Source organism: Martes martes (genome assembly GCF_963455335.1).
Source record: "Martes martes genome assembly, chromosome: 14".
Lineage (NCBI taxonomy): Eukaryota > Metazoa > Chordata > Mammalia > Carnivora > Mustelidae > Martes > Martes martes.
The window spans coordinates 47310156-47452665 of record NC_137902.1 but is presented as its reverse complement, the minus strand read 5'-3'; the positions used below and the strand labels follow the sequence as shown (position 1 = coordinate 47452665).

The 142510-nt window shown below is 47.9% G+C and overlaps 6 protein-coding genes across 7 annotated transcripts; 2 read left to right on the top strand and 4 right to left on the bottom strand.

Annotated features, from left to right (window-relative positions):
- Positions 1 to 17676: 17676 nt before the first annotated feature.
- SFTPD (surfactant protein D) lies at positions 17677 to 32652 on the top strand (the record flags this gene model as incomplete). Of its 2 annotated transcripts, XM_080823081.1 has the most annotated exons (8): positions 17677 to 17782; positions 19671 to 19872; positions 27712 to 27828; positions 28056 to 28172; positions 28485 to 28601; positions 29009 to 29125; positions 29710 to 29793; positions 31999 to 32652. In XM_080823081.1, the coding sequence occupies 7 exons, from the start codon at positions 19674 to 19676 to the stop codon at positions 32373 to 32375; spliced, it is 1128 nt and encodes a 375-aa protein (XP_080679207.1). In that variant the 3' UTR covers positions 32376 to 32652. The 2 variants fall into 2 exon arrangements, with proteins under 2 accessions (XP_080679207.1, XP_080679206.1); XM_080823080.1 differs by lacking the exon at positions 17677 to 17782 and having other exon boundaries at positions 19674 to 19872; positions 32002 to 32652.
- A 13473-nt stretch (positions 32653 to 46125) lies between these two features.
- On the bottom strand, positions 46126 to 50657 carry MBL2 (mannose binding lectin 2). Its single transcript, XM_080822466.1, has 5 exons — positions 50526 to 50657; positions 48697 to 48869; positions 48156 to 48272; positions 47232 to 47306; positions 46126 to 46572 (listed from the first exon to the last, which is right to left on the bottom strand). The coding sequence occupies exons 2-5, from the start codon at positions 48857 to 48859 to the stop codon at positions 46202 to 46204; spliced, it is 726 nt and encodes a 241-aa protein (XP_080678592.1). The 5' UTR covers positions 48860 to 48869; positions 50526 to 50657; the 3' UTR covers positions 46126 to 46201.
- Positions 50658 to 55808: 5151 nt separating this feature from the next.
- LOC308355083 (pulmonary surfactant-associated protein A) lies at positions 55809 to 59092 on the bottom strand (the record flags this gene model as incomplete). The annotated part of the gene is made up of 4 exons (XM_080823040.1): positions 55809 to 56816; positions 57475 to 57552; positions 58525 to 58644; positions 58921 to 59092. The coding sequence occupies 4 exons, from the start codon at positions 59090 to 59092 to the stop codon at positions 56440 to 56442; spliced, it is 747 nt and encodes a 248-aa protein (XP_080679166.1). The 3' UTR covers positions 55809 to 56439.
- Positions 59093 to 77643: 18551 nt separating this feature from the next.
- On the bottom strand, positions 77644 to 94974 carry MAT1A (methionine adenosyltransferase 1A). The gene is made up of 10 exons (XM_080822501.1): positions 94632 to 94974; positions 94201 to 94548; positions 90750 to 90827; positions 89837 to 89959; positions 86698 to 86810; positions 86304 to 86447; positions 81921 to 82139; positions 80638 to 80820; positions 80210 to 80343; positions 77644 to 79588 (listed from the first exon to the last, which is right to left on the bottom strand). Exons 2-10 carry the CDS (start codon positions 94292 to 94294, stop codon positions 79486 to 79488), a joined length of 1191 nt encoding a protein of 396 aa, XP_080678627.1. The 5' UTR covers positions 94295 to 94548; positions 94632 to 94974; the 3' UTR covers positions 77644 to 79485.
- Positions 94975 to 119656: 24682 nt separating this feature from the next.
- DYDC1 (DPY30 domain containing 1) lies at positions 119657 to 130455 on the bottom strand (the record flags this gene model as incomplete). The annotated part of the gene is made up of 6 exons (XM_080823079.1): positions 119657 to 119686; positions 121979 to 122083; positions 122559 to 122615; positions 123929 to 124021; positions 129751 to 129852; positions 130309 to 130455. The coding sequence occupies 6 exons, from the start codon at positions 130453 to 130455 to the stop codon at positions 119657 to 119659; spliced, it is 534 nt and encodes a 177-aa protein (XP_080679205.1).
- Positions 130456 to 138181: 7726 nt separating this feature from the next.
- DYDC2 (DPY30 domain containing 2) lies at positions 138182 to 141867 on the top strand (the record flags this gene model as incomplete). Its single annotated transcript, XM_080823052.1, has 3 exons — positions 138182 to 138328; positions 138690 to 138812; positions 141733 to 141867. 3 exons carry the CDS (start codon positions 138182 to 138184, stop codon positions 141865 to 141867), a joined length of 405 nt encoding a protein of 134 aa, XP_080679178.1.
- Between the last annotated feature and the right edge of the window lie 643 nt (positions 141868 to 142510).

The window sequence follows — 142510 nt, the reverse complement described above, 5'->3', positions numbered from 1 at the left end:
GGGGTGGATTTGGAAAGGTGCACAGACAGGAGTGAGGCGGTTGGGCGTTTGGAACTATGCTGCATGGCTTCATCACCACACGTGCAGCCCCAGGAAAGAAGGCCTTTATTTCCCACCTCTCACTTAAGGTCAGGAGGAGAGTCACGGATGGGACACTGAGATGAGGCCGAACTATGATCTCTCCCACCTTCTGGAAATGCACTGTGCAGTGATACCAGATAAGCCAACCTGATAAATCATGAGTTTCTTTTCTCTTTAGAACTGGTTCCAGAACAGAAGAGCCCGCCTGCCACTGAAAGAGAGACAGAGAATATCCGCTGCTAGGAAACTGCACGCGATCCCTATCCAGGATCATTCACATGGAAGCCTCCAGAACCCCCAGGCAGAGTCTCCCATCGGGGCCCCAGAACAGACCTGCTCCTCTACCCCAAAGGGTCTTCTAGGAGGCAGGGGCTATCTCTCTCCTGAGACACAGTGGGTTCCCAGTCAACAGGATGGCTTGGGGGACACTGGGGTCCCAGGCATTAAAAAAGAACTGAGCTGTGCTTCGGAGTATCCGGGTGACACAGGGAATAGATTGTATCCCAACTGTTCATCTTATAGCTATGGGTCAGCGATCTATCTTTATCCTTCTGTTTCTGTGCAGTATCTTGAGAAGCATGGGCCCAACACCGGGCAGAGCTGGAATGCAAGGGCCTCCATTCTGCCACAAGTTCATAGTCAGCAAGAGGAGAGGTGGCAGCAGCAGCAGGCCTGCTGTCCTTACCCACTGTATCAAGGTCAGCAGCAGAATGGCTACTTGCTGTCCTCTACAGCAGCCTCGGCTTCAGAGGAATCAAGACAAATTGTGTCTCAGGATCAGCTGCTCATGCACCTGAATCCTGGGGATACAGGGCAGCAGGTGCCCTCCCTTCAGTCACAACAGCAGGGCGGCTTTCAAACCAGTAGTGGGCAGGTCTCTGCTAACACAGGGTGAGCAGGAGAAGGCAGCAGCTTTGGGCTGAGGGGTCTGCAAAGGTCCACCACTGGGACCAAGGATGTGGCTCCAGAAAATGGTTCTAAGCTTCAGAAAAAAACAGCCATAGGTCATCATCCCGTGGTCATCCACACAGCAGCCCAAGGCAATGGCCTCTCTAGAGCCTGAGCCTAAGCCCTGTGTTCAGGAAAGCTCCATGAGCTGATGGTCCTCCTAGTAGGGCGGCAGTGTCCCCCAGGGCTCAGCCTCTGACTGTGCAGTTCATAGTGCCTTGGAGAAAAGCTGGACTAGAGTCTGGAGTAGAAAACCAGCCAACAGGGAGAACCACAGGTGTCAATGAGCAGCAGTTTGGGCTTCAGAAGAAAGAGGCTCTTACACAGCATCTGCCCTAGATATCGTCCCCTCCCCCCACCTCAGAGACAAGATAGCCTACAAGAATTACAAGGATACAAAGGACCCTCCCCTGCACTTTGTTGGGGTGGGGAGGGTTGTGGGGGGTGGAGGTTGCCCTTGGATTAGCCTGCAAGGCTGCTGCAGCAAATCTCTCTACTTGCAGAAGCAGGGCAGAAGCCACATGTCTTTACTGGAGCCCTGACCGTAAAGGCCATCCCAACAATGTCAGCTTGGTCAACTAGGAGGCAGCCCCTTGGGTGAGACCAATGGAGGCAGGCACTGGAAGCAGAGCTCCAAAGAGCCCCAGGGTAATCCTGTATCTGAGCCGGCAGGCAGCCCTCACCGGTCCTCTTGGCTGAGAGCTGCTGCCTGGGAATCAATTTAGAGTGTGAATGGGCACCAACAGGATCTCACAAGATCTGAGAGTACCCAGTCGAGCATCTAAAAGCTGTGTTGTTAAACCAGAGTTTTTGAGGACTAGCCTGGTGTCGGTGAACCTCCAACTTTGAAATGGTTTTCATAATTTTGAGTGTTAGGGTACAGAATCATTTCTCAAACATTTTGGAGCATTTGCTGTCAGTCTTGTATGCGTTCCCCTACACTGTGTAATGTATTTTAACATATTTTAGATTTTTAACCCAAATCGTGTCCTATTAATTGCAGAATAAATCATGTCTCCTACGTCTTTTCCAAGGCAATATGACATGCAGATCTATTTCACTTTGCAAATATCTCCCGTCTGTTACTACAAATCAGACTGAGAGTAGGTGGGGAACTAGCAGCTGTGATTAGTATGATTTGCATAGTCACTTTGCACAACCACTAGGAAATATTCGTAGTTGATATTCCTATTGAAGTTGTAGATGTTTGGCAAGTCTGCTACAGGATGTATCCTTTAAAGAAACTTGCATGTACTTACACAACAGAGCCCCTGAATAAGTATCACATAAAGTAATAATCCTGCATAATTCAAAATAATAGACCAGAACTGCCTAGGTCAGAGTTCTGGTATACAATGTTCAGTGAAAAATCAAGTTGCCCAATTTTTATAGCATGATGTTTATAAAAATAAGAGCTTCAGCAATAAATAGCATTGGTTATTCTTGGTACACATATATGCAGCAAGAACAAAAACATGGGCTAGGTTTATATTCACTGAATCATGGAGAGTTGCAATAGGTGAGGAGGAAAAGAAAATACCTTTTATATTATGATGCATAGCCTATATATACTGAGTTATAGCAGGGGGTAGCATCATTGTCTACATTTCCCATTTCACACTCAGTATGATATTTACTATATTATGTATTATCAGTTTCTGCCAAAGGAATCCATTTACTTCTGATTGGCTCAGTTTATTTCCTCCTATACAGATTTTGAAAATTTCAATTCCCTTTTTTCATTGATTACCATAATATAGTTTCTAATGCTGTAACCTGTTCATGTAGGGATTTACATAGATTTTTCTTATATTAAAGAATGTTTGTGTTCTTGGAATAACCCAATTAGGTTATGAGGTATCCTTATGTATTTCTGGATTAAAGTTGCTAATATATATATTTTTTTAGTTGCTAATATTTTTAGTAAGATCACAACCTCTGTTCAGGAAGGAGAAGGTCTCTAATAATTTTCTCTACTGACACTATCTTTAGGGGTTTAGATCATGTTAAGATAGCTCTGGAATGAATTATGTATGCCACCCCTTACCATTTAAAATCTTGTGTAAAAATTTATCCCTTCATTAAATGAATTTCCTAATGAATCAGTTTGGTCTGATGTTTTCTTTATCAGAAGAGTTTGGTCTACTAATTATGTGTTTAAATGATTATAGGACAACCATTTCTCCTTGAGCTATTTTTGGCAAGTTGAATTTTCCCCTCAATATCCATTTCACCTGAATTTTCAAATGTATTGCCATAAAGTCATTGGAAACATCCTCTTTATGCCTAGAGCATATGTAGTAATGTATTTTGAATTTTGCAGTTTTTTTGGAAAAACCCAGATAGTATGTATGGAGCTTGTATTTCCCTGTGGACAGGACTTCCTCAGGCCAAGGAGGGCGCCAGGAGTCGGGTCTGGGTAGGTGCATGTCCCTGTGGACCAGCTCAGAGGAACCTCTCGACTCAGCCTTGAGCGGTGGATCCTGCTCCCCGCAGGGCTGTCAAAAGGCACCTGCTCCCCTGAGGTCCCTGCCGCCTTCTCAGAACATGCGTGCATGCACGCATGCGTGCTTGCGACAAAGGCGTCCAGCCAGGAGCTGGTGCAAGTTTGGGGTCAGACTCCAGGCTGGGGCTTCTGGGGCTTTCTTCTGCAAGAACACTACATCTAGCCGGTGTGTGGAGTGTAGCATGGGGACACAACCAGGGAGTCCTGCCCCTCTCTGACCACTGTACCTGAGAGCTGTGGACCAGAAGTGTCGAGTTCTGGCTCTAGGTCAGGTCCAGGTCCCTTGGGTTGTCAGGCGCCTCGCGTGAACGCCTGTTGAAGTGGGGCGGAGACTTGGGTGCCAGAAGCCACTGTTTTGCCTCTGAAGCAGGAACTGGATTTACTGGTTAGTGATCTAGGTGGATCTTAGACTTGGGGCAAGAAGGTCAGAGCATCCTTTCCATTTGGCGGGAGAGTTGGGACTCACCCCCCCGGCCTGGGTAAGAATCCACCAACCATACTGCCGTTCAGCAACAGATCTCCTTGGGAGGGTAAACAATTTATGAATGTTTTTCACATTTTCTGCTGAGAATGCTTAGAATAGGATTAAGTCCTGGATCAGGCTCCCTGCTTAGTGGAGAGCCTGCTAAATCCCTCTGCCCCTCACCCAGCTCGTGCTCTCTCTCTTTCTCTCTCTCTCTCTCTCTCTCTCTCTCTCTCGCTTTCTCTCTCCCTCACTCTGTCAAATAAATAAATAGATGAAATCTTAAAAACAAAACAAAAAAAAAGCAGAGGCAGTTTCATTAAAAAAAGAAGAAAAAGTATAGGCTTTACAAGAAATGGTATTAGAAGACCTTAGACATCTACATGGAAAAGAATAAAGGAGACACCTGTCTCACACTCTATACAAAACTTAAATTATTTCAGTTGGCAAATATCAGATCCGTTTTCGTAAGCTGTAGAACTCTTTCTACATGTATGCTGCAAATCTGGGAAGGTGATAGTGATCCTAAGAGCTCCCACCTCTGACAAATCCTGAGAATCACATAAGGGGAACAGAATTATCCTGGGAAATGATTTAAAAATAAAACTAATGGCATGGTATCAATGTTGTCAAATTGTTATATCAGAACCTTTTCAGACACATTTGTACCACTAATATGTGGGTGTGTATGCACACACACATGCGTGTCTGTTTTGATTCCCAGATGATTAATGAATGTACAGTTCATATTATGCACAATAACTTATGTTGGTTGTACTTTGATGATAAATACTGGGGTTGGAATAGTCTGCCCCTTGTGTTTTAGTGTCTAATAGGTACCTAGACACACCATAAAGGCTATCCACTGCATGGCTCTTTGTAGTAGTGTGACACTGGTGTGTTTGCAGATATAAGCTATGAATTAGATCTGTGTGTCCTGACCTCATTCTAACACCTTCCAGTGCAAAAAAGAGAAAGTGAAAGACTGAAAAGTTGTACAATGGAGCAGAATGCAATTTGATAACACAATGAAGTAATATTTATTTTTTCAAGGATATTTTTGTTGTACAAAAGTAGAACGACACACACCTTGCTATACACTAACATAGTCTAGAAACGATCACTTCAAAAGGAAGGAGAAAATAGAAAAATAAGGATAATTTTTAAAATTGAGATAAAATTGACATGTAACATTGTGTAAGTTTAAGTGTACAGCACATGGAGTTGTTACATTTATACTGCGGTGTGACTGCGTTGTCACATTAGCTCACACCTCTCTCATGTCTCATCATCGGCATTTCCTCTAGTGGTGAGAGCAGCTGAAATGGAATCTCTTAGCAAGTTGAGTGTTTGCAGTGGAGCTATATTGTCTGTGGTCTCTGTACTCTATTAGTTCGCCAGGACTTATGCATCTATTAGTTTCAGACATGGATCCTTACACCCCCATCTGTCCCGTCCCCCTGTAGTGGCGGGCCAGTTTATATTGCCACCAAGCGTGCACGAGGGTCCCGCCAACAATGTTATTGTTTCCCTGAGTTCACTGAGTTGTCTGTGTTCTCTTGACTCTCATGGAGTTTCTTAAAATAATTATTAACAAAAAATTTTTTCAGATAACTTACAGCTCCCCATTTCTTTGGGGTCACTTACTTGACAATTACGGTGATGGGTGGCATCGTGTTTCCTTACATTTCGTGTCTCTGCTGGTTTTGCATTGATGGCTCTGCACAGTCATGTCCTTCGGTCTTTTCAGACTGGCTTCTGTGGGGAAAAACTTCCATCTGGAGGTGGTTCTGTGGATGCTGGTGGGATGCAGCATCTCTGGCTCCTGGGAGGGCATCGTGGTGGCTTTATCAGCGGCACTTGCTGTTGGACAGATAGTGGGAATCTCCTGGGGCTGACATTGCAGAAGTCATGCAGGTGGCCTTGGTAAGTAGAGCTGCTGGGGTCCTCAGAGGTGAAGGCTTCTTGGGTTCTCCTGTTCTTCTTTTATCTGCAGGACGAAGTGACTCCGGCTAGTGGGGCTGGGGGGGAAGGCAGCAGCATTGGCCCTGGCCTGACGAGCTGCAGTCATGGCTTGGACCCAGGGGCCAGAGTACCCTGGCAGCGCAGCCTGGGGATGGTAGGTCAAAGTCTCAAATCTGGCCCCAAGGGGTAGTCATGAGTCAGCGGCAGTATGCTCTGATGGGAGGTGGTTCACTAAAGCCATGCTTGGGGAGCTGGAATCAGAGCTGTTAACAGTTCAGAACCATGAGTCGACACGTGGGTAGGACTCAGCAGCGGCCGCACAGGAAGGCAAGGACAGTTCAGAGCCATGTCCTGGGACTCTGTCCCCAGCAATGAGGAGTCAGGGCCATGAGCGGGGGCCTGGGGAGTTGGACTCGGTGCTGGCAGTGCTCTCGGGCAGTGATGGTTCAGAGTTGTCACCTGGGGTTCTGCAGGCTCAGGACAGTGGCATTGCTCCTGGGTGATGACCTGTCAGGGCGGCAACCTGGGTGCATCATGGAGCTCAGGGGAACAGTGGCAATGATGAGTCGGAGCCGTGACCCGGGACCCAGGGGAAAGGGCTCAGGGCAACAGCTGGCTAGTCCTCACAATGACAGTTCAGAGCTGCAGCCCGAGATCCAGTGGGTGGGGCGCAGGCCAGAGGCTGCTCCCGTCTGAGGGGCTGTGGTATCCTGATCCCGGAGAGTGGGGCACAGTGGCAACTGGGACTTCTGGGGGCAAGCATCACCCCAAGAGACAGTCCCAGCTCCCGGGAGAAGACACAGTGGCGGGGACTCATGCCGCTCTACCAGCTGGGAGCGGCACTGCTGCAGACTGTGGGATACCTGGGTAGCAAAGCCTGCACGTGTCCACAGCAGTGAGGCTCTCTGGGGTTCTCCTGCTCTCTTTCTCCCCCCGCAGTGACACTTCTCTTAGGGGATCCCTTGTGGTTCCAAGCTGCTCTTGACTGGGGAATGGGAAGATACAGGTTAATGTACTTCCTGTAGTCTTCGATGTGGCCCTTCTCAACTTTTGAGGTCTCTAGGCTTTTGGCTGCTTTTTAGAAGTCCAGAGCTTTCTCTGAGCTATTTTTGGGGACATTTATTTATTTTTATTTTTCCCTTATTTTATTTATTAAAATAAAGAAAAATTTTAGTTCCAGTATAATTAACATACAGAATTATATTAGTTTCAGGTGTATAATATACATTCAGATGTATAATCCTATGCATTACTCAGCGCTCATCATGATAAGTGTGCTCTTAGTCCCCTTTTACGAACCATGTCACCCATCCCCCACCCACCAACCGTCTGGGAACCACCAGTTTGTTCTCTATAGTTAAAAATCTGTCTTTTGTTTGTCTCTTTTTTCCTTTGTTTTGTTTCTTAAATTCCACATATGAGTGAAATCATATGGCACTTGTCTTTTCCCAACTGACTTATCTCAGTTAGTTATTTTTTTTTAAAGATTTACTTATTTATTTGACAGACAGTGATCACAAATAGGCAGAGAGGCAGGCAGAGAGAGAGGGAGAAGCAGGCTTCCTGCTGAGCAAAGAGCCCGATGCAGGGCTCATCCCAGGACCCTGAGATCATGACCTGAGCCGAAGGCAGAGGCTTTAACCCACTGAGCCACACAGGCTCCCCTCAGTTAGTTATTTTTATTAAAAATTTTGTTGTTGTTGTTGGGGGAGAGATGCATTGAGACTTCCTAGCTCACTATCTTGCTGATGTCCTCCTCTACCTTTTTTGGTTCATTTCTTCTTATGGGAGTTTTAGCACATGGTGTCTTTAAAGAAATTTGTCAACTTCATCTAGGTTATCAGATTTGTAGGCAGAGTTTAAATTTTTAAATTTTTAATTAATCTGTTTACTTTTAAATATTTCATTTATTTACTTGGCAGAGAGATAGAGAGAGAACAAGCAGAGGGGAGAGAGACGGGCAGAGGCAGGCTCCCCACTGAGCTGAGGCTGATGTGGGGCTCCATCCCAGGACCCTGGGATCATGACCTGAGAGCTGAAGGCAGACATTTAACTGACTGAGCCACCCAGGCACCCCTGTAGGCAGAGTTTTTTTAAAAGTACTTTCAGAGTTTTTTTAAAAGTACTTTCAAGTTATCCTCTACTTTATAGCTATAGTTAAATATATAGCTTTATAATATAAATAAATATATATAAATATAAGAAATATAAATAAATATAAATAGCTTTATAATATAAAAGCTTTCAAGTTATCCTCTACTTCAGAGATACTTACTGTTTTCAGTCTACCAATAAGCATTGATCAAAAGCATTCTTCATTTTCATTATAGTTTTTTTCATCAGTAGCATTTATTTTTGGTTCTTTCTAGTTTTTCCCTGTTTCTGTTTACTTTACCCCTCTGTTCTGGCATGCTATCTACTATATCAGTTAGAGTCCTTATCATCTTAATCACAGTTGTTTTAAAGTCTGGGTCTGATACTCCGATATCCCTGTCAAGTCTGGTTTTGATGCTTACTCTGTCTCTTCAAATTGTGTTTTCTCTCTTTTTTTTTTTGTTGTATGCCTTGTAATTTTTCCCAGCTTTATTGAGATGTAATTGACATAAAACATTGTGTAAATTTATAGTGTACAATGTGATGATTCTATATATATATTCATTGGGAAACGATTATCAGAATACAGTTAGTTAACACATCCATCACCTCACGTAATTACCATTTTTTGTTGTGGTGAGAACATTTAAGATACTCTTTTAGCAAATTTCATGTATACAATACAGTATTATTGTAGTCAGCATGCTGTACATTAGATGCCTAGAACATACTCACCTTATAATTGAAATTTATTCCTTTTGATGGATATCTCCTCATTGCCCCCAAGCCCACCACCGACTCCAGTCCTGGGCAACTACCAATCTCCTCTCTGTTTCCATGAGTTCATCTTTTTAAGATTCCACGAAAAGTGAACCCATAAATATGTAAGTTTTTCTTGGTAGCCAGGCACCGTGTGCTGGGTAAAAGGAACTGCTTTTCTAGACCTTTAGTAATGTGGTAGTGAGGTATGGGCAGGGGGGAAGCATTCTATCATTCTATGATTAGGACTTAATCTTTTTTTTTATTTTAGTTTTTTTATTTTTTTATAAACATATAATGTATTATTAGCCTCAGGGGTACAGGTCTGTGAATCGCCAGGTTTACACACTTCACAGCATTCACCAAGCACATACCTTCCCCAATGTCCATAACCCCACCACCCTCTCCCGACCCCCCTCCCCCCGGCAACCCTCAGTTTGTTTTGTGAGATTAAGAGTCTCTTATGGTTTGTCTCCCTCCCAATCCCATCTTGTTTCATTTATTCTTTTCCTGCCCCCCAAACCTCCCACATTGCATCTCCACTTCCTCATATCAGGGAGATCATATGATAGTTGCCTTTCTCCAATTGACTTATTTCGCTAAGCATAATACCCTCTAGTTCCATCCACATCGTAGGACTTAATCTTTTTATAAGTCTATGCCTCCGGACTGTGGGATTCACAATTGTTTCTTGGATTCTTTTGTCCACTTGTAGGTGGGAGAAGATGGGTAGGCTTCTCCCACATGGAGGGCTAGAGCTGGCGGGAGTTAGGTGTTCACCTCTTACCAGGTCAGGTTCAGTTCTGATAGGATCTCAGCAGGCTAGGTCTGATTAACTAGTTCTTCCTGAGTGTAGGTTTTGTTAAGAAGAACAGGATGCTCTGCTGTATTTAAAAAATGGTTCCTTTTGCCCTCCTCCTGGCAGAAGCACAAGGTAATTTCTCTATAATATTTATTGTCAGAATTTCATCAATCTTCTGGAGATAAGTCTCGCAATACCGTGGTGCCCCTCAACAAAACACCAGCAAACCCAATTGAACAGCATATTAAAAGGATCATATGCCACAGTCAGTTGAGATTTGTTCTTGGGATGCAAGGATGGTTCAACATACCAAATCAATAAGTGTCATATAGTACACTAACAGAATTAAGAAAAAAATCAAATGATCATCTCAATAAATGCATTTGACAAAAATTTGACAATAAATGTTTTTGTGGGTTTTTTTGACAATACATGTTACCCTTGACAAAATGCAACATCATTTCATGATAAAGACTCTCAATACATTATATGTGGAAGGAATTTACCTCAACATAATAAAGACCATATATGATAAGCCCATAGCTTACATCATACCTAAGAATGAAAGGCTGCCCTCCAAGCATTATTTGGACAGAACTGCTAGAATGGTGTAGCTATCAGAGGACAAATAGCCCAAATCCCATACTGAAATATTTTGAATGGCATAATCAACATGGAAGTGGAAGTAATCTGCATTTATCCAGTTTTCAAAGAGATACCTGGAAAAAGCACAATTATATCAGGAGAGGCTGTGTTCCAACTGCCAATGAAGATCTCAAAGCAACTTTCTAGAGAAAAATTCTGAGATCAGGATGTTGTACTCAATGTTATAACATTCAGTATGCCTTTGACTATGGGGACCTCAGTTTGAGGGCATACAGGGAAGAACAATATTTCTTTCTCTTTATGCTCATGTTCCAGATGACAGAGATAGCATTTACTTAAATCCTAGTAATAAAAGTGTATTCTGTGGGAACATGTGATTGGTGGGCTGAGTGGCACTGGGTTCATTTGAATTAATGTTGAGGAAAGAATGTCCAGGAAGCAGTGTGGGATGACATTTACTCTGCAACGGTACTCTCCAATGTATTCATTGCTTCCAAGTTTCCACCTGTGTTTAAAGCTTCTTTTCTGATAATTTCTGCAATAATCAGTCTAGAGTACAGATGTACATTTGTGCACAATGCCCAGGCCATAACAGCAGATCCATGGATATTGGTGTCTTTAGCATAGAAGCCTTATCATGAGTTATCAGATTTTCCATAGAAAACACCCAGAAATGCATCCCTAGACTGACTCCAGGATTGAGGAAGCAATGATAGCGTTTCATTATTTGTCAACAATTATGTTGTGGACCATTGTTTCAAAGTTAGGTATTGGGTTCCCAAGAGCTTCCTTGTTAAGAGTTGACTCTAAATGCAGAGAGGGGAAAATGGAATGAATATGTGCCCTGCCGGGTGTATTGTTCATTACTGCCTCCCTGTTTCTAGAGATCTTATCAGAGAAGACTTTGAAACACACTTCCGGTTTTGTAATCCTATCACCAGGAGGAGATAACACGGGCGGAGGGAAGGTGTGCAGACATTTATAAAACCAAAGGTTATAGATGGGGACGGAGAGGCAGAAGCATCAGGACACCTATTAATTGGTTAAACTGTGAGGGAGGATACAGTGGGTTAGATCAAAGTATCGATCAAAGGTATTTTCTATCTGAGAGGCAAAACTCAAGTGTATATTATGTGACTAGAGCCTGGTGTTATGAGCAGATGGGATTAAGTTTTGAGGCCTCAATATCTTCTACAGGGAGGATGAGGTCTTGACCTGGTGCGGGTAATTCTCTCAACAATTTGTCAGGTGAGTTTAATTGTATAGGGAGGCTACTTGGCTTAATGGCTTTGCTGAGGCCACACGACTTCCGGTAACTAGCGCAAGGAAGTAGCCAGAGTTTAATACATTATTTTTCTCACATTAGTGAAAGTCGCTGCATATTTTTGGAGCTATCATGCATATGAGTAGCACACACTTAGCCTGAAAAAGTCTTTGCCCTCATAGATGAAGACTTTGAAGAATGCTTTCAGGTCAGATGATTTCTTTTTTAAATGTACTCAAACATTCAATAATCACGTAGTCACCCTTGGGCATATTTGTACATTAAAGTGGTTGGTGTCACAACATCTCTGCCACAAATGCTTTTCCATGAGCTCAGAAAGGAAAAAAAAAAGCTGGAAATTCGTGATACTATTTTTTTTTTTTTTTAATGCAGCGGTGTTTTAGGGAGTTGGCTCATAGTAGCTCTCGAGAACATATTCGGGAATTTTGCAATTCCGTTGTTAAACCATTTGCAGTTTAAAATCATGGAAATCAGCAAACACTACTAATGAGTACTTTTTACTTCAAAGAGCTGGTTTACCAGTACACCACTAGATCTAAGTGTCTGGCAATCAAAAATCATAGTCTATAAATAAAGATGAACAAATCCTGGTCTTTGCATTGTGACTTACGTGCTGTCATTCTGGAGACAAGGAGGCTTAGGAGTTAAGTGATCTGCTGACTGTGGTCCGTAATCTTTCACAATAAAGTAGGCATCTTCAAAACGCTTTTCATATGCCTTTTGCAAATCCTCACATAATAATTCTTTGTAGAATCAAGTATCAGTGACGTGTTAGGCATTTAAATGAATTAACAAACTTTGTTCTATCAGATATACATATGTTCTATCTCATGCTTTCTGCTTTTGTTTGAAAAGGAAGGGTAATGCCAGTCAACTTAGTCATCTCCCCGTTGAGGAAATTTTTATTTCTTCCTTTTTCAAGGTTTGCATCCCACCTGCGTGTGGGGGAGAGGCGGCCAACTTCTTCAGGTGGATCACTTCCACCTCGGTTCCCACATGGAATGAAAAGACTTCCCGTCTCTCCTTGAGGCTCACCATCATGTTGTTCTCCTCTTTCCCGTATGTGTCCTCTCTGTTTTTCATCATTTATTTGCCTTCTGGTTTTCTTTTTCCTCTCATTCTTTTTCTTCCTTGTTTTCTCTTCTTTCCACATTGCATATCTTATCTTCATCTCTTTCATGTTTCCTTTTCTCACCCACGTCTCTCCATCATCTTCTGGGGTTTTTAAAGTTTTGATTTTTCCGATTTTATCCCACAGTCACTCCTCCTTATGAGGTGCCACGGCACAATGTTAGGAGAGCTGAATCTGGAGTCCGGGCTTCCTGGCTGAATCTCAACTCTGTCCCTTACTAGATGGATGACCTTGGGCATTATGTTTGGACCACCTGCATTTCCACATCCTCACCTGTAAAGTGGGAACAAAAACAGCAACTTTCTCTTGAAGATTCTACGAATTATCACAGGAAAGTTGTTTAGGAGTCTGCACGGCCCATAAAGGGGCCTACTAATTTAATATTCTACTATTAACATTCTCGCTGCTTTCCATCCTTTATCTGTAACTCACTTTCACGGCTCTTCGGCACCTGTCATTTTCATGAGTGGCTCTCTTTTCCTTTGTCGATAGCCTGTGTGGTCTTATTATCACAGCTTTGCTTCCACTTGTGTTTTCTTTCTTTCTTCCTTCCTTCCTTCCTTCCTTTCTTTTCTTTCTTTCTTCCTCAGTAGGCTCCACACCCAGCGTGGAGCCCAATGCAGGACTTCTTGAACTCACAATCTTGAGATCGAGACCAGAGCTGAGATCAAGAGTGGGACACTTAGACGACCGAGACACTCAGGTGCCCCTTCTTCCACTCGTTTTGCTGCTTTAGCTCATTTCTGTCTTTTTCTGTGCTCAGAAAACGTTCCAGTTATAATTTCCTTTCTATTCTCTAAATTCTTTACCTCTCTTTTCTTTCTTTTTTTTTTTTTTTAAAGATTTTATTTAATTTGACAGACAGAGATCACAGGTAGGCAGAGACGCAGGCAGAGAGAGAGGAAGGGAAGCAGGCTCGTTGCTGAGCAGAGAGCCCGATGTGGGACTCGATCCCAGGACCCTGGGATCATGACCTGAGCTGAAGGCAGAGGCTTTAACCCACTGAGCCACCCAGGCACCCTACCTCTCTTTTCTTTAAGGCCTTTGCATTCATTTAATTCATCGTTGGGATGCGGTCTTGTCTAGTTTTTCCATTTATTCTGTTTTCTTTACCACCTCTTCTTTTATTGTTGCTTGTCTGTCTCTTCGTCATCTAGTCATTTGGCTCGGTGACCCTCACAGCTCACAGTTTTTCACAAGTAGGCAGAGCAGCAGACAAAGAGAGAGGGGGAAGCAGGCTCCCTGCTGAGGAGAGAGCCCAATGCAGGGCTTGATCCCAGGACTCTGGGATCATGACCTGAGCAGAAGACAGAGGCTTTAACCCACTGAGCCACCCAGGCGCCCCTGAGTAAGGTGATCTTTAGAATTTTGTTCCTTTCTCGCTGTTGCTCACGGTATATGTTTGCATTTCCCTAATCGACACATGTCAGAAGAAGACCACGGATAATATTCTCACCCATCTGACTCTTCATAATATGATGTCATAATTTCTAGAGACATCCCAGAATGCTGTTTTCTTTCGGAATTAAGTATTTTCTGGAAGATATCGGATGTAAGGCAGTGATGTTCCCTTACAGAGTTGCACGTGGACTTTCTTTTTAAATTATTATTATTGTTGTTGTTGTTGTTTAAAATTGATTTAATGTTTTTATATTGCCAGATGTTGACTTACATTTATTATGTCAAGAAGAAGGCATAATTTTTTTTTTAAGATGTTATTTATTTGAGAGAGAGAGAGCATGAGTAGGCAGGTGAGGGAGAGGGAGAAGCAGACTCCACGCTGATCGGGAAGCCTGAGGTGGGGCTCCATCCCAGGACCTGGAGCCGAAGGCAGACACTTTAACCAACTGAGCCACCCACACGCCCCGAAGAAGGCATAATCTTTAATTTCACACTACAGATGAGGAAATTTAGGCTTATAGAGATTGAGTAAATTGGCTAAATAGTATTGCCAGGACTTGACAACTGACTATACTCTTAGTCTCTGCTCCATCACTGAAACTGTCATATACATAAAGAGACAAATAATACACATAAGGAATTAAAACATAAGGAATTAAACATTATACATAGGGAATTAACAAGGCAGGAAAGTAGTAGCATAATTCCAGAAAATAGATTACTTGTACAAGCCCTGAAGGTGAATTACTAAACTTCTTAGACTTAGGATTACATGAGCTTTTCATTTCTGAGTCAGTTATGTTGCTGTGAAACAAGAAACAAATTCTCCTATTTCAATAATGAAAAACACAGAATTCTAAAGAATAAATATTTGTGGTCATTAATAATTGGTTACTTTGGTTCTCTTCTGGAGTCCAGTTCCTCTTTGAAAAATATCAGTAAATTCTTTTTCAATGCTTTTTGTGTGTTTGTTTCTTTTTTTAAATTTACATTCAATTAACATATAACGTTATTTGTTTCAGAGGTAGAGGTCAGTGATTCATCAGTCTTATATAACACCCAGTGCTCGTTACATCACGTGCCCTCCTTAATGTCCATCACCCAGTTTCCACATCCTCCCACTTACCTTCCCTCCAGCAATCCTCAGTTTGTTTCCTATGCTTAAGAGTCTCTTATGGTTTGTCTTTCTCTCTGATTTCATCTTGTTTTACTTTAAGCTCTCTCTCCTTATGATCATGTTTTGTTTCTTAAATTCCACATATCAGCAAGATTATATGGTAGTTGTCTTTCTCTGATTGACATATTTCACTTAGCATAACATAACATTGTTGCAAATGACAAGATATCTTTGCTTTTTTTTGGCTGAGTCACATTCCATTGTATATGTACACCACATCTTTATCTATTCATCTGCCAATGGACATCTAGGCTCTTTCCATAGTTTGGCTATTGTGGACATTGCTGCTATAAACATTTGGGTACATGTGCCCCTTCAGATCACTACATTTGTATCTTTAGGGTAAATACCCAGTAGTGCGATTGCTGGGTCTTAGGGTAGCTCCATTTTCAACTTTTTGAGGAACCTCCACACTGTTTTCCAGAGTGGTTGCACCAGCTTGCATTCCCACCAACAGTGTAAGATGGTTCCCCTTTCTCCGAATCCTCGGCAACATCTGTCATTTCCAGACTTGTTAATTTTAGCCGTTCTGACTGTTGTGAGGTGGTATCTCACTGTGGTTTTGATTTGCATTTTCCCAGCAATTAGTGATGTTGAGCATCTTTTCATGTGCTTGTTGGCCATCTGTACTTCATTTTTGGAAAAATGTCTGTTCAGATCCTCTGCCCATTTTTTAATTGGATTGTTGGGGGTTTTTGTTAGTGAGTTGTAGGAGTTCTTTATTTATTTTATATATTAACCCCTTATTGGATACATCATATACAAATATCCTTTCCCATTCAGTCAGTTGTCTTAATTTTGTTGATGGTTTCTCTCGCTATGCAGAAGCTTTTTAGTTTGATGTAGTCCCAATTGTTTATTTTTGCTATTGTTGCCCTTGGTTTGGAGTCAGATCACAACAACAACAACAACAACCAAATCCTAGAGCTGAAGAATACACTAGCCGATCTGAAAAATTCAAGAGAGATTCAACAAAAGACTTGACCAAGCAGAGGAATAGATCAGTGAACTTGAAGGTGGAGCTTTTGAAATTAGCCAGTCAGAGAAGGAAAAAAAAAAGTGAAATAAGCCTCTAGGATTTATGGGACATCATCAAAAGAAATAATATATGCATTGGGGGAATCCCAGAAGGAGAAGAGACATGGGGGGAAAAGCCTATTTAAAGAAATAATGATGGAAAACTTCCCAAATTTTGGGAGAGAAATAGGAGAAACATGAACATCCTAGAATGAGGAGGACTGTGTGTTAATGATGAAAGAGTTGTCATTAGGGGCGCAGGTGGCCCTACTACAGATCCTGCTTCAAAAAAAAATTGCCATAAGGGAAACAGAAGACCTTTGCCTATGAATTGAGCCATTATAGATTCTACAATATACAAGGGGATCCCACAGGGAGCATCAAAATACAGGAATGAGTTGGCACCATCAATGGAGTGGCCAAAGGAGAAGCTTGGAGACACGGGGCAGCTGGTACATGGAACTAGGCAGAGAACAAGATGCAAGAGATAAAGCCACAAGAATCTAGAAGCAAGCAGAGATTGCCTTTCTTTTTTTATAAGATTTTATTTATTTATTGGACAGACAGAGATCACAAGCAGGCAGAGAGGCAGGCAGAGAGAGAGGAAGGGAAGCAGGCTCCCTGCTGAGCCCGAAGCAGGACTCGATCCCAGGACCTTGAGATCATGACCTGAGCCGAAGGCAGAGGCTTAACCCACTGAGCCACCCAGGCAACCCCAGAGATTGCCTTTGATAGCAAAGCAAGAGGGTGGGCAACTGTCTTACAGTGATTGGAAGTTAGATTCCCCTTGGGGAGGACTGCAGCGGCATATCAGCTGCTCAGGGCTCCAAACCAGTCACCTGAGTAATGCACAGGGCAAACTTCAGCTAAAAAGGTGGGAGATGAGGGCAAGGAAGTTAAAGGAAGGCCAGCCCATAAAAGGCAAGAAGGGGTCTCTCTGAGATCTAAAGCAGGAAGTAAAAGACGACCCGCCACGTGGCAGTTCCCCCAGCCACTGCCCTCCCACCCCCAGGCTGCAGCCTCTACAGTTCCTCCACTTGCCCCGCCCCTGCCCGGATATGCCAAGGAGCTCCCCGCTCTTTCCCAATATCTGGGCAGTAATGTTGAGGTGAAGGAGGAAGAGAAGTGGGCACAGCAGGTCCTGGACCTTGGAATCGGCGGATGCAGGTCGCATTGGCAATAGGGTAGATCATTGTGCAACTTGCCAGTCTTCTCTGGAGCCCAGATTTTTGGACATCTGTAAAATACAGACCCTGAGGATGCCGTATCACCCACGGGGCTTCAGGGTGTTCGGGGTGAGATCACAGCCCGAGAGTGCTCTATATACTCTATATGCGTGTATTGTTATGAATGTCAGTGGCAGGTTTCCAGAACCCAGGTGGAGGTGAGAGTGAGTCAACAAGGAAGAAATTGCCCCACTTGGTGGGAAGAGCTCTTAGCAGAACGGGGCTGGGCTGCTCAGGTTACAAGACAGGCATAAATAGCTGGTGCCTGCCAAGGAAAGCCTAGTTGGCCTGGAGATCCTGGAGGCCCAGAAGAAGCAACTGTGAGTGTTTCTGTCCTTTGCCACCTTTTGGTTTTCCCAATGCCTGGCAAATATCTCCCTGCCCGTGTGGCTGCTTTATCCCTCTGGGGCTGTGGAGGCAGGGTCTGGGATGCTGTTCTGGTCTAGGAGGTGTGATGGGTGGGGGGCAGAGTGGGGTATTGAGGGGCGTTCTTCTGCCCCTCACTGCTCCCTAAGTTCTCCGGGCTGGGGGAGGGTGGATCACTTGGCTGACATCCAGTCGGACCCCAGACACCACTGTCTGGAAGCCCCAGTGGAAAATGCAATTTCAACTTCTCTCTTAGTTCCACCCCATTGCTGATTTCCTCAGGAAGAAGGGTGGTAGAGGAGAAAAACAGACCAGGCCTTCAGGGGCCTGGGTTCTAAGCCCATCCACGTACCAGCTGCCTGTGGGACATGGACATTCATGCTTCTCTCTTAGACTCAAATGTTTACTTTAAAAAATAGACTTACCGGACTAGGTCACTAATTTTCTATCCAATTTTCAGAGGAGTCCTTTTCCTCAATAAAATCTGAATCTGAAAGCTTGGCATGAGCACTCTGGGTTGAGGGGGCTATGGCTCGGCCCACTCCCTCTGTCGCCCCAGCTAAAATGCCTCTTCTGAATCGTACGTCTGAAAACCTGTGAGTTAGCTCTCTCTGAGGCCCCTTCCTGCTGCAGTGGACCGTGCAGCCTTCTGTGGCATCTTGAGCAGCTGGGAAGAATGCTTGTTGCTTTTTGTCCTTCCCCAGATTTAGGGTGCGGAGCCCCAGAGCTGAGGTAACTGCAGACCAGCGGCCGATGCCCTTGTTCCAGCCTGGGTCCTTCGGTGCTCATGACTGAGCTTCTGCCACAAGGCCTGGTGACCCCCTCCTCCTTTGCACATGTCCCTCAGCCTTTGCTCTGAGCCCCTGCCACTCCCACAGGCTCTTTACCTGCTCATAACTTTACAGTTTCTCTCTGAGAGAGGTAAAAGTCCAGCATTGCAGGTGACTCAGGCCCTGTACCTGCCCAGGTCTCACTTAGTCCCCAGGTCCCAGTCAGAGGGTAACTGGATGCCCCATGGGACATCTGCTGTTTCTTATCCCCAAACTAGCCTTCCCTAGACTGAACCCATCTCACACATCCCCTTCTGCCATGAGGCCTTTCTTTCAAATTCTCTTAGGTCATCCAAGCAGAACACAACGTGTCCCAGGGGCTCTCCAGCTGCTAATTTAGTATCTCTGAGAACTTTCACCCGAGTTCTCTATGGGAATTTCCTTATGGAGACAGTGTCTAGTCTAGGGATGGAAAATCACCTGGAAAACAAGCAACCACGTACATTCCTGTGCTCAGGATAGACATCACTAAGCATCCAGGACTCTGACACTCTGACTCCTTTTTAGAACAACACTGCAGATGACACAAATGCTAGTCCATCCAAGAGAGCAAATGAGAGGAAATGGGTTTGCTTTGTCAGAGCTAAGCCACCCACCTTAACAGTATAGGCAGGGAGAAGGATGTCCAGCAAGGGGACAGGTCCTTTCTAGAACTACCCAGTGAATCTTTCCTGATGGGACATATGGCTTCAGTGAGGAATTCTACATCCTAGCCCCTGTGCCAGTGGCAGTGTCCAAGGGAAGACCTGAGAAAGGACAGCATGGGGCATCTGATAGGTGGATACTGCAGTCAACCCATGTCCTGGGTTCCGTCTGGGTAACTCATGCTCTCCCAGGCCAGACCAAATGCTCACCTGGGCCTTACATGGCTCTGGAAGCCTTGTTGTCCTCAGCTCCATAGGAGGGGGGGAGGTGGAAAGGTGCTTCTCCTGACCTTCAGGAGCTGGACCAAGCCCTAACCTATGTCCTAGGACCAAGAGCATGTCCTTTCTCTTTCTGTTCATCTGCCTAGGCCATGCTTCTCCTCCCTCTCTCCGTGCTGATGCTGCTCACACAGCCCCTGAGCTCCCTGGGAGCAGAAATGAAGACCTATTCCCAGAGAACAGCGGCCAGCACCTGCACCCTGGTCATGTGTAGCCCCGTGGAGAATGGCCTGCCCGGTCGTGATGGACGGGATGGGAGAGAGGGCCCCCGGGGCGAGAAGGGGGATCCAGGTAGAGCTGGGGCCATGGGCTCGTCCTGGTGGAAAGGGGTGGGCATTGGAACTGTAACCAGCCGGGGAACGTTGGACATGCCGCTGTGGAAGGCTCAGAGGCGGACTTCTTCCTCCCCAGGGATGGGTTTCCTTAAGACATTTGGTCTTTCTGAAACACCGCTTTACCAGTTGAAAACTGACCAGCCGTTCTGAGCCCCAGGTGCCTCCCTCCACGACCAGCTGCCCTGACTCCTCCCCTGGAGTCTTCTGAGTCCTCCCACCCCAAGAATGAGGAAATAGTGGGGACTTGGAATTTGTGGCTCTCCAGAAACCGACCCCAGGGATTAACAGTTTTTCATCCAGATGAAATGGTACCTGTGCGGGGTATGAAATATTTTTAATACTGCATGGAGAATGGGAAAGAAGAAGGTTCGGTGGTCCCAGACTCAGGTCTGACCGGAAGGATTTGCCCTAATGCATTACAGAGAAAATGGAAGGAAGCCCACATTTCTTTGTCCAGCCTTGGGCATTCCCTGAGTAATTCATTTAACCCTACCAAACATTTTACAAGGAACTCTATTTGGCTGAAAACATTGTGATGCAGAAAGGCCAAATGACACCCATTGTGGAGGGGGAAAGACACGGGCTTGTGCATCAGACAGATTTGGGCTATAGAGCTAGATCCATCTCCACAGCAGGGACCCACCCTGGGACAAGCCAGTGTCCCTGAGTCTCAGTTTGCTCATCTATAAATGGGAATAAGATCGACTGCATAGTGACAACTGAGCCAAGGCTTTGCTTTTTATTAAGTTCTCAGAATCAAGGTGCATCTTCCTGCTGGACCAGTCAGGTGAATTCTCATGAGGTTCCCAAAGGTACTGATTATTAAGGGAATTATCCAAGAAGTACTTCCCCGCAGGGGAGGATCTGGGTCTTGGTGGCAAGGTGTCAGATTTCAGTGAACCAGTAATTAGGACAAGGGACCTTGCAGGCGCTGGGCTAGGGCAATGGTGGGATCCATGGAGGTCTTTTTTTTTTTTTTTAAATTTTTTATTTCTTTTCAGCGTAACAGTATTCATTGTTTTTTCACCACACCCAGTGCTTCATGCAATCCGTGCCCTCCCTAATACCCACCACCTGGTTCCCCCAACCTCCCACCCCCCGCCCCTTCAAAACCCTCAGGTTGTTTTTCAGAGTCCATAGTCTCTCATGGTTCACCTCCCCTTCCAATTTCCCTCAACTCCCTTCTCCTCTCATTCTCCCCTTGTCCTCCATATTATTTGTTATGCTCCACAAATAAGTGAAACCATATGATATTTGACTCTCTCTGCTTGACTTATTTCACTCAGCATAATCTCTTCCAGTCCCGTCCATGTTGCTATAAAAGTTGGATATTCGTCCTTTCTGATGGAGGCATAATACTCCATAGTGTATATGGACCACATCTTCCTTATCCATTCGTCCGTTGAAGGGCATCTTGGTTCTTTCCACAGTTTGGCAACTGTGGCCATTGCTGCTATAAACATTGGGGTACAGATGGCCCTTCTTTTCACTACATCTGTATCTTTGGGGTAAATACCCAGTAGTGCAATTGCAGGGTTATAGGGAAGCTCTATTTTTAATTTCTTGAGGAATCTCCACACTGTTCTCCAAAGTGGCTGCACCAACTTGCATTCCCACCAACAGTGTAAGAGGGTTCCCCTTTCTCCACATCCTCTCCAACACACGTTGTTTCCTGTCTTGCTAATTTTGGCCATTCTAACTGGTGTAAGGTGGTATCTCAATGTGGTTTTAATTTGAATCTCCCTGTTGGTTAGTGATGATGAACATTTTTTCATGTGTCTGGTAGCCATTTGTATGTCTTCATTGGAGAAATGTCTGTTCATATCTTCTGCCCATTTTTTAATATGATTGTCTGTTTTGTGTGTGTTGAGTTTGAGGAGTTCTTTATAGATCCTGGATATCAACCTTTTGTCTGTACTGTCATGGAGGTCTTTATCTTTCAGGAGTTTGCATTTTGGTTGGGGAGGAGGGAAACTAACAGCATTTAAGCTGGAAAGAATGGGTAACATTCCCAAACTTTGTAGGGTAAGGGATGAGTGAGTATCTCTGTCTATCTGTCCATCCTTTGCCGACAAAGTTCCTCCCAACATGAATGGTCTGGTGCTTGGGGAAGGCCACCTGGAAGGGAACTTAGAAGAAGGTGTCAGCATCTTAGAGAATCCCCACTCTCTCCAACTCTCAGAGGGGCCCTGAATTAAATCCTAGAGGACCCTTTCCTAATGTCACCCTATGACCCTGCAGCATCCAGTGTGTCTGAGCTCTCACCATTTTGTGCAGATGCCTTCCCTTCCCATCCCACCCCCCGCCCCCATGCACATTCCAAGCCTGGCCTCTGGTCGGTGCTTGGAGAGGGAACCGTACCCAGTTGGGCCAGGGGACCAGGCTTCAGTCTGGCTCCTGGACTGCAGACACACTAGTCACTCAACCACTATAGGTCTGGGAATTTGCTAGAGAGCTTGGAGCACCTCAGAATCCCAACCCAAGTTCATCTGGCTGGGGCCAGAGTCTGCACTTATGACAGTGTTCCCTGCAGATGCTGACGCACAGGGTTCCAGATAGGCCAAAGAGAAGAAAACCTTGAACAGAGGTGGGGCGTGGAGTAGGGTCACTGTGCTAATGCCTCAGGCATATCATGGAGGGTCAGTAAGACCCCACCCTGTTTTGGGGGCTGTATTTCCAGGGACAGTCCCCTTATTCCTCAGCATCTCCAAGATCCCTGCCCAGAAGGATTCAGCAAGAGAGTCCCTCCAAGGGCATGCATCTCCCTTGAAATAAAGCCACACACCCTTCTGCAGCCCACAAGGGCGTTCCGCCCTGCCTACTCCTCTGACCTTGCCTCCTTCTACTTGGCCACTGGCTTCTTGCTGATCCCTAACCACACTCGCCACCCCCAGCCCTTCCCCCACCTACTCGGGACCCTGTCACTGCTCTCCCCATAACCGTCCCTGTGGGTCACTCGCCTTCCTCCAGGCTTTCCTCACAGACCACCTTCTCCATGAATCTGTCCCTGACCACCCTACTCGGAAGACACCGCACCCCCTTCTGACACTCTCTGTGCTTTATTTTTCCTCCGTGGCACTTACTCTGATCTAATAAACCCTAGGTTTATTACCTAGGTTTATTATAAACCCTAGGTTTATTACCTAGGGTTTATTATAAACCCTAGGTTTATCTAATAAACCCAGGGTTTATTACCTAGGTGGTGCATTTTCACTTTTAGGATCTGTTTCTCTGCGGTTGGGATTAAGCTCCATGAGGAAGGGATCTGATTTTGTTCTGCTTCTCTCCCCGCCGCGTCCCGGCACTGAGGATGCTGTCTCCTGCAAAGTAGCAGTTTCAGCGAGTACTTGTGGAGTGAAGGATGGGGGGAGGGATCTGCTGTGGTGAAGACTGGCCACATTGTTGGTCCATAAAGCTTCACTTCAGGCTGCACTAAGGGACAGGGATGGCCTTTGGGGGACACTAGGATGCAAAATTAGTGCTTCTTAAAAAAAAAAAAAAGACTTTATTTATTTGAGAGAAAGAGATAGCATGAGAGAGCACAAGCAGCGAGGGAGGAGAAGAGGGAGAAGCAGGTTCTCCGCTGAGCAGGGAGCCCCACATGGGGCTCCATCCCGGGACCCTGAGATCATGACCTGAGCTGAAGATAGATGCTTAAAGACAGCCACCCAGGTGCCACATAATTAGTGTTTTTGGAGGCATGGGTGCTTGCTGTTGAAGAGGGTGTCCCCTCTCCTGGCCTCTAGGGCTTGTGCATGATGGATGGGACACCTCTACCACTCCTTTTACCAGCCACCAGCCCAGCCAGGGAGGATCCCAAGACAGGCTCTGCCTAGGAGCAGGACATCTCCGCCCCAGCACAGGGCCCTGCTGAATATGGGACGTGGGGCCCAAGCTGTAACTCTCTATGCTTCCATTGCATTTCCAGTGAGGATCGTAACCACGCCGAGCACAGAGCTTCTCAGCCACTCATCCCAGGCACCAGCTGCCTGCCACCGGCTCGCTCTGGCCCAGGCAGTCCTGGTCCCTCCTCCCCTGGGAGCACAGTTTCCAAGTCTGAAATGTCACCTTCCCTCTGCGAGTCTCTCTAAGTCCTCCTTGCCCTGAAGTTCCATTTCTTCCTCTGGGAGGAGAGCTCTGGGCACGCGTGTGTGCTGGGGTTGGGGTGATGATGAGACGGGGTGAGGGACATCTTGTGAATTGTCTTCCTCACTCCTGACCTGTGCCTCACATTTGAAAATCCTATGACAAATCCCACGCGGACAAGGACCTGGTGCTAACATTTGCGTGCTGCCCAGCGCCAAGCCTGCTGTGGTCTTCCACAGATGGTTTCTCAGTGAGCAAGTAACTGAATGAATGAGTCAGCACCACCTGTCAGGTGTCATTTCTTTGTGCATGTGAATGTAGACAGTGGCTTTAGTCACAACAACCCAAATGCCCGGTGACAGGTGAATGGGCGAACAAGACATGTTCTGTCCACACGGTGGGACACTGCGCAGCCATACAATGGAATGAAGCCCCGAGACACGCTGCCAAGTGGATGGCCCTCAAGGACATCACTCTAAGTTAAAAAAAAAGCCAGGCATCGAAGGTCATAGGTTGTAGGAATCCATGTATATGGAATGTCCAAAGTAGGAAATAGAGACAGAGAGCAGACCAGTGGTGTCCAGGGGCTGGGAGGAGGGGGCATGGGGGGGAAGATGGCTTAGTGGCTATGGTTTTTTTTTGAGGGCTGATGAAATGATTTTGAACTCAGTAGAGGAGGTAATCACAGACCACTGCCACTGGACTGTGTGCATGGAAAAGGTTAATGTGATATGAATTTTGCCTCAGTGAAAAAATAAAGAAATAACCAAATGAACAGAACTAAGAGTGTAAAACTCTTAGATAAGTCATCTCCTCCCCTTAGTCTTCTGGAGGTAAATCTTGAGGAACGTCAGGACTAGACAGCCTTTCCGGAGTAACACGTCTTTCTAAAAATAGGCTTGATCATTTTTCCAATACAAAAATAATTTGTGGCCACTGAAGAAGCGAGAAGAAAGTTACCATTACCTCGTGTCACGAGGAAGGAACGACTGGTCCCACTTCTGTATGTGCTTCTCCTGTGTCTTTTCCTGCTTGTGCACGTGCCCTACACACGCATGTACGCACTCATGAAACAGGATCTCGTTGCACATAGTGATAACATAGGTAACAATCTGGTCTCTTCTAAAATTTCAAGAGCATATTCCGTTGCTTTTGCCTTTTTAAATTGAGGTGTAATTGACATATAACATTGTCTTTGTTTCCAATGCATGACATGATGATTCAATATTTGCATGTATTGTGAGATGATCACCGAAGGAGTCTCATCGGCGTCCGTCACCACGCGTAATACAATTTCTTTCTTGTTGTGATGAGAACTTTTAAGATCTACTCCCTGACTTGAGGTAAACTTCAGAGAAATTGCCACAATAGCTCATGTATCAGCAATCTTTCTTGTTATTCTGTGGGGATAATAACAGGACCCCATGGACATGTGATTATTTGAACAGCAAAAAAAAAAAAAAAAAAAATGGATGTGATTCCCCCAGCGATTATGTAACTCTGCCAGCACCTTGACCAATTCTACATGGCTGGGGTAACAAAAATTGCTCCTTTAAAGCCAGAGAGTACCCCCACTGCATGGGGTTAACTATGAGCTTACAGAGATAATGGGTGATCTCACTTTCTTGGTGACTGGATTGGATAATGTACTTCGCCTTATCTCCTGTGACAAGTCTTCTCCCATTTGCCAGGAATTCCTTGTAATTAGGATATAGTTAAAGCTAGATCTTGAACAAAAAGAACTCCTTTTTTTTTTTTTTAAAGATTTTATTTATTTATTTGACAGAGAGAGATCACAAGTAGGCAGAGAGGCAGGCAGAGAGAGAGGGGGAAGCAGGCTCCCCGCTGAGCAGAGAGCCCGATTCGGGGCCTGATCCCAGGACCCCGGGATCATGACCCAAGCCGAAAGCAGAGGCTTTAACCCACTGAGCCACCCAGGCACCCCCAAAAAGAACTTCTTGATGGTTTTATTTCATAGTCGTTTATCCTAGAAGCCACCTCTGTTGATGTACAATTGCAAACAAAGGCTTTATTTAGCCAAACATACAACAAACGACACTCCTCCTAGGAAAAAGAGCCTCAAAACTCACTATGGGACTTCCAGGACTTACATAGGACTGCAGTATAAAATAAGCAAAACATTATACTTGCTCAGCAGGACTTTAAGTGATACTTCCCAGGCGCTGATACACTCAGCCAAGAATTAAGTGAAGTCAGAGAGGGACTTTTCCAGAACCGTGCCACTATTGACTGCCTGCTATTGCTACACCATTTGGGGTACGAGGAATTTCCTCACATGTCGTTTTAATATTACGGTTAATTCCTGCAAGGTGTCCCTATTGATATGCGACATTTGTGATCCATTAAATAAGATCAAGATATCCACTCACCTATGACAAAATTGGTAATTGCGGATCTTATCTAAGCGATGTGATCACAATTCTGGGCCTAATTCTTATTTTATGTTCATCCTCTTGCATGTGCTGATGTATGTACCTATGTACCGTTTGCTGCCCATCAGGACCCCTGGGAACCATACGGTGGGACCCCGGACTAAACCCTGGATAGATTCTAACTGTCGCACAGCCCACCACCTCATTTCAGCAGGAAGCAGCCAGAGTGGCCATCGTCCCATTCCCTAACAGCAGTAAGGGTTACTATTCCAGGAGGAGGAATGAGTAAGGGACAGGCAGGGCCAGTTAGGGAGAGATAGATAGGGGTCTATGTGATCAGACTCACAGAAATCCCCAAAATGTGGGAGTGTGGGGAAACCAGAGATAAGGGAACAAACCGGACCACCCTGCTCTAAGCATGTGGGGTGGGTGTCTTTTTTTAAGATAATTACTTGTGACCAACAAAAATAACCAGACCTTAATAAAGAAGTAAGCCATGGGAGGTATGGTCACTAGTCCTTGCTCAATGGTGATAGAGAGGTTAAAAGGATTTAAATTCCCTGGTTAGCTTTCTAGAAAAGACCAACCCTAAAGGCCCTCAGGGACAACGCTGTTGGGACCCCTCTCACTCCTGAGAGCTTTTTACTGTATCCTTGCTTAATAAACTTCTATTGCTTTACACACACACACACACACACACACACAAAGAAAGAAAGAAAGAAAGAAAGAAAGAAAAGAAAAGGAAAGGAAAGAAATACCTACTCTCTGAGCAACTTTCACATATGCGATACTGCATTCTTTTTTTTTTTTTTAAGATTTTATTTATTCATCTGACAGACAGAGATCACAAGTAGGCAGAGAGGCATGCAGAGAGAGAGAGGAAGGGAAGCAGGCTCCCTGCCGAGCAGAGAGCCCGATGCGGGGCTTGATCCCAGTACCCTGGGATCATGAACTGAGCCGAAGGCAGAGGCTTTAACCCACTGAGCCACCCAGGTGTCCCTTGATACTGCATTCTTAACTTTAGTGGCCGTGCGGCACAGGACATCCCCAGAACTTATTTTATAACTGGACATTAATATCTTTTCACCCCTGAGAGCCATTCTGCCCACTTCCCAACCCCACCTCTGGCAACCATCAATCGGTCCTCCGCATCTATAAGATGCCCATTTCCTGGATTACTGCAGGACCAAGAATGTGGAGACGGAACGTCTACCCCCTGTAGAATCTTGAAGGCATGCAAGGGGGCTGATGGTACACGCAGCTGGCTCCTCCTGGGCCCAAGGCCAGGTTTATACCCATCTCTTCTGCCACTACAGGTTTACCAGGAGCTGTAGGGAGAGCCGGGACGCCTGGCCCAGCTGGCCCAGTTGGGCCCAAAGGGGACAATGGCTCTGTGGGAGAGCCTGGACCGAAGGGAGACTCCGGACCGTCTGGTGAGCAGCTGGGCATGGGATGTGGCAGTCTGCAGGAGCTGCCTCCCCTGGGACAGGCTGGCAGATGTGCACAGACCCCATCCCAGGAAGAAGGAGGAAGGTCGTTGGAAGGTGGCACTGGGTTCTCTCAGGGAAGACTGGAATTGCTGCTGCTGCTCTCGTCTTTTCGTGTGCTCCCACCTCCAACGAGGGTTAGCGTCACTGACTAGGCCGGTGCTTTCCCCCAGGACCTCCAGGACCTCGAGGCGTGCCTGGTTCAGCCGGCAGAGAGGGTCCATCAGGGAAGCAGGGGAGCGTAGGACCTCAAGGCCCACCCGGCCCAAAAGGAGAGGCCGGGCCGAAAGGTAGGTGGTTGGTATGTAGGCAGTCTGGGAGGGAGAAGGGAGGAGTTCGGGGGCATTCCGGGACATGACCTCAGGCAACAAGCTTGGAATGCCAGAGGGTCAGTGCTGGGTAGACTGCATCGTTGTGGCCCCTTCCCACTGCCCCACCCTCCCATTCCCACACTGATGGCATTTTCCTGTTCGCCTCCATGGAGGAAGCCCAGTAAGGAACACCTTGTCCCCAGTTCTCTCTCTCGTCCTGGAGCGGTGGGTGAAAACTCCTCCACTGATCACATTCTCAGCGGCATTTGTCCCAACTGGTTCCTTCCTCAGGAGAAGTGGGTGTGGCAGGCAAGCCGGGCTCTGCGGGGACACGAGGCCCCACGGGTGTTAAAGGAGAGAGAGGGGCCCCCGGTGAGCGAGGAGCCCCCGGGAATGCTGGGGCAGAAGGTGAGTGATGGAAGGAGCTAGGGCTGGGCTCCAGTTCCCTTGTGTCCCCCTGGGGTTGTTGACGGCCAGCCCCCCACCACTCACCACATCAGAGCTGACATGACTGGGTCTGGTGGGGGTGGAGGGGGGAGCTCAGAGATCTGTGTCCAAGGAGGGTGACTGCTGGGTTCTGGGAGCTGTCTGCACCAGGGAGAATGACACTTGAGCAACAGGGCTAGTCTGGGTGCCAGAGAGGTGGGTCATTTGTTGATGGGACAGTGTATAGAGGGGGGGCATGGCTGGGTTCTGGGAAGAGTCCATACAGGGGAAGGGGAGCCATAGGCCAGTTGGACGGTCCATGTCCTGGGAGGCTGAAAATTCTGGAAAATGTGTACAGAGCTCACTCAGCTCTTCTTCTGTGATCCCAGGACCTGCTGGAGCCATGGGTCCGCCGGGATCTCCAGGTGCCAAAGGACCCCCAGGACTGAAGGGGGACAGAGGTGCTCCTGGGGACAAAGGCGCGAAGGGAGAGAGTGGGATTCAGGGTAAGGTGGTATCTGTTGGATTTGGGATTCCCACGGGGTGGGGGCAGGGGAGGGATGTGGTGCTGTTTCTATCAGGATAGCTTATGCTCTTGGACTTTGGCCACATTAATCATGGGGAGTGGTGGGAAGCAGGAAAGCTAGCAGGCACGAAGGCAGGAGAATTAGGCTTGGTTCTAGATTTATTTCCTGGAGGGCAACTCTGAGCAGTTTTCCATCTGATCACGGGGGGAAGCATATCCTGCTTCCCAATTCAAAGGATAGCTCAGAGTATCAAATAACCCAATGGATGGGAAATATTCCCATGCCCCCAAAAGGAGGTGCTATGGGATCCCCAGAATTTGGAGTTCAAATGTCATGCGGTTAGTGTCCGTAAGGTGCAGGGACCTGCTTGTGGGACAGTTTGTTCATAGCAGAACCACGGGAAATCTGGGGGCAAGAGGGGTGGGTTATGTCGGCAGATGTGGGCTTCTGAGGACCCACTCCCAGGATGTGCCCGCTGCTGGACACCCTTCCCGGAGGTCTAGGGTCTGGGCTGATCCCGGGCTCTGTTGGGCTTACCTTCCCTCGGCCTCTCTCTTCGGCAGACATCACTGCTCTGAGGCAGCAGGTGGAGGCCTTACGTGGACACATACAGCACCTCCAGAACGCCTTCTCTCAGTACAGGAAAGGTAAGTTCCTGGACCTGAATGGAGCCAGACACTGAGGCTAGGCCCCTGACTGGGTCTGGGCCTTGCTTTGGCATTGGCTGGGCTTGGGTCTAGGATTGGAATGGGTTGGGACCATATTTAGGGCTCGACCTGGCTCTGGGGCGGGGTCTGGGGCAGAGAATAGGACTGGGACAGAGCATACTCCGGGATCTGCAAGTGAATACAAGAGACAGTTAAGAGGATGTGGCCATATCACCAGTTCAACGGGGTGACCGAAGTAGGATGAACATTATCAGGTGCCATGATGCCCCCCAGCATCACAACCACCTGTGACCGGTCAATGCCCTGAACCCTGCTTACCCTATGTTGGTCCCTGTGATAGACAGCGGACCTAGGGTGCATTTTTTATGTCTGCGGGACCCTGTGTGCGCGTGCCCAGGGGCGTTGCTTCACAGCCCAAGGCAGCAGAGAATCCAGACACTGTTCTGAGAGCTGGGGCTGGGATGCTGCCCTTGGGGTTCAAGGCTGGTGGGGGTTTGGCCTTGCTATGTGGCCATCAGAAGCCTCACCCGGACATGCTCATGGTCCTGGCAGGGGGCTGGCCACCTCTGGGCTCCAGCCAGTACTCTGCCTGCACCTGTCTGGGTGTTTCAGCAACCCTGGAATGCTGCTGAGTCGGGGTCCCCAGGAACACACACCCCAGGGCCCCGTGCCCTTCAGAACCTCCACCTCAGTCCTTGACTGCCCCAGCTCGCATCTGCTCGCCCTGACTTCAGCTCTAAGTCTGCATCATTCATCCAATCTTCCTGATCCAGAGAGAGAGAGAGAGAGAGAGAGAGACATTTTCTAAAGGAGTAAAGCATAAAGGGGCCTGGCTGGGTAAGACACAGGGTTGGCCCTTAAGTACCTAAGTAGCAAGGACGAGAGTTTCAGATATTGGGTATGTCTTCCTCCCTCCACAAACATGCACATGTGTTCACTCACCCCTTTGCCCACCGCTGCACACAAAGCAGAACATGTCCGCAGGCCCTGGCCATGTGCGTGTACTCATCACTCAGCCCACACCGCGACAGACATGAGCACGAGCAGAGGTGTGCATGCCCATCTGCATGGTGCGTGCTACCAAGCACCTTCAGAAGAACATGTGGTCGCTCTCGTGTATGCGCTTGCTATGTGCCCAGAGGCAGGAATGTAACGTGAACCCTCGCGCAGGCCCTGTGCAGGCCAGCGCCAGGGGCCACCCTGCTCCAATCCATCGTTGGGGAGCATCTGTCCCCTGAGCCTGTGCTGAAGCTACTGAGGAGGGGGGCCCAGGGAGGACAAGGCATAGCCCTCTAGGGCGCCCAGAGGACTTCCACTCCTGAGCCCAAAAGCCAAAGGGATGAGGATGGGATGGACTAAAGAGAGACGCTTGGTAAGCCACGTGGGTGATGCTTTTATGAGGCGTGCGCCCACTTTAGAAATAAGGAATTAGAAACCCGGCAAAGGGGGGTGACTTTCCTTCACCCACCTAGACAGCCAGTGCCAGGTTGGGGTGAAACACCTGGCTTCAGATTCCCAGACAGGGCTCTCCCAGGGCCGGTTCCCTCCCCCTGCCTCCACTCAGGGGCTTTCATCAGCCCACCCAGTACCCCGGGAGGGCTGACTGGCTGGGGCATCACCCACATGCGTACCAAGGGGCCAACATGGGGTTGCGGTGAGTGCAGAGATGAGCACATCTCTTGGATGCCCCCTGTTGCCCCCACCCATCACACGGCAACCCCCAGACACGCTCCTAGGCGGGGTCCGTTTTTCACACTCTCAGAAAGTGCGCCAGCCGCCACACTGATCTCCCAGGCCGAAGTCGATCCAATCCCCACTGGCTGCAGCACCCGACGTGAGGTGAAGTAGAAAGGGCATGTTCCAGCTCTAGGGTCCCAGAAAACAAGGTTTAATCCCAACCCTACATTTGGCGGGCCTGTGACCTTGGGCCTCTTACTTAACCTCCCAGACCTCCAGAGTCCTCACCTGTAAGTACAGACCACAGGACCTTCTCCTAGCATGCACTGTGAAGTCAGGGGTGCTCTGGAACCAAGTGCCTCACTTTTATTCTATCTGGTGCCCTGATACCTCATAGGGGAGGCCTGGGGTCGGCGGGGAGCTCCAGTTGGAGCACAAAGTTCTTGGAGCACCTGAGCTCAGGCCAGGTGTTGCCATAACCCCAACTTGGCTCTCCTCTTCTCTTAGCAGAGCTTTTCCCCAATGGCCGAGCTGTCGGGGAGAAGATCTTCAAGACAGGAGGTTTTGAAAAGAATTTTGAGGACGCGCAGCTGGTGTGTACGCAGGCCGGGGGACAGATGGCCTCCCCACGCTCTGCAGCCGAGAACGAGGCCGTGCAGCAGCTGGCCACTGCTCACAACAAGGCTGCTTTCCTGAGCATGACCGACATCAAGACAGAGGGCAAGTTCATCTACCCCAGCGGGGAGCCCCTGGCCTATTCCAACTGGGCTCCTGGGGAGCCCAACAACAATGGCGGCTCAGAGAACTGTGTGGAGATCTTCACCAACGGCAAGTGGAATGACAAGTCCTGCGTGGAGCAGCGCCTGGTGGTCTGCGAGTTCTGAGCCGCCGGGGTGCGGGCTGTACCGGGGAGCCTGGCCAGCGAGTGGGGGCCCAGGCCTGTGTGCTGCCAATGCCGCGGTCAGATGGGGCCGCCCCTGCTGGCCAGGGCTTCTCCACAGAGCTGTGGGCAGAGGCACGAAGGCAGGTCCCTGCACAATGCCTCTCTCAGAGTCAAACAGCTTCACACACGGAAGACCTGTCAGAGGAAGAAGGGGCCGGCTGCTGTCCCAGTTGCAAGGAATAAAATTGGGTCCCCAAGACCTCCCCATGGCAAAGTCCAGTGGCTCCTCCTCGGCTGTTCTCCTCCTCCTCGAGCTGTCAGCCGCGTCCGACCAGCTGACCCGCCCTGCCCTTCCCTCTTGCACCTTGGGGCTTCCAGAGCCGCACTCTTGCTGACTTTTGTCCCAGCCTCATCAGCCACGTTTTCTCCTCCCACCCGCTTCTTGACGGCTTCATGATGCCGTGCTGGCCTCTGCTTTCCCTCCGTTCTCTTCTGGCCTGACTCTCACTCCGGGTGGGACTCATTCTGTCCAAGGCTTCGAATTCCTTCTCCTGACAGCTCCCGTATGCATATCCCTGTTGGGGACCTCTCCCTGAACCCCAGGCTCCTCTAGCCAATTCAAGCTGGAGCGCCAGGGCTGGTGGGCCTTTTGGTTTAAGCCCGGAGCCCAGGAAGTGGCAGGGGACAGGGGACAGGCAGAGGACTCACCTGGCAGTTGAGTGTCTGCTTCCCCGACTGTATGGCCCTATGCCCAGTAGACTGGGCCTTATCCTTACACAGCCCCGGATCTCTCTCTCTCTTCAGGTCATACGACTGCCTCTTGGTCCACAGGAGGGAGTTCCAGCCACACAACCCTAGATCCATCTGCAATCTCGGGCATGGACAGTGTCCAGCCGTGCTCACGTTTATCCCCCCAGCCCACCTCTGGCCTGGCAATGCCAGGAAGGTTCTTTCCCCACTCCTCCTCAGAGGTGATCTCGTCAAAGGCTCCTCATTTTACAGCTATGGAAACCAGGACGCGGAGTGGGCAGGGCGGCACGCCAGGCCACAGGCAGGATCGGCACTATAGCTCAGTCATGACAGAGGTCATCGGACCTCAGAGCTTAGACTTTGGGCCAGTAAATGTTTAGGTCAAAGGCCTCTGTATAAATTTAGTTAATTTTATTGACATGGTAGTCCAGAAATTTTTTTCTTGGTATTTTCTTTTTTTTCAAATTTAGTTTTTAATTACCATTAGCATACAGTGTTACATTAGTTTCCGGTGTAGAATATAGTGATTCAGCAGTTCGATACATCACCCTGTGCTCATCAGGACGAGTACCACAAAGAATGTAATCAAGAGATGCCTGGGTGGCTCAGTCGCTAAGCCCCTGCCTTCGGCTCAGGTCATGATCTCAAGGTCCTGGGATCAAGCCCTGCATCGGGCTCCCTGCTCAGCGGGGAGCCTGCTTCTCTCTCTGCCTGCTGCTCCTCCTAATTGTGCTTTCTCTCTCTCTTTGGCATTAAAAAAAAAAAAAAAAAAAAGGAAGTAAATGACACCCATGCTTAAGAAACTGGAATGACACCTGAGGGAAGCACAGGCTCATAGGAGGCAATCCCCTTCCCCTAGACAGAAAGCCAACCACTCTGTTCCTTATTCCCAGACATCATGAGCTCTGCCCTTTCAGACCCTTCCTCAATGGGTTCCCTAGTTGGAGCCCAACATTCCTGCAGCCACGTCTCGTACGTACATAGGACAGCATGCCTGAAAACAAAAACCTCTTCTCCCACCAGCCCACAGCTCAGGCTCTCTGCCATGATCTTTCTCCTGTTACTAAAAAAAATCCCCTATTCCCGGCAGCTTCGGAAATATAAGTCAGTTCCACAGTAAGAGCAAACCACTTGGCAGTACAGAGGCCGCACCTGGACACACTCGACTCGCCGAGGGCGCTTAGAAAGGCCTTTTTGGGTTTTTTAAATTGCAAATAAGAGCAACTGAAATTGAATTTTAAGCGACATAGGAGCGTTTCTTCTAAGAACAGAGAGTCCTGAGTTGGCCCAAGGGGGATAGGGAGATGGAAGACAACGTCGTGCTGTCTCCCTGGCTTCCGCATCCTCTCCTCTCCCTCCTTTCCACCCCAGCTTCCTCTTCCCGCTCTCTCCACTGCCCGTGTAGGGGGAAACGTGTGTCCCAGCGATTGCCACACAGAGATTAGAAGCTCTCGCTTGATAGCAATGCAAAATGAGTCCATCTCAGATGCCCGCCTCTGGTCCAATCCCCTAAACCTGGAGGGTAGGTCTGCACGGAACAATATGGCCACTGGGATCCACATAAGGAAATGGTGGTTTGGGCAGACCCTCTAAAAGGGATCAATACCCGTCCCGACACTCAAGCCAAGGCTATTTCTTGACAAGAGAGAAGGAAACAGTGCACTATGTGACTCAGTCTGAAGGAAAGAAATCTCCTGTGGTGTTGAAGGCTAGGAATGCCGAGGCCCCAAACACTAGAAACAGGCGGCAGATCTACCAGCACCACGAGACCACAGGGTGCTGGTTTGCTCTCCAGCTCCGAGAACAAGCAGGGAGGGTCGTTCGGGCTCTGTAGACACAGCCTGACTCATGCAGAGGACTGAGGCAAATATTTCAGAGAATTCAGGCCTGAGCCTATTTCTGAGTATAGAGGCCTCCCTTGCATGTACTTCTATCATGGGCAAAAGTCAACACAGATCTTAAATCTTACCGGCAGCATCCCAACCATAGCAGCCGTGGTCCCTGGTTTAGTAGCCTAGGTGCCAAGCAAAGCCAGGACTGTGTGATTCTTGGGTTCTCAGGAGATGTTGTGACCCTCACAGTGCCAGGTGACGTCATGGGAGCAGGCTGGGATCCTTCCCCGTTCGGATGGGGGACAACCACGGCAGTTTCATAGGGAAGGCCCTGCTCAGTTTACAGAAGATTCTCAAGTCACTTCCTGGTTCTCAACCCTCCTGGTGCCAAACTAGCCCATGACCCGCAGTGAAGAGCCGGGGGGGAGACCTCTGATGTTTGCTCTTGCAGGATCCTAGCTTCCTTCTGAAGTCCCTTGATGTGAAAGGGAATCGCTTATGTTGAGGGCATGCTCCATCACTCTTATCTTTTGCCAAGTCCCAAGTCTACCCAAGGGTAGAGTGTGCTTGGCTTTTCAAGTCACCCATGTCTTCTGTGCAAGAGCAGAGAAACCAGGTGTCTATCAGGAGGAGTAAAATAGGAATTTATATATCAAATATTTGTCCAGCCACTGGCTACAAGGTGGAAATGGTGAGTCCCACCCTCATAGATGCCGCGGCTCTGCACATCCCTAACCTTAGAGGTAAGCCGCAGACTGTGTTCCAGCGATGGGCAATGGAGATGCTCAACAATTAGAATTACATTAGAATCTAACTCAATCAGAATGAGTGGGCAAGTCTAAAACTCTTTAACGGGGAGAATAGGGAGCTGTCTCCCCGCGCCATCTCCAGGCTCCTCAGACTCTCACTATCGTTCAGGGGAATCGTCTGTGACTGAGGCCCCTGGTTGGTTAATAGCCGTGTTTTGTAGATTCTACCGTTTTCCACCAATATTTCAATGAGGGTGGCCTTTTAAGGCAGGCTTGTGACATGTGTCATCTCTGGGAGGACGCAAATGAGGACCAGTGCACACCCCTCAAGTCTCCTCTTTTCTGCTGCCACTGTGATCACAGAAGGCATCGGTGGCTAGCCAGTCACTGTATAATTCAGCATTCTGGAAACCTGAGCAAATTCACGGAGCACAGCTGTCCTTGTGCATCCAAGGTGATCACTGCATCCACTTGGGCTCCAGTGAGATTTGCAGGTTGTTATGGCAGCATCCATAGCCCATCCTTAACCACGGCACACCGGATAGTAGCCTCCGTGCCCTCCCTTTGCTTGAGCGTGTAATCTTTCAGACCACCTGCCTCAAACCACTTTGAGCCCAGAGGGACTCATGCGGGCCCTGCCTGAGCAAAATGGTACTTTTATTTTTTTAGTACGTCGGCAGAATGAATGGAGTAAACACATGAAGGAGTTGAGTGAATGAAATCCTCAATTCCTACTTGCAAGTCTCTTTGTAGGGCTCAATAAAGTGCTTTCCAGATGTTTCCAGGCACTTTGATCTGAGGAAATAGCGCTGCGTCTTCACCACCAGGCTCTCTGCCCTTTCATGAGTTCACTGAACACTGCGTTTCGAGTGTGAGTGCCTGGGCCCAGGCCAGGGCTGAGAGGTCAGGCGGCAGCCTGGGGCCAAGCATGGGCAGCCTGTGACCAGACGGCTGGGTCAGGGCAAGAAGAGGAGGGAACAACCGGGGCTGGGTTTTGAGCCAGCCAGATGCCTGGCCTTCTGGATGCCTGAGTTTGCCGAAGACTCCATCCCAAGTCCTTTAGGGACCTCATCAAGTGATTCCTAAGCTCTTAGGAAAGAATAAACATCTTAGAATAGTGAGAAAAATTTCAAAAAATAATGAGAATGGGGATGCGTGGGTGGCTCCGTCGGTTGGGCATCTGACTCCTGATGTCAGCTCAGGTCATGACCTCCAGGTCCTGGGATCGAGCCCCAAGTCAGGCTCTACGCTCAATGTGGAGTCTGCTTCTCTCTCTCCTTCTCCCTCTCGCCTCCCTCCACTCACACATGTTCTCTCTCTTTCAAATAAATACAATCTTTAAAAAAAATAAATACATAAACAAAAAATAGGGACGCCTGTGTGGCTCAGACTGTTAAGCATCTGCCTTCGGCTCAGGTCATGATCCCAGGGTTCTGGGATCGAGTCCCACTTCGGGCTCCTTACTCAGCGGATAGCCTGCTTCTCCTTCTGTGCCCTGCTTTCCCCTGCTTGTGCTCTCTCTCTCTCTCCCTCTGACAAATAAATAAATAAAATCTTTAAAAAAAATGAGAATGGACTTGGCCATCTTATGTTAAAAGGTTTTATAAAGCTAACCTAATTAGTATATTAGTGACACTGGGATAGAGAGAACGATGTGAAAACCCACAAGTCCAACACGAGTCCAAGGATGCATATGTACACATTTGTATCATCTATGCATGATAAAAATAGAATACCAAAATAGTAGGAAAATGATAATAGCTCAGCTAATAATGCTGAAGTAAATGGTTAAGCATTTAGAGGAAAAATAAAATCAGATGCTTTTAGTTACATATAAAAATCAAAACCAGAAGAAAATAGAAGTGATGATTCTATAGTCTTGGAGGGGTAAAAAAGCTATCTAAGGATGATATCAGAGAAGAAAATCCAAAACGATACTATTGATACATCAGACCACACAAAAAATATATAAAATTGCTCTGTCAAAAAGTAAAACCCAACATAAATGAAAACTAAAATGTTGATTTATTTGTAAAGCATGTAAGAGAAAAAACAGTAGGAAACTGATGAATAAGGAAAAATGGGATTCAAATGAAAAGAAAAAATTCATAAAAGAAGGAATACTTATGTCCAGTAGTATTGAAACATGAAAAAATGCAATCTTAGCAGTAATTAAAAAAAAAAAACTAAATTCAGCAACACAAAGTGTCCCCAAATCTACAGACTAGAGTTAAAGCTATATTCAAGAGACTTATGCTTTATTTTCATTATTACAAAAGAAATTTTTTTTAAGAATTTTAAAAATTTATTTGAGAGCGGGAGAGAGCATGAGAGAGAGAGACATCAGGAACAAGGTAGGGGAAGTGTAGAGGGAGAAGAAGCGGACTCCCCAGTGAGCAGGGATCCTGATGCAGGACTTGATTCCAGGACCCCGGGATCAGGACGTGAGCTGAAAGCAGATGTTTAACTGACTGAGCCACGCAGGCGCCCCACAAAAAGTTTTTTTAAAGCATGAACTGAAAATAATTGAACTAAGTATTCATCTTTTTAAGACAAATTTCTCAAACAACAAAAAGCAAAGGAATGAAAAAATGAAGTGAATCTGATGAAATATAAAATACATAAAAATGATAGAAATGATAAATTAACCCAGAAATCAGATTTTCAATAAGCCAAATGGGAAACACACATCTTGATAAATCTATATAAGAAACAAAACAAAACAAAACACCAGTATGAACCATACAGTTGACCTTTGAACCACACAGGTTTAGATTGTGTGGGTCCACTTATATGCAAAGTCTCTTTTTATAAATACAGGATAGTACTGTAAATGTTCCCTCTCTTCCTGATGGCTTAATTACATTTTCTTTTCTGTAGTTCACTTTGTTACAAGAATACAGTGTATAATATGTGTAACAATACAAAACGTGTGTTCTTTGAACCTTCATATTATGAGTATGGCTTCCAGTCCGCACTAGGCTATTAGTCAAGTTTTGGGAAGACAAAAGTTACACATGGGGGTTCAACTTCTTGGGAGGTCAGTGTCCCTAAGGTCTGTTAGTCAAGGGTCAACTGTCCAGCCATAAGAAAGGCACTATAACCACAGATACGAAAAAGACTAAAAGAACTTTGAAGGCAATCTATTCACTCTTTTCGGTGTTGATCCGGCTTAAAGGCAGCTAAGACAAACGGACGTGGCCATCCCTCCACAGCCCTCCCTCACTTGGACTCTGTGGCCTGGGGTCCAGATCCACAGGGGTGGCCCCGAGGCTGCCGCAGTTAACATCATCCCGGCTAGGGAGGGGGAAGACGAGACTGCTCTTTCTCTGACCGGGAACTTAGCACATCACCTTGGCACATTAGTTGACAATGACCAGTAGCCGGTGCGATGTTAAGCCACCTGTGACGAAACCAGCCGCCCTCCACCTCCAGACTCCCCACACCTCCTTTCCACGGTGAAGCCAAAATGCACACCTTTTCTGATGCCTGCTCTTGGAGTGCTTGGCGATCACATCTCATCTGTGGAAGGCGGGGGGAGGCGATGATAGCCCAGGAATGGCTTCCAGACAGAGCTCGGGAAGGGCTCAGCCCAGCCAGGCAAGGTCAGCTCCCCAGAGGCCATTCTCACTTGGGGTGAGGGTCACACGTGCAACCCCACACAAGGCACTGGATAGTCCTTCTGTGATTACCGAGGCTGCGGGGTCTTAGGTGAACAGGAAGCTGGACTTGGCAGGTGCACCAGGCCGGGGTGGACAGAAAGTCACTTTGCACACACCATCCAGGTCCCTTGGTGAGAATGGCAGGGTTAAATGGCTTTCTGGGTCTCTTTCAGGCTGAGTAGCAGATACTTGATGCATTTTGTCTGCCCCAGACATAGGGGAGGAGAGCCTAGTGTGCTGATGTTTGCCATTCTTACTTTAAGGGGGGCACTGCTCTGCAGGACCTGAGGGAGCCCAGCAAGGCAGGTGCCCTTGAGTTTTATCAGGGAGCCAAGCGAAGGCCCTTTCTGGGACCTCTGCAGGACTCCTGCTGCTCCCACCAGCTGGGCGGCCAGCTTTAGGAGGACAGCCCTCACCCCATAGATTGTTAGACGGGTGGACAGCATGGTCTTCTGTCTTCGAGACCCTCAGAGGATCCCCCATCCCTCTGCATGCTGGGTCCTCTGCCAGTGCCCAAGGGGTGCCCAGGCACTCTCTCAAGTCTCCTTACTTGCAGGTCCTCAGCCTGCCCTCCTCAGTACTTTTGAGAGGCTGAGAGGTCACTACCAAGATCACAGGTAAACCTCCTTGCTGGGCAGGGGGCAGGGAATGGGGTCTAAAAAGCCCAGGGCCTGATTCTGATTGGACTTGAGAGAGAGATACCCAGAATGTCCACGGGGAGTCCAGTGGGAAGCCCACAAACCCAGCCTCCAAAGGGTGAGCGTGAGGTCCTGTCCCTGAGGGGATTCTGAAATTGTCCTGGACACAAAGGAGGAGGGTGGGGGTGACACGTGGGTCCAAACCTGAGACAGACATGCAGACAAGGAGCGGAGAATCTCACTAGTGCTGAGGGCTTGCTGGACACTTGTCACGCAGAGGGAGTGTGCATCCAGGTCTGGCCTGAAAGGTAGAGGCGTTTAGGAAAGACACTCCAAGTGGGTGTAGCCCCAGGGCAAAAGAGGAGAGGAAGAAGACAGGAGCTTCAGAAGTAGCAAAGGGCTCCTGAGAAGCTCCCCCTCTTTGCTCCCCCTGGGAACCCCCCTTTTGCTCCTCCTGCTATCTCTTGGAGTTTGCTAGCCTGATCCTAGAGACAGCCAGTAGAGGGCAGCAGGAGGCCGCGGCTCGGCGCTCAAGGCCACAGGCTGTGCCCATTGCCCTATTTCAAAGTAAATTTGGCTGTTTCTCTCTGGAGTCCAGGTTGCAGCTGAGTCAAGTTCCAGAGAAGGCGGTCGGGTCCCATATTTTGGAGGAGGACTGAGATCCAGTCACTCATTTGCTCATTCAACTGCCACTGACCGTGGGTGTGATTTCCAGCCCTTTCCCGGGGCCCTGGGATGGCGGGGGCGAGGAACCAGGTATTGTGATCGTCACCACAGCAGCCAGAACAAACAACCCTATGAGGGGCCACGATTGTTATCCCAGCTTTACGGAGAAGGGTCCTCCAGCACAGGATGTGTGTAGCTTGCCCAGGGTGACACAGCCACAAGGGGGTAGGGCCAGGATTTGAATCCAGGCTGTCTGGCTCCAGAGTCTTCTTAATGGCTTTGCTTCACAGTTATAACTTGAATGAGTAAATGGTCGAGATGATTCCAGGTGACTAGAATTGCTAACAAGAAAATAAAATGGAGCAATGTAATTGTGACTGGGGTTGAGGTGGGGGGGTGGGCGGGGGAGTGGGGTAGGGAAGGGGGCGGAGCACAATATCACCTGGACAGTCTCTCTGGGCCCCTTGTGGACCCTTTTGTGTGTGACCGAGCACCCACACACCTTACCCAGAGCCCCTGGAACCCCCTGAACCATGCCTCCTCAGCGAGGGGTGTGCAGAGAGAGGTCTGGACCCAGGCTGAGGGGAAGGCCGAGGCTGAGCTCCCTCATGGCGGGATGCTGGGACTTTTGAGCACTGGGTCTGTTGGTTTCCATACAGACACTCACACACTCACACGTGCACAAACATACATATACATAGCCCCCAAATCCACGTACACACAATCCCACGGACACAGAGTCTCACCTGCCCAGTGCCTCACATTCTCTGAGGCTCCCCAGAGCTATTCCAGGCCCAGACCCACTCCCTGAAGTCACACCCTGGTAGGTCAGGCCCTGGAAACGCATAAGGAAGGATTCCGGTCAGCCGTCGCTTTTCACTAGTGGGACATGGACCGCTGAGGGAGATTATTTGGTCTCTGACAATATGGAGTTAAGCGGGACCCACTTCACCTCATGAAGGGCCTACAAGGAAAGGAGGAGCCCAGGCCTCCCTGCGGAGGTGAGATGCAGGCAGAAAGCCCCATGGTATTTCTCGGGCCAGTGGTTTCATGGGGATTGCCTAAGGATCTCGAGAAAATGACAGATTTCTGAAGTTTTGATTCATCGCATCCAGGGTGGGGCTGAGAGCCTATGATTTTGTCCAGCATTTCAGGCAGTTCTCCTGGTCCCTACTCTGAAGAGCTGCATGAGGGGGACAAAAACACTGTCGTCCAGGACAGAGCATGCCACACCTGGGGTTCGCGGGGACCTAGCCTAGCCCAAGGCATTGGTTTAGCCAGTAAATGGCTACTTGTATCCCACTTCTTTAGAGCATGACACATGTGTTTGCCTGGACAAAGCACTGGTCCGCAGCTGGAGACGCTGTCTCCTCCCCACACAGGTTGCTGCTGGGATGGGGAGCACTCCTTCCCAGAATCCGAGCCCGGAGCTCCTCCCATCTTCCCAACACTCTGTCAGCCACTCAGGGTCACAGGGCAGCAACACTTTGCAAAATCCACTTCCCAACATCTCCAAAGCCAAACCCCACAGTGACATTCAATCCTTCCTGGTGAGTGAGAAGAAAGTCCCTGATTCCCGGCAGGCTCCAAAGCACAGAGCGGTTAACAGTCATGAGCAAACAACATTCCAGGTCAGAGGCTCTCTCCACGACACATTGTCTGACTGGCCCCTGGTGCTGGTCGATCTCTGACAGCCACAGAGAAGGGAGGTGGGATGGTCTCAGGCAGGAAGGAGAATTGAGGAATGAAAGCTGGGCCTCCAGCTGGTACCCCCAAGTCGCCCTCCACTGGCTTGGGGCATGCTAAAATTGAGATCGGTAGACCTATAGGACTCCAGATAAAGATGACCCAGCAGGAGCAAGGTCTTACAATATCAGGATCTAGGGGCCCCTGGGTGGCTCAGTCATTAAGTGTCTGCCTTCGGCTCAGGTCATGATCCCGGGGTCCTGGGATCGAGCCCCGCATCGGGCTCTCTGCTCAGCGGGGAGCCTGCTTCCCTTCCCCTCTCTCTGCCTGCCTCTCTGCCTACTTGTGATCTCTGTCAACTAAATAAATAAAATCTTAAAAAAAAAAAATGTCAGGATCTAAACTCAGGCTGAAGCCTGGGCCTTCAATGTTGTGAGCTTTGGTAGTTGTTTTCCTTCTGGCCCAGCAAGCAAATTACAGTTACACTGGCTGTGTCTGTACTTCCGTAAGAGACCGTTGATTTTTTAGATGTAATTTAAATTCAGCGTTCCCATTTTGAGAACAGGGCATAGTTGCCATTCTAACTTACTCATACTGGCTTTCTATGGACTCAAGAAGTAGGTGGTAAGTGTTTGGGCCACAGTTTGGACAAAACTCATTGACAGGTAACAAAAACTGAAAACAGTTCTCAGATCCTTTGCCCGTGAAATAGGCCCCGTGTCTCTGAAACTCTGTGTAACTCTTGATTCATACAACTTTCAAAGGAAGAAGCCATTATAGACCAATTTACAGATAGGGAAACTGAGGCCCGGAGAGCCAACCTGCCGCTCAGTGCATTAGTCAGGGAGCTAACCTCAAACCGCAGGCTCCCTCTTCCAAATCCTGATCATCCCACCCGCCCAGCCGCCTCTCCTTCAGCCCTAACAGAGCGCACAGGAGCCAGGCCTGGTTCTTCTCCTGGGCATGACCCCAGAGTCACCGCCACAGTCCCACAGAGGTCTGAACAGCAGCTCCCTTTTCAGGAACGTTCTGCGGCATGACCTTCAGGTTCTTCCTCTTTGCAAGAGGCAGCAAAGGAAGACTGCAGCGTGGATGCATCTCCCAGTTCCCGTTTCCAAAACAAAAACAAAAACAAAATGAAACAAACAAACAAAAAACAGCCTGGGGATACAATGGCAGAAATTCCCATTGCAGCAGAGCAAACAACAGGGCTCAAGAGGATTGTGCTCGCTGGAGCCCCTAAGGTGTGTCCTTGGAGCACCTCCCTTCATCACATGCCTTGTGCAAGAGATGTTAACTGTGGCATGCTCTGTGGGAAAGGAAACTGCCTGCCCCTAGCCCTTGGGAGAGGGAGAGAGACCATGAATCTGTCATTTCCCTCTTCTTCCAGATCCTGGGAAGCCCGGAGGAACTGCAATTTCTGTCTTCGGATTTTGATGAGGGTCCTGCATCAGTAGATCGGCTCCGTCTTCCCTGGAGCTAATTTGCACGGTGCCCCACTTCTCGCTGATATGGCACAGGGAGGCGGGGACCTCGGTTCCAGGTTGAGTGAAGAACGGCAGCAAGGGGGTTCATTTAGAGAGAGGAGCCCTGAAAACATGATCAGATTCTAGATCAAGGAGGAACAAGAGAGGGAGAATCCTGCAGGGGGGATGGAAGGATCTGAGCTTGTTCTGTAGATTTCTCCCGGTATTTCCCTGATTTAGGAGGCAAACTGGACATCCTGGGAAACGATCCACTTGAAATACATGCTTTAACTTCTGCCACTTTACAGCTAAAGATACTGTCCTTAATGCATGGTATAAAGGAGGGTAGACGTGGCCCCACCCTTTACATAAATAAGAAGGAATTACATAGTAGTTGTCTGTCTGGGTTTGTTTGTTTGTTTGGGGTTTTTTTTTTTTTAAGGATTTTTATTTATTTATTTGACACACACAGAGAGAGAGAGAGAGAGTGAGCACAAGCAGGGGAAGTGGCCAGCGAGGGAGAGGGGGAAGCAGACTCCCTGCTGAGCAGAGAGCCCGATGTGGGGCTCGATCCCAGCACCCTGAGATCATGACCTGAGCTGAAGGCAGAGGCTTAACCCACGGAGCCACCCAGGCGCCCCATCTGTCTGTTGCTTCATTTTTGTCTTGGCTATGACAAAATTCAGGGTGTAACTTCAGTGCTCACTGATGGAACTTCTCTTATTTGGGGTTGCTGTATATGTATGTTCTTTCCTTCTAAAAAGTTTCTGGTCTTCCCTTTTCCATCTGTGCCTCCACACTGTGAGCAACTTCCCACCCCTTTGGTAAGCCGTGTGGATTTGCACTGATAACAGAACCATTCCGCTCGATGTCACGAAAATTCTCTTCCCTTTGTCCCCAGGGATGGTGCCTGGAGAGGAGCCTCGCAGAAGATTCAGTGACGGGGCAGTCTGCGTGTGTTAGAGGCCAAGGACAAAGGTCCTGTCACCATCCCCCTGCCAGTGTCAGGGCCACCAGCATGTCCCCACCCGGTGCTCTCCCTAAATATTGGGTGTTCTCTCTGATAATTTAGATGCTAAGGAAAGTACTTCTACAAGAATAGTTCATTAAGTGGAAGTGGCCCTTGGTCCATTCATAAATATTTTCTAACCTCATCTTGTGAATGGCGCACACTTGAAGCTGGAATTCACATTCCTCCCTCGGTTTGCTGCGGAGACTCATGTAATCTCAGCTCCCCTTACTCTGAAGTTCCTGGAAACCATCCCTGGTCACGAGCAGGGCTGCTGGCCAAGACAGCAACAGAACCCTGCTCAGAGGGAGGTTTTTTCTTTTCTTTTCTTTTCTTTTTTTAAAAGATTTTATTTGTTTATTTGTCAGAGAGAAAGGGAGAGCACAAGCAGGGGGAGCAGCAGGCAGAGGGAGAGCTGAGCGGGGAGCCCGATACGGGACTCAATCCCAGGACTCTGGGATCATGACCTGAGCTGAAGGCAGAGGCTTAACCGACTGAGCCACCCAAGTGTCCCCCGGGGACATTTTGTCTGGTGACCCAATGCTGCTGCATGATCTGACAGGGTGACGTCCATAATTTGAATGATGCTAGATAATTTGACAGGGTGTGAAACTCACCTTTGGGGAGTGTTTCCTCTTGTCTCTATACTAATGGACCTGTGGACTTAGGCTGGGACAAGGGTGTCACAGAGGGAAGGGGAGGCTGAATGTGGAGGGATTGAGATCTGCTCTGTGGAGAGGGACACAACCCGATCAGGCACTGCCTCCTCCGTGAAGCTGGCGTACATCACAGTATCAAATGGGTGTCCTCAAGGTATGCAGGACGGAAAGGCTGCCACTTGGGCAGGGTGAGGGGACTCCTGGGACTAACCCTTGTTACCCATGGGGGATACCACCAGATGTTCTGGTCTGGGGGTGCAGCTCACGGGCAACCAAGCACAGCACCCACATCCCGCAGGACCGGGCTGGCCATGGGCAGGGACAGAGGGCAGGAGACATTGGCATCCCATAGTGGCAACACGTGGGAGAGAAAGAACGGCATCTCCTGAGGCTGAAGTCCACTGCTCTGACACAGACTGGCCCTCCACAGGTCTGTCTGGTGGGCCGCGGGGTCCTCACTGAGGAAGGAGGGGGTTGAATTGACCATTTCTATGGCTGACTCTGACCTGTTGCTGTGCTCTTAGGCAGGACCAGAAACCCTCAGACTCTGCTGTCAACCTCTTCTTGCTTCCTTATCCCACAGACCCTTCCCCTTTATTTCCCTCCCATCTCCCTGAAGGAATGAGTCAACATGAGGAGAGCCATGAATTCTCTTTCAGCAGGAGAGAACAGAGCAGGGAGGTCAGGTGGGGGCTGAGGTAGCTGCCTCCTCAGGCTGGGAATTCACAGACGGCCAGGTGGGGGTTGCCACAGAAGATGTCATTCCAGAGCCCATCCTCCAGGATGGTCACGCAGTCCTCCCCGCTGGCATCGTTAGGCTCACCCGTCTTCCAGTTGCTGTAGGTCAGGCTCCCCCCTGTCACATACATAAACTGACCCTCCGTCACCTCATCCGTGATGCCCAGGAAGGCCCTGCTCTTGGCCACATCCTGGATGGCTTTGTTCTCTTCGGCATCCCTAGGGGTGGCCACAGTGCCCTGGAGCTCGGCGCACAGAGCCTTCACTTCGGAAAAAGTCATCTTTTCACCATTGGTCACGTAGAACTTCTTCCCAGTCTTTTTGCCCAAGGAGAAGGTTTGCACTGAAATCACAATGGGTGGGAGAGGTTGACCAGGCTTGGGGCTCAGCCCAGGACACTTGAGGGGAGAAAGCCTTGCTGTGGGAACTCAGGACTCACAAAAGTAGCCCCATGCTCAACCACCAGGTCAGATCCTAGTGAGGAAGCCCTCCTCAGCTGTAGAGCAAGCAAGTCCGTGGCAGAAAGCTCACAGTCTCCTGGGAGATCCCACCCCGCAGACAAACACCTGTTACAAACTGGCCCAGTGCAGAGTTTGGAGGGACACGTGCTCTGGCCGCCCTGCCGGGCTTGGGATCCAGGCGTGCATGGATAGATCTGAGCCAAGGTGTTGCAGAAGAAAGAGGCAGGATTCTAGAGGAGGCAGACTTTTGCATCCAGTCCTCCCTTCACTACTTCCTAGCTCTGGGACAGTGAGGGAATTATCTACCTTTCCCAGACCGATTTTTCCTCCCCTGTAAATGAAATGGGTCTAAGCCCCACAAATAGGACCAGTGAGAGGATTGAATGAAACCACACGGTGAGGGAATGCCAACCTAGCACAGGCCATGGGATATGGTAAGTGTCCATCAATGTTAATCCTTGTCCACCCTCCCCTGAAACCGAGAGCACGCCAGAAAAAGGTGAGAGCCGAGGACACCCTGGGGTGCGGAAAGCACGCTTACGCTTTTTGACGTGGTCCAGTTCTGATTTCAGGCTCATTATCTCCCTCTCCAGGTTAGCCAGCATCGTCTCAGCAACTGCGAAGCAGTAGGAAGAAGGGCATTTAATGAGAAGACCCTCAGTTGGAGAGGAGAGTGTGGGGTAGGCTTGCTGAAGAGTATGCTTATTCTAGAACAACAAGAAACCAAAAAGAGGCAAAAGGAAGAAAACCTCTGGATTCCTACCTTCTGAGATACTCTTAGTAGCTTTTATAAACTATTAACTCTGAACTACTACTACTACTAATAATAATAAACAACTTATAAATTATGGCTCTGGATCTTTTTGTTCACATACTGCTTAAATGTTGCAATACTATAACTATTTATAAGAAAGAGCCCAACTCATTATTCTCCCTTTTGAAAATTTTCCTTAACTATTCTCTTTTATTTCTTATTCCAGGCAAACTTTTTAATACTCTTATAATTTTGATGGGCCATTTGGTGGGTATTGACAAGAGGTCATCATTTTACTTTTGTTGGGACTGAATTTATGTCCTTTGACCCTGAATTAAGTTGCCATGACATTCCCCATGATTCAGGGGTCCTAGGAAACCGACCATTTTCATGGCATCCTTTTGACCCTACACACAAAGTCGGCCGCAGAGAGGACAGCGCCGGTCCCTCCCAGCCTGGAGACACACACAGACTGTGTCTGCTGAGGAAGAGCCAGGGCCCGTCTCCCACAGAGCCCTGGGGAGGCAACAGCAGGGTTTGGAAGTCTGCCCTCGGGAGTAAGGGTCAGGGGAACGAGTTTACCCAGTCGGAAGCAGTCTGGCGTCTTCCAATGGAGGAGCAGGAGGAATAGGAAACACCTCCCACCTGACCCTTAAGGCCCCAGAGCCTTGGGCCCCCTAGGCCCACACTGGGCTGGGGTGAGTTCCTTACCTGAACGATCTCCACGGTCTCCTTTGGGGCCCTTTGGTCCTGGAGCCCCAGGAGCCCCGATATGTCCTGGAGGCCCCACTTTTCCTGGAGGGCCCTGCAAACCTCGGAGCCCTTGTCCTGTTGTAAGAGGAAGGAAAAGTGACTCGGGGCCTGTGGCTCCTTCTCTTTATCCAGAAGTTCAGTGTGATTTAACTTGACCCCTGAGAAACTCCAGTGAGCCAGTGGTAGCCCAAAGAAAAAAGATTCTCCTGCTCTCCAGCGGACAGCCTGTGCTAAGGGCCAGCTCCCCGAATAGGCAGGACGTCTGTTCTCTATAAGTGACCACACATCGAGGATTCCCAAGTGGAAATCTGGGCTCCTGCAGAACCGGAGACGCATCTTTGTTTTGGAGGGAATGACCTTTCACAAGAATGATCCTAAGTGAATGGTCACGTGCTGTAAGTGGAAGGTGAGTGTCGTCCAGTCTCTGCTAGACATCTTCCAGGGAACGGTCTCCCGTGGAGGGTAAAGATTTAGGAAGTCAGAGCATCCTGCCCTGTACCTGGTTCGCCCTTTTCTCCCTTGGGTCCGTCTCGCCCATCTCTGCCGGGGATGGCGCAGGTAATCACTTGGCACGTCTTCTGGGCATCGCACGAGACTTCTGTTTCTGAGTTGGCTGCTGTCAGCACACACAGAAGGACAGGAAGTGACGAAAACAGGAGCATGATCCTGAACCTTAGGGTGGAGAAAGTCAGGGGAAATAATTCCTTCTCCTCTTGCTTTGTCAGCCTTGGCCGACCCCGTCCGCTGTGCCAGACCCTGTGTTCCGGGCAGAAGACCCAGAAGGGACCGTCATGGCTCTTGGCTCTGCGTTACTCCCAAGCTACTGGAGAGGCAGACAAGTGAAAAGTAGTAGAGGTAGTTCAGTGCTGAAACAAGGGTAATATAACAGTCACACACACAAGAGTGTACACCAGGGGCCCTCTGGATTCGAGCTTGGGAAGTTAGGCCGCCTCCCATACATGAAAGCCCGCATGGTCTGGTGATCATAAACCAGTCGTCCGCTTCTGTGGTCTGGCAGAAAGACGGAGAGCTCAGCACCTGTGTGAGCTTTGGCTCCTCTTTCTTGATTCCCTTCTTGAGGTCCCAGGGAGCCTCAGTTTCCCTTTTCTTCCCCTTCCTATGGGCCCTAAAGTTAGACTCAAACTCCAGCAGGTAACGTGAGGTCCCACAAGATCTATTTCTCAGCAGGACCTGGTTTCTGACATCCTTTCTCTCATTCCACGTAAGAAGTCTGTCCTTCACTCAGGGCCACGGCAGCCCCGGGGATCTGTCCTAGTTGTTTCCCTATCAACCTGTCAGTCAACTTGCAGCAAGTCTCTACCTTGGGGGTGGGGGCGGGGACTCAGACCCAGGGTGCCCTGAGGCAGGCTTCTGACTCTCAGAATAGAACCTCCTTTGGTCCTTGATCCCGGCCAGATGAGACAGATTTCTCCTTCCTTGGCTTGAGATTTTCCACTGAGAGGTCGTTTTTGCCCGCCAGAACCCAGGCTCCTGAAATTTCCGTTCACGCTGGACCCGGCAGCCTGTCAGCTCTTGTCCCTTCTCCTGGCAGGATTGTCTGCAGGCTGCCCAGAGGCCTCCCCAGCTCTGTGCCCTGAGCCAGCCGTCAGGTTGCCATTCAGCTTCATGCTCAAGCCAGCCCCCTTTCCAGAAGCTTGGCAGCCCAGCCCCCGTGGGCCTCTCTGGCCTCTCATCCCAGTGTCCCTGTCCCTTGCTCCCTCACTGCGTCCTTACCCTCGCCTTCCCCGGCCTGTCTGCTGCCATAACCTTTCCCTTCCTGCGGGACACAGTGAGAAGTATTGAGTTCCTTTTTTTAAAGGTTTTTATTTTTCTGACAGAGACATAGAGAGGGAGCGCAAGTAGGCAGAGTGACAGACAGAGGGAAAGGGAGAAGCAGGCTCCTCACTGAGCAGGGAGCCCAACACAGGGCTTGATCCCATGACCTGGGATCATGACCAGAGCCGAAGGCAGCCGCTTAACCCACTGAGCCACCCAGGTGACCCGGAAGAGAACTTTCTTGATCACTTTCATCTCCACCTTTCTTTTTTCTATCTTTTTTTCTTTTCTTTTTTTCCACTTCCCCTGATCATCCTGGAGGCCAAGGTCAGAGCTTAAACATGTTGTTGGCAGACACAGCCCACTTCCATTTTTCCCTTTGCCTGAAAAGACCACCCTTTCGTTTGCAGAAAGGTCACATGGACCCTGAAAGGATATAAATGTCCCAGGTCAGATGGACACAGAGGCCCTGTGTGGGCCTGACCACCCCACCCAAGCCCCTGCTGGACACTTGGCCCAGGCCTTTCCCTCCGTCCTCCAGAAATAACTTACGAGGGTCTCCTCAAAGCACAGGGGCTATGGCCGGGAAGCAGGTCCTCTAGCCCAGGGACGTCAGGCCCAATTAACCTCGTGACCAGGGACAGTGCGGGACCGGCCTTCAACCCCAGATTAATAAACAACTGTCCTCAGAACCAGTGTCTACTGGGGCGGCTGTCCAGCGCCAGTGCTGGGGTCTATGGCCCAGCACTGGGCAGCTCACTCTTGAATAGCCCGAACACCTCCTCCTGCTCGTCCCTCCCGAGCATCCAGCTCTGTCCATCTGATTCCCCAGAATCTTAGTCTGGACAATAGTTCCTCCCCAGATATTTATTTCTAGAAGAGACACGATTAGACATTCTACCAAACACATACTCATGCGTGAGCACACACATGTCCACACACGCCTACACGTACAGGCTCCTCTCTCTGTGTCCGCTGCTCTGACTCGTTCAGCTACCCCCCCCCCAGACTTGTGTCTGGGAGGGGTTAAACACTGAGTCACCTTATTCCTCCCTTCTCCTTCACAACATTTACCAAAGGTCCTCTTTTTGGATGAGGTGCAGATGTCCCAGGGTGAGGTCCAGGGAAGGAAGTACCTGTAGGTACTTCAAGTTCAAAGCTGGATGTAAGCACTTGCGCTGAAGCTACTGCAGCCTAGGACACTTGTCTCTGTCTTTGCATGATTACTGTCATTCACTTTGTGGTTTAAATATTCTCTCTGGAGAAAGGGCTTCCCTCTAATATTTAATTTTAAGTAGCCATTCCCTCATGTCTTTCTTTCTTTCTTTTTTTTTTTTAAAGATTTTATTTATTTATTTATTTGACAGACAGACATCACAAGTAGGCAGAGAGGCAGGCACAGGGAGGTGGGGAGCAGGCTCCCCGCTGAGCAGAGAAACTGACACGGGGCTCGATCCCAGGACCCTGAGATCATGACCCCAGCTGAAGGCAAAGGGTCAACCCACTGAGCCACCCAGGCGCCCCCCATCATGTCTTCCTGTTTTAATTCTCCGCCCACTAGAGACACACCTATACGACTGACTGTCTTGTTTATTTAGTGGCACATTCGTGGACCACCACCCTCCTTTAGAACAAGAACTCCTTCAGAACAGGGATCTCGTCCTCGGCTGTTACGGCTCCACCCAGAGCGGTGCCTGGAAGCAGTCACAGCAGCTGGATAAACCGTTACAGAACGCAGGAGTCCCTCCGCCTCCTCCTCTGAGCAGCTCCCCTGACTGCTCGCCAGCCAGAGCTGATGTCGGTGCCCACGTTCCCAGCTACTTTTCTAGGGCAGCAGCTGCGTTTGCTTCACCGGTTTGTCTCCATGGTGCACCCCAGGGTGGGGCACACAGGACGGGTCCCCTGAGAGAGTGGGGGTGGAGCGGGGAGCAGGGACTATGAGCCAGAGCCAGGGGCAGACCGGTCCACACAGTGCCTCCGCACCTGGTTTCCAGCGGCATCCGCTTATCTCCAGAGCCTGATCAAGTGGCCTCTTTCAAGTCCCTGACCTGACCTTTGGTTCCTGCCCTCCCCTAAATTTACACTCGCTCTTTGAAACACTCAGTCTTATCAAACAGCTTGAGAGGTTTGCTTTTTCCCTGGTGGGGAGTTGGTGCGGGGCCACTTCCCTAGGACTCTGCCTTGTGATTGGGGTTCTGGCTTCTCGAGGGTCATCAGCTCTGTGTACTCAAAGTCACTATGCCCCGCTCGGCAGCCCTCCTAGATTCCTGGGGCCCCCTGGACAGAAGACCCCTGGCAGGGCTGTGTTTGCTGCCATTGACATGACTTTGAAGGGCCCCAGGCCCAGAGGACAAAGAACATCCAGCCCACGCAGCAAATGGGCAGACCTCCCAAAAAGGCAGGAATGTGAAGCAGAGAATTACATAAACCAGGACCCTCTATGCTACAGACTAGAGGAAAAGTGGCTCGGGGAAGCAGGGGAGATAATATGGCAAAGAAAGGGATGATAAGAAAGCCTAGACTTTGCTGGGGAAAGAGCCTCTCCTTTGAAGATGCATATTCTTAAGTCTGTCTTCACATAGGCCTGGGTTTCCTGTTTTGTTTTTAAGATTTTATTTATTGGGCCACCTGGGTGGCTCAGTGGGTTAAGCCTCTGCCTTCGGCTCAGGTTATGATCTCAGGATCCTGGGATCGAGCCCCGTGTCGGGCTCTCTGCTCAGCAGGGAGCCTGCTTCCTCCTCTCTCTCTGCCTGCCTCTCTGCCTACTTGTGATCTCTCTCTGTGTGTCAAATAAATAAAATCTTTAAAAGAAAAGATCTTATTTATTTATTTAAGAGGGAGAGAGCAGAAAAGGGGGTAAGGTCAGAGGGAGAAGCAGACTCCCCACTGAGCAGAGAGCCCGAGGCGGGACTCGATCCTCGTGCTCCAGGATCATGACCTGAGCCAAAGGCAATCACTTAACCGACTGAGCCACCCAGGTACCCTAGGCCCAGGTCTTAATGCATGCTACATGCTAATATTATTCTGCCAAGGTGATTATTATTGAATTTGGCTATTTATGCCAAGATGAGAAATAGTTTTTCAAGTATCTCAGCTTGTCATTCCCTAGTGCACCATAGGGACTTTCATGCCAGGTGCCTCAGGATTTTCTTAGATGAAGATCAGCTAAGTTCAAGGTCCCCTTGTAAAAATTATGAAACACAGTAGAAATTAAGCAGAATGAAAGCTGAATGATACTACAAGTTTCTGAAGGAGTCCTCCCAGGATAGCTGCCTCTACTTAGCAGACACATTGATATTTTTATGTTTATTTATTTTTAAAGATTTGATTTATTTATTTTCAGAGAGAGTGTGAGAGAGGAGAGAGAGCATAAGCCGGGGGAGCGGCAGGCAGAGGGAGAAGCAGGCTCCCCACTGAGCAGGGACCCTGACGTGGAACTCGATCCCGGGACCCTAAGATCATGACCTGAGCCGACTGAGTCACCCAGGTGTCCCAAATTGATATTTTTTAAAAGACAGTATAAGAAAGAAAGAAAGAAAGAAAGAAAGAAAGAAAGAAAGAAAAATTTAAACAATTGAATTAATGAATTAGAATAAGGAAGTAACTATAAAGCTAATAATACAATTTTTAAAAAACCTGTTCTTAAAAAACCTGTCCCCAAAAACAAAATAAACTTGGCAAATCTGACCAGAGAAGTTTAGATTACTGTTCCTGATATTTTATTTCTCCATATCATAGAATTACACTTTCATGCCCTTGGCCATGGTACATCGTGGAGTCTGTCCCTAGAGTACGTGGGGTATTCTATGTCCCACCCCCTGCGACATTCGGCTTGGCCATGTGACCGTGAGCAGACACAAAAGGAACAGCAGCTTTCCATGTGCTTGGGCATTTAACCCGGCCTCTTCTGGTTTTTCCAATCATGGGAGAATACGTCCTCGCTACCACTAATATCGGATTAATTAAACAATGTGGAGCAGACACAAACCCACCTGAAAGCCAGAAGTCAAAAGTAGCTATTGACGTCCAGGCATGCATCCGTAGTCAGTAGCACGGTCCCTGGAACCTGACTCGTGTATTCACAGCCCAGACCGGGCATGAACTGGCCACATGGCCTACGGCACATCACTGTGACCTCTATGAGCCTCAGTATTCTTATTCGTAAAATGGGGACGACAACAGCATCCGCAAAATAGGGTTAAGGAGGATCACATGAGTTAGTCCAAGTGTAGTTCCTGGCACAGAGTAAGTGTGATGAGAGTATCAGGCCCTAGACCGGGGAGGGTATATCCCAGGAAGGAAAGGATGGTTTGATATAAAAAACTAAATCCATGTAACTCACTAATATAATATATAACAAGTTTGATGAAGAGTCATAGAACAGACGTACAATCGGGAAGCTTGAAGCTCTCCCTGTTCTCAAAATGAAGGGGCACCTGGGTGGCTCAGTGGGTTAAAGCCTCTGCCTTCGGCTCAGGTCATGATCCCAAGGTCCTGGGATTGAGCCCTGCATCGGACTCTCTGCTCAGCAGGGAGCCTGCTTCCTCCCTCTCTCTCTGCCTCCCTCTCTGCCTACCTGTGATCTTTGTCTGTCTAATAAATAAATAAAATATTTTTTAAAAAATGAATACATGATCTCACAGTGTTTCATACAATCTTTTCCCCAGAACCCTGCATTGCAAACTTTCTAGGACTGATTGATTGATTGATTGATTGATTTGACAGAAAGCAATAGGGAGAAAGGGAACACAAGCAGGGGGGAGCTGGAAAGGGAGAAGCAGGCTCCCCTGCACACCACCACCTTCGGGCTACGGAAAACATTGAGGTGGCGGAGTGGAAAATGGAAGGCATGGTATCACCACCCACAAAAGAACCGTGTGGGGTTAGGCTCAGGAGATATCTTATTGCCGGCCATCAGCAAGAATGCCCCTATGTTCTTCCAGATGTTTTCTGTAGGTTTGTACAACTTAGGGGTGGAAAGCAGTTTGCCCCTCCAACCCAACAAAGAAGGCATTACCTGAGATGGAATTTTCCATTTTTTTGAGGTAAGTGGGGGCTCAGAGCCAGAGTTAATTTGATTTCTAGAAATACAGAAACTTTTTGTTTCTTGAAACCCAAGCAATGAAAACTCATATTAAGGCAGTCATGGTTTATTACACTTCAATCGCCTCTGTCCAGTAAGAGGCAAGGTGGTTATGAGCATGAGCTTCCGGTCTGGGTAGACAGGTTTGAATACAGCCTCTGCCACTTGCTCCAAGTCATACAATTCAAAACATTTAACTTCTCTGAGTTTGCGTCCTCAATAAAAATGGGGGGAAATCAGGCTGGGCCCATGGCATTGTGTAGAGATTAAATCATATTCCATAAGATGTATTAGAAGTGCTTGGCAAGGTTCTGGGTACATAGACTTGGCACATACGCTATTTATGTGCTAACTAAATAGCCAGTGGTGTGGTGAGAGGTGTGAACACCTCACTGAGATCCAAAATAGTTGCCGACACGTCCATCAGCTGGAGGTTACTTGGATTATGTCTGGGTCGGGGGTGAGATCTTCCCTAGGGGTGTAGACTGGCTGCTTTTCGGTCAGAGAGTTGGGAGGCAACCCAAGACTCAAGGCAATTATTAGGGTTAGGTTGGCCTCCAGCACATGCCAAGGCACACCCCCCCTCCGACCTCATGGAGACACTGACCAGATGTGCCCTCATAGGCTCCAGGCTGCCAGAGAATCCCAAATGTGTCCTTAGCCCCACACGTGTAGAATTCCCCAGAAGCCCCCCCCCCATACACCATTGTGCTTGATCAGAACTGCTGAATCTTTTTTTTTTTTTTAAGATTCTATTTATTTATCCAACAGAGAGAGAGATCACAAGTAGGCAGAGAGGCAGAGACAGAGAGAGGAGGGAAGCAGGCTCCACACTGAACAGAGAGCCCGATGCGGGGCTCGATCCCAGGACCCCGAGATCATTACCCGAGCCGAAGGCAGAGGCTTAACCCACTGAGCCACCCGGGCACCCCAGAACTGCCGAATCTTGATGAGGCTGGGCAGTGGGTGGTCTGCAGAGGGAGAGGAGAGGGACCCGGGAAGCAGGCACCTGCTGTGTGATTTTGGAGGAAACTTCCAACCCAGGACCTCACTGTTGCCATCTGGCCATGAAGAAACTGGACAAGAGGAGGAAGAAGGAAGTCTCCGACTCTTGCCCAAGGGCAAGATTAGGAGGGGCACCTGGAGTGCAGAGCCGAGAAAGGGCTGGGGGGAGGACATGTCAGACTGATTCCTGATTCATGAAGTGGGCGAGGATTCTGGACCTGACCAGGGAGTAGAGTGGCTAAGAATGCCTCCTGCTCGAGGGGCCACAAATACATTTTGCTGGGAAGGAGCTGTAGCATCTCAGAGATCAGGCACATGCTCCGGCTGGAGGCCTGGTGGCAAGGCAGGGCCTATCTACCCGGCCACCCAGGGGCCTTCTCAAAACTCACAGACGGCCAGCCGGTACTGCAGGCAGTTTTTGTTATTCCACTGCCCATCTGTGTACATCTCCACACACTTCTCCTTGCCCCACCCCCTGGGCTCCCCTGGGTACCAATTGGTGTAATTCACAGGGGCCCCATCCAGGTAGAGGAACTCTCTGGAGTCGGGGCTCTCCATCAGGCCCAGGTATGCGTAAGTGTTGTACTTCTTCACGATGCTTGCAATGGCTTCGTTCTCTTCCGGGCTCGTCGGGGCAGCGATGCGGCCACCTGCTCTGGCACATAACCCTTGAATGTCCTCAAAATTCACTGACTGCCCGTTGCTGGAGAAGACCTTCTCTCCCACGACCAGCATGGACTCCTGCAAGCTGAGGACTGGAGCAGAGAAACCAAGTCAGGCCACCGACTGCTCTGGCTCGTGGTCCCTGCCCCTCGCTCAGGCTCCCTGTCTTTACGCCCGCTCTCCTCTCCTGCCCTGCCAGCCTGAGTCTTCCTCAATCCCCCTCCCTGCTCTTATCATTCTCTTCGTTCACCCATTTCACAATTACTGATCTACTATCTATTATGTGCCAGGAATTCCAATTTGCAAGATTCAATAGAAAGCGAGAGAGGGGGTGCCTGGGTGGCTCAGTTGGTTAGGTGACTGCCTTCCACTCAGCTCATGATCCTGGAATTCCTGGATTGAGTCCAGCATCGGGCTCCCTGCTCAGCAGGGAGTCTGCTTCTCCCTCTGACCCTGCCCCTTCTCATGCTCTCTCTCTCATACAAGTAAATAAAATCTCAAAAAAAAAAAAAAAAAAAAGCCAGATAGGCAGAGAACTTACACTGCCCTGACATAGGGAGCTGAGCTGTGTCTACCTCTGTCTCCTCGGGGCCATTCAAAGAATCAGGAAAGGGAAGTATCATTTTTTCCCCCAAGACCTGCACATCCACCCCTGCTTGTCAAGTCTCGAGGTTCTGGAGCCTGATGCTGGGAATGGAGGAAACTTACGGGAGACCCTCTGTGCTACAAGCCCCTGCGGAACCCCCTTACCTCCCATGGCCTGCAGGATTTGATGTCTAAACTTGTGGAGTGTGGTTTGGAGCTCCTCATCTAAAGAAGCTGGAAGTCCTGTCAAGAGATTCCCACCCAAGATCAGGGTCCAGCCAAGCAAGATCCCCACTTGCGGCCAAGCAGGCTTGACGCCAGCTGCGAGCCTTTACTTGTCCGTGCCCACTGCTCAGGCCCTGGAGTGTGTCACCACACTTGTCCTTTGCTGCAGCCCTGCACCTGCTAAGCTCCCACCTGCCCTTCTTTCCTGCCTTTAACGGCTTCTGCCTTCTGTCCTTTAACGGCTCTGTTGGCCCACTCCTGTGGGTTTTTCTGGTTTAGGGGCAAGGTCCCCTCCTTCCCCCTCCACCAAAGGCAAATGAACTACACCCATCCTTCTCTGTCTGGCCTGGCTGAGCCACGGAATCCTCTACCTGCTGCCAGAACAGCCTGCCACGTGGTCTCTACCCCTGATCCTGACCCTTCATCCTCCCTCAACCTCACCCCTCCCCACCTGCCCCCCAGCAGCTCAGTCAATAGTGGGCAATTGTCCAGGAGGCAGGATTTCAAACACTGACATAGGAAGCCGCTCGGATGGAGAGGTAGAGCTCGTGGTTCTCTGTGCTCTCCTGACTGACCTTGGTCACCGCCCTAAGCTCTGCAGTGCCCCTCTGTATGTGGGGTTCCCATTCGCCTCATCTGCCTAGCACCCACATAACCCTGTACACCTTTCAGAATGCGCCCCCTACCTCAGCCCCAGGAAGTGCCTTCCCTGCCTCCTGGCTCTGTCTTCATCCTGCACCTGATGCCCTGCCTGTGCCCATCAGCGGTTGTGGCATGTGGAGCGCTTCTAACCCCCACCAGTCCTCGCCATGGCCTACTCCCCGGGCAGCTCTGACTCCTCTCCTTGGCCTCGTCTTCTCTCACTTAGGCTGAGCAGGATGCCCTTTGCGGGCCTCCAGGGTTCTGTCTGACCCCCATCATCCTTCATGTAACAGGCCACCTGGGCACAGTGCCCATGTCGTTGCAGCCCACTTGCTCTGCCCTGCTCACCTGGAGGGCCCCTCTCACCAGGCTCCCCCTTTTCTCCACGCTCTCCAGCAACGCCAGGGGCTCCAGTCACCCCCTCAGGCCCAGGGTAGCCTGGCATTCCTCCAGGGGGGCCCATGGGGCCTGCAGAGAGAAGGGGACATGGATGCATGTTATTTACCACCCACAGCAGAGCTGGGGCTGATGTAAAGGGACCCCCCCCCTTATCAGCTGAGCTGATTCATCTGTCATCCCATGGGCACTTTGAGAGTAACCAGTCTAAGTCCCCCAGGCAACTCCCAACTCACACCGTGCGCCACCATCCCACTGACCCGGGGACCCAGCCCAGAGCCCAGGGCAATTGAGCCTCCTGGAAACAGGTCCCCGTCCCTCAGCTGAGGGCAGGGACTCACCCAGTACCTGGAGGCCCGGGGTCTCCTTTGACACCGTCTCTCCCATCTCTGCCCGGCAAGCCGTGGGATCCAGGAGTGCCAGGGATGCCAGGGTGGCCACCACAGATATCCTTCCCGCTGTACTCGAGGCCGGACACCATCAGCAGGGTGAGAGTGAGGGCCAAAAGGCGCAGCAACATGGCTTCTGTCCCAGAGATCCTCCTGCGGCGAGAAAGCACCACTGGCTCATCTGACGCATCTGCAAAGGTTTCCCCGTTGCTGTGCTTTGTCAAGATTCGGGCATGTGGCCAGGCCTGGGGGCCAGTGCCGGTACAGACACGACTAAGGGAAAGACCCAACTTGTCCCTGGAAACTGCTGGCATCCTCTGCGGTCTCACACCCCACCTCTGGGGCTGGAGGCGGGTGGTACCTGGGCTGGTGAGGGGGACCTGGACGGTCAGAGGGCCTGGCTTCTAATGCGCTCTCTATTTAGACCTTGCGGTGTGACCGTGGGGACTCACATCACCTGTCTTGACTCCTGTGCCCTGGAGACAATCCCGACCTTTCCCTCCCGGGCTGTGGGGAGGAGGGATGGCATCACCCCCTCCCTCTGTCCTTATACTCTCAGCTACCCTCCTTGCAGGGTCAGAGAATGAGGATATTTGCGAGCCCACATTTCTGCATCCGTCGTTATGATTCTGGGAAGGACTCCCACGGGGAGGTCCCCTCCTTAGTTACGCCCAAGGTCTGGCCCTTGGTTATGCCTGTGACCGCTGGGCTGGCTCTCTTTACCTGCAGCCTGTGCCCTGGGGAGGACCACAGGGATGGGGTTCAACTCACCCACGCAAACAGAGCCCCCGGGGACCTCTGCCTTCAGGTTGGCTGCGTGGAGAGGCAGGCAGCCCCACTTATATGTACGCAGGCTTCCAGGCTTCCTCTCCAGCCCAGAGAGGCTCCTGTCACAAGGGCCTCAGGAAGCAGCCATCTTGTTTACACAGCAACATTCCCTCACAGAGCACTCAGGCTGGAGGGGCACTCAGGACACCCGCTCACATCTCAGGGGGTGGGACCCTCTCCCCGCTGCCAGCTTTCCCAGCAGTGAAGGACGAGAGCTCTTACCCAGGCACGGGTGGAGGCGTGCCGCGAAGGGGGCCTTCTCCCCCATCCTACTGTCACCATCCCCCAGGTGCCCACCTCCACAGGACACCATAGCAGGCCGCACTCTTTCCCCGGGGGAGCAAACAGGCCAGTCAGACACACACAGGCTGTCTCCCACGTGGCTCCTTCCTGGGGCCACTCCAGCTCCAGAGTCTCTTCGGCCCGGGGACGGGGACCGTTTGGTTCCAGGCCGCACAGAGGCCGTGGCTTAGGTGGAAGGTGGCCAGGTGGCGCTCGGACAAGCTGTGTGTCCGGGGACGGGTCTCATCACTGAGCAGCCCAGCACCACCCCCTCCCTGACCTCCCAGGGCCCTGCTTCTGGAACCCCTGGCGAAGCAGTTGGGCACATGGTTCAGAGTCACAGGCAAACCCTTTGCGTGTTCCAGTTCCCCTGCTTGGGCAGGCTCAGCGGCGGGGACACAGGACCGTGCCTGGAAGGTCACAGGAGGGCAGGGGCTCCCAGTTTGGGACAGGGGTGATGTCTGTAACCTGCAATGGTGATTGTTCTAAAGGACGGGATAACATACGAAACCCTGACTGACGAGATCCCTTATTCAGGCCAACTGATGTGCGGTTGGGGGAGGATCGCTGTCTGGAGGGATGGTAACAGTGGGGAGCTAAGGCCAGAAAAAGTCACCGTGTTTACCTGTAAGTGGTTGGAAAAATCTTGAGGTCCTCAGGAAGAGTGAGACAACTCTGGGAAAGTGGGGGCTCAGCTAAAAGGACCCCACTCCTAGGAGCAGGGAGCCAGCCCGAACCCTGCCGCTGCCTGCTGCTGCCCCATGTGGGTGCCGGCGGGGCGGGATGGGGGGCCGGGCCGGCACAGGGCTGGGGTGGGTGGGGCAGCAGTTCCATCAAAGGGACCTCAGCATGGCTTGGGTGAGGGAGGACTGGTCTTCAGGTGAAGGAACAGGAACGAGGGTGGATTCTGAAGGGTCTTGGCAAGGCAGCTGGGACGCCCAGGGTCGTGTGGGCAAAGGTGGGGATCTGGGACTCAGTCACACCTTGGCTGGGATTGGGAGCCGCCCCCTGGTATCTGTGTGGCCTTGGTCAGGTTATATAACTTTTGAGCCTTGATTTTCTTTCTTTCTTTCTTTCTTTCTTTCTTTCTTTCTTTCTTTAAAGATTCTACCCATTTATTTGTCAGAGAGAAAGAGAGAGAGCACACAAGCGGGCAGAGTGGCAGGCAGAGGCAGAGAGAGAAGCAGGCTCCCGGCTGAGCAAGGAGCCCTATGCGGGACTCGATCCCAGGACCTGACCTGAGCCAAAGGCAGATGCTTAACCAACTGAGTCACCCAGGTGTCCCTGATTTTCTTTTTTTCAGTTATTATTTTGTAGCAATATCAAACAGAAAAACTGCAGGCGCAGTACCAATTTTTTCCTGAACCAACGAGAACAGATTGCCAACACGACACTCCATGACCTGGATCTTTAATTTATATTTCATACAAAGATGTTTTCCTATACAGCCACAATGTACTCATCAAGGTCAAGAAATCAACACTGACTCATCCTATGTGATTTTTATTAAAATATTTTTTTAAAACATTAAAATATTATTTCATCATTTAAGTCATTTTGTAGTTTAATGCCAATATATAAAATTGTGTCGTACATAATTCCAATAAAATGACCCACCTAATGAGCTACCTGGCCTTCTTGTTCACGCTGTGCCTGCGACTCTCCCTTCTGTGACTTCTGACAGAGGATGCTCCAAGGTCACAGAACTGGAGCTGATTTTCCTGACTTTCTTTGATTATGATTTTTGTCTTGTTTGGAGTATTCTGACTGCCCTTCTGCCACAAAAAAAATAATGAAAGAAGGAGGGAGGGAGGGAATAAGGAAGGAAGGGGGGAAGGAAGGAATGGGGGAGAAAAAAGGAAGGGGGGAGGAAGGAAGGGAGTGGGGAGGAAGGAAGGGAGGCGGTTAGAAGGAAGGGAGGGGGGAGGAAGGAAGGCAGGGGGGAGGAAGGAAGGCAGGGGGGAGGAAGGAAGGGAGGGGGAGGAAGGAAGGGAGGCGGGAGGAAGGAAGGGAGGGAGAATTAACACTGATACAATAAGTCCACATAACCTTGAGGCCCTGCACGAAATTTGCCAGATGCCCCCAGGAACATCCTTTATGCGAAAAAGATCCAGTTTAGGAGTGCGTGTCCCATGTAGTCGTCACGTCTGTCTCATTGCCTTAAATCTGAAACAGTGCCAAAGTCTTTCCTTAACTTCCATGGCCTTGACACTTCCTGGTGCTAACTGGTTAATTGTAGAAAATGTCTCTCAGTTTGTGTCTTTCCGATGTGTTGTCTCAGGAGTCCATTCTGGTTCTGCCCCTCCCGTAGGAACATCACAGAAACGACGCTGTGTCCTTCCCGTCACGTTCTAGCAGGTGCAGTTTTGATTCATCTCAGTAACGGTGATGTTCACTCAGGTCTTTTGTTCGAGATGGTACGGGCCAGACTTCCCCACCATAAAGTTAGCTCTGTTTCTCTTTTTCACTGATAACCCTTTTGTGGAAGCTATTTCAGTGCTGTGAAAAGATCCCGCTCTTCCTCAAGCTTCCTCTTTTTATTTTTTTATTCTATTTTTAAAAATTTTTATTTATTTATTTGACAGAGAGAGAGAGAGATCACAAGTAGGCAGAGAGGCAGGCAGAGAGAGAGGGGGAAGCAGGCTCCCGCCAAGCAGAGAGCCCGATGCAGGACTCGATTCCAGGACCTTGAGATCATGACCTGAGCCGAAGGCAGAGGCTTAACCCACCGAGCCACCCAGGCGCCCCCAAGGGTTTGATTTTTCCTTTTAGCCATTTTAAATCCTCTGCCATAATATTCCCACAGTTGGAGGGATGTGCTTATTCCACTCCTGCCTACAAAGAGATAGAGAAGCAAATTTCCTAGTTAACTATAGTTTAAGGTCTAATCTCAGGAATCTGGGTGTCAGCACAACAACATGAAGGAAAAGAGAATTCAGGCTGTTCCCGGAGACAGTCAACACATTACACACACACACACACACACACACTACATTGGTGCCTCTCCATCAAATGTCATTTGATCAAAAAAAGAAATTCATAATAAATAAATCTATTTCTATTACCTAAAAATGCCAATTTATTTAAACATTCACATTATTTGTTTTTTCCAACACTGTATCAACATAGCTTTTCACCTTTCACACCATGCCCCTAGCATTTCCCATACTATCTCGTGTGCCTTCTAAACTCCAGAGAAGAACCCCATGCTTTAGGCATTTTCTTTTTTTGCCCTTTATTGAAATATAATTGACATACAATATCGTGTGAGTTTAGGTGTTGAGTGTAGACACTCACATATCATGAAATCATTGCCCCTGGAGCTCTCGCTAACGTCTTCATCACCTCACATATTTGCTGTGTCTTTTTTTGTGTGTGTGTGGCAAAAACATTTAAGATCTATTCTCTCAGCAATTTTCAAGGTTATAATGCAGCATCGTTGACTAGAATCACCACGCTGTGCATTAGATCCCCAGAACTTAACTTTTTTTTTTTTTTAAAGATTTTATTTATTTATTTGACAGACGGAGATCACGGAGAAGCAGGCAGAGAGAGGAGGAAGCAGGCTCCCTGCCGAGCAGAGAGCCCGATGTGGGGCTCAATCCCAGGACCCTGGGATCATGACCCGAGCTGAAGGCAGAGGCTCTAACCCACTGAGCCACCCAGGCGCCCCAGAACTTAACTATCTTATAGCTAAAAGTTTGTAGAGTCTGACCAGTATGTCCCCATTTCCTCTGTCCCCCAACCCCTGGTAATCACCACTCTACTCTGTGTCTATGAATTCAGGATTTTTTAGATTCCACATAGAGGTGATACATTATATCCGTGTTGTCACAAGTGGCCGGGTTTCCTTTTTCCTCTGGCCGAATACTATTCCACCGTATGTCTACACCACACCTTCTTTGCCCATGTATACATAGGTTGTTTCCGCGCCTTGGCTATTGTAAATAATGCTGCAACACACAGGGGAGTGCAGACACATCTCTCATAACCTGTTTTCATTTCCTTTGGAAATGAAACCCAGAAGTGGGAGGGCTGGATCCTATGGTAGTTCAAGGAAACTTCATACTGTTTTCTTTTTTTTTTTTTTAAAGATTTTATTTATTTATTTGACAGAGACACAGCGAGAGGGAGAATACAAGCAGGAGGAGTGGGAGAGGGAGAAGCAGGCTTCCCGCCGAGCAGGGAGCCCAATGTGGGGCTTGAACCCAGGACCCTGGGATCATGATCTGAGCGGAAGGCAGCTGCCTAACTGACTGAGCCACTCAGGTGCCCCCATCCTGTTTTCCACTGTGGCTAGACCAGTCTACAATCCCAGCATGTATAGGGAACAAATAACTTTTTAATATAAGTGTGCCACATGCAATATTGGGGACATACTTACATACTGAGAAATTACTCAGGTTTATCTAAAGTTCCCATTTAACTGGGCATCCTGTATCTCATGGGGCAGCCCTGCCTGTAGGGGCTTGGACAAGCAGAGGTTTCTGGTAAGGAAGGAGAGAACTCCTTTGGCTTACTGTCATGGTATGATGTATAATTTGGGACCATAACAAGCTTGATGATCTTTAGCTCAGATTTGGGATGAAACGTCTTTCCTGGGCTCTGCGTGGCCGGTGAGCAGGGGTCTGAAACGTAGAGTGTAGGTGTGGCATAGACGAGGCTGCTGTTCAAATAAACCCCAGCTCTCTGGGAAGCTGGCAGGGGACATCCAGGAGTCAGAAGGAGGAATGTTCAAGATTTGTTTACTTTGACCCCTCAGTCACCCACCTGCACCTAGACTAGAGGGTCGTCTCCTGGGGCTTTGGTGGAGTTGCCCTGAGTACACGGAGAGGGAGCAAGGTAAGGCAAAGTAGACAGGACAGCGAGCGAAAGGACCAAGTGTGGCCGTGGCCTCACAGGTGCCTCTGAGCAGCCTTCCTAGGGACAAGTGTCCCTAGGAGCAGGGAGTCGACTACAAGCAGGGGCTTCTCAGTGTCTAACTGTCTCTTTCTCTGGAACAGCAGGCTCCAGACACTTGGACGCCCAGAGCTGAGGCACCCAGCCTGGGCTCCGGCTCCCATGGCTGTTTACATCAGGTTGTCTGGTGGAGGCAGGGCTGAGCTCCGTCTGCGGTGTGGACTGACAGCCAACAGGGACCGGGAGGGGTCAGCAGCAACTCGGTTAGGGCTCTGCCGCTACTCATCTTCCCAGGAAGGAAGCAGGGTGGGTTACACCGGAGCCCAGTCTGAGGGGTTAGAAGTACCAGCAGCCAGTTTCTGACTGCTTCAGCCTCGTGTCTAGACTGGAATTGAAGAGACCTTTCCCATCATGGATCTCTCCATCCCACCCCCACTTACATTCCTCAGAGAAGGTCTGAGCCCACAGCCTCACACACATCTTGGTCTCCCTGCTCAGTCCCGCCACTGCCACCTAATTAGCTGTGAGTCTACACAAAACGGTCCAGAGAGGCTTGTTCTCCCTGGAGCTGTGGCTTGGATGTTTCTGTCGCCTCTGTGTGGGATGCCCTTCTGGGAGCCCTCCTGCCTCCCCCGGCCTCAGATTACAGCCATCACACCCCAGCACGTTCCATCCAGACTTTGAAAAACACTCCAGAAGGGACTGGAGCATCTCTTTGTCAACACCTGGCATGGGGTTCTGGGCTGTTGGAGAATACCCCCTCAGGTCGAGATTTGGGACCAATATTGGCGATGGTCCGGGTTTCATTTTCTGGAAGACCTGAATGTCCACGATGAGAGGAAGTTCTCTGGAGCTTTCTGCTTTAGGTGGCTCCAGAACGGGGCAGGGGAGTCCCTCACTGCATGCTGGAGGGCAGCCAGACCACAGGCGCAGGGTTCCCAATCTCACCAGGGAAGCCGCTCCCATTCTTATAACCCACCCTCCAGAGGTGGACGTGAGTCCACGGTGCTGCCCGGGGTTGCCTAGATTTTAGACAATCACTACTAGAAATGAACTACAAACCACGGATAGAATTTAACATTTTCTGCTATCCACATGAAAACATATTTGAAAAAACACATGAAGTTTAATGCCATTTAACCCAATACACTCAAAAGAGTATCATTTTAGCATATAATCAGGATAAAATGGTCATAAATCACCTATTTTCATTCATTTTTTCTTCTTATTAGATCTTCAAAGTCATGTGTATTGTTTTGTTTTGTTTTTAAAGATTTTATTTATTTATTTGACAGAGAGAGAGAGAGAGAGAGAGAGAGATCACGAGTAAGCAGTGCAGCAGGCACAGAGAGGGGGGGAGCAGGCTCCCTGCTGAGCAGAGAGCCCGATGTGGGGTTCCATCCCAGGACCCTGGGATCATGACCTGAGCCAAAGGCAGACGCTTTAACCCACTGAGCCACCCAGGCGCCCCGGGCTGGTGTGTTTTACACCTGTCGCTCATCTCATTTAGCTGGACCAGCTCACATGCCCAGAGAGAATGCGGATTATGGGCTTTCCACAGAGCTTTGTTTCTTCCTTAACACCAGGTAAGGGCTTGTCTCCGTGCTTTTGTGCCTTCATAGGTTCCTTACTGGGGATTTCCGTGTCTTTCACACCAGAGTGGGTAAGAGATGGTGAAGTTTCATTGAATCAAATATTCCAGGAGAAGCTGATCTTGGAGGAGGAAGGTATGCGTTGTGGAAGGTGAGGGGAGGTGTCTGGGTTGTAAAAGAGGTTCTTTTAAATAGCCAATTTGCAGCTGGGGGTGGGCCATCCCCCCACATTGTGCCTGTTTCTTTTAGAAAGGGACAAGCTGTCAGGGGAAAGAACCACTATCCCCTCTTATCCCCTCCACTAGCTACTCAATAGCTAAACAGCCCCTTCCTTTGTCAGTCTGTATGTGGTTACTTCAAGATCTTCCAAGCCAAAGGGCTATGAAGTTCAGTCTCGGTTAACACAGTGGGGGCCCTTCCCCAGGCTGGGCCAAGGCTGGCTCATTGGACCTGTGCTGTCCCGCACTGCAGTCACCAGCTACGTGTACCCAATGAACCCTTGAAATACGGCTCACTTCACTTCCGGGCACAGACTCCCTGCACCTCCTGCACACTGGCCACTCCATTGTGCTCTCCTGGTCTCCTGAACTGGCTCTCCCTCATCCCTCGGACTCTTCATACTGGGAGCACCAACACGTAGTCGGAGGCCTCCCTCTGTGACCTGAAGTGGGCCATCTCCAGGCACAGGCTTCCTCCGGCCACCAGCAGGGTCAGCCTCTGGAGTCCATCTCAGCAAATCTCCCTTTCCCTCATGAGGGGAGGAAAGAAAGAAAGCATCGAGGACAGAGACTAACAGCCCCATGTGGCTGCCACCCAGGATGTTCACGGTGGTGGGTCGGACGCACAGTCAGAGAGGAAGGTGACACGGACAAGGACATGGGTGACTGGGCATGGGGGCAGGAGCAGGCTCTGGAGGAGAAAGCAGCCCTTGAGCGTGACGCTGAGCCTCGCAGAGACTCAGACCCTCATCTCTAAAGTGACAGTAGTGAGACTATGTCCCCACTGGGCTGGGTAGGTAATTAACGGTGATGACTCAGGTCAAGGCCCTGTCAGAACGACTGGTGTCGGGAAATTGGCCCCACAGCGCCAGAGTGACAGGGACTGTGTCCCCACACACCAGCCTGGGGTTCGCCCTCTGCTCAGGGGGAGCAGGGCTTCCCTGACACCTGTATTATTCTGAACAAGATCTCCTGGGACCACCCGCCGCTGTGTGTTCTGGCTGCTTTTCCCTTCTACTCATGCCAGAGGGCCTGTGGGGTGGGTGTCGGAGCTGGGAGTCTCTGACCAGGGTGGTGGTGGTGAGGGGACCACAAACAAGTAAAGACTCCAGCTTCAAATCAACACTTACCCGAAACAACTTTGACCCCAAACACCGTGGTTTTCTGGGGGAATGGTGTTAATATAAAACATACGAATATGAATATAAATATAAATATAAAAATCTGAGTGTAGACTTCATATATATGACCCGAGCCAGAGGAGCGCAGCCCCTGCAGACCCAGTGCAAGCCCCAGTCTCCTTGAGAGCCAGGACTCTCTCCCCCAGCCGTGCCCCGGCCTGAGACCTGAGGGGACACACTGGGCCATGAATCCCACACTGTGCAGGGCCAGGAGCCAGGCCTGGAGGGACTTTCAGAGTGGGCCTTTAGGAGGGCAACCATGGCAGGTGACTGCTGCAGGGACCCTGGCCACTAACCACATGTGCTGCCACCAAAAAGCCTGGTCCAGGCAACTCCCCAGGACATGTCCCGTGAACATGCCTGCATGACTTTTATGTCTGGGGAGGTTAGAAGTTGCGTGGAGATCATGTATGTATCATATCAACTGTGTGTTTATCCACGTGTGTCTCTGCCCATGTCGGTACAGGAGTGTCTGCCTGGGTGTCATGTCCCAGTGTGCGTACGCACGTGTGTGTGTATGTGTGTGTAACAAAGAGTGCCAGCTGGCTGCCTCTGAGCTTCCCCGTTGCTCAGGAACAATAGAGAGTGCACTGGTCACCTCAGTGTATGTGTCACGGGGCCCACAGCCACATACGTGCTGCCTGTGGTCAAGGTGGACAGGTCAATCCCGAGCAGGGGATTATAGAACCCCAGGAGTGAGAGGCTATGCCATGGTGGGGACATGGGTGGGCGTCCTCAAGCAGAAGGGTCCTGGAGCCTTTGTGCAGGGATTGGTTTCCAAGCCTACAACCCTCTCCCAATAAGAGGAGTAAGTATTTTAAAGATGTTATTTATTTATTTGACAGACAGAGATCACAAGTAGGCAGAGAGACAGGCAGAGAGACAGGCAGAGAGAGAGGGGGAAGCAGGCTCCCTGCTGAAGCAGAGAGCCCGATGCAGGGCTCGATCCCAGGACCCTGGGATCATGATCTGAGCCAAAGGCAGAGGCTTTAACCCACTGAGCCACCCAGGCACCCCCGAGGAGTATGTATTTTAGATGCAAACATAACTTTTCCCAGTTCATCAGAGCCTGATGCCAGCCACTTCTTCTTCCTGCCCCTGAAAGGCCCAGCCATCCCCCCCACCTCCCATCAAGGGCACCGGCGGTGATCACACAAGGTGCGGTGGGGAGGGGGCTCCATGCAGAATGCGCACACATGATGAATTCCACCCATGCTCAAGCGGGGTTCTGCCTCTTGTTGCTAATGATGACCTTGCAGTGGGACTCCATTTTTATACCTTTATTTTTTGGTAAAGATTTATTTATTTAGGGACGCCTGGTTGACTCAGTCAGTTAAGTATCTGCCTTCGGCTCAGGTCAGGATCCCAGAGTCCTGGGATCGAGCCCTGCATTGGGTTCCTTGCTCAGCAGGGAGCCAGATTCTCCCTCTGCCTGCCTCTCTCTCCCTCTGACAAATAAATAAATAAATAAAATCTTTTTAAAAAACTGTTTATTTAGGGAACCTGGGTGGCTCAGTGGGTTAGAGCCTCTGCTTTTGGTTCAGGTCGTGATCCCAGGGTCCTGGGATCGAGCCCCACATCGGGCTCTCTGCTCAACGGGGAGCCTGCTTCCTCCTCTCTCTCTGCCTGCCTCTTTGCCTACTTGTGATCTCTGTCTGTCAAATAAATAAATAAAAAATCTTAAAAAAAAACCTATTTATTTATTTTAGAGGGGAAGGGCAGAGGGAGCAAGAGAATCTCAAGAAGGCTCCCTGCTGAGTGTGGATCCCGATGCGGGGCTCGATCCCAGGACCCTGAGATCGTGACCTGAGCTGAAACCAAGAGTCAGATGCTCATTCGACTGAGCCACCCAGGTGCTCTGACCTTTAACATGGGCATAAAGACAGTTCCTGGCTGACAGACATTGGTTACAAGCCCTGCATGGGATAGCATTCACGTGCATGATCCCTCTCCCTGAGAACAATAATCCTCTAATGAAGAAGAGGTGGGGAGCACTCCCTGGGAAAAGAGGGAGCATAGACACACCAAAGCCCTGAGGAATCCGGTCAGACCGATACAGAAATATCTGTCTCAACTGCACTGTCCTGTTCTTGAGAGATGGAATGTGGGGAAGGGCGTCTTGACCTCTCAGGGGCTCTGAATGGTCTCTTGTTCCATGGTGAAGGATGGGGGTCCCTGAGCCCTGGGACTCATCACCCCCCCATCCCCCCACCCCTCCCCACACACAGACCTCCCCAGAGGAAGCCCTTGCACGGTCCCCAGGGAGAATGTGATACAGCTCTGTCCTCTGGTGGCGGCACGAAAAACTGCAGCTAGCGGAAGGGCTGGGCGGACAAGCGCCTCTGTTCATTCGTCCCCCTTCACAGAGGGCTACTTTGTTCAGGTGCCTTGAGAGAACAGGAGCCACAGTTCAATGCTCCGACTCCCCCAGGGTCTATCCATGAGAATCCTCTCCTGCTTCCCCCGCTTTTCCCGTGTGCTGGTCTGACAGTTTCAGAGAATTGGTCCTGTGAGCCTCCCTTTGTCAGGGTTCTTCTGGCTAAGTGCTCCGTCTCCATTTGTCCAGAGGCTGGCTGAGTATTATGTCCCTGGAGAAGCCTAGTGTCAACCACTGCCCTTTGCTGAGCCACTGCCAGGTACCAGGGACTAGTTGGACCGTTTACATCTATCGTATCTCTCCCAGACTCCCTGGAAGGAAGGTCCAATCTTCACTCCCTAGAACAGAGCAGGAAGAGGCTCAGATGTTCTGTAACTCACCAGAGGTGGCACAGCCTGGAGGTTCTAGAACCTGGTTCAAACATTTTTCCAGCTGGTATCTTAAGCATGGTTTTCCTGAAGAACCCAGCACATTCTCTGCCCGCAATGCCCACAGTTGTGGATTAGATGCTGGACAAGCTCTGTGGGGACTATTACTCAGGGCAGGGTAAACTTTGTCCAAGGTCCCAGGACTGTTTACCGTATTGCCCAGAGGCTCCAGCTTTGCTCTTTGGCCATAATCCACATCCAGCCCTGGACATGCTTGATCCTGGTTCAGCTGGGCTGCTGGGCACAGCAACTCACACCCAACCCCCAGTCCCAAGGCCACAGAGCTTGGCACAGGCTCCCCCCAAGGGCCTTGTGCCCCAGAGCTTGGCACAGGCTTTCCCCAAAGTCCTTGGCACACACATTGTGCAGATAGTGGCAACATTGGGCAGGCTCTTCACTCTAGATGAAAAGACTGAGGGCCCCAGTTGCCCAGATCCCTCACCACCTGGAGAGGTACAGCAGAGCCGAGAATCCCAGCCTGTACTTACCTTTGTTGCCATGAGTAGCTGAGATGGTTTAAGCCCGGCCAGGACCCTGATCATAAGGAGGCAGTAGCCCTGCCTGGCCCAGACCACCAGGAGTGTCCCTGGGTCCCTCACTGCACACATATGCCCTCTGTGCAATCAGCAGGGCCCAGGCATTCTTTCATCAACTATCTTACAGAGACCATGAAGTAACCCCCGCTGTTCTCTTGTCGCAGAGCAACACAGAAGCATCGGCAGAGACAAAGTTCTCTGATCTCTCTCATGTCTCCAGAGGCTGAATTGCTCTCACGTGATAGCATGTTGTTGAAGAAATAGCAAATTCTGTCATCCTATTAAATTTAACTCCCTGTATTTTCTAGAAACTATAATATGATGAGAATAATTTAAATAATCACTAAAATGCTGTCCAGGGTTTCTTTATAATACTGAGAAAAAGTGAGAGCTGAGAAAATCTGAGAAAAAAGTACTTATGTAAAAAGAAGTTTTTAAAAAATAAAAACAAATGTAGAATATCCAAAAGCACATTTGAGGGCTCTCGGGTGACTTTGTCGGTCGAGCCTCTGACTGTTGGTTTTGGCTCAGGTTGTGATCTCATGGCTGGTGGGATCGAGCCCTGCTTTGGGCTCTGGGCTCCACCGGGAGTCTGCTTGAGAGCCTCTCCCTCGGCCCCTCACGCCCCTCGCACTCTCTCTATGAAATAAATAAAATCTTAAACAAAAAACCCACATTTGAACAAAATAAGAGATTACATGCTGGTTCAGAGTTTGCCCCCATCTGGTCACACTGCGGGGCCCCGTGAAGCCAGCTTATTTCGCTTCTGGACAAGGGAGAGCCAGGAGGATGGCGACCCCTCGTGGAGATGAGGAGAACAAAGGCAAGAGAAATGCCGCTAAAATTAAATCATACCACTTGCAGCCCATTGATGCAGAGCGTGACATCCCAGAACTCCCTGCCCTCTTAATGTTGATGTTTCATTAGACTAAAGGCAACCTCGACAATAGCCGGACCTGCAAGGTGATGTAGGTCCAACTTTCAGCACGCAGGAATTCCTCTGAGACTTTCGTTATCCCTAAACCCACTAACAAAAAAGTGGGTAATCAGTCCCTCCTCACAATCTCAGCACAGCTCTTTCTGCCCGCGGGGCCTGAGCCTGTGCCATAATAAAAGGCGCCTTCCCGCGCTGTGAAATGTCTCAAGAATTCTTTCTTGACTGTCGTGCTTGACAGCCCACATCAGTGGGAAGCCGGCTCCGGGATTCCCCCAGGTTTCCTGGAGGAAAAGGATGGAAGAAAACCTCCTCCTGCCATAACCTCCACATGGGAACTCCCTGGAAACACCGCCCTTGGGAATGAAGAACAGGGACCAGGGGACGGCCTGGTCGCCAGAGGGGGGCTCGGGGGCAGGGAGCACACGCTCCTTGACAAAGACTCTGCCTGCATCACGGGACGCACCAGCACCCACGTCTAGAAACTCTGGTTCAGTCACCACTTAAGTTGTTCTTGGGCCCAAGTCTGCACCTGCGGACTGGAGGCGATGGGGTTTCTCTCAGCCTCCCACACTCTGGACCAATCCTCACGAGCTTCCAGTTCAAGGGACGGAATCTGATTCTGAGAAGAAGAAACCGTTCTTTCCACATTTCTTCAAGATCTTTGAGCCACTTTTGGTCGCTCCAGACCATTTCAGACATACATGTCCGGGACTTTAGGTACTTCTGGGCTTTTGTCTCTTTCTACCCCTGGGGCAAAACATTTTTGTGGAACTCATGCGGAACTGCTGCCGGCGTGTTCCTCGTCCCTCTGGACACAGTGTCTCTCTTTCGCTAGTGGAACAAGTCTATCAAAAACAAGAGAGCTACGACCAGGGCACCTACCCCAACACTGTCCACCATCTCCCACTGAATTCCAGAGAGAGAGCAAGACTTGGTCTCAGGTACTGATGTTCCAAAGCTGCGCCTGGTAATCAGGGCGGGCCATCATTCCACTGGCGCCAGCTCTGGATTTTAAGAACTTCTTAAATTTCAGCTATTTGCCAGAATACAATATTGCATTTTTAAAGTTTTATTTCTTGAAGAGTGGAGACGAGCAGCTTTCATTTCTTGTGGTTTTTCCTATTTCTTTCATGACATCTCTTTGCTCCCGTCCTTACGCTTTGTTCACTTACTACTGGGGTTTTCTTGCTTCTTATTGATCTGATTCCATTCCATTGAAATTGCAAATATTTTTGTCACATCTCTTTGACCTTTTGAGTTTTCTCCCCCAGTGCACGTCTCTTTTTTATGAGATCAGATTTGACGATTTAGTTCCCTTGCAACTTCTGAGTTTCCCACTGTCCTGTGAGAGCCACATCAAGTGGGTCTTGTGCAACCGCCTTATTTTAGGGGACACCCAGGAACCTCTTTGTTACAGATGCCGGGGTTGCAAATGCCCCCATTTCCAGGGGTTGTTTCCTGCTTCCCACTGAATTATTTACTGAACCCACATTTTTTTACTTCCAGGGCTGCTATGAGCTACACCCAGATCACAGCCCCTTTTCTTTACTTCCTCAAAACCTCCCTCATGAAGGTGTCATGGTAAGAAAGCAGGAGACCTCACAGCCCAGGTGTCTGTTACCCTTCCTTTTTTTTTTTTTTTTTTTTTTTAGCTTTTTTCAGATAAAATGGACATGTAACATTGCGTAAGTTTAAGGCGTACAACATGCTGGTTTGATACATCTATACATTGTGAGGTGATCACCCCTGTTGCGCTAGCTTACGCTTCCAACACATCCCATAATTACCCATTTCCGGGCTGTGACGAGAACATTTAAGATTTAGTCTCCTGGCAACTTCCAAGGACACTCGCTACAATCACCCTTCTGCACAATAGATCCCTAGAATCTACTCATCTTTTGACTGGAAGTTTGTTCCATTTGGACAGCGTCTCCCCCATTTCTCCCACTTCACAGCCTCTGGTAACCACTCTTCTGTTTCTAAGAGTTCGGTGTTTTAAGATTCCACATACAATGATATCATAGAGCATTTGTCTTTCTCTGCCTGAATTTTAAAAAATATTTTATTTATTTATTGAGAGAGTGCATGAGCAGGGGGAGGGGCAGAAGGAGAGGGAGAGACACAGAATCTCAAGCAGATCCCCTGTTGAGCAGGGAGTCTCATGTGGGACCCGATCTAGTGACCCCGAGATCATGACCTGAGCCGAAAGCAAGAGTTTGTTGCTCAGCCAACTGAGCCATCCAGGTGCCCCTGCATGACTTATTTTAGCATAAGGCCCTCAAGGTTCATCTAAGTCGTTGCAAATGGTAGGATGTCGTTCTTTTTCATGGCTGAGTAATATTCCATCCTGTATCTGTACTACCTCATCTTTAACCATTTGTCTGTCGATGGACACTTAGGCTGTTTGCATATCTTGGTTATTGCATCACACTGCTTCTCACATTGTGTCTGCATCACACGCACTCCAGGGAATTTGTCACAGGCAAAAATTTCTTCTAAATTCCCTACCCCAAGCCTTTCACTGCAACCACCACTGCTGAAATGCTGATTCTAATTCTCATTTCCCTACTCCTCTGGACTCTGCCACCTCTAAAACCCCTTTCAGACCAAGTTCTCCCCTGCCCATCCTGACTGCCTCCCTGCCCAGTGTCACCTTCCTCTGGCTTCTCTGAGGAAAATGGGGCTTGTCATCTTGTCATCCCACGTCTACATTTCGTATTGAAAGATTAAAATGCCAAGTGACTGTTGTAGAAGTCCTCACAGGGGGCCCCCAGGTGGCCTAGGTTAAGTGTCTGCCTTCGGCTCAGGTCATGATTCCAGCGTCCTGAGATCGAGTTCTTCATCCGGCTCCCTGCTCAGTGAGGAGTCTGCTTCTCCCTCTGGCTCTGCCTGCTGCTCTCCCTGCATGTGCGTGTGCTCTCTGTCACACACAAACACACAAATAAAATAAATAAATAAATAAATAAATAAATAATCCTCACAGTCATAACACTCTACATTAAGGGGTGCCTTAAAAAAATTCTTTTGAAAATTGTAATTTGTGGGTGCCTGGGTGGCTCAGCGGGTTAAGCCTCTGCCTTCAGCTCAGGTCATGATCCCAAGGTCCTGGGATCAAGCCCTGCATCGGGCTCTCTGCTCTGGGGAGAGCCTGCTTCCCCCTCTCTCTCTGTCTGCCTCTCTGCCTACTTGTGATCTCTGTCAAATAAATAAATAAATAAATAAAATATTAAAAAAAAAAAAAAGAAAATTGTAATTTGTATCTCTGGGCACCTGAGCCAGGCACAGAAACTGCCAGAGGCAAGCAGGATCCTCATCTCTTCCAAAATTTCTTTGCTAAGGAGAGCTCAAGGGCAGGAGAGACAGACACGCCTAGAATCCGTTCTCTGCTCTGACTACATCGAGCTGCCCCTCTGTGCCAAGCCCTGCACTGGATCCAGGCATGAAACGGCAAAACAGAGCCGACAAGGTAAGACCTCGAGAATTCCAAGTCCTGTGGGGGCAACAGGCATGAACAAGCAAGCACTGACGTCCATAAAGCATGGCAGCCTTTGAAGCCCGGTAGCAGAGAGAGATGGCGGTGGGCATAATTTATGGAGCATGTTTGAGTGTGTCCTTCTGGAGGGCGACTGGTAAACTGAGGTTGGAAGGACGCCGAGGTGCCACTACATGAAGAGAAGGGAGGGTGGGTGTGGAAGAGTCATGAAGGGGTGGGCCCCAAGGAGGTTTAACCAAGGAAATACATATTTACACATTGTGTTAGACATTAAACAAGAAACTAAAAATGGGTACAAATGGGAGGTTACAAGGAAGGGGCTTTTCAGAAAGACAGAAATTTCTTCTGAAACCTGCAGGATGGGATGGAGCATCCATTTAAAAAGACAGAAGAGTATCACAGATAGAATGGCATGTGCAAAAGTCCTGAGGTGAGAATGAGCTGGGCCTGTTCAAGGAAGCCATAGAAGCTGGGGAATCTGGACTATGGTGACAGGGAGTGGAGCCCAGAATGAGGCTGGACAGATGGACAATGGGCGGGCACATGGGACAGTGATGGCTTAGTCATGCACCCTGAAATTTATTTAATGTCTAGTAGAAGTCTAGTAGAAGTACCAACAGATTAAAAGTTGGGGTGGGAAGAAGAGGCTGTATTGCACACTGAAGTCACTGGACCCCTGAGGCGTTCCATCATCTAACCCATCAGTATCATTGCTCATGGGTGAGCCCTCCCTGGCCCCAGACACACCATCTTCACTTGACTTCCCAGGACACCCCACTGTCCTTGGTAGGCTTTCCTCCTACCTACTGACCGCCCCCCCACCCATGTCCCTCACCACTTCCACAACACTGTGACACCAGAGGGCTTTGTGAAAGACTCTGTGGCTCAGAAGTGGCTTGTCCTTCTGCTCTCTATCATTTACCCTCTGAGGCCCATAAAACCCATTCCTTCACTGCCTTCCTCTCAGGCAAGCATTCCAATGTTTCAGGGTGTCTCCTTCTGTTCTTTCAAAATGTGGATTATGTTCTAGGAAAAGTAGGTCGCTGCATGGCCCCTGTAGTAGCTGCCCAAGTCACAGATACCGTCTCATGCAAGCCTGTGGCCTTTGGTTTTCTCCACGCCGCTGCCACATTCCCAGGTGTTGGCCACACTTCTGCCCTTCCTGGCACCTGGACCAGCCCGTCTCAAAGCCTCCTCATACGGCTTTCCCCTCAGCCTGGACCCAGACAGTTCTCCAGAGCAGGGTCTTCTCCCCACAGCCTGCTTATAGGACACAGTGCAGAAAGTCCCCCCCACCCCAAACCCAGCTGCACGCACCCTTAGGACTGCCTTTCCAGGGGCTTCTGCTCCCACAGTCTGCTAATACAAATGTCCCCTGTGAATTCTCCTCACCCAGTGTGTGAACAGGGGATTACAGAGCTCATCTCTCTGCACACCAAAACCCTCCTGCACTTCCTTCCTTCGACTTCATTGATTTAGCCAATGGACAGCATGGCCGGAGGGGCCCCCTCATGACAGTCCTGCTGCAGATAATCCCCAGGGAGGGCACCAGGCCCCGGGGCGGTAGCACATGGTGATGGAGCGCGCACACTTGGGAGGGGGGGGGGGCCGCTTGCCAGCCGGGTGCCTGGGTCACCTTCCTCACCCCCTGGGCCTCAGGTTCTCCCCGTGAAACTCAGCGGGGTGTGGTGAGGGATAAATAGAGAAACGCGGTGACAGTGCAGTCGCTGGGGATGAGGAAGACTTCATCTCTGGTGGAGAAGCCCACGCAGACAGGAACAGGGGGCCCTGGGTGGGGAAACACAGAGCAGGGGTTACCCCCCTTTGCTCAGGGCTGGGGAATGCTCCTCGGAGCTGGGGTGTCTGGAGGTTTGTCGACAAAAACTAAGCATAGAGTAGTTGTTCCTTCAGTCTGATTCATGGAAGGACTGTTTATTCTGTTTTATTTATCCTGTCCTAGCAGGGACTATTAACAAGATTCCAGTTTCTTATAAACAATGTTGACCCCAAAAAAGATCTTGTTTTTCTAGGGGGTGGGGAAAGTATACAATCGTGAATTTTGACTTCTAATGCGGCCCGAGTGAGAGGAACTCACGGCCCACAAACCCGCGGCCCCGTCTCCTGGAAGGAGCTTGAGACTTTCTGGGTGACCCGCGCCCACAGACACATCGGAGCCTCCAGAGTGGACACAAGCTCTGGGCTTAGATGCAAATTCAGGCTTCTTTTTCCTTCCCGGAGGAGCTGCCTTTTCTCTGACAGAAAGAGAAAAGCCTCGGGTCTTTGTGCTTTGGGCCCCGAGCCCCAATGCAGACTGTCTCCTTCCCAGATGGGGCTTCATGGGCTGCCCATCCAGCCAGAAACCAGCACCACACGCCCTGGGAAGAAGCAGTCTCCAGTGTTCTCTTGGGACCCACAGAGACCCCTACCTGAGCCTGTGGTCCAGGCAGCTAGGGAGAAGGCAGAAATGCTGTCAGAGGCCCAGGCTGAGGACAGGCGGGGTGGGAAGTGCTGGCCAAAAATGGAAAGGCAGGTGATTGTGCAGCTTCCAAGACCCCAGCCCACAGAGGACCACTCAGGCCCTAAGGGTACCGTGACCCAGCAGCCACCTGGCAAAGGCAGGATCTCCTCAGGACATCCCAGCCAACTTGTCTACCGCTGGGAGTTCAGCTTTGCCGCCTGGGTCACTATTTAACATCACACATTCGGGCCTCACTGCTGGCCTCCCTGGAAGGGGCATCCAAGGGGCTCACCCACTTATTCTAATGGCACTCAGATAACGAGGCCAAAGAGAGAGAAGGACTTGAAGGACACAGGGTTCTGGTGCTCCGTCTGAAAGGCTGGCCCCCTGAGCTAGGACAAGCTGCTTCTCTGTCCCGTCTTCGCCTACCACTGCCCAGGGCTCACCCAGAGCCAGGGGTTAATCCCTTAATCGCGGAAACACCGGATCTTCAAGGAAGAAATCACAAAGCTTCATCTCAAATCTGCTTTGCTGTTGCTCAGGCCTGCATCTGGCACGAGGTGGGAACAGGGCTTGGTGGGGAGCAGGGGGTGCATACAGGTTCCTGCGTCAGAGCTCTTGGACTCATGTCTAGCTCCTGACACGTGGCTGTGGGACCTTGGAAAAGTTACCTAGGTAGCCTGTGCCTCAGTTTCCCCCTATAGAAGTGGGGATGTGGTGTTGCCCCATCATGTTGCAGTGAAGAAGAAATGAGTTCAGTAATCAGCTCAGTCCCTCACACAAGTGTGGGTGCGTGGGAGAGGTCAGCCCCGTTCCTGTCCCGGCCAGGTGCCTCGCCAGGAGGCCTCCGGGAAGGCCCTGGCTCTGAGCAGTGGCCGCAGATGTGAAGGGCAGACCCGGCACACCCAGGATCCCTGAGACCTGTGACGGAGGAGCGGGCCACTCACGGGGGAGGTGAGTGAGGGGATTTACTCTTGACAGGGGTGGTGTTCCCACTAAATTAACATGGCCTTGGTCTGAGGGAAAAGCAGGGAAACATTGTGATTACCCTCCCGAGGAGGTGTGACTCCCAGCACCAGCAAGCCTCCTGTCATTCACAGTGATGACAGCGCCCGGCTAACCCTCAGGGTGTGGCTTGGTCCAAGAGGGGGTGACGCGGGGGGTGGGGGGAGACACACCCTGGGAGGGCAGTCAGGGCCCTGGGTCCGGGACATGTGAGAGCTGGGATCCTGAAGAAGAGGAACCAGGCCACCCGGATCCTTCCAGGGCCAGGTCAGGTCCCACTCCCACCAGCTCTAAAACACAAGCTTCTTGGGAATTTCCCATGGGAACTCGCTTCTTCCAAAATGGCCGTAGCACGCTGTCTTCTGGTAGATGGGCTTCTTCAAATCCAAATCCCTGCATAGTCAGCAAAGGAAAGGGTCACTTTAAGTGGAAAAAAAGCAGAGTTTCTCTGAATTTTGAACACAGGAGTGACTAACAGTGTGACCATCTTTGCATGGAGTGTCCCTACTGAGAGAAATTTCCCATAAACTTCCTATTTGTGCTACAACACACCTTCCGAGGTGACCGTCACTGGCCCTTAGGAGACAGGCTCAGCCAGACACACCCAGGACCCAAAATCGGAACTCTGGCCTCACTGTGCCTCACTCCTCTCCTCTCCACTCCACTGGCCTGGTGCAGACCAATAATATCGCCAAGCTCCAGAAAGCAGGGATGGCATTAGACACAAGGGTAGATGGGACTAGACCTGCTGGCTCACTCTCAGCATTGGCCTTACAACTACTTTCCTACGACCCTCCACCTGCTCAAAGATGGCCCCACTGCCGTGGGGCCAGCCTCCTCCAGCCTGAAAGCAGGCATCCTGCATTTGGGGTGTGTGTCATGCTGGGCCAGAAGCCTGGAGGTCCTCCTGCTTTGGAGAGGCTGAAAGTCCTCTGTTTCTCTTCCAGCAGAGCTGAGCCTCTGGGTGAGGGAGGAGGAATGGGCCTGTCTGATAGCGATGGGCAGCGCTTTTACCTGACAATGACACCGGGCCGAAGGTCAAAGTTCTTATTGACCACATCTAGCAGTTCTCTCTCTGTCTTCTGAGAGGTTCCGTAGGTGAAGATGGAAATGGACAGTGGCTCAGCCACACCAATGGCGTAGGAAACCTTCCAGAAAAGAGCAGCGTCAGGGACAGAAGCCTCTGTGCCTCTCCAGGCAGCTGGACCACCCATCACTTGCCCAACGTGCTCCCCAGCCTTGTCTGCCTAGAAGAATCCCCACCATCTTCACAGTGAGCAGCCCTTTCTGTAGAGGTCTGTCTCCTTGCAGATTTTTTCCACCTCCCTCACGTTTTCAGGGTCCGTGCCCCAGAGCCCTTGGCAAAGTCTGTGGGCTTCCCAGCAGCCCGGCATGTCCTCACCCGGGGCCAAGATGGGAGGGTCAGAGTGGGGCCCACGTACCTGCACGAGCACTCTCCGGCAGAGGCCCGCTTTCACCAGGGACTTGGCCACCCAGCGGGCCGCATACGCCGCCGAGCGGTCCACCTTGGTGTAGTCCTTCCCAGAGAAGGCCCCGCCACCGTGCGCCCCCCAGCCACCATAGGTGTCCACGATAATCTTACGGCCAGTGACACCTGCGTCCCCCTGTAGAGGGAAAGGAGGACAAGGAGATGAGAACCAGAGTGCCGAGAGGGCAGGGCAGAGAGACCATGGCAGCGCCCTGATGGCCGCCAGACTTCCGTGGCAAGGGCTCCCTGAGGCTGCCTGTGGGCATTTTTTAAAGACTTTCCCTGTCCCTAAAGCTGGAAGCCTTGGTCTCTAACCCCAGTTCAGTCACTGACCCATTACAGAAGCCAGGTAAGCTGACAGAGGCCCAACAGCAAGTGCAGATGATAGGCCAGAGGCTCTCTGGAACCCCAGCCAGCGCCTACTTCAGGCTTTGCCCTTGTGAGACGGTCATGCTGGAGAAATCCAACTGCAGGAGGGAACTGTGCCGTGACAGGTACGCCCCGGACTGTGGCCCTGGCTGGTGGCACCCAGCACAGGCCATGAGGCCCATTTCCTCACGTGGCTGCTCTGTGCCGCCTCAGGCGATCACCATGTTCTTAGAGGGCTGGGGCTCCACATTCAGGGCTTTGGGGAAAGACTGCGTACTCTACACCTGGGCTTTGAGACCCACAATTCCCACTAGCACATCTAGGCTTTGAGAAGTCCTACAGGAAACAACAGTAAGCTTTGACTTTCTTTTACCCCGTGTCCCTGTACTACATTCGGTCACAGAACCAGCTAAGGACCGCCTGGCAGAGGTCAGTAGCCTCTCTGGGGAGCTCTGCCAATCCCTACTTCCTCTCTCTGGGAGAGAGAAAAGAAAGGGGGCAGCAGGGGTCCCCATCGAAACACCTGCTACACATGAGTTTAAAGTAACCTGTGGCAAAAACTCCGTAATGCCCCCTGGGAAAGGCCCATCACCTGCAATGGTGAGTTGGGCGATGCAGCATCATGGGCAAGTATGACCGGGGGGCAGGGTGCCAGGCCGCACTAGGTGGGAGAGTCCTGGGGACATGTTATTCCACACGCACTGATGAGCACACAACCAGCCCCATGGAGTGAGAGCTGAGCTCGTGTTTTGTCCAAGGCCAGATGTGGCTGAGCCACACAAAGCTACCCGCTCCGCTGTGCTTGGGCAGGTGAGCAACCCCAGTAACAAGGACAAATCAGGACTCTGCTCAGAGGCAAGGGCGCACCTGGGGACCGCCAATGACAAACCGGCCGCTGGGCTGCAGATGGTAGATGGTGTCTTCGTCCAGGTACTTGGCGGGCACCACGGCCTTGATCACCTGCTCCTTTAGGGCCTTGCGCATGGCCTCCAGGGTTATGTCCTCATTGTGCTGCACGGAGATGACGATGGTGTGGATACGCACAGGGATGACAGCGCCGTTGTCCTGGATGTACTGAACTGTCACCTGTTGGGTCACAAGAGCAGGAGGAGACACCGTAAAGTCCTGCCCTGAGCTGAGGACACATCGCTATCAGGCTCCCGGGAGCCAAGTTGGGGCGGGGGGTGGGGGATCCTGTCCTTTCCAAGGGCCTCTGGGAAAGTTATCTGACATATTCTCATATTTGAGCAACTGCCCCACGCTAAGTATGGGATGACTGGATATGAGGCATAAGTAGTTCCCACCTAGGACCCCTGTTAGTGCCCCCTAGAGACTCAGGGTTACAGAGTTTCTCCTCTATCTGTGACCCAACTAGACTCCCCCCCTTCTATCTCAGAGGGCACTGGGTGCCAACGAATGTCCCCTGGCCAAAGCCCTCTCGTGACCCTCCATGGCTTGGAGCCAATGTATCCTGGCTCCCGCCAAGAAGCACAGGTGTCCGCCTGACCCAGCTCCTCAGTGGAGGAGCTCTGAAAGTATTTGGGGCCAGGGGACTTGCCTGCTGTAGGGACGGGGTGAGAGGGACTCAGGTCAGGCTGGCTGAAACCGAGGGGGCAAAAAGCCCCACGTGGCTGGCCTCTGGGTATCTAAGCTCAAGCAAGGAAAAGCCGAGAGCACGTGGAAGGAAGGAGCCCACATGTAGGACCCCTGCAAGTGAGCAGTGTAATGCTCCCTTCTACCCAACTGCGTCAGCGCTGCACCCATTCTGGGCATTGCCGAGTCCTATTTAAGTCATCCCAGCAAGACTGGCATTCTTATCTCCACTTTACAAATGAGAAAAACAAGGTATGATCAGTGGAGCAACTTGGGTGAAGTCACACAGCAGTCAGACAAAAGCCAAAAAGCCAAACCCTGTTCTGACCCATCCAAAAGCTGGTGTCATTCCCATAGCAGCACAGACAAAATCCTCCTTCACAGACCCGGGGCTATGCTGATCCATCAGCGAGCACAAGAGCCCGATGTCACAGCCTGATCTGACCAGTGGCCAAGGACTGCGGTCTGGGCACACCAGGCTGACAGAGCGAGAGGGAGGGAGACGGCGGGTGAACCTGGGAAAGCAGTTAGCGCCTCAAGGTGGGGGAAGCTGTTGCTAGCCCTGGGGCTGTGTGGCCTGGTAGCCGGGGCACTGCCCAGCAGAAGGCTGCCGCTCAGGGCCTGGAGGGACACTTGGGAGTCATAGGTCCCTGTGCCCCCTGAGGCATTGTGGACACACTGGGTGGGGGGAGGGAGTGGGGGTGCCTGGGGTATGTGGGGCCCACAGGAGTGCAGCTAGGCCAGATGGCCCTGGTAGCAACACCGGCTGCCAGGCGAAGCACTATTCTTATGCCGGGGCTTGAGAGGACCATGGGACAGCCAACAGTGCCTCCCCGGGGCTGTGCCTGTGGCAGGCTCTCTGCCTGCCCAAGGCCCCTCCACTATCCACCAAGTACTGGGCCTGTTTCCAACTCCTACTCTGTGCCCTGTCTGCTTCGAAAAGCCTGAGGTAGAGTCCAGAAGAAGGAAGAGCCTTGCCCACGTGATGTCTGATCCTAGCACGAGAGGCAGGGGCACAGGGACATCTGTGGTGGGGGCTCCCAGGAGGGGAGGCCTGTGGCCGGCTCTGGGACCAGACCCACTGCGTGGGCATCAGGCCCAGGAGAAGGCTCCCGCCCGGAGGAGCTGCAGGGCGCGTCTTCCCCCCTCGCCTGCTCCCTGGACGTCCCACTCGGCCAGCTGTGAGCCCTGGGCTTCCGTGTAGAGCCACACAACTGGGGCAGGGCAAAGAGTTCCAAGTGCGTCCCTTATCTCACCATGTCAGCAAGATGTGGGGAAAAATACGCCACGGAAAACACCATTCTGACCAGGTATAAAAATAGCCATCCACACCGCCACTCGAGTCTCATATCAGCAGCAAGCATTTGTTCAGGTGGAAAGACTCATCCTGTTCACAGTCAACACTGCTGAGGTCATGAAAGCCCTTCTCCAACGGGCTCAGGAGCCGGCCCAGAAACCAGTCCTGACCCAGTACGGCTCATGGGGAGGCACCGCTTGCGGGACTGTGGGACAGTTGGCCAAGGCAGACCCACCCCCGCGCCTCCGTGATGCCAGGGGCTCAGCGCCCCTACAGCAGGGCAGTGAGGTGGAATTCAGTGTCCAGTAGGATTAAGAGGCTTCCGTGTGGCCCTGCAGGAAGGGAGCCCCCAGAAGAGCACATCCTGGCCCCCCAGCCCCCATTGTGGGGGCCCCCCAGCCCCCATCACCTTCAAGTACTAAGCGGGATGATGCAGGCCTTCCCTGTTTTCGCCAGTCCCACAGGGGTGCCTCCGGGCCTCACGGTCACACAAGGAAAAGGAAAACTCTGCAGCTCGACTTCCTCCCACCCCTGTTCCACGATTCTGTGTTCTGAGAATCTCCACCCCACTTTCCGCCGTAGTGCTGTTCTGCCTCAGGACGGGCCCAGGTGCCCCAGCGCCTCCTGTGTGCCCCTCTCTTTCAATCCCACCAGTCTTTCCATGTCAGCTCCCCTGCCCCACAACCTCAGAGAACCTCAGCACTGAGGAGTGCTGATGGTTCCCCTCCCACCTAGGGGTCCCTTGGAGGACACCAGGAAGGGTTTGCTTTAGGCCACAAGTGCACTTCATTGCCCCATTCAGCCCAGCGGCGACCTCTGCCCTGTGTGGCCTCCCACCGGGGCCCAGAAGGATGCACCTTGGGATAACGGGACAGTCACGTGCTTTGTGCTGAGCTACACAACCACGTCGGCCCAATTCCAACTACAGGAACAAGAGAAGGCCCCATCAGGTGGCGGCCACCAGGGAAAGCCACAGGAGGTGGGAGCTTTGCAGGCCACTTATGGAGAGGGGAGGACCTGAGAAGATTCCAGGTAAGGTGGAGGGTGGGAGCACAGGTGCAAAGCACTAGAAATAAGGGGAACAGGAGTGAAATCAGCCAGATTAAGCAGACTGGGGGAGGGGAGGTAGAGGAAGGTAAAACTGGGAGACCATAAAAGGCTTGGATATAACAAGTAGGGTTCTGTCCCCCTATAGGAAGCAGAAAACTACAGAGGATTCTATTCTATGTTGGCTAACTGAACATAATAATTAAAAAAAAAAAAGAAGAAGAAGAAATTAAAAGTCCAAAGGGAGTTAAGGGGAGTTTCCAGGCAGGGAGAATCCTCGGTGCGGATCCTGGCCCTGGGAACCAGGCTGGAGAGGAAGAGATGCTCTCAAGGGAAAGCACAGAGCAAAGCAGGGTGGAGACTGAGGTGGGGGTGGGAGGGGTGGGGGGGGACGGAGGGGAGTGGGAGGGGTGCTGAGCAGGAGACGGGGTACCACTGCACTCCCTTGAGCTGAGGAGGAGGCGACACTGAGGCCACACACAATGGCTCTCAGGTACAGGTGTTTACAGAGTGGATGGGAAACACGGCTGCCGATTCAGAGACCTGGCAGGTAGAAGCTTGGGGCACTGAGTGGGACACGGTGGAAACTGGGTGCAAGTGTGGGTGGAGGGGGAGAGGGTGTGAAGAAGAGCCCAGAACCTGTTGGAGGGCAGAGGAGGAGCTGGGAAGGCAGCCCTGGGAAAGGGGCCAGCAGGGTCACCAGGGTTAAACTAGGCAGGACGCAGAGAGAGGGGGCAGACTCGGGGCCTCCACGTCCGCACTTGCATCATGGTCGACCTTCACATGTGGACATGGGTGAGGATTTCCCCACCACACGGAGCAGTGAGGTCAGGGCCTGAGGGGACAGGGAGTCCAAAACAGCAAAGGGAGAGCCTTTTTATGGGAAACAGGGGTAAAGGGCCACAGCGAGACACAGACAGCCCTTCTCAACTCTGTGTTCAGTCCTTGCTCAAGGTGGGGAGACCTGTGGAGGTGGAAGGGCGGTGACCGATGTCTGACACCAATCAAGCACCATGTGTCAGGGACCAGGGAGTCATGTGACCAGGGTCAATATATGCTAAGAGGGCAACAAAGAAAGATCTAGAACTGCTCTTTCTATTTTTCTGTATTTTAAACATTTTTCATAATAAAATTGGGAGAGAAAACATCTATACCTGAACAGTTTTCAAATAAAGAGTTCTTTTCACAATCAGTAACTCTCAAGTGTCCAGACTGAACATTTTGATCCGAATGATGACACGAAATCAAGAGGGCCATGGGGTGCGGGAAGGGTGTGTCTGGGGCTCCATGGGAGGTGAAAGGAGGAAGCTCACCTGAGTCTTGGAGTCGGGCCGCAGCCAGGGGAGGACCCCGGAACGTCTGAGGTCTGCCATCCGGGCGTTGAGTTTGTGGGCGAGGATGATAGTGAGGGGCATGCACTCTTCTGTCTCATCGGTGGCATAGCCAAACATCAAGCCCTGCAGCCAGGGAGAGGGCCGGCCGAGCAAGGCCCATGTTAGACGGTGGGAATTTCCTTCCGATCTAACACTTGGCTGGCACTCTTGGGTGTGTTGGGTGCCTCGTGCATGTACCACCCACACGGGACTGCGCCCCATCCAGTACTCGTGACCTTCCCAGCCAGCTCCTCCCCGGAGTCCGAGCCAGGGCGGAAAGAGACAGTGCTATCCCCGCAACCTGACACCGCGCCCATGCTCCCTGGGTACTTACCTGATCCCCGGCCCCGACATCCTCTTCGTTTCTGTCTAGATGCACACACTGGGCAATGTCCGGGGACTGCTGCTCCAAAGCCACCAGCACGTTGCAGGTCTTGAAGTCAAAGCCTAGGCAGAAGGGAAAGTGGACCTCAGTGGGGGGACAGGTCAGGCCGAGCGTGGCTGTGAGATTCCTGGCGGACTGCTCAGCTCCTCGTGTGGCATCTGGTGTTGAGGTGGGTGGTCTCTAACCAGCTGTGGTCTGTCGGGCTCAAAGCTGAGGCCCAGGGATGGGAAGCCCATGTAGCCTTCCCATATGATCATCCGGAACTCTAAGTCAAAGAAAACCCTCCACAGTGCATTTTACTATATTAAATTATACCCAGATTATATAAAAACCAGATCAAGAGCTACAGCTGCTCGGGCTGAAGAGCAGGTGGGTCACTCCGGCCCTGCCCCCTTAGGCACCTTCTAAGACCAGGCTGAAAATCACCTTCCAGCACTGCAGTTCCGGAGCCCAGGTGTGTGCCTGACGCAGGTATTGAATATACTGGACACATATAATGCACAGGAATTACCCAGACAGGCTCCCAGACCTAGAGTCCTCTGATCCCAAGCTATGCACATGGCTTGGAGCATAATGGAAAAGGCATCCCTCTGGAGCCCGAGGCCCCATCCGCCCATCCCCAAAGGTCAGGCACGGAGATGGAGGCTGTTCTCCCCAGCGAAGGGCCGCAGGCCGGAAACTGGTTCACAGAGGTTTGGCGGGCGGCAGCCCAGCCCAAGGAGCCCCGGGGAGGGGCTGCCATGCCTGGACGGCTCACTCATCTCCCTGTCGGTCCTTGGGTCTTGCCAGGCTCAGCCATGGGGACTGCATGAATGAGGGGCTGAAACTCACAGAGGCCCCACCACAAGGTCAAGTGTTAGTGGCAGGCTGAGTAGCTGCCACTCTCTTGCCAGTCGGCTCCATCTAGGCTGTCAGTGTGAGCTCACTACAACCAACCAACCAGCCAACCCAGATCCAGTCTGCTGTTCCTGTGTATGCTTCACTTGGGGACCTCCTGCCAAATGAAGCAGAACGCAGCCCCTCAGCTCCACGCAGCCCCTCCCCGCTGAACCGCCCCAGCCAAGCACTTGGGTGTAGCCTTCAGTGTGGCTCGCTTTTCTACCTCCACTGGGTGTCTCTGTGTAGGACACTCCTCCTCCAACTCCCCATCCCCGCACACCCAAATATGACCAGCTCTCAGTAAACGCCCCTGGACCGTCCCTCCTTCTCCCTCCCTTCACTGCACACTGTGCCACCGACTGGCCACTGGGCACCTGGTACCGCATCATCTAATGCCAGGCAGCACCCCAACCCTGGGAGCATCAGGTAGCCTCTGTCCCTTGCAGCTTCCTGCTCCCAGCAAATGTTTGTTTTTGTTTTGTTTTGTTTTTAAGATTTTATTGATTTATTTGAGAGAGAATGAGTGAAAGAGCATGAGAGGGGAGAAGGTCAGAGGGAGAAGCAGACTCCCCGAGGAGCTGGGAGCCCGATGCGGGACCCTATCCTGGAAGTCCGGCATAATGACCTGAGCCGAAGGCAGTCGCTCAACCAACTGAGCCCCCCAGGCACCCCCCAGCAAATGTTTCTGAACACACAAACCAATGAACCATCTTTAGAGGGCTGCCAAGGACTTACCGTTGTGCATTAAACACTTTGCATTTTTCCTAATCACAGTGAATCATCTCAGTGCTGCAAATCCATCAAGTGCTCTAAGTGATTTGGAAACACAGAATTCAGGGGACTAAGGAGAGAGGAGCAGGGCCCGGAAAGGCAGCAGCCCAGAGCAGTGAGGGGCAGGTAGCCTGGGGCCACGCTAGGGCAGCCGCCACACTGTGCGGGCTCCTGTGGGTGCAGGTGTGGGGACAAGCTGGGCACACGGAAATGCCGCCAGCAGCAGAGCTGGCCTCTCGCTCGCTTCTCTCTTTCTAGGAGACATGGCCTCCTGGGAAGTTTCCCTTCTGCCTAGCGCAGAACAAGACTCACTCTTGAATAAGGTCGACACAAATGTAAACAATAGGCTTCTCCTTGTGGAACGGGGTGAAGGCTCTGCAGGGTAGCCAGCCTGTCAGGAAGCTGCTGCCTGGGGACAGTGTTTCCTCTATGAACACCCTCATGTGCTGACTGGGAGATTCTGCCTGTGCTCGCTGGTCCTCCTCCCGCTGATTCCCGGCACAGTCCCCCCAAACTGTCATGTGCTCAAGGGAGTGCTCTGGGCAACTCAGAAGGTGGCTGCCCTGAGCTTCTGTGTCTGCACCTGCAGTCGCGAGGGGCTCCCGCTCATAGGCGTGCACTGCATCATCCCAGCCTGCCCTGACCCACAGCGGTGGCACACGTCGCCCTAAAGACCCAGTAGCTGGGATGTCCGTGCACACAGGCCTTCAGCATCTGGCCCTCGCGGGCGGTCCTCTGAGGCCTCTCCAGGCTGAGCCCCATCCCGTCCTGCCCTGTCTCAGATGTTGGAATCTGCATTGGACCCTGCTGTTCTTTCCAGATGTCACTCCCCCTGATCGCGGAGCTCCTCCTCACTCCTGCCAGGGCCTGCGTCCCTTTCCTGGAATGCAGGTCCCCGCACAGCCTGGCACTGGAGCCCACCTCGGCCAGCCTGCCCCCTTCACCTGCCATGGGTACCACTTCTAGGCAGAGTCGACTTTTTCTCCATCAGAAGAAGCAGCAGAGAGAAGCAGAAAGCACAGGGGTCTACACAGGCAGCCGACTCTGGCTGTCGCTTTACACAAAGGGTGGACATTCCCAAGCTTTAGTTTCCTCATCTGCGGGAGGAGTACAGCAGAGGGCCTCAAACAATGAAAGAGGACATGTCCCCAGCAGGGGGCAGCTCCCCACCTCGGTGGGTGCTTCTCTTTCAAAGCCTTCGCCTGCACCAAGAAGACCAGAGTCAAAACAGACGGACGGACAGACATGGGCTAGTTCAACTGGACGCCATCACATGGGCCACCATGCTGTTCCCCGAGACTTTGACCCCTGACACTGCCAGGCGGGCCTAGGCATGTTTTCTTCCCCGGGGGTATTTGCCCTCACTGAGGACCGAGAGCCTCAGCTCAGACACACCGTCGGGGCACCCACGTGTCTCAGACCCGGGGCCCCGCCTCACCCTTGGCGGAGTCGTCGTAGCCAATGTGCCTGATGGCGCCTCTCACCACCCGCTGGTAGTCCACTGTGGCCGTGGAGGTGATCTCGCCGCACAGCAGCACCATGCCCGTCTTGCACACGGTCTCTGCGAGAGAGGGAGGAAAGTGGGCGGCCACGAGCCAGCCAAGGGGAGCCCCTCCCAGACCCTTGTGGAGAGTCTTACAAGGCACAAATTCTGGAAATAAAAGACGAAAGCTAACAAACAGAGTACATCCCAGCAGAAGGGCTGAGCACATGTAAGAGCCGCCCGGAGAATTGCACCTCGGACAGAATGGGTCACACCTCACTCTCACAGCGAGCGCCTCCTGCTCATGTCATCTCAAACCACTTATTTAACCTCTCTCAGTCTGCTTCCCCAACTGCTACCCAAAGACAATACTTCTAGGGACTGCCGTGTGGCTCGGAGTGAGACGATGGGGGTAGGTGGCTGTCACAAGGAATGCAGTCCAACATGCATCAGCGTCCAGGACGCCTCGCCCACCCCTTCTTGATTACACCGTGCCGCAGGCTAAGATCCTGAGAGCAAGGAGGACCAACCTTCTCACTGGCTCTTCACCAAGCTATTGGGGTGAGGTCTACCCTCCGAGGGTGCAGGTCCCTGCGGGGCTCCAGGCAGGGGCTAGGGCGGCCCTGGAGAGGGAGGGAGCCATCTGGGCAGTGCACAGGGAGGACAGCGGGGCTCTGGTCTCCATGCAGGCACCCCTGCCCCGTGACCTTGGCCAAGGCCCTAATTCAGCTGCACCCATGATCACATTGGGGAGCCCCCTAGATGCTGGGTTCCCTGACCCCCACTTTGCCGAGCGCCCTGGCACAGGCAAAGGGCTCAAGCCTATCCCACTGAGGTCTTCCGCAGGGAGGGAGCAGGCGTTTCTCACCACAGGCCACCTTGGCATTGGGGTCCTGCTTCAGATGGGCGTCCAGCACAGCATCGCTGATCTGGTCGCAGATCTTATCTGCACAAGAATGAACATGTATAAGAATCACAGAAATATCAGGTATAACAAACTGAAATGTTAAAATAATTAGATATTTGGTAAGTTTACATGTCAAATTTACCTACCTAAGAGGATACTGTTTTAAATATAAAAAATTAAAAACTTTTTGAAATTGTTATTTCTTCTCCTTTCTGCCTAATTTTGGATGATTTATATTATATAAACTCAAGGCATTCCCTAAAAAAGAAGTACATTCCAAAATCAGTTCTAAGAGACTAAAGCAATTCACATACAGAGACACAAACACACACACACACACACACACACACACACACACACACACACACATTCTCCTACTAAAAAGCCTCTCATTCCTCAATATATTCCCTTTAAGTCTAAAATCTAGAAAACTCCTGAAATAGAAGTCAAAACAGCTAACATCGGTAAGATTAGGTGCCAACATGTAAAGTCAGATGGGACAAACAGATACATTGCGCCACAGGTTCTAGAAGCTGTGTGTGCTATGTATATGATACTACGCCCAAATCCACCACCCCACCCCCAGGAATTCCAGAGGAGAGCTTCTACACATCATTGCTGTTCTGCAGAACATTTCCATAAGCAGCTCTCGGATCACGCCCACAGTCACACAGCCTCCTGAAGGCTATTCGTCCTCTTAGCTGGGTTTGACCTTAGTCAAGGTGGGACTGACAATGGCTCAGCAGGAGCTGGGATTTGATCTTCTTTTTCCACTACTTGCCTTAAGGACTCTACATGGTTGAGCCTGCAGACCCTCAGCGCAGTGCACTGTGGAAAAATCCAGTCTTGCCTTGGGTTGGGTGAACTGCCAATGTTCACAGACTCAGAAATAAAAGTGATATCTATTTACACATATTATATCTCATTTAATGTTCAAAATATCCATAGAGTTTGCTCTTAATAGAGTCATAAGGTTTTTCTCTCAGCTTTTCAAGGTATAATTGGTATACCAAAAAAACCTGCATAAAATTAAAGTATATAATCTGGGGAGTCTGGACATGTGAATACACTTATGTGACCATCACCATAAACAAGGTAAGAAACATAGCCGTCACCTCCAGAAGCTTCCTTGTGTCCTTCTGTTGTGTTTTTGCTTTTCAGTTTTCATATTATGGACCCAGATCCAGAACCAAGTGATTCTGCTCTCACAAGCGCATCACTTAAAATGTTAACGTCAATGCAACTTAAAATATTAATCTGCCATTCAAGGTGAGTCCTCTAAACTTGCCTTGGGGAACTGCTCCTACACCTTGAGGCTCTCTGTGCAACCTCCTGCCTGCGGCAGATCTGACAGTAAATCTAGGTTTATCTGAGGCCACCGCCTCTGCACACCCCTACCAATGAAGGCCTGCTGCTAAAATATCTCTTTAGGCCCAACCATCAGGACTGCTAGGGCTGCCCATGTGCCCGCTGTGGATGACTGTTTCTTTCAAGGACACAGGTCACATGTCCGCAGTCCACCCAGAGAGGTGGGATAAGGGGTATTAGGGATAAAGCTAGAGCTTAGCAAGAGTGTTAAGATAGCTCCACAGACTAAAGGAATGCCTAAGGAGGCCCTTTCTGTACTGTTTCTTTAGGCTTTTGGAATTTCTATCACTATCGCTCAGTAGCTTTAAGGTAGCCTATAGCGGGTTTTCTGGGAAGTTGGAAAAGCATTCGTATCATCCTCCTGGTGGAGAAGAAGTCAGTGCTGGAGTGACAAGCAAGCCATCACCAAGGTTTAGGGGAAGCTGAATTACATGGACAGTTCATTGTTTGTGGCAAGTGAAAGGAGAGACAGACAAACTGAAAGGCTACCATTAAATGGACAAAACAGCCAACTGGATGGCTAGAATTTTTCTTCTCTGTCCACTGAGCACACTGCTGTATGTACGAGGGGACCACTGGCCACTGCATGTCAAGCACCCACATCCTCTGAGTGGGGCAAATCCTTCTCCTAACCCATGTATGGTCTTCATGGGTTACACGTGGAAATGAGTCCAAGGTTACAAGCACTGTAGACCCAGAGACTTTATAAAGTTGTGCATGATCAAAGAGGGTGTTTGTTTTGAATTGAGCTAAGTCACCTACAAAACTCCGTGTAAGCCAAAGTTTCTCAACAGCGGTACTGTTGACATTTGAGGCTGGAAAATTCTTTGTTGCAGGGGGAGGGTCCTGGGCATTCAGGATGTTTGGAAGCTTAACTGGCTTCCAGCCACTAAGGGTCAGGAGCACCCCCAACCCCTCACGCAGAGTTCTGTCAGACAACCAAAAAAACAGTTTCAGGAAGACAATAAGACAATACAAAATGCTCTTAGGGGAAAAGGGCAACATCGCCCCCTGTTGAGAACCACTGGCTAAAGCATATGGAAGGAGTGGGGCGAGGAGATGATGAAAGCTGAGTTAGGAGTATGAAAGAAACTGGATGAGGAACAGGAAGAAAAGGCAGCCTTGGTGATAAGTTACCGTAACTTCAAATACTCAAATGAATTTTGAAGAAGTGCTTAAAAGACATAAATCAATGTGTCTAGCCCTAGGATACTTGTACAACAGTGATTCTCAGAATGTGTTTCCCACAGCAGCAGCAGCAGCAGCAGCATCTCCTGAGAACTTTACTGAAAATGCCAATCTTGAGCCTCATCCAAGACCTACTAAATCAGAGACTCTGGGGGTGGGTGGGGGACTGTACACCAGCAAGCCTGCCGGGGAACATCGATGCTCCCCGAGGTCTGAGAACCACTGACCTCCAGCTTGAGGCTCTGATCACGGGCCTCGCTGCTCACATGTGTGAGCCTCTCCCATTTCCCCCAATCACCAAAAACTGCTCGAATGTTCTTCTTCTTCAGGAGGTCACCTGTACTTCTCTCAGCTAACACACCCGAGGCCTCCAGGACCTGGTGATCTATCTCAGCGACTACTAGAATGTGCCATTCATGCCTAGCCTGCATGTGCCTTACATGCAAAACTCAGTGACTATGGTCTTGTACGCGGGAACATTCCCTGTTGACTTAAGTCGCTCATCAATAATAAAGCTTTATTCTCGCCCCCACCAAAAATATATATAAAGTGGATATCTGATGACACACGTCCCCTGTATACTAAGTTCCGTCAACCCAGTGGGTGTTCTCTGCTGTAGCCCCATCACATGGAGATGCTGGAGGCAGGCACAGCGCGAGCCCTGGGCTTCATTACCTGATCACTTTCCAGTTCATACTCATGGCTGTTTTACAAAACTACAAACTAATAGAATGAAAAACGCCTCATACTGTGCCTCCAGAGGTCCCGCAGAGTAAACAACACAAACTGTCTTTAAGGCCTCTGGTAAATGACTCCCCTGGCAGCAGCTGCCATGAGTCCACGACCACCTACTCACCCGGGTGCCCCTCTCCGACCGACTCTGAGGTGAACATGAACGCTCCTTCTTCGCTTAGAGAATGGTCACACAAGCCATCCACCGGGCCATTCATCTCGGCACACTTCTCCACTCAGCTTCTTCAGGGTACCGATTTCAGCGCTGTGACTTTGCCTGAGATTTGTTTGGGGTTTTGGTTTTGTTGGTTTTTTTTCCTTCTGTAAACCCAACAGGCTTGTCTTTGGCAGAGCCACAGGGCTCACTTCTGCTGACCAGCCTGCGAGCACATGAGAGGAAGGTGAGGAGGGAGGGACTGAGCGCAGCCGTGTCACTCCCTCTGACTGGTCACAGCTTGCTCCTGAGTGACTCCTATATATGGAAAAGTGAAAGTGCCTGAATAATCATGTGAGAAAATTGGAGGAGTCCATTTCCTGGGAGGGGGTTCTTCTTACCTTGAGGGATTCCAGTCGTCAGCTCGGACGTCCCGAGCACAGGCATCTGGTCAGTGTGTGGTAAAGAAGGCTGTGTAGATGCTGCAGAACTGAAGCTCCTTTGGGACCCTGCTTCAGCTCTGCAGCTAATCTCCATATTGCTCCAAGGTTAACATACCACGTTGGAGGGTGGGGGTCTGTGGTGACTCAGGGATACAAATAGGCAGCCAGGAACTCTTTCCCAGAGATACGGTTTAGGTGAAGGCTGCCACACAGGGTGGCCTGCGCTATTGGGTGCTGGCCTTCCTCCCCCCCGCACCTTGTCTGGCTCAGGCTCTCCTCCTCCTTCTACCTTCTCAGAGCTAAAGCATGCACCTGTATCCTGAGTCAGCTCAGATGTTACACAACACATTCATTCAGAGGAGAAGCTTTTGAGTCCATATTTTTCTGCTAATAGAAATCGCCTAAACTGTCAACGTCTCTCACATGCTGGCAGTCACCTTGACAAGCAAGACGTTAAGAATTATCTGGACAGGTTACAGAAGACAATGCTATTTTGGGAAAGGAACTCTTGAGAGATGGATTCATTACAGGGAAATTATCGGAGTCCAGGTTCCCAAAGCTCCCCTAAGATAAATTAAACACCTACCTATTTGGTCCTGTTCACCTGGTCAACACTCTGCTCTCAGGACTCCCGCACATTTTTTGCTTTGACCAAGGAACATGGACAGGCTTACACCTTTTAGCCGAGTTATGCACTAAATGACAGTGTCTCTATCTCTTCATTGTCTCCCACCCTCAGATCTAGCTGCGTCCTCAGGCTAGCAAAACGGCAGGGGATTGAGATCACAGTGAGAATGGGTGGAGAAACCAGTTCCCACTAGAAGGCAATAAAATGTAAGCAGCCAGAGGCTTGTGCACCAAATGCTGGACTGTGGGAAGCAAAAGTTGGGATGCGATAGCCCCCACTAACAATTCTGCTACCCAAATCCCCTCTATACTCAGAATGTGAGCATTTAAAAATTTTTCTCTGGTGCTCCAAATCTGGAGTGCTGGTCGGCTATAGCAGCACTATCCTTCCAGGGAAAAACTATATTAAAGTGACCGCCTCTGGGATGAAGTAAGAGAATTTACATATACATATCTCATCAGAGGCATTTAAGAAAGAGGGAGCTGAAATGCTCAGGCACAAGATTGCTGAAGGTCCAGAGACGAAAAGGCCACTGGAAAAGGATGGAAAATGAGGATCAAATAGGGACTTTAGACAACATAGCCTTGTCCTTGTCAGAAGCCAGGACTCCTCCTGTTTGCACTTAAAATATTTCAACATCGCTGTCCCTTTGTAAATTTCTTCTGGGTACACTGGTTTCAAACCTGGAGGCAATATGAGCTAATGTTTAATGTGAACTATAGACCTAGGTTAGCCCAGCAGCTAGAACTATGGCCATTAAGCTTTAACTCTGCTGTAAGATGGTGTTTAAGTAGCAAGTATTCACCAAGGTCCCAGAGCTGGCAAGAAGTCAGAGCACAAAGCTGTCTCACCGCTCCTTGAATTCCAGAATGACTAAATGGGCATGTCCCATACAGAGAAGTAGTGCTTTGGGAGAGATAACCAGGAGGCTTCTGCAGTCCGGACACAAATTCAGAGTGAGGGAAGGATCTGGAAGCACCGAGTTCAGTACCCATCTTATGTGTGAGTCTCGTATGTCATCCCCACTCAATCTAGGCCACCTTATATTCTTTCAGCCCACAGATGTTAACAAGTAGCACACAGAAATTGGTGGGTGGGAGTGTGGGCTTCAGGGCTGGAGTCCTGTCTGGCCTCTAACCCGCTATCTACCCGGGAGAAGGCTTCCCAACCTTTCAGCTCCTGCTTCCTCAACTGTAAAGCAGGTTAAATGACTACTGACCTCACAGCATCATTGTGAGAAATAGATGATGTGGTCATTCAGGTAGGATGAGGATTGAGCATAGAGCCAGTGCACAATAAGACTTTAATAAAATATTACTTAGGTGCCTTCTATGTACATAATATGTGATTTTCTTATGTATAAATATAAAATGCAAGACTGGGGCGCCTGGGTGGCTCAGTGGGTTAAAGCCTCTGCCTTCAGCTCAGGTCATGATCCCAGGGTCCAGGGATCGAGCCCCACATCAGGCTCTCTGCTCCGTGGGGAGCCTGCTTCCTCCTCTCTCTCTCTGCCTGCCTCTCCACCTACTTGTGATCTCTCTCTGTCAAATAAATAAATAAAATCTTTAAAAAAATAAAAAAAATAAAATGCAAGACCATAGCAATGCTGAATCAGTCAAAAGATTTCCCTCCTATAGTAAATGTTACCAGTTAAACAAAAAAAAAAAAAGTTGCATTTGCACCAAGGGTTAGAACAGTGGCTTCAATCTGCCCCCTTTTGACTTAGAAAACTGAACCAAGAGGGACTTGGCCATCATGAACTCAAATTAAAGCCTGCCTTACGCACATGCTGTCCCTTACGCATGAATTGTCCTAATGTCCTCCCCTCCCCAAGCCCCACTGATTACCTAAGTCCAATTCAATGTGTCAAAGGCCCACAGTTGATTTCATTTCCATGCAGCAACCTTCAACTCTGAAGCTTTGCTGACAAACCTTTGAAGAAACTTGGCTTTGAAAACAAATTATCATCTTGGTCAGATTTACACGTGATATTAAAATATAAAATACAAAATGAATATTAAATACAAAGCAAATGGCTGTGTGTAAGCCACACTGACCAGTTTCATGAAGAGGCTTTGATGGCACCTGACTCCAGGTAGTGGACAGCACCTGGGTGGACGGTGCCCTTGGCCTGCTCCTGCACCTTCCATGCCTGATGGCTATACCACCGACAAGAGATAACGCAATGTTGATGACCCAAAACTCTGGATACAGAGTGGAGTGCACATTCACTCCTTAAAAGCTGTTAAGTGCAAACATTTCTCAACTTTGGTGAGAAACTCCCTTAACCATCTAAATGGCATAATAATCACATGGACTATTTTCAAAAGATTTAGTACTTTTGCCCTCATTAATTTATGTACAAACTCTTCCTACATATATCATTCTAGAACACGAATAACTTATTTATGAAAGAAAGATAAATGGATTCAGATTATACAGTCTTTTAAAATTTTAGGCCATTTCAACGATTTGTGACTTTGGTTCAGCGAAAAAATCCAAATGAGCACTCCATATACAAACGGTATTCTGGAAAGGAAGGAAAAAAAATGTGGAAAGATTTCACAGAAAAAAACAGAACCTGAGCTGGACCCCAAAGGAATTATAGTGTTTTAAAGGCAGCGAGGAGATGGTAACGCTGTGGGGCCAAGAAGTCCCCGTGTGGCTTAGAGCTGGCACAGCGGACCATTGCCCCAACTCTACTTGGGAGGTGGGAGGTGCCTGGGCAGGGAGGTGGAGGGCAGGGAAAGCAGGTGAGCCAGGAGCTGGGACTCAGGGCAACAAGGAGACATGCAGGGAGTCAAACAAATGGGGGTTTTCTACCTGACAGGAAAATGTGAGCTAGATTATAGAGGAAAAGCATTCCAAAATCAGAGACAAGAGGTAAAACTCCTGCCTTGATCCAGGAGTAGCCTGAAAAGCAATGGATGCTGAGACATTCATCGGATGTAAATCCTGCCCTGCCTCCATTGTTTCTCTTCCTAGAATCATCCCTTCCCCCCAAACACTGATACCCCAGCTTCTGGGGACCTGAGATCCTAAGAAGTTATTTCAATTTCTGATCCTTTATCATCCGTATCCAATTTCCCCCAAAGCTTGTCAGCAATTCTTCCTCAGTGGTGCCTTGGAATTCTCTTCCTCCATTCTCGTATCCACAAGTAGTCACATCTGCGCCCATTCTTGCCATCTCACATTTGAGTTAGGCACCAGCTGGGCCCACCCTGCTGTACCAACATACCCTTCAGAGGCTGGTACCTTGCTCCACATACTGGGTGCCTTAAAGTGGCCTGCTAGTTGGTAGCTGGAGAAACAATCCATCTCTTACACTACCTCACCTCAATTAAGGCATACAAACAAAATATTCACACAGTAAGAGCTAAACAATCTCCTGGAAAAACTCCTACACTGGAATACCATTCAGCAGTCAAAACACGAACCACAATACCACACGCCAACACACGGATGAAGTACAACAGTATTCAGTGAAAAGGGGGCCAAAAGATGATATACAATCCCCCTTTAATGAAAAATAGAATATGATTTGTAACACGTAAATTTTGGGAATATATAAAGATCCAATAAAGGATTCAAAAAGGAAAAAAAGGAAGTGAGATCACTGTAAATGGGGGGGGGGGGGGTAGAGAACTGAAAGCTTCCATCCAGCCACAAAAATCAACTAATACCTGGAAAAAGTCCTGTTTAAATCAACTTTTGTGAAACTCTGGAATTTAGTCAAGAATTTATAGGAAGCTTAATAAAGAAAGAGGCGGTCACACTTACTGTGATAATTACTGCTGTCACCTGCAGGAAGAGAATGCTGTTGCATTTTATTTATTTTTTAAAGATCTTATTTATTTATTTATTTATTTGACAGAGAGAGAGAGAGATCACAAGTAGGCAGAGAGGCAGGCAGGGGTGGGGAGGTAGGCTCCCCGCTAAGCAGAGAGCCTGATGCGGGACTCGATCCCAGGACCCTGAGACCATGACCTGAGACGAAAGCAGAGGCTTAACCCACTCAGCCACCCAGGTTCCCCACCGTTGCATTTTAAATTGGCCACCCTATCCTGGGCTCCCCAGTTCCATGGCATCCATGAAGATGGCAATTCATGTTCCCAATGCAGTTGTTAGTGCAGAATGAGCAAAAAAACCTTATTCTCAAATAACTGAGGTTGTATTTGTTTGTTTTTTTACCTAACAGCTCCCAGAAGGACTGGTGTAAAAGCTGGCTTTTGTTTTGCCCAACTTGGAGCAGAAAGAATACCTGAAGAAATAATATCTCAAAACTTCACAAATTTGGTGAGCTATCAATTTACACATTCATGGGGACGCCTGGGTGGCTCAGTTGGTTAAGCGGCTGCCTTCGGCTCAGGTCATGATCCCAGCGTCCTGGGATCGAGTCCCACATCGGGCTCCTTGCTTGGCGGGGAGCCTGCTTCTCCCTCTGCCTCCATCTGCCAGTGCACGCTCTCTCTCTCTCTCTCTCTGACAAATAAATAAATAAAATCTTAAAAAAAAAAAAAATTTACACATTCACGGTGCTCAACAAACTCCAAGCAGAAGAAAATCAAAGAGATCCACAAGAAAACACATTATAGTGAAACTGTTGAAAGACAGACAATGAACGAATCTTGAAAGCAGCAAGAAAGAAGCACCTTATCACATACGAGGAATCCTTTATTATATTAACAGAGATTTCTCTTCAGAAACTGTGGATGCTAGAAAGCAATGTGATGACATATTTAAAGTATTGAAAGGGAGGGGGGAACCTTGTCAATCAAGAATTCTGTACCCAACAAAACTATCTCTCAAAAAATGAAGGAGCAATTAAGACACTCACAGATAAATAAAAACTAAGAGAATTTGTCCCAGCAGACACGCCCTGTACAGAATGCTAAAGGAAAGCCTTTAGGCTGAAATGAAAGAACACTAGATGGTAACTCAAAGCCATACAAAGAAAGAAAAATGGTACATGCACATGTACATAGGTAAATAAAGTGATTATGTTTCCTTCATTTATAACTTTTCCTTTTTATTTAAAAGACAAATGTATAAACCAATTATAAATCTTTGTTAATGGACACACTACATATTTTTTTTAAAGATTTTATTTATTTGACAGACAGAGATCACATGTAGGCAGAGAAGCAGGCAGAGAGAGAGGGAGGAAGCAGGCCCCCCGCCGAGCAGAGAGCCCGACACGGGGCTCGATCCCAGGACCCCGGGATCATGACCCGAGCCGAAGGCAGAGGCTCAACCCACTGAGCCACCCAGGTGCCCCGACACACTACATATTATTTGTAATTTGGGACAATAACAACAGAATAGGGGAGGCAGAGCTATAAAGGAGCAGTGCCTTCATATACTACTGAAACTATGTTGGTTTTAACTCAGTGTGAGGGTTTTTAAGATGCTAATTGTAATCCAAAGGGTAACCACTAAGAAAAAAACTAAAATGTACACAGAAAAAGAAACAAGAAAAGAATAAAAATGGTAAAAAAATCAATCACAAGAAAGGCAGTAATGGAGAATTAGAGAAACAAAAAAGATTTCACATACAGAAAACAAACAGCACAATGGCAAAGGTCCTTTTTCATCCACAATTATTTTAAATTCAATCAGATTAAACTCTCCAACTAAAAGATAGTGTGGATTAAAAATAAAGCAAAATCCAACTAAATACTGTTCACTTTAGAACCAAATATACAAGTAGGTTGAGAGTGAAGGGATGGAAAAAGATACTCCAATCAAATAGTAACCAGACCTAGGGTGGCTAACCCTAATATCAGACAAAATAGAATTTAAATAAAAAATGTTACAAGATACAAATAAAGGTTTTACATGTTGAAAAAAACAATCAATCAATTAAGAAGATATAACTATTATAAACATACCTACCAACAAATTTCCAAAATATATGAAGTTAAAACTCACAGAACTAAAGATAGAAATAGCTAGAGATTTTGATATCCTATTTTCAGTAACAGATAGAACAAACATACAGAAGATCAAAAAGAAAACAGAGGACTTGAACAACACTAACCACCAACCAGACCTAGCTGGTGTATACAGAAAAGTCCACCAAACGACAAAAGAATATATATTTTTCTCAAGTGCACATGGAACATTCCCCAGAGTAGACTATGTATTATGTGACAAATTCTCAATAAATTTGAAAAGATTTATATCATACAAAGTATCCACTTTGACCATAATAGAATGAAGCTAGAAATCAGTAACAGTAGAAAATTTACAATATAAAAAACTTAACCTACACAATCTTGGACAAAAATGGATCAAAAAAAATAACAAATGAAATTAGAAAATACATTGATATGAAGGAAAATTAAAACGCAACACATCAAAACTTATGGCATACAGCAAAAGCAGTGCTCAGAGGGAAATTTATAAAAGTGTAAATGTTTATATTTTAAAAGAAGATCCGAAATCAATAACTCAGTTTTGTACGTAAGTAACTGAGACAAAAAAGAGCACATTAACTCTGTTTTACATCTAAATAACTGAGAAAAAGGGCATGCTAAACCCAAAGTTAGCAGAGGAAGGGAATAACAATTTAGAGTCCTGATAAATGGGAGAATAGAAAAACAAGAGGGAACAACAAAATGAAGGATTTGTTCTTTGAAAAAAAAATGTCAACAAAACTGATAAACATTTAGCTCAATGATACCAAAAGATACCAAAGAAAGAATATTTAATTAAAATCAGAAATAGAAGTGAGGACATTACTAAAGACCTTACAGAAATAAAAAGGATTATAAGAGAATACTATGAACAACTGCATACCAATTAGATAATCTAGACAGAATGAACAAATTTCTAGAAGCACACAAACTCCGAATGACTCAAGAAATCAATACAAAACCTGAAAAGAACTGTATGTCAAGAGATTGAACCAGCAGTCAAAAACCTTCCAACAAAAAGCTCAGGACCAGATGGCTTCACTGATGAATTCCCTCAAATACTTAATTAAAGAAGAATAACACTAGTCCTTCTCAAACTCTTCCAAAAAAATAAAAGAGGAAGCAACACTTCTTAATTCATTCTATTTGGCCAACTATAATTATAATGATACCAAAGTCTGACAAAGATATAAAAAGAGAACTATAGACCCATATCCCTTATGAGTATAATGAAATAAACCTCTTTGAAATGCTAGCAAATAAATTTCAGCAACATCTTAAAAGAATTATGCATCATGACTAAAGAGGATTTATCCCAGGAATGCAAGGATGGTTAAAAATATGAAAATCAAGGTAATAAACCATAATGATAGAACAAAGTGGGGGGACACACATCTTATTTGATGGAGAAAAAGCATTTGAAAAATCCAATTCTCTTGTATGATAAAAATACTCAACAAACTTAAGACTAGAAGGAAACTTGCCCAATATGATAAAGGGCATTATATGGAAAACGCACAGCTAACATCATACTCAATGGTAATTAACTGAAAGCTTTTCTCCTAACATCAGGAACAAGTCAAGGATGCCTATGTTCACCACTTCTATTCAACACTATACTGTAAGTTCTAGCCAGAACAAATCATCAAGAAAAAGAAATAAAAGGCACTGAAATTGAAAAGAAAGAAGTGCAATTATTTATTTGCAGATAACATGATCTTGCATATAGAAAATCCTAAGGAATCCACACAAAATAAATGATTAGAACTTATAAGCTAATTCAGTAAAGTTTCAGGCATAATCAACACACAAAAATAAGTTGATTTCTAAACACTATAATATAATGAACAATTTGAGAAGGAAATTAAAATTCCATTTACAATGGTCTCAGAAAGAATAAAATACTTAGGAAAAATTTAACTAAGGAGGTTCAAGATTCGTACATTGCAAACTACAAAACATTGCTGAAATGAAGAAAACCAAAGTAAATGAGAAGACATCTCATATTCATGGATTGGAAGACAATATTGCTAACAATGACATACTGCTGAAAACAACCTGCAGATTCAATGTAATCTCTATGAAAATCTAGTAGCATCTTTTCCAAAAATGTAAAAGTTTATCCTAAAATTAATATGGAATTATAAAAGACCTCAAATTATCCATAATAATCTTTTTTTTAATGGAGTGGCTTTATTTTTTTAAATTTTTAGAACATTTTAAAATTAAGATATAATGTATTATTTGTTTCAGAGATAGAGGTAAGTGATTCCTTAGTCTTACACAACACCCAGTGCTCACCACAACACCTACCCTTTCCATCACCCAGCTGCCCCATCCCTCCCACTCCTCTCCCCTCCAGGAATCCTCAGTTTGTTTCCCAAGATTAGGAGTCTTTTATTAACCAGAACAATCTTGAAAAGGAAAAATAAAGTTGGAGGACTCCTGTTTTCCAAACGCAAAACTTACTAGAAAGCTATAGTCATCAAAATAGTATACAATTCTGGCATAAACAAAATGTTTCCCTAATGGGAAAACAATACAATATCCCCAAACCTCTGGGTTTTCTGGAGCTGCTTTGTAAAATAGAAATGAAAGCAAAATGTTTTGTGTTAAATGGTGCCATAAGCTGCTGATCACAACGTTCAATTGTATTAGGCTTATTTAAAAAAAAAAATAACATTTAGGGGTGCCTGGGTAGCTCAGTGGGTTAGGTGTCTGACTCATGATTTAGGCTCAGGTCATGATCTCAGGATCGTAAGACTGAGCCCTACTTGGGGGGGTCTGTGCTCAGCAGGGAGTCGGCTGGAAATTCCCTTTCCCTCTCCCTCTGCTACCCCCCTACTCTCTGTCTAAAATAAATAAATAAATAAATATTTTTAAAAATTTAAAAAATAACATTTATTGGGTTTAATTCTGGTGTAATTTATGGCAACAGTGGGAAAAATTTGGAAAACAGAGAATAAATACTCTGATCTTTCTATTCACAGATTAGTAAACATCATTAACATGGTGTATTTTCTCTGGAAGGAAATATATCCATACGTTTATGCAGGTCTAGTCCCTCTATGTATTATTTAGATAAAAATTTTAAAGTTAACTAGACATGTGGGGTCCCAGTTGCAGGGGGTTGGGATTACTGATTATTCAGCACACCCCACCCTGACTCTGCCATTGAGTGCCGCCATGAAACCTGGACAGAAAGCATGGAGAGGCTGTTAAGGACTCTGAAAGTAAACAGTAGTAGGCAAATGGGGGAAGACCAGAATTCAAAGTATCACCAAAAAGGCAGTAAGGCTCCCATTTTTTCCCTCCTGAAACCCAGGAGTGGGTACCTCGGCACACGAGAAAGCTCCAGGAGAGCCCCCCTTTCTCTGTCGGCAGAGCCCTGTGAGAGAGTGGAAGGAAATCCTCTCTCATTTTCTTTCTTCTGTTCTCTCAAGCCCCAGCTCCCAGATGATTCTATGGTGACAAAATCCACAGTGGGAGTCGGCAAGCCCTAAAGTTCTGAGGGAGGGAAACTGTCTCTGGTTGGAGGAGCTGTGACTGCTCAGAGAGTGGAGACAATTCCTGGGGCTCTTTTTCTCTGTGTCTCCGGCCACCTGGCCCCAAAGACAGGCATGGTCAGGAAGGTGCGCAGCAGAGCAGAGTAACTGAAACCCAGCTGCGTGGACAAAGGACCAAAAAGGGGAGTCCCCGAGTGGAAGACCACTGGGAAGACCACAGAAAGGGAGAGCTCAGGAAAAAGATCCCATGACATTGTACCGTACTAACACCCGATATTAATCATAGGGGAAAATGGGTTCAGGGTATACAGAAACTCCTTACGATCTGTATAATAATTCTGTAAATGTAAAACTGCTCTAAATCTTCTTCTTTTAAGAAACAAAATATTTGCCATGGCTCCTTCATTCCTATATTTGTTCATGTTACTCACTGAACTATTGACTGAGCACCTACTACATCCCAGGCACTACTCTAGTCTCTGGAAATACTGAGAGCAAACAAAACCCACTATGATTCTTGACATCAAGGAGCTTACAATGCAGTGGAAAATGAAACAAACTGCAGTGGGCGGTTGTTAAGCCATAGAAGGAAGAAGTCCATACTTTCAAAGTTAAAAATTCTCTTCTTGAGTCTTCATTATAGGAGAAAAATCTTTGAGAAGTTAAAGGCCTAAGCTGAAGACTACACAATCTGGCAATTTGACGACCAAGGAGCAGGATATCCAAAGAGGGGCAAAAGACTTGGTTCTGGAGCCAAAGAAGGCCAATTCCTAGCAGGAGGACCAGACTCTCGACGGAGCAAGAACAACTACCTTGAGTCTTGCTTACGCCAGAGGCCCGGGCGACCTGTTGGCTCTCTCTAAGGCAGACCTGTGCTGGGGGACGAGGCGTGGCTAGCACCCTGCTGGGTGCTGTTTCGGCGGCGGCTGTGCAGGCAGGACAGGTTGCACCCCAGTCACACGGGGGTCCCCACACCCACCCACCTTCCCATCCTCGCAATCCACTCATTCCTTCTCTGAAGGTGGACTAAACACCCACTGCATGCTGGGAACAGAGTAGGCCCTCTGCAGTCGTAACAGAAACAAATACGCCAGGTGGCTCTGGGAGAAAAACGTCCCATGCAACAGGAAGAACTTTCACCAAAGCCTGCAAGCGAGAGAGAGCGGGAAACCTTCATGACATTTCAAGGGGATTAGTGAGGCCGGAGCGTGGCGTATGGGCTAAAGGACAGCAAGAGGGAGGCTCTCTGTGGCTCCTAGAAGGAGATGAGGTGTCTTCCTGAAGGCACAGGGAAGCCAAGGGAGCGTTTCAAGCAAAAGATGTGCGTAGTTGGGGCATGTGAACAAGATGCGGACTTTCACCAAAGCTGTTTTGCTAGCGGCCACTGCTGTCGAGCAGAGACGGGAGCAGAGACGGGAGTAGGCAGAGCCGCTCAGCCTCCGGGGTGACATCCAAGTTTCTGGCCCCAGGGTGAGGAGGTGAGGTGCCAGGTGTAACGATGACAGGGAACACAAACACTGTGTGTGCCCAGGATGTGCTGGACACTGCAGTAGGTGAGTGGGTGTTGGTGCCCGCAGGAGAACTGGGTGCTTTCAGTGCCCTGCACTGGTCTCCCACCCTGCAAATACTAGTACCGCCTTTTACGCACGTTCCCAGGCCTTCTTCCAAGTAAACGTCTTGCTCAACAGTTCAGGATGTATTAGAGCATCCAAAAAGTTTAAAGTAAATATTCTTGATAAATATCAAAATACGAAGCAAGTCTCAGATTCTGATAAATAGAGCAATTTCTAGGAGGATTTCTATAATTATGGGATTCTATATTAAATACGCGTATTCTGAAGGGTGTTGTCACTAAATAAACAGCACTCACTTTACATAAGCAAACACACTCACCAAGATAAATATCCAAAAGAAGTGAAAAAGGGAGCCAACATGGGCGTGTTTAAAATCAGCCAGTAATTTCAGAGGACAAAGCAGGAAGTTGGGTGGGATAGAAGGGCAGCATGCGATTGGTCAGTTCATCTCCCAACACAAAATTTCCTTGGGATGGGGGGGTGGAGGTGTGGGGGAAAGGGCAGGGGTGGATTATACAAGCCCAACTGTCCTTCGATGGGAAATCCCCAACTGTGAATACTTCTAATCTTCCATTCAGTTAATAAGAGCTTTTGTAGAATGACTTCTAGTATTTTTAAAGTAGAAAAACATTGAGTCAAATATATAAGTCAACACATAGCCAGCAATATGAATGTTAATTATATCCTACATAGCCTCAAGGAATCCATCACACCTCCACTCTTAATTTAGAACACGGCTGGGACTCATTTGGACATTCATCAGCATCTGTAAAGACTTCATGTAGGGGTGTCTGGGTGGCTCAGTTGGTTCAGTGGCTGCCTTCAGCTCAGGTCATGATTCCAGGGTCCTGGGGTCCAGCCCCGCATCAGGCTCCCTGCTCGGTGGAGAGCCTGCTTCTCTCTCTCCCTCTGCCTGCTGCTGTGCTTACTTATGCTCTCTCTCTATCTCTCTGTCAAATAAATAAATAAAATCTTAAAAAAAAAAAAAGACTTCACATAAGCACATACCTTCCATTCTGAAATAAAAGCATGTGGTCACAGCCAATCACTGTAAATCAGTTTTATTTTAAGAACTGAAGATGATCTCAATTGACTTTATTTAGTTTACAGAAATTTAAAATATCATGTCCCTCCCTTTAAATCAACTCCCCATCAATTCAGCAACACAGGTGGGAAATCAAGGATCAGGGATTGACAGTGGACCATGTGACATCACTCCACACTTTAACTGATGGGTTTAAATCACTGACCTAAGATTTCACAATACAGCCAAAGTTATGGCAGAGACAGAAGTCCAGTCACCTTTTTCCCTAGAATATAATTCTTCACTAAACAAATCTCTATCCCAAACAACTAAACAGGGAGGTAGAACATTTTAGAGGCAAAAATTGTAAAGAAACAAAACTATAGTCATGAAGTAATCTGACTTTAGTTTTCTTTTGATATGTTGTCTTCCCTTATTTGCTCTAGAAAATATTTTCATATGAAAGGTGTATTGGGATCTAAATATTTTAAGTGAAATAAGAAACTAAAATAATTGTTTAGGTCATTTAGTCCAAACGGACCCTTCCACTCAAAAATAAAATTTGGTCAGAAGCATTTCATGTTAGGAAAGGTCTGTATAATTGTCTCATTTGGCGGGTTGAGAGCAGATATTAAAAACCTATGTAGAAGCAGGCTCCCATCCCTACTCTGTCTCTGATACCAATTTTCCATATTGATAAACACATATAGGCAGTCTTGCCATTTACAAAGCACTCCTACAAGGGTCATTCAGCTCTCACAATGACTCAGGCGGGTATTGTTCCCATTTAACAGAGGAGGAAGCTGAGGCCTGAAAAGATTCATCACAGCTGGTAAGAGACACCACACTCAAACTTGACTCTTCCAAGAGTTGTCTCCTTTTCCTACACTATGATGTCCATTAAATCTGCTTCAATTTTTTCCTAATTCAAGATAATAAAAAGTAATTACCAACGAATTGAGGTTATGTCTTTGCTGCCAGCTCCTCTAATGCCTCCTGATGCCAGAGCTTAGACCAAGAGCCTCTCAGAGCTTCATTTTGCCAAAAGCTTGCTATTGAATGCTCCAGAACTAATCCCAAAGAGTCCCTGGATAAGGCAGCAAACACAACCCTAATTCTACTGTTCAGAGCCATCTGCCTCCTCTGGCTTTGAAGCCATAAGGATCACAAACATCACAGCTCTATGTCCAATGAATCAACAGACGCCATAAAGGGCTCACTTTCTGGTTGGGTTCAGAATCTACAGCATGAGCCGAAGACACTGTGCCCACCTCCCACCCACTCTCTATCACCCAGGCAGCCCTCCACCAGCTTCCTTAGACCTGCGGCACAGCTGCTCTGCCCTCAAACTCCTCCAGCGACCCGTGTCTGAACACTTTTCCTTCTCCCTCCAGTACATTCTCCACAATATACTCCAAGTACGGGCTGGGCCCTTGTTACTCAGTGTGGTCCCCTAAGAGCAGCCTCCGCATCATCTGCCCACTTGTTAGAAAGGCAGAATCTGGGGCTCCGCCCTAGACTCGGGAACTGAATTTATACTTTAACAAAATTGCCCAGTAATTTATAGAAAATTAAAATTGGGGGGAAGCACTACCCTAGGAAAAAGGGCAAAGCAAGTGAACTTCCTCCTGTCTGCTTGCCCGCCACCCCTGCCCTGGGGCTGTCTGGAGAGGTACCAGCTCTTCAGGTTCTCAGAAGGTGTCTGGCCAAGTTCAAACTCTCCAGCACGAGCCCACCTGCTTAGCTACTTTCCTAGCATATCCAATTCAACTAGCTTTGTGGTTTAGCAAAATGGCTTAGGCTACTTTAACTAAAATATCAGTAACTAGTAATACCTACAAATAGTAAGCTATGGTGAAATGCTACTGAGAGAACACAGCCGTAACAAGAAAATTTTAAAGCCAGAAGAGTCTGGGTTTGCATATCAGCTCTCTCAATGATCAGAGAGAGTCTCGGAAGCTTAAATAACTCTCTGCATTTCTCTTTCCACTTCTGTAAAATGGAGATATTATCTGCCTTACAAAGGAATTAGTCATAATACAAAGTGGTTTTTGCATCCCATGCATGGCTTTCTCTTCCTTCTTAATGAACGAACTATGACGTCGCAGTTAATAGGGTTGATGCAAATGAATATCTAGTTAGTATTGCTCCAGCCAGTGCGAGCACAGGGAGACATTTTGAAGTGGGTCAGCACTTCACACGACTCATAAAATCACATAAAACCACCATCAGCCTCGCTATGCTGGAAGTCACTCACTGCACACCTTCCACTTGGTAACTTCTGCATTCCCTTAGACTTTGGAGTCTTCTGACCAAAAGCTCTTCTTCCTATCTCCTTGAAGAAAGGCTACTGGCTGGGGGAGAAGTATGTTCTGATGTTTAGGTTGCAGTAGGTTTGTTTTAGCACTTAAAATATCATTTCAGCATTGTCACCAATGTACAAGTAATAAAAACTAGAATTGTTTTTATTCAGTGTAACTGTATGCTTTACCTGATTTTTTTTTTAAGATTTTATTTATTTATTTGTCAGAGAGATAGAGTACAGGCAGGCAGAGGCAGAGGGAGAAGCAGGCCCCCTGCGGAACAAGAAGCCTGATGTGGGACTCGATCCCAGGACGCTGGGATCATGACCTGAGCCGAAGTCAGCTGCTTAACCAACTGAGCCACCAGGTGCCCGCTTTACCTGATTTTTAAATAGCCAGTTTGCTTACTGACTATACTTGAAAGAAATTAATTTGAAAACTCTAAATGAAAATAATTTTTAGGGGCACCTGAGTGGCTCAGTCGGTGTTCAGTTCAGATCACGATCCCACAGTCCTGAGATCGAGCCTTGCATCGGCCTCCCTGTACAGTGGGGAGCCTGCTTCTCCCTCTCCCTCTGCTGCTCACCCTGCTTGTGTGCTCTCTCACAAATAAATAAATGAAATCTTAAAAAAAAGTAAACAAAAAGAAAATCTTTTTTTTAAAGATAATCTTTAAATCAGCCTGAAACTAATAATGTTTCATTAATTTGTTAGGAGGTTAAAAAAGCACAAAACATAAATGGAAAAAAAAAGTGGTTCATTTAACTAAATTAAAACTTAACATTTTTGCACAACAATAAACTCCATAAACCAAGTTAAAAGACAACCTACCACCTGAGAGATTTCCCAACACATGTAACCAAAAAAGAAAGTCAATAAGAAAAAGACAAACAAATCAATAGCGAATGTAAGCAAATATTATGAACACACAATTCCCAGAAGAGCAAATCCACTGTCTAATAAACATGAAGAGATCTGTAACCTCACTAAATAATCAGGGGAAGTGCAAACTTGACCATAATTACACGGCATGATGGCCAAAAATGAGTGTCATTACCAACTACCTGGAAAGGAAAAGGCGTCACAGGAGCCCCCACGCCCTGCCAGTAAGCGTAAGTAGTAAGGTAAGCTCACGTGAGCACTTTGGAAAGCAATCTGGCATTGTCCAGTAGCTGGAGAATGGGCATCAGGGAAGAGCACAGGCTGACTTTAGCTCCCCGAGCACACTGCCAGGGAGCTTGTTAGCAAGGAAATACTCCAGCCCCAGCCTTCCTGGGGGTGTGTTTTAAAAAGCCCACGAGCAGATTCTGAGGCATCCTCAAGTTCAGAACTACTTTCCCAGAGAAACTCTCACACATTACTTTTCACCTGTTTCAAGAGGACACTGCTGTCCAAATACGAAGGATGTGGTTCTTGATATATTCTCTATGAAGGTGGTCTGACAGATCTTGGCTTTACTAGGACAGAGACTCACTGATAGCTAAGGGACAGTGTGCAGACCATGTGCAGACCATCCAGATTGCCTCAAAGGCACACATTTGCCCAAAGAGATACATACAGGGTGCACGTATAAAAATGAACCACTTAAAACAGTACAAACAGGGGCACCTGGGTAGCTCAGTGGGTTAAGCCTCTGCCTTCAGCTCAGGTCATGATCCCAGGATCCTGGGATCGAGCCCCGCATCGGGCACTATGCTCGGCAGGAAGCCTGCTTTCCCCTCTCCCTCTCTGCCTACGTCTCTGCCTACTTGTGATCTCTGTCTGTCAAATAAATGAATAAAATCTTAAAAAAAAAAACAAAACAGTACAAACAATTGCCATTAGAAGAATAGGTACAATGGTACCTATATAGCAGTTAGAATAAATGAAATATACATGAGTCAGGGATAAATCCTGAAAATACAATGCTGAATCAGAAAAAGTAAATTGCAGAAAGACTCCTATAGTAGGACGCTACTTAACATTAAGTTAAAAATCTCACAAAAAAAAATCTACCCTGTTTTTGGAGAAACACATACACATTTGTATGAAAACATCAGGGGATGTGCATCTGGAAAGCACATCTGCTGACCTTTTGACAATGGTTATCTGTGGGCATAAAAAATGAGAGGCATGGAGTGGAGGAGTACAAACAGAACATCAACTGTAAGTAAGATTTTATTATTATTTTTAAAGATTTCCTTTATTTATTTATTTATTTTGAGAGAGAGAGAGTGAGAGAAAGAGAGCAAGCCAGCACGAGGGGTGGGGCAGAGGGAGAAGAGGACTCCCCACTGAGCAGGGAGCCCGATGCAGGACTCAATCCCAGTACCCCAGGATCACGACCCCAGCCGAAGTCAGATGCCCAACCAACTGAGCCCTCCAGGCGCCCCAGTAAGATTTTATTTATTTATTTTTTAACTGTCAAATAGGGTAAAGGCTTAATATTTGTTAAATCTGAGTTGGGGTAAAAGATAGTGCTTATATTATTCTGTGTAATCTTATCCATAAAGTATTTCATAATACTAATATCAATGTTTAAAGTTCACTATACTTGTGAATACTAGAAAATATTATTTCTGTACAAAAAGAAATATTATTTCTGTATATTATTTCTGAAATCTTTTAAAGCCTAAAGAAGTAGGGCTTTTAAAAACTGAATCTTTGTGACATCTAGTGGTAGCAGAAAGTTACAATATAATACACAATTAGGAGCGAACTCAATTCAATGTACTACTCATTTCTGAGTTCTTGGTTTAATTAAACTTTCACACAATTTTAAACACTGGAGCTTTTGTTTTGTGTTCTTGGTGGTCCACACCTGAATATTTTTTTTCACACTTGGATATTTTTAATGACATCTTGAAACATGATACTATTGTGTACACATTAGTAACATGCCTCAGACTCTGGTCTCCTGAAAAATCAATTAGGTCACTTCTAGTGTCTTCCAAACAAGGGCCCCCACCCTGCCACTGCACTCGCTGTTCAGGGAGGACAGCAGAAAGGAGTTCCAAGCTACACACCCAGCTGACCAGGCGTCTGTCCCCACCACCCACCTGCACCTCTGCCTGATGTTCCTAATCCCTCAATGGCACCACCAAGTTTCCAGATCCGGGCTCTTCCTATGTCCCCCACACCCATCCAGTCAGCTTCCAAGTCCCGCTCTGGAATGTGCCATATCCATCACTCATCTTCCCGACATCGCCTACTGAACTGCAAATGATTTAAGAGCAGAACTATTGCTCGCACTCAAGTTCCCCACAAGAACCCAGTACAGTTCTTCGCACGCAGTAGATACACGATAAATGTTCACAGAATGATTTTCCACTGCCACAACCCATGCTCAGACCTTCACTGCCTTAGCTCTAGACGACAATAGCGTCCTAAGACTTAAGCATCCTAAATGTCGTCAATGAAAACATCTTTTTTTTTTAAATTTATTTATTTGACAGAGATCACAAGTAGTCAGAGAGGCAGGCAGAGAGAGAGAGGAGGAAGCAGGCTCCCTGCCAAGCAGAGAGTCCGATGTGGGACTCGATCCCAGGACCCTGGGATCATGACCTGAGCTGAAGGCAGAGGCTTTAACCCACTGAGCCACCCAGGCGCCCCATCAATGAAAACATCTTAAGACCTCTCTTCGCCACAGAACCCACGTCCTCTCCGCCATTCCCAGCAAAGCTGTTCCACGTGCAGATCTCATTCCCATTCCCATCAGCAGCAGACAAGGTGGAGACTTCTGAGCTTGGGATTTTATGTGTTTCATGACCCGGTCCAGGCACACCTTCCTGACCTTCCCTCTCACTACATCCCTGGCCCAGACCTACTCCTCCTCAAGCCTCCCGCAGGCATTCCCATCTTCATTGCTCTGCTGGCGTCTGCCCTCCCGCCCGCCCACCATCAGTTCTATACCTTTGCTCTTTTATGGGTGCATTTCGTTCTGAGTCTTTCATTTCCATGAAGCTCTAAGTAATTCTACGTAAAAAACGAATAGCACTACCTACCAAACTCGCATCCTTTTTTGCCTGCTTGCCTGTATACTTGCTCACCACGTGCAAGCATGATTCTCAAAGGCACTGACCACCTCTCAGTCTGGGCTGTGCTCTCAGAAACTAGCTAAGTCTTCAGAGGGAAGCCAGCTCAGAGGGATTTGTTGAAATGAGAAGAATTAGGTAAAGGATGAATGGTCATTGACTGCAGTTGGGATAAGCCCTTATAATCTTTGGCCTGGGGGTAGCTGGCTCATGATTCTGAATAATGTGTTATATAAACTGATATCTTATATTTTGACTAGTTAGTAGAGACAGTGACACCAGCAAAGTGACTAGCTAAGAAACCTATTACCTGTGGCTTTGGAACACGAGAGAAAAAGGAGCAAGTATCAAGCTCCCTGTATTGGGCTCGAAGTATGAGCACCACAGAAGGGTCGAGAATGACTGCCGCACTCTAGATTGGGCACAATAATGAAGCAGCCTATCATACTAAAGAATTGAGGAGCAGAGAAAGCTTCTAGAAATATAAAGTCATCAAAACGAACATTGAATAATTGGGGCACCTGGGTGGCTCAGTTGGTTCGGCAACTGCCTTCAGCCCAGGTCACGATCCCGAAGTCCTTGGATCGAGTCCCACATCAGGCTCCCAGCTCCATGGGGAGTCTGCTTCTCCCTCTGACCTCCCTTCTCATGATCTCTCACTCTGTCTCTCTCTCAAATAAATAAAATAAAATTAAAAAAAAAAAAAGAAATGCAAAAAAAAAAAGAAAGAAAAAAAAGAAATATAAAGTCAGGTGCCTGGGTGACTCAGTCGGTTGAGTGTCCAACTCTTGATTTTGGCTCAGGTCACGATCTCAGGGTCGTGGGGTTGAGCCCCACATCAGGTTCTATGCTGAGCGTGGGGCCTACTTGGGGTTCTCTCTCTGCCCCTCCCTCTGCCTGAGCATACTCTCTGTCTCAAAAATAAATGAATGAATAAATATGTAAGTAAAAATAAAGTCAACTCTATTTCAGACATGGCTATTTTCCATTGCTCATAGTATACCAAATACATTCAGCAGTTATCTCAAACAGCACTGGGCCACAAAGCCCGTTCCAAGACTCATTAGTAAACAACTCTGAACAGTTCTTTTCTGAAACTTTGTTTCTCCACACATTCAAACCCAGGCTCATACCCACAATCCACCAACTGTTGGTAGAGCCTCTGGCATGAAGAAGTGCTCACGTTAGCCCCCTCCCCTCTCCACCAATTTTGAGCCTGACCCCTTCCCACCTAGTCACAAACCCCCTTCTGTCTTGTCGCAGCCCTTCAAGTAGATACCTGAGTTGGACAATGGGCATTGACCCTATGCCTAATTTATAGTCAAGTTCCTCGTTAGGGCCACAGCCCTTTGTAAACACTGACTGCTTGGTTAGGCCAAACTTGCAGACTCTTCTCCCATGAGTTATGCCCCCAATGTCTCCTCTCCTACCTTGAGCCTCCTCTCCTCCCACCATTCCCTGTCTAGGAATCGGCTTTTTTAACAACGTCGCTCACCTCCTTGCCTAGAGCCAAGTGCTGTCACCCAGCTGATGGTGATCATGGAGCATGGACCACACACTCACTGCTGCTCGCACTTGACCCCAGATCCCCGTGGTCCTGTGACCGTCTACCAATCCTCAATTCTATAGTGCCTCTGTTACCCACGGATGCCGCTTTCCCTCTGAGTTTGTTATGGGCCATTAGAAAGCAGGACTGAAGAACTCTGATGAAGATTCCACTTACCATCATAGTGCCTGGCACATAAGACAGCAGCGGCAACCATTTCATTCCCTGTTGAGTGCTTACTGAGTGTGAGGCACTGCTGAGAAAGCCTTCCATGAATTACATCATTCATCTGCAGAACAATGCTAAGAGGCGGGCACTCGTACTTACTGTCCGGATGAGAAACTGACACAGAGTACGCATCCATCAAGTGTTTTCTGAATGAGGGAACTTGCAGTGGGTCCACGGAGTTGTCCAACAGTCATTTTAGTGGTCCATTCCCCTACCGTAAGTTTTCAACACCTCCTCACTCAACTCCCTGACCAGCCTTTGCCCTTCTCTCCTTTTTTACCAAAAGGATCAGATGGAGAACATGTAAATTCTGCATGGCTCCACTATCCCAAATGTTCATCCTTTTTACTTAAAATGTCTTTCTCTACATTTCCCCCTCCTAGAAGAAGACACATTTTGAAAATGCTCTCCTCCCCCTGTGAGTTTTGTCCCATGCCTAGTACTCCTTGGACCCCTGCTTGAACCCTCCTAAGCCACACCTTCACTCTCCACTTCTCAGCTCATCAACTTTCCTATTGCCAGAGCACAAGAAGCAGCTCACCTTGCCCATGGAGAGAATCCCTGCTCAACCTTGCTATGTCCTCAGGTCATTGTCTCTTCATCACCAAATTTCTCCAAAAGATAACCTCAATCTCCGTTCCTTCATTACCAAAATCCACGCCCTTAACCACACGATCTGAATTTCACCTTCACATCCTTAATGGAAACTACGAAAAGTTCTCAAAGCCATCCTAGGTCTCTTCCCACACATCACTCCCTGGTCTTAAGTCCAGACCTTGGAGGCTGGTGTCCAGGACCTCCCCGATCTTGTTCCTTGCCATCTCTCTTTGGCCCAGTTTCCTTCACATGTCCATGGATTTCACATGTTCAGCACTCACCTCTCCTTCCAGGCTTCTTTTAAAAAGCTCTCCCTTTCATGAAGCTTGGTCGAATCATACCTGCCTCTAAATTCTTAGCCGCTATTTGTACTTCTAGCTAGTGCCTATTATGTGTGCGCACAAGCTCTGCTTGCCAAGTACTCGAAAGTTCTGCAAGGCAAAGGTCATGCCCTATCCTTATTTCCCATAGTAAATGGCAGAGCCAAGACTAGGGCAAGGCAAACAGGGTGCCGGGGTAGCAACATTTAAGAGGCGCTTATCCTCGGGTTTGTGTTAACTGCAGAGTCAACACTTAGATTTCGTACCCTAGAACCCTCCCTAGCCCCGCCCTAGTAACTGCACGTGCCCCTTTGACATAGATTGAAAAATAAATGAATCTAACCCAATGAATCAGAAAGACGATGACAGTGTAAGTACTTCAGGAGATGACTCCTTATCTTCATTGTAAATGAGCCTGGGGATAAGTGTAGAATGCAATCATAATCAGAGAGACAGGAAGGCAAGGCTGCCAGGGAGTTTCTAGGAATAGAAACAAAAACAGCAGGAAGACTCTCCTCTCTTCTTCCACAAGATGCCATCATGTCTAAATACAGCGTCTGGAATTATCTACTGCAGCCACACTAGGAACAGCCTGGGGATGAAAACCAACAGACAGCAGAAAGGCAGAGCCAAGAGAGAGGGAGCTGGAGCCCCGACCCATCACTTTGCGGCCTGCCCATCCTCTGGACTTCACATGGGAGACAATGGATCATTGTTATCAGCCTGTTTCCAGCCAGGAATTTCAGTCACGTTATTTCAGCCAAAATAATACTGATACAGTGTCATTTCTCAGGAGAGAAGTGTGTGGCAGAAGAGGAAGCCGGGCGATTGCTGTACCTTCTCTTCCTTCTCCTAAGAGAAGGATGAATGGGTCAGGGGTAAACCTGGCCTCTGAGCTCTGGCTCCTGAAAGCCTCAGGGATCAGAACTGGCTACAGCCCCGCCATGTTCCTGTTCCCCATATGAGAAGCAGAATGACAGTCTCTCCAGCTGACAGAGAGAACAATAGCTCTCCAGCTGCTTTTCTTAAAACTAGCCAGAAGGAAAAGGTACTGAGCTTCGGCCTGGTGTCCGAAGTGCATTCTCTGATGTAGTTTTAGCATTTGTAAAGCTGATTCTTTGATTCCCATTGGGCCTGTCCTTAGATACCTCCAGAACCCCTCCAATTCTTCTCAGAAAGTAATCATGTTACATTTCATCAGATTAGGAAAGTGGAGAAAGCCAAGAGGAACAGTTATTTTTATGAGAAAAATTCTGTGGCCTTTGAACTTTGGTTTCAGACAAAGGAGGACCAACAGGGGCGGGACTTACCCTCATGTGTGAAACAATGAAAAACCCACACAAAACAGACAAAACAACAGCTCTTAGGACAGTGAACATAGTGCAGAAAAGGACAGTGAACTCTGAGAATTGGGAAACAGAGTGCTCCCTACTACAGCGCCGGGACACTGCCTTGTGAGTGTTGACAAGTTACTTCTCAGGGAAGGAGAACATACACGAAGCCCAGTGGTCTCCTTGGATAAAGAGGGGCTAGAGTCCAGGGGTACCTCTGGAGGGTCCCCTCAAGTCTTCAGCCGAGTAACAAACACATAGGTATGAGGAAACAATTAAGCTAAGGAAAGAACCTCTGAAACTATTAAGGGACATACCCATGGCTTGAAGAGAGCTGGGAATAATTTCTCTTGCTGTCAATCCTACCTCATATTTCCACAGCTGAAGTGAAAATTCTCATAGTTCACTCAACGTTGGGTAGTACACCCAGAGAGTGTTGCCTTGCTGAGGCAAAACTGGCCCTAGACTCCATTCTTTTATGGTGCCACTCAATAAAGCTTCTTAAACAAGACCAGAATGGATCAAACTATTTCTGAGTACCTTCATGACATCCAAAAATATTCATAGGAACAGAAATATCCTACACCCAAGAAGACAGAATTCACATCTAACCAAAAATTACCAGGCATAGAAAAAAGTTAAGAAAAAAGTTTCATCTCCTTTTCACCCCATTCTACCTCCACTCTCTTGTGCCCAGATCTGGCTTGGGAGTGCTTCCAACCAGACTACTCCCTACCCCAGAATCACAGCAATTCCACCCGTGACTAGCCAACACTCACAGATTCTTGCTGTTAAGCCCCAGTACGAGACTGGCCTGGGCTATGCTGAGCCCAAGGGCCCTCTGAGCCTGCCCTTCCACCCCCTGCCCTCTATGAGGGCATCCTCATAGTCTAAGGCCTGGGGACACTGCGCTGTCTTGCTCCCTTAGACACACCTGCCTAGATGGATTGATGTGGGTCATCCATGCTGGGGCACAGTGCCTACTGGCCTGACTGACCAGGAAACTGTCTCTCCAGGGCACCTGGGACTTCTTTCTTAAAAATGTACAGAACTGACATGGCAAGATAACATTTTTTTTTTAATGAAACCGATACAATATCCCTCCCCTCCCCATTTTTTTCTTTTCCGGTTTAAGCAGCGAGGCTGCTCTATTCTCATTGCCTCAGGGAAGGTACGTGATGACCAAAAGCAGACTTTCATTTACTTATGTATTTATTTATTTTTAAGAAGCCTCTTCCTGGCATTTATGTTTCCATGTCTATACTACTCCTTAAAGAACAGAAAGGATTCATAACAGAGATTTAGATTTGGAAGAATTCTACAAAGGAAGCAAAGTTCTCCCTAAAGTTTAAGGCTGGGCCTAAAACTTCTCAGGAGCCAGGAGAGACACCGGGGCCCATGGATTACCCAGCACCCACTCAAGGAAGGCCCCTGCATGGCCTTTGTCCAGCGAGAGCTTCCCCCGAATAGCAGCACCAACACTTTTGCCCATTGGCTGTTCCAGAAGAGAGGCTGCTTCTCTGTACCCCAGCACTTTGCATCTTTCCCTATCCAGCCCATTACTAAGCATGGACTAATGGTCTTACAAAGTATCACTGCCTAGCAAACTGGGGAAATCTTTGCAGTCCACTTGGTGGGGGAAGGTGGGATATAAAGCAAGTTGAACACTCCCGAGCCCTGCACTGGTGGCAGGCCCTCTCTCTCCTCCCAGACCAGAACTTGCACCTCAACAATCTTGTTCTCACGCAGACACACATGCTCTTTTCAGCTCATCTCTCATTTGCCCCTTTCAGTAGCTTGGGCAAACTCTCTCTCCCGCTCTCGGAGGAATCCTAGGAATCACAAATTGTGTTGGGGAATCCAGAACAGCCTTTTAACACTACCCTTGAAGCCCATCTATAAAGCTGTCTTTAGAGGGAAAAAATACAGTAGGGAACCTCGTGTTTTGAAACTTGAAACAAGCAGAAAAATTTATTGCTCTTAGGTTGGTTGATCCTACAAATCTTGATCAATGTTTAATGCAACCTAAAAGTAAAGTAAAACATAAATATGCTTTAATACAGTTAGAGCTGTGACTGTGTAAATGAAGCTTTTTTGATAGTTTCAAATTATTTCAAGTAAGATCCAAGCAAACGTTCTCAGGCATTTGTTAACCCATCCTTTCTTCTATTTCTCTTGCTCCCCTTTCTTATTGTTATTCTTCCTGAATCCACCCCTTAAACGACGGAATTTCTAATGCATTCGCCTGAGCCCCATTCTGCAGTCTGCATGCTCTCCTAGGTACCTAAATCCCTGCATCTCCTAGCCCCACATAGCCCATAGCCTATAGCTGCTGCATTCCTATCTCCCGCCTGCTGCTCTCTCCTGTCCTCTGGACAGCTATCCCACATCAACTGGTCTTTAGCCAATGACATCTGCCTATCTCAGGGTCACCTGACATTCAACACGTCTACAACTGAAGCCATCATTTTCATGAAACCTACCTCCTCTCCTTATATTCCTCAACTCAACAAATGGTTAAGCTCCTAGGCCAGTTGCCCGCGGCAGAAATCTGGGCATCCCCTTGACTTCCTTCTGTCCCTCATCCTCCCAGCCAACATCAAATCCATCCGGTTCTCCCCATCTCTGCTGTCTACATGCTGGTCCAAGCTCTGGTCATCCTGCATCTGGACAATCATGAAACCTCCTAAGTGGTCTCCCTTTTCCACACTTGCCCACTCAAATCGTCTCTCCCTCCTCTAAAATCACCTCTCCACCTCTCTCCACCTTACAGAGAGCCTTTCAGTGACTCTTGTTGCACTCATCCTACAGAGCACAGTGTGATGTGACCTTTAGCCACCTCTCCAGCTTTGAGTCATACCTCGCAGCTCCGTGCAACCCAGCCTTCTAGCTGGGCTACGCCCGCTCCTTGACAGCATCCTGCTGTCTCCATCTGCTGCAGTCAGCTCAGGCTACCTCTTCAAGCATCATTCCTCAGGAAGACTCATCCAGGCCAGGTCCCTCCTCTCAGAGCACCTGCCCCCAGCCCACAGCCCCCAGAGGGCAGGAGCCCCATCTGTTCTGTTCATTGGTATTCACTGCCTGCCTGCATGATACCAAAACACAGACATTTAATGAAAATGTCTCTACTGACTCATTAGGACCAAGAGCTTTCAGCTGCCCCTTCTAACAGGCCTCCAATGACATCCCAGTCTGTGTTATTGCACTAGCCTCCTAACTGGTGTCCTCACATCTCTCTCTCCATCCTTCCCTCTGTGCTGCCACGTCTGGCCTTTCTAAAATGCTGATTGGTGATTGCATCAGCCTCTACAGCCTTTAGGATCAAATCTACATACTGGTCTGGGCACAAATTACCAAGTCTTTCATGGCCTGTTCCTCCTCCCTCTCCTGCCTGGTCCCTTCTCCCTCCCTGCCTCACACCCCCTCACTCTCCCCTGGGGTGTCTCATACTGGCTGTGCTCTCAGACCCTCCTCCTCCCTCTCTCAGCAACTAGTCATCAACTTCCTTCAGGAAACCTTCCCAGATAGAGCTCTTCCGCTGGGCTGGCTTCCCCACTTTGTCAGCGTACATGGTTAGGTCACTAAATATACCCTCTGCCCCAACAGTCCTGGTCTACACCAGCAGATCTGGCTTAGTTATTAACAGCTCACCTGTTCACTCTCAAAACCTATGCTCTGGCCAATAAATCACTTGATCACTCAAGCAAAGACTATTAACTGCTTGTCCAATTGTCTGTTTCCCCCCAGACTAGGTCAATAACTATGTGTTTTATGCACAACAGCATCAGGCACAGTGCCTGGTACGTAGAAAACACTGTATGTTTATTACACAAGCATATAGTAGAAAAGCATGCATTTTTCATTAGCATTTGTATCTCGTTCTAGTGTTTGCCACTGGCCCCCCAAATTTAACTTAAAGATTATGTATTTCCCCAAAGGATTTTAAATATTTATTTTGAAGAGATTCTGAGATTTTCAAAGCCTGAGTCCAAAATATACACGTCGCCCTCTGCACAAGGGCACACTATGACCTCGACACTAGGTTCCAACTACTTTCCCATCAGTGCTGACACATTTGCAAGGAGCCAGACCTGTGCCCACCCTGACCCTTGTGGCCAGCAGCACACATTCACAGAAGAGCAGAAAGCCCAGCAAGAACAGATGGTCAACACCCAGGGAACTGGTTATCTTTCTCTGACACTAAGGGCCCATTTCCCACAAACCCTGGTCTCCTATGCACTAGGCTTTCCCAAAGTCAAAACAAAACAAAACAAAACAAAACTGTTTTTCACAACACACTTTCGTAAAGATACTTACATCAGATAGCATTGGCTCATCAAGTTCTTCCACTCTGCTCAGGTTAGGTGCCCCATATCGATCGCTAATTTCAGCTAGTGTTTTGCTTGTGTCTGATGTTACATCCTACAATCGTTAAAATTCATTTTTAAGTTTAAATGAGTTCAAAATTAAGACACTCATTTTCTTTTGATTTCAATAATGTCTGAATTATAACATCAACCTTTAACGTTAATGGAATGAACCAATACCTGTTACTAGAGAGAGAATTCTAGAAATAAATGCTAAAACTTAATTAAAAAGCACATTCAGAAGTTTAAGATATATCATTGTAACTAAACTTATGGTTAATAAATATCTCACGACATTTTGGTTTTTAAAAATACAAACAGAAACTGAATGTTCCATTTTTATCCACTTTGAGATTTTGCTTTAAAGCTTATCATACTTGTGAATTGTTTGTTATTAGAACACATTCTTAGACTATCAATTTTTACACTTTCCTTATGAAAAGGTTTAGTTACTCATGCATCAACGTTAAGCTTTGCTTTCCAGGACACTCATTCATTTCACTTAACACAGAATAACTTTTCCTTCTCACCTCTGAATGTGAACTATCTTCACTCTTAGCTATATTTTCTGTATTCATTCTCATCTTCTATAATATATAAAAATGAAGAAAAATATTTGAACATACTTTCCATTTTGATTCCATGTTTAATTTTCAAGAAATTTTTAAAAAAGATTTTTAAAAATTTTATTTATTTGACATAGAGAGAGAGATCACAAGTAGATAGAGAGGCAGGCAGAGAGAGAGGGGGAAGCAGGCTCCCCGCCGAGCAGAAAGCCCGACAAGGGACTCGATCCCAGGACCCCAGGATCATGACCTGAGCCGAAGGCAGAGGCTCAACCCACTGAGCCACCCAGGTGCCCCAAGAAATTTTATTTTTAAATAATGCTATGATCAATTTAATAGCAAATAGGTCATGAGTAATAAAGGGGTGATCTGAATGCATTTAGTACAAAACTGTAGCCTGTAGTCTCATTTAACACTGGCTACTAATGGAAAGCCATGTTTTATTTAGAATTAAACACGACTCTTTTTAAAAAATGATCTGAAAGGTTAAACCTGAAGCCAAATTATTAGCCAATGAGACAAGTGATAAAACAGAAGCTTTTCTTCTGTCATTTTACATCACTGAGTCTTCACTGAAGACAAAGGGGGTCTATATCTCCATGTATTTATGGGCACGTGTGCATGGTGTGAATCTTTGCGCCCTACGGCACTCAGACTAAGATAAGCTCAGCATCTGTGTTTTTGTTAACGATGTGTTTTTTTAAACTATGTATAGGTCTTTGAATTTATCTTTTTAAGAATATCACTTTTTTAATGCAATTCAGACTTCCAACTTTTAAAAAAGTGCTTTAAATAATTATGCTCTCCTCTAAGCCAGGGGTACACATATTGTACAAGACCTACTTCTGTTTTTAACTTTAATTATGGAATAAATAGAGGAGTCACATTTGCATGAGAGAGACTGGCTGGGGGCGCCTGGGTGGCTCAGTCGGTTAAGCCAAATGCCCCCTATATTGCAAAGAACTTAACCTTGAACATCAGCTACCACAGTCAGGAACAACTGTGCCTGGGCTAGAAGGTTGCTTCTATCACCATGAGAGAACTCTGCGGCTCACAAAGCAGTTTCCCACAAACAGTCGGTTGCTGACCCTTACAACAAACCAGTGAGATGCTGCTAGTAAAATTAGACTGTTACCCCTACTTTTCAAAAAGGCAAACTGAGATTGAAAAGGTTGTAAGACTTGTTTCCGTCGCACAGCTAATGTGTGGTACATCTCTGAATCCCACATTGTGACAGTTGCAACAAACAGTTTGAGGAGCCTATGAGGTTTTAAATAAAACAGACTTTTTTAAAAAATAAAACCGACTTTTTTTTTTATAAAACTTCAAATTACCTTCTCTAATTCTTCTTGAGCTCTCTGTAGCTCTTCTATTCTTTGTCTCTCTTTTTCTTGCATTTCCAACTCCAGCTGGAATGCCAGCTGTTGCTGAATATTCAGAAATAAATAAGTCATATTAGCGTCAGATCAATTGCAAGGAATTAACTCTAATCACTCTGAAAAGTCCCAGGATAATTAAGTTTATACCCACCTAAATTTCAGACACTTACAAGAGTAAATGATCACAGCCGCCTAATACTTGAGCTTTTACAAATATTTCCTGAAGTCTAACATAAAAGAGGAAACTTCCTTAATTGCTAATTTGTAGAAAAGCACAATTTGTACAAAATCAAGTTATTTTCTCTGTTCTTCTTGAAGCAACAAATGAGATTGCACTACTTTTTTTAGATAAAATCCTTTCAAGCATAGATGGGTATTCAAAGAGCTGAACCTTAGTTGCAGAAGAGTGGATGAGAAAATCTTAAGTATATTATCCAAAACTGTAGATAATCAAAAATGTATTGGTCCCAACTCAACATACATGCCACACTAGAATAAGGGTCAGCAAACTAAATTCTGTGGGCCAAATCTGGCTCAGTCCTGTATTTGTACAGCCCCTGAGCTAGGAAAGGTTTTACATTTTTAAATGGTTGAAAAATATTGAAATAATAATATTTCCTGATACATGGGAATTACAAAAAAATTCAAATCTTGGTGCCTATAAATATAGTTTTATTGAAACACCATCATGTTCGTTTGCTTACTTATTGTCTGTGACTATTTTTGTACAACAGCACAGTTGGGTGGTGGCAACAGGGACCATAGGTAGTACTCTCATCACTTTGCACTAGTGCTCAGCGTGCTACAAATCAGTGACTCCGTTTTATCTCAACAGTTCTTGGAGTACCAGGTATCCCTACACCATGACATTTTTTAAATCGGTGTGTACCCATCACATCATAACAAGAAAAGAAGTGGACTTTGAATGTTGCCCCTTTAAGATAGAGTGGACAGTATTTTATTACCAAATTAAATAGCAAAATATGGTGTTTATTATGAAGGATACTTTACTAAAAAGAATGCAGTAGCAATGTTACCAGACTAAACACTTATCATCACAGTATTCTCAACTCACATGAAAACAAAGGTCAGAAATAGTAGACTATTTTAAACAGGATTAGTTCATCACAGTAAAATTTCTTCACAAAAATTAAAAGTAAAAATGAGGCTGCAATGAAAGCAAGTTTCCAAGTGGTTCATTTGTTAGCCAAGCAAAGAAGTTCATTTCCCAATGACGATTTAATTAAAACGTGTTTGATTTCAGTGTTCACAAAAATAATAATAAACTTAAATTAAGACTATTAGCTTTTTGGAGAAAACAGTTGCTCAAAGAGTGGATGACACCAGGAACAACACAGGGAACAACATCAACGATCAAGTAAAAACGAGGCAAATTATTTTGAGCGATTTTCCTTGGCTCTTGATACGTAGACAAATGTTCCCAACACTGCTCAGCTGTTGTCATTTACTGGTATCAATGCTGAATTTGAAGGGACTGAAAGATCAGCCTCTATGAATAGTCAAGAGGTATTTTCTTAGTTTTCTTTCTTTCCCTTCCTTCCTGCCTGCCTGCCTTTCTTCCTTCCTTTCTTCCCCCTACCCCCTTGTTCTTTCTTTCTTTCTAGGGAGGGAGTAGAGTGTGTGAGCACATGGTGGTTGGGGAGAGAGGGAAAGAGAGAATCTTTTTTTTTTTTTTAAAGATTTTATTTATCAGATAGAGATCACAAGTAGACAGGCAGGCAGAGAGAGAGAGAGGAAGGGAAGCAGGGTCCCTGCTGAGCAGAGAGCCCGATGCGGGGCTCGATCCCAGGACCCTGAGATCATGACCTGAGCCAAAGGCAGAGGCTTTAACCCACTGAGCCACCTAGGCGCCCTGGAAAGAGAAAATCTTAAGCTGGCTCCACGCTCAGCGTGGAGTCCAGCCTGAGGCTCGATCCCACAACCCTGAGATCATGACCTGAGCTGAAATCGAGAGTCAGACACTTAACCAACTGAACCACCCAGGCGCCCCAAGAAATATTTCCAAAGAAGTTGAGAAACGTGAATTCAGTACAACCAGCAGTGAAATCTACTAAGATGTGTTACAACCAATGGTGATAAAAATGTATGTGGAACAGAAAGAGGCTTAGTTGGACAAATTTACAGAGCTTGTGAAAATGCAGTGTTGAAAGCCCAAGAGTATTCATTGTATTATTCAACAGCAGACACTCTGAGGAAAATGCTTGAATCTCTCATGTGCTACTGAGCCAGCAGTGCCAACAGCGTCCTTCATTCTCTCTTATGAATGCAACCGTCATCAGTTTTGCAGATTTTTGTCAGAAAGAGAAAATGAATATATCTCGGCTCGCCCCAGCACACAGCAGTTGCATATGGCTGCACATGGTGACGGGTTACTGTGCATTGTGGGGCTCAGGGCAAAGACTGAAATTTTTTGGAATGAGAAGACTCATTCTCAGTCTCTATTATCAAACCTGAAATGGCTTTGCATGTAAGCTTTACTGCAGGCTTAATAATGTTTTTAAATCAATTCAAACTAAACTTACAAGGCAAAACAGCTCTTATATGTAAAACTTAACACTTCGGAGAAGCCATTTCAACAACTAATGTTTGAATGGCAATGTCAAGCTGCTTTATACACTTCCCATGTGGTCAAAACCTTAAACAAGAAACTAGATGCTCCTCTCCCCCAGTTTCCACACAAAATTGGCAGCAGGTGTATTTCCCGAGTTCAGACTATAGGCCCAAAGTATTTTGTGGCCTTGACTTCAGTGTGAATGAAATTTCCATATCTTCAAATCCAGGTAACCGTGTAACTGAGAAGTTTTTACCAACCTTCAACTGGAAGTGATTAATCTAGGAGGTAATGACATGCCAAAAGGCAAAACAAGATAAAAATCAAATAGAATTCTACAAATGCATTCCAAGAGATAAATATGGTCAAAATTATATCCACACGGACAGATATCAGCATTTGGCAGGACCAATCTCTCAGCTATTTTCAAAGAGGAAATACGAAAATCTCATTAAAGATCAGCATTAACAGATAAATGTTTTCAATCAATTTTGATGATAGGGAACACTAACTTTGAACTCCAACTAAAAGAAATGTTATCTCTCAGAAAATAATTTAATTCTCTTAAGCAGTAAGCCTATATTCCAAAAGGAAAATTGTACTTAATTACTATTTTTTAAAAAAAATGTATTTTGTCGATATAACTTTTGTGGAAATTTGTTCTCTCTCGCTGTATCTACATAATATACCACAACACCTACATGTACCCTTATGTCTTTCAAAGGCATTCTTAAAAAATAATACATTTTTATAAATAAAGAGATAATAAACAGTCATTACTATTTATTTACAGAGGGTTGTTAAAGGGAATTTCCTGGTAACCTTGAATTATCCACACTGAGATAAAAGTGATGGGGCCAGGTTGCCGAAGGGCAAGGACGTGGCATTTCGATCCACTTTCAGATATTGGTGGAGGAAGTGAAATGACTAATCTCAGAACAGCAGTGCAAAATGCAGTTGTGAAGTACCAACCACACTGGTCAAGAGAACCAGTTTCTCAACATTTTCTGGAAAACTTCAAAGCTCAATTCCTTTCTTCGCACAGGAGTAAAACCATTAGGAATGTATTCCAAAAAATCAAACAAACCAAAAAGCTTTTACTTCCTCAGTGAGCTCGTAGGTAGAAAATGTCAGTCAAAGTACTTCCCTGTTCACAGGGCCCTGGGTTTACTGGAGAGTGTCCTAAACTTTCAGGGCATTTCAAGTCAGTGGCACTGACTGAGAACAACAGGGTGGGGACCAGAGTCCTGGTGCCTCAGCTCACTTGACTCAATGGTGGACTCAGAACTCCTGTCCCTTAGCATCTCTAGCTCACTCTCTTTTATGCTCTTCTCCAGTGGACCTTCTCTCCACAGGCCCCCTTTTCCTTCTCTCATCTATTTCTGACCACCACACTGTTTCTTTCATGGGTCATAAAATCTTCTGCAGAATGTTGTTGCATCCTCCACTCTGGACCCAATGCTCAGGGTTCAGGGCACAGTGGAGCCCTTCCTACTGATATAGGACACCGTGAGAGAAGTGCTTGATTTCTGCTATTGCCCAATTTTATCTAGGTAAGAGAAAGTAGATGAGCCAAGGAAAGTCAAGTAGCCCCACGTTTGTGATGGAATTATCCTAGAGAAGGAGAACTGCTGAGAAGTTCTCCTCATTCTGAGAGACTAGCTGTAGAAGCTATAAGATGAAGGGCAGATTCTCACTCAAAGTGGGGCAATTTTGTGGCAGACACTCACCTATTTGGATGACTGTCTGACACCCACTCAACATTCTGCAAACTCCCCATAAGAATAAACCAAGTGAGAAATGAAGATTCAGGAGCAGGAAAGTTTTCAACAGCCATATCTATCTTGGGTGCCTAGAATGTTCTACCTCAGTGTCAGGGATAAGAGGTTATAAGAGAAGCTATTTGTCATGTCTATATTTTCCTTTTTTATCCACACACCCAAATAACAGGCTTCTTTCCCTTTTACAACTGTATAGACTTGAGTTGAGGCTCTGGGGTTAAGTACTAAATGGTAGAACGATGGGGATAACAAATTTAGTTCAGAAGCTCTCCATAAATATAATTAGTCCAAAAGCCACTCTGGAACTTTCCCTATCTAGTTTATAATCCATGACTTACTCCTGAAACCATTCTCTTACCAACATTTTCAGCTCCCCAATCCTGCTATCCCAAACCTACTTCAATCAAAGGGTCTGCCCCTTCCACATCATCACTCAAATCTCTAGGCCCAAGTGGAGAAAATCACAGAATCGTAAAACCAAACCAAATGGCAACATTATAAATGCCTGGTCTCTAACTCTGACAGGTTATTCAATGCTACCAAGTAATGCTAAGTTTCCCGGTCAACTCTACCATTCTTCAAAGCTACTGCTTCAAATCCTCCCCACTCTCCCCATACCTGCCACTTTACTTCATTCTTGGAAGATGATCATGGTCCCTACTTCACAAAGAAGAAAGAGTCATACAGAAACTGTTTTAAACCTTGTGCCACAAAACCTATACATCCACATGTACCTAGACCATCCTCTCCCTAACCCTTTTTTTTTTTTTAAGATTTTATTTATTTATTTGACAGGCAGAGATCAGAAGTAGGCAGAGAGGCAGGCAGAGAGAGGGGGAAGCAGGCTCCCCGCTGAGCAGAGAGCCCGATGCGGGGCTCAATTCCAGGACCCTGAGATCATGACCTGAGCTGAAGGCAGAGGCCTAACCCACTGAGCCACCCAGGCACCCCTCTCCCTATCCCTTAACATCAACCATCCCCTCCTCTCTGCTCCTTAAAAACAAAACAAAACAAAAAAACCAATCTCCTTCCCTGAAAATCTCCTTGAAAGCATTACCTGCACTCACCATCTCCACTGTTGCACCCAACCTCATGCATACTGCTCCCTCCAAGGTCACCAGTGGTCTTGAATGAGCACTTTGCCCTCTTGCTCTCACTCAACCAGCAGTAGGCATGGTTGACCCCTTGGGTCTCTCCCCTTGGCCTCCACAAGAGCACACTTCCTGGGTCTTCCTCCCACCCCACTGCTGCTGTTTCTCCAGCAAAGATGACACAGATACAGAAATACAGAAACATGAAGATACAAAGGAGCCATTCCTAACTCATCGGAGATGGGGTTTTTTTCAACATTTGGGTTGCACCACACTGAGGCTGACACCGCTAACTCTGGTCACCCCTGAACTCCCGTGCTTGTCTTGTCTCACCTGCTGGAACAGGAGCTCCTCTGCTTTGAGCCTCTCCATCATCTCCTGCTCTATCACAGCTAGTTCTCTCTCATGCTCCAGGTCGGCCATTTCCTTCTGTCTCTAGCAGTGTTTAAAAACAATGTCACGTGACTAATTTGAGCTAGAACAATTTGTAGAAACAATCTTGAAAGCATGTTAATCACCAACAAGAGGGAAAGGGGAAGCAAATTTTACTCCACCCCATTTAGAAAATGTGTAATAATTTGGGGAAATGTGTGTTTTATTTGAACAAAGAGCATAAAATTAAAATTAAACCTTGGGTATGATTACAATTATGTACAGAAAAGGCCTACAAATATATAGGCAATCCATAGGAAAAAAGATAAGAAAATACCTAAAAATCTACAAAGAGGTAATCTATGGAGTATTTTTTCTTCTGTTTTTTTCATACTGTCCAAGTTTTTCATAATAAACATACTATTTTTATAATAGAAATAACATTGAACTTTTTAAAAAAAGAGAAATGGAAACAACTATCCCACTCTTCTAATTTTCTAAAAGAAGATCCCTACTTACCAGTTGTTCCATGGTCATGTTTTCCTTATATTTGTAAATCCACAATCCTAAATATTCTATTGGATCCACTGGGCGAATTCTGGCCACTTCTGCAAGACCTTGAGTTAGACATGTCCCAAGGCACTTTTGAAGATACCTTGACTCCATTTCTCACCCCTGACTTCTAAAAGGTAAATGTTTTTGCATTAATGCAGGGAATGTTCAATAAGGACAATAAAAGTAGACTCCAGTGAGGTCGACAAAGAGTTACATCCTGTTATGGGCACCTCCCATCAGGGATGACACAAACAAGCTGGCTCCATGAAGCTTCTGGCAGTTTCCAAAGAGAGTCCACAGATGTCACAAGAGCTACCACGAAGATGCACTTTAAAATCCTGATGGGCTCTCAAGGCCAAGAGTCAGAAAAGAGCTAACAAAACTGCCAACCAGCAAAGGGAAGGAAATAATAAAGCTTAAAGCAGAAATAAATGATACAGAAACTCAACAACAGCAACAACAAAATAATGAAAGAGAGTCATAAAAAGGGATACCATCATTACTGTGAGACGGCTACATGCCAAGCAATACATGTCTCACTCCATCCTCACAATGCAGGTGATAAATCAGTGTCATTACCCTCGCTGTGCAGATGAGGAAGCCCAGGCACAAAGAGCATATAAGTCAACATGGTGAACATGGGATTATACCCAACTCTTGATTCCAGAGTCATTATCTTAATGACACAGATGTTCCTCCCAAGCCACGAGGGTCAGTGGCTTGACCCTCAAAAAAACACAAAAGTCCATGAATCTCCAAGGCCAAAGAATAAAATTTTAAAAAAAATTTCAGCCATCAAAGAATAGCATATGAATCTCCTCACACTTTGGCCCCAATTTCTTCTCAGACTCACCTCCAGACATCTCTTCTGTCTCCAGCATATCCTGGGCTCTAACCCCACTTAACATTCTGCCGTTCTGCCGGTCATACCTTGCCCACTTCCATTTCTAAGGTGTTTGCACATAATGATTCCTCACTATCTCCCAGCTTAGAAAATATATCTCATCACCTGTAAGATGTAGGTCATCTCTCATTCCCTGAGCCTTCCCAGGCCATGCAAAGGAGATCCTCCTCCTCAAAGCAACTCACATAGCACCTATCATGCAACCTGAGAATCATCTGCATACACACACATCTGTCCTCCCAAGACAAGCTCCTTCAGCTCCTCAAGGAGTGTGTTTCAGTCCCAGGGTGGGCATGCTGGCTCCCCATGGAGGCAAGTGCATGAGTTTCTCCACTCTCCCAGTAATGTTCCCATCTATCCGGTTATTAAGATGGACAGGAATAATCTTAGACCAGATGTTAAGGAAGGAAGGAAGGAAGGAAGGGAAATGTAGAAACTACTGTACTTCAGGTGCTTTGAAAAAACTGATCACCCTCAAATTAACCTTATGGAATCTAGTTGCTATTCATTATTCAACAAATATATGCTGAGTACCTACTATAGGTCAGACATGAGCTGAATATGAGAGAGTAGAATGCCAGCAGGTCTAGTGCTGTCCCTGGACAAATGCACTGAACATTCTGTATAAAATTTCAGAAACAACAACCTCCTGAGGTATAAAGCCCAGTAGTGTCTCTCCCATTTGATGGTGGTGCATGTATAAATGGTATAGCTCCCACAGAGAGGAATTTGACAAAATCTAGAAAATTACATAGGTATTTACTCTTTGAACCATCGATCTCCCTTCTCAGATTGTAACTTGAAAAAATATGGAGTGATGCTATATGCACGTAGTTACGTTGCACCGTTACTTAGAATAGTCAAACTGGAACCCCATCCAAAAACTCATCCTTAAGGGACTGTTGAGATACAACAACGCAATGGATTACTGTGCATATATGTTATATAAAAGACATTAGGAAAATCTCTAAAATAGGGAGTGATCTCTAGGACATAGTGTGAGGTGAGGGGAAAAAAGCAAGGTCTAGAAATTATATATAGTATGCCACCTTTTGTATTAACAGCAGTGGGGGAAGGAATATGTATGTGTGTACATAAATGTAGTCATAAAAACTTAAACTCTATAAACTGGCACGAATGAGCCGAATTCCTTTTCAAGTTGGCATTTCAAGCTGGTTAAGTATGTCTTAACCATACAGAGAGAAGGATTATAGTATTACAAACCAGTTTGAGACAGAGTATCTTCACTGTGCTTCTGCAACGGGACATACTCTAAAGATAAAATAACTACAGTGACATCTCAATGTCTTTTGAAAAGGTAAAACAGGGGGAACAGATTCCTGCTGCTGTTCAGAAAAATAATACACGGGAAAAGGACCATGTCCTCAAGGAAGAAACCTTTGGCCTAAGAGTAGATCCCATCGAGTGTGGGTCTCAGATCTATGGGCCTAGATTAACAGAACCCAGGTAAACTCGTTACTTAGCTTCTCATGTTTCCTGTCCATGAAATGGCGATAATACCCATCTCACAGGTTGTTGTAAAGAATGTTATTTTTCATATACACCAACAGGCATCTCGGCTCAAGATAAGAAAGCCCTTTCCCAGGGAAACAGCTGCCTTGAGCCTGGAGAGGTTGTCACAAGGAACAGAAAGAGGTCCTTTGCCCATGCCAAGGAGAAAGCCGGCCAGCCTAGTGGGAAAGGAGGGGATTCGGGTAGAGTTGCCAGATGTAGCACATAAAAATAGGGGATGCACCGTTCAACATGAATTTCAGAGAAATAAGGAATAACGTGTTAGTTCAGTGTAGTATGATACAAAAATCATTCGTTGTTTATCTGAAATTTAATGAACCGGTGTCCTGGTTGTATCTGGCAACCCTCGATTCGGGACGCTTGGGTTCGTTTTCCTATCCTGGGTCTGCGGAAGGGTCTCCCGCCTTCCCGGTCCCCTCCACCCAGCGTGGCGAGGCCAGCCGAGGAGAAGGGATGGAGGAGGAGGCGGCACTCCCCAGGCGCTACACAAACCTCTCTCCGCCCAAAGAAGCCGGGGCGTCGTCTGAATCCCACACCACTCGCAAGGCCCAACGGCCAAAACCACGGTCCCCGCGGGAACCCCACCAAGCTCCCGAACCCCGCCTGGGCGAAAGGCGCCTGCGTTCTCGATGCGCGCACCCGACGCGTGCGCGTACCCTCGCTCCGCGAGTCGCGTCCCGTCGCTAGGCAACGAGCGTGCGTGCCTCGGAACCCGGGACGGCGCACTGCACAGGGGCTGGGGCGCGCGGAGCGGTGAGCGCGGGATGGGGCGCCGGAGAACGCGCGGCGGGGAGCGGGAGGCTCGGGAGTGGGACGCCGGGCAGGAGAGCGAGCGCGCGGCGGAGAGGAGGGGCGCGAGAGTCGCGGGCAGACGGCGCGCGCGGGGTGTGGCGGGGGCGCCCCACACAGAAGGGACCGCCAGGGTGGGCGAGCAGAGACTTACAGCCTGGAGGCTGGGAGGAGGGGAGGCCGAGAAGAAGAGTCGAGCCGGCGGCGCTGGGAGAGAGAGAGCGGCGGCGGGCTAGCCCGGAGCAGCCGCAGGGGGCTACCTGCACACCTAGGGCGGGAAATCCCCCAGCCTCCGGCCAGAGGAGACAATCCCCGTCCCCGGAGTTCGATGGCCCCGTATTTGCACGGTTTCGCACCTTTGAGATTCTGGTGACCCCTGCTTGGTTCCTTTCAGAGCTAGCTCAGGCGCCCGCACCTCCGGGAAGCCGTCCAACCTCCGCCAAGCCAGAGCCACTGCCATCTTCCCTGACCCAAGTGTTTTGTGTACAGCACTCTGCTAGCATTTCCCACGTTCTGTTTTAATTTATGTTGGGCAGTGCTGGGCAGGAGAAGCCTCCCTAAGCGTTGTGGAGGCAGTAAGTACCAGAGTGGGCGCTGACAGATGGACCGGCCTCAGAGCCTTCACTGGATTAAGTAAAAAAAAAATTTCCTGAGCACCTACTGTGTGCCTAGCACTGGGAATATAGTGTGAACAAAGACCACCTCTATGCTTTTTGCCCTGCCTACTGAGTTGGAAGTCGGTGAACAAGGAGGGGCAGTGCAAGCTGACTCTGGGAGGAGCTCTGGGAAAAAGAGGCCCCTCCCCCTTGGTAACTGTGCGGGGCGCCTGTGGAGAGAGGGCTGTAAATGGCATCCCTTTGTTCCCCTCCCTCACACTGCGGCTCTGTTATTCTGGCTCTACTGTCTTTGCATCAAGTTTTAGTAACAGTCAGGTCCCCTGTTTCATTGAGACCATCGTTGAAACGTGCAATTTCGAGCAGATGCTTTCTCCAGAAAGGGTTTGCCACACCTCAACAGAGAAGCAGGCGTTGGGAAGTGGAGAGCTTTTCTGGAATGCAGAGTTGGGGATTCAGCCCTCTGGGAAGGGCGGTTCTCCAGCGATAAAGGCAAAGTAGATCTGTAACTGAATCACCTAGGGATTTTGTTAAAATGAAGAATCTGAATATGTAGGTGTGGGGGTGGGACCTGAGAAGCTGCATTTTGTCGAGCCTCAGGGTGATGAACGGCCGCAGATCACAGACCACACTTGGAGTGGAAGGGGACTCAATCCCGGACCCTGACATCATGACCTGAGCTGAAGGCAAACGTTTAATCAACTGAGCCACCCAGGTGCTCCCCAAACTTTGTGGCTTTACACATACTCTCTTGCAGTTTTTTGAAGCCAGAATCCAAAATGAGTCTTGCAGGGCTAAAACTAAAGTGTCAGCAAGGCTCGTTCCTTCTGCAGGCTCTAGGGGAGAATCCATGTCCTTGCCTTTTCCAGCTTCACAGGCTACCCACAGTCTGGCTCAAGGCCCTGAATGACATCACGTTTTCTCTCTCAACTTCCACCATCACATCTCCTTGGTTCCTTGTCTGACTTTACTGTGTTCCAATTATAAAAACTCTTGGGATTACAGTGTACCTTCAGGGATAATTCAGTATCATCTTCCCAAATCAAAATCCTTTATCACACCTGCAAAGTACCTTTTGCCAGACAAGGTAACAGATTTCATAGGTTCCAGTTATTAGGACTTAGATACTTTGGGAAACCATTACTTAGCCCTACTACACTGTGTATTTCCAAAGAAAAATTACATTTTATTACTCATATTTCAGTGAGTCAAACCAGGATATTTAACCTTGATACACTTTTTGTGGGACAGAGGGTAAACTGCAGGAAAGAACATGAGGGCAAGCAGGGGGAGGGGCAGAGGAAGAGAGAGAGAATCTTAAGCCAACTTCACACTCAGCACAGAGCCTGACGTGGGCCCTGATCTCACAACCCTGAGATCATGACTTGAGCCAAAATCAACAGTCAGATGCTTAACAGACTTAGACACCAGGCTCCCTAACCTTAATACACTTCTATTATGTAATGTACAATTCACATTCAGTTTCTTCAACAACACTTCATAAAATTCTTTTTTCTGTTTCAGACTCAATCCAGAATCATGCGTTCCGTGCATGCGTTAGGCCTGTTTCGGCTCCTTTGATCTGGAATGGTTCCTCCTTTTTTTTTGTCTTTCACGATCTTGACATTTTTAACAGTGCAGACCAGTTGCAGACTGTCTCTCAATTTGGCTTTGTTCGTATTTCCTCAATTAGATTCAAGTTTTGCATTTTGGGCAAGGAATCCACAGAAATATATTTCATCCCCCTAAGAAGTGCATCCCATCAGGAGACACATGATGTCACTTTGTCCCTTTGTTAGTGATGTTCCCTTAGATCGCTTGCTGAAGGTTGTATCGGGCAGGTCTCAGCACTGTGAAGTTCATCTATTTCCTTTTGGTATTAATACATAATTTGTGGGGAGAAACCTTGAGACTATACGGGTATCCTATTTTTTATCAAATATTCATTCAGTTTTAGTCCTCACTGAGGATTCTGGCTTGATGCAGTTATACTATGATGGTTAAAAATGTTGATTTTTTAAAAACTCCATTATTCTTCCCATGTTTATTGGTTGACATTCTACCTTTGGAACTTGCCTTCTCTCCCATTCACTCACTTACTAATCTGTTCTTACATTGATTCACGGATTTTTTATTTTACCCAATTAATTATAATGTGTTAGAGTCAATATTTATTTCAGCGGTCTAATTGCCCCAGATTGGGCCAGTAGCAGCCCCGTCTGCTGGTTCCTGTGCCCTTAATCGCTTATTTTCTAGCATTTTTCTACTTTCTGAGACAAGAAAATGTTCCAGGCTTCTTGGACCTCTCCTGCCCCAACCTTGGAATTCACCATTTCTCCAAGGAGCCCTGATTGCTCTTAAGTGGTAAAGGCTATTTCAAAGCAAGTTCCCTATAATCACTGTGCTCATTCATTGCTACTTAAGTGTTTTTGCCTCTAGGCTTTTGCAGTGGAAAGAGCTAGGAAATATATGTATATATTTTCTATATGCGTATCTATGTATCTTTCCTTCCTTAAACCGAAAAACACCTCCAGAAGATGTTAATACTAGAACTGAGACTTTATTATTCATTTTATTATTAGCTCTTGGACTTAAAGTATGTAAACCTCAGAAATAGGGAGATGACCAGAAATAGGTGTTAGTCCATTGTATGTCACAGTCTTCCAGTATAATAGCTAATATTTATTTAACATGTACCAGAGCCACCTGGCTGGCTCGGTCAGTTAATAGTCTGCCTTTGGCTCAGGTCATGATCCCAGGGTCCTGGGATCAAGCCCCACATCGGGCTCTCTGCTCAGTGAAGAGCCTGCTTCTCCCTCTCCCTCTCCTTCTCCCCCGCCCCTCCCCTCTGTTCATGCTCTCTCTCACTGTCTCTTTCTCTCAAATAAGTAAAAATCCAGAAAATATATATTTTCTATACCATGTGCCAGGCTAAGTGCTTTACCTGTTTGTTATCTCTTCTAACCCCCACAATTATGAAGCCCATACCATTATTATTTTGTTCTACAGATGAGAAAACCGAGGCTCAGAGAGACTGGGTGACTTGTTGAAGATCACACAGCTAACAAGCGGTGGTACCAGGACGGGAACTCAGCCTGTCTCTTCCCAGAGTCTGTGTTCAGACTGCAGCTCTACACCGCCACGCCTAACCTATCGTGTGACTCAGGCTGCACTGCCTCCAGCTCCTGAAATCCAATTAATAGTAAATACTGGGGGGGCACCTGGGTGGCTCAGTGGGTTAAGCCTCTGCCTTCGGCTCAGGTCATGATCTCAGGGTCCTGGGATCGAGCCCCGCATCGGGCTCTCTGCTCAGCAGGGAGCCTGCTTCCCCCTCTCTCTGCCTGCCTCTCTGCCTACTTGTGATCACTGTCTGTCAAGTAAATAAATAAAATCTTAAAAAAAAAAATAGTAAATACTGGGGCATCAGCTCAACCTCCACTAGTTTCTTGCTTGCTCTCTGGAGTAGAATAGTGTGTTACACCCTGGCAGAACCTGTGACCATGGGTAGCTACGGTGCCTGCCATTCTCCCTCCCTCTCCTCCCCGGGGCTTTTCCGTGGTCCCTTCTGAAATAAATAAGCCTCATTTACCCATGTCACAGAGTGTAGCTTCCAACCTCACAATAGCACAGCTTGCTGGGTCCTTAGAGCGCCCCCTGGGGACCTCCTGGTTGCGCAATTATTTCCTCCCTACTCAAGGGTAGAGATTTGTGGGTAAGTGGAGACCTTAGCTCTATCAAGCTCCTCTCAGGCCTCATAACCCCCAGGACCTATTATCTGACCGAAGACAGCCGGAGAGCTTTTTTAAAAAGTCCATTTGAATGTAAGAGCAATTGGCAAGTATGTATTTATTGTTTCTTTTGGGAAGGGTGGCATCCGGAAGTAGCTCACATTTATCCTGAAATGAATCTGAATTGACTAGAGTGTGTCCATTTTAAAGATCAGATTTGATTTATAAAGTAATGTGACTCTGCTATGCTATTTCTCAGGCGCACAAGGATGGAAACTGACTACCTGAAGAGGTGCTTCGGAAATTGCTTGAGCCAGGCACTGGCAGAGGTGGCGAAGGTTCGGCCCAGTGACCCCATAGAGTACCTGGGTCACTGGCTTTATCATTACAGGAAAACCGTTAAAGCAAAAGAAGAGGTATGTGTGTGCCCAGAGTTGTCTTTGTGGGGGGGGTGGCTTTCCAGCTTTCTCACGGCAATTTGAAATCCAAAGTAGGATTCCAGAGCTAGCCCAGAAAGCTTCTTGGTTTATTTGACTTGCAAGATCCCTTAGGCCTGGATATTCCTGAAGCGTGGAGAGTCTGGGGCTGAAGTGGGAGTCCAGCTCAGAGGAGTTGTGGGATTGGTGAGTTTGGACCTACTAGCAGGCAAAAGCTGGTCACAGGAGCAAACTCGGGAGGTCCTCAGGGCCCTGGGCCTGTGGCCTGTCCCAGTGAGGGCAAGCCTGTTAGTACAGGTTTCCCAGGGGCTGACCTGACTCCGCTCTCCTCTCACCCCAGGAGAGCCAACGGGAGATCCAATTGAAGGAAGTACAGGATAATAGCCTCAAAGAAACCACAATGACAGAAATGCTGAACCAAGAAGAGCGTCAGATTCAACAGAAGTGTGAAAAGTGTGACAAGGTAGGGAGGGAGGAACCCAGCAGTGGACAGGAGCACACCCCAGAGCTGGATCCCAGGAAATCCACGGGCCAGCGAGGCCACAGTACCCAGTGCACTGAGGCTCCCGGAGCTCACTTGTCTCCATCTTCTTAGAGTTATATGTAAACCAGTCTTATCGACAATCCTGGCCAATTTAGATTTCAGGAAATACCTTAGCTGTTACTGGTTTGAAAAAATCGGGTTTCTTTAAAAATCTTGGTAAGTCAGTCGGAACTAATATATTTCCTTACAAGATCCTTTGAACGCTTTTCAAAACTTATTCAGTATTTCAGAAACCAAATACGGTTATCAGTATATAAGTCAGGTATATTATTTTATTTATTATCTACTATTAAGTGTTTTAGTTACTGTGTGTTATTTGTGTATCAAGGCACAGATGCCTTCTCTGCAATGCTGTAATACTGGTCATAAATTATTACTTTCTTGTAGTCAGAAACAGCTATGTGTTCATGAACCTGACAAGGGTATCTTTTATCTCCCACGACTTTTGCCACCATCTTCTGAAAAGCACCTTGTGCCAATTTTGTGCTTTCTCCAAAGTGCACAATACCAAGACAGGGAATCGCCTCACGGGGCTTAGATATCTGACATCTTTCCAACTATCACTATATCCTGTGCATTAAATATCCTGTGCATTAAAATCTTCCATGCGGTTTCATACAATCCGCTGGCTTTTGCTAGTTTCCAAAGCCACCTTTGATGAAGAGACACGAAACTGTTTAACTTATGTATATTCACACTGATATGCTCGGCTCTCCTCATAATTAATTCATATTTATTGTTTAAGTCTGGATGTTTTATTGGTAAAAGAGGTCAAAAGAAAGGTGGTTTCGTACTTCTGTTTGTCACTAGTCTAAAGTGACAAAGTGAACTCACTCAGGAATAGTTCATTCTTTGAATAGGTGCTGAGAGATGGTAGAGGGGAGGGCATGACAAGGAAGTTGTCATCCCCTTGCTGCCCTTGTCTTCCTTTCCTAACACCATGCTTCCCTGTTAACAGAAACATCAATATATATGAGGCAGGGAAAGACTTCCAAAACTCCACCCTGGTTTCATGATGCCTTTATTAAAGAAAACTTTGGTCACATTAATGTTTGGAATTGTCCAAATGAGTTGTGCCCAGGATGCTTTACATCCTGTAGCAATATTCCTTTGCAAGATTTAGATGAGTAAAAGGTATGCTGTTCCCTTGCCAAGTGTGAGACAGGGAAGATGGGAATAAAAGCCAGCAGAATACCTGGACTAGGAGCAAGTTCTCACTTTTATGAAAGAACTCATGCGCAAATTGTGATTATGGAAATTGATCCTTTTTTTTTTTTTAGAAGGAAACAGAGAGGCCCAACGGGGATCTTAAAACAAACTTGCCTGGCTAGGGAGAACTACTTTTAGAGTAAAAAATGGAAAGAACTGGGTAGAGGGTAAAGAAGTGAAGGTCCCTCAAATAAGATGAGATTCTAAGTTCTCATTTCTCCTTGGCTCAAGGCAAATTACAAACTTTTCCTTGCTCCTGGTCATTTTCAGATTTTGAGTCACTAGTGTTATTAAACCTGGTCTCACGTAGGCCCAGGATGGGTTGCATAAGATTTCAGCAGGCCTGCAGATGGGTTTTTATGCCCATACTCAAAGCTTTGCAAAATTTCCCTTTATATCTTAAAACCATCATTGCTTGCATTTGGCTGAGAAAGCCTTTGAGTACCCCTGATTGAATACCACTGGTCCAGGGGTATGTCAAAAAGAGGAGTAGAAACAGCACTGTGTGGGGTAGAGATCATATCCAATTATAGCACTCGGGAAGAGATGTTCAGAGGAGGCAGCGTGTGAGTCAGACCTCAAAGAAAGCTAGCAAAAGTAGCCCTTGTGTTGGTTTCTCTTTATTAAGTTGAGGCAGTTTTGAGTAAGTAAGCCATGATTCTACGTTTGAAAACAATCCCTTTGTTTATAAAGCTGTAGCCATACGAATGTTTTACAAACACATTCTTATGGAGTCAACACATAGATTTATTGCCTATAGTTAGAAGGGTCTTGCCGATCACATGGGCAAATGCTCCACAGACCTCTCTGCAGTGCCCCGCAGGATCCACTGGACGTGGTATCCATTGTGCACGGTATCCACTGGACAGGGCACAAAGATGGAGGTAGAAGTGGCTGGGAGAGCGTAAGCTCCAAAGATTCCTCCCTCACCTGCGACTACAATCACATAGCTGCTAGACTGCGGGATATCCTCTCATAGTTCATTGAGACTGACTATATTTTTTTCCGTCTTTTTTCTCTGTTTCAGTTTAGATCATTTATTTTGATCTGACTTCAGGTTTACTGACCTCTTGACCTCTTCTCCTACAATGCCTAGTATCCCACTCAGGGATTCAGTGATTTTTTTCATTTTGAATATTGCGCTGTTCAATTTTAGAATTTCTCTCTGGTTCCTTTCTATAATTTCCATTTTCTCTGCTTATCTACCCTAACTTTTCACTCATTGTGCCCATTTTTTCTCTTTTAAATGTTTGAAAATATTTGTCATGGCTGGTTTAAGTCCTTTTCCACCAATTCCATGATCTTTGTCATTTTGGGTTCTCTATTTTATCCTTTTTTTCTAGAATATGGTTCACAGGTTTAAGAATGTGCTGAGCATCGTAGATGATACTTCGTAGGGGGTCCAGATTATATAGTTTTCCTTTAAGTGGTGTTGAGTTTTATTCTGGCAGGCAGTAAAATTATTGGTGAATTACCTTGTTCTATCTGATTTGCCTTATGCTTTGCTAGAGCTGATCTGTTACGATTTCGTTATTAGTCTTGGGCAGGAAAATGGCAGTGTTGTGTTCTTGGCATACTGAATGTGTTTTAGTCTCTGCTGATGACTCTTTTGCTTTTTTGTTTTGTTTAGCCACTGACATCTGTAGCTAGTTCCACAAAGAAGACCACATTCATGCAAGAGAACACAAAACCCCTTGAGAAGGATGCCTTGAAGCAGGAATCTCTGCCGGGTGCTTCCAATATGATTCCAGGAATGCCTCAATAGAGTCTCTCTCTCTCCAGAGTCTTCTGGCCAGACTGGCAACTGTGTCAAAACTCCCCAAGAAATAACTTCCCAGGCTTTTCAGCATGAAATTGCTACTCACATGCATCCTGGTTCCAAATCTCCTTCTTAAGTTATGAAAAGGTGGATGATTTTCATGACACTTGTTGTGAAAGGAGGTGTCTTGCAGGAACGGACTCTCCAGCTGAAGTTCTGTTCTGGTGGCCTTGATAACCCTTACTCGTGTAAGCATTTGAACTACTGATAGGATAAAATAAACTCATAAGGATTTCAAATTTTTTGAGATTAGACAGTGGAAACACAACCATCTCACATGTTCATGCCTCGGTTTTAGGTGAACCTTCCGGTCAGGCCTAGAGTGTTTATACATGTTCTAGAGTGTATCTGTGTCACTGACAACAGGTATTTTAAAGCAGCTCCAATGACAGTAAAGCTCAAAGGGAGGGTGTTGTGGCCACACACCAAGAGGATATTAAATGGTTATTACTTCCACGATGAGGCACTTGGGGAAGAAGAGGGCGGGCTTCCCAAGCTGGCTTGAAAATGGCTTGAGGTTGCAAGGAAAGGACACTGGCTTAGGGTTTGTATTTCCGTCAGGGGTGGACCCAGGTAGGAGCGCCCATCC

Bases quoted from the DNA above. Each gene is read 5' to 3' on its own strand.
- MBL2 (XM_080822466.1), bottom strand. From the start codon at position 48,859: ATGCTCCTGTTTTCGTCACTTCCTGTCCTTCTGTGTGTGCTGACAGCA. The intron at 47,307-48,155 runs GTAAGGAACTCA...ACTGCTTCGCAG, and splicing joins AGACCGTGGAGATCGTTCAG to TTGCTGAGACGATGCTGGCT. The intron at 46,573-47,231 runs GTAAGCGTGCTT...TTGTGATTTCAG, and splicing joins ACTGGACCACGTCAAAAAGC to TGCAAACCTTCTCCTTGGGC.
- MAT1A (XM_080822501.1), bottom strand. From the start codon at position 94,294: ATGAATGGCCCGGTGGATGGCTTGTGTGACCATTCTCTAAGCGAAGAA. The intron at 89,960-90,749 runs GTGAGAAACGCC...CCTCTCTCGCAG, and splicing joins CAATGCCAAGGTGGCCTGTG to AGACCGTGTGCAAGACGGGC. The intron at 79,589-80,209 runs GTAAAAGCGCTG...CTGACTATGCAG, and splicing joins CGGCCCGGTGTCATTGTCAG to GGATTTGGATTTGAAGAAGC.